Raw genomic sequence first — 133,816 nt, 5'->3', positions numbered from 1 at the left:
TGAGATGCACAGCGTAACCTCACCTCAGGCATATGGGCCCATATTAGGACCTTTCTAAGCCCTGAGCCAGAGGCTGACCTGACCCCGTACGGCTTTCTCGGCCTCTAGGGCAGAAGCGCAAACCTCCCCATAAAGGGCAACGGAGGAAGTACTGTAGGCTTTAGGTCCTCAGGGTGTGTGTGGCAGGTCAGCCCCGTCCTGTCGGGGTGAAAGCCGCCCTAGGACAGATGGCCCTGGCCAGCAGGCTGTGCAGCCATGAGATGGTGACACAATGTGCTCGGGGCTCTGTCCTGCACCCCCCACATTCCTCGCTGCACACAGGAGGCGAGTACACACCCTGTCAACCAGACATGAGCTGAGGGTCCCTGGCCCCTGAGGTGAAAGGGCCACCATGGGCAGACGCCGGCCTGGGTCCTACCCCATCTCTCCAGGGGCGGTGGGCCTGCCCTGTTCTGCTGAAGTGGCTTAGTTTGTGAATCATCTTGCCTTCCTGGATCTTCCATCCCCATTGCACAGCACATCCTGCCACTGCCAATCCAGGCGCCTTCCCTCCATTCACCTGCTCTCTGCGCACACACACATACGCCCATGTCGGTCATACAGAAATCTGTGTTCAGCTGACTCTCCCTCTGAGGAAGTGAATAGTGGGTTTACCCTGAACCAATTTAAATTATTTAACACGAAACATGTTACCTTATCCTCAAAATTCCTTTGGCCAAGTTCTCTTTAAGTTGGAGCTTTCTACCACCTTGCTAGCTTTACCGTCTTCTGGAAACTTTCACCACTTTGTTAGCAGAGCAGTTCAGCCCTCCCATCAGCCCACCTCCTCAGGCCCCATGGTGTGGCTCTGCTGGCAGACGCACCTCTGCTCTTCCTTGCCCCGCCAGTCCCTGCCAGAGGAGGAGCAGAGCTCATGCCCCCACCATCCCGAGACCACCCTCCCCTCAACCTCATGAGCTGCTCTACAGTTTTAGTTTCAAATGGCATCTTTTTTTGTCCATTGCATAAGTTACAAAGCACTCTGTCTGTTAAGACACGTTTTACTCTGAGCAACCGAAATGACCTGTAAAATTACCAGGAGCAGGAACCTGTTGCACAAATAGCAGGACAAGTGGGGAGGATGGTTTTGGAAGGCAGACACAGACAGCCAGTGTGGCCCAGGGGTGGGTGCCCGTGCCTCTGTTTCCCTGGTGCAGTGTCATCGTGTGTGGCACCCGAGGCCTGTCACCACATGGGTCACTTGGGGCTCCAGAGAGAGTGACATATTCTAAGCGTCTGGGTCGCATCCTGATTCTGGGAGCCTGAGCACTGAGCACTGGGCTGGCAGCCCTGTCACAACTGCATGCACTGCGGGGGACCAGTCCTAAAACACGGGCGCCGTGCTCCCCTTAAACACTAACAAACAGCAGATGTCCACTCTGCTGTTTCCAACCAAAGGCTTCTCAGCCAAGAGGACAGGATCGCTGATCAGAATGTCTAAAAATATTTAAGAGGCAAATTATAAGGAAATCCAGACTTTTCCATTAGACGCCTCTCATTTCCTGGCACTGGCCAAGGTAGTGAGTGATTTCTAAGGTATAGATACAACCGGTACTGAACCCGCGGGTCCTCCAAAAGGCCTGGCCCTTGTAGATGTGTTTATTCCCGACAGCCCCACAAGCCACAGGTAAGGTCTTATTTGGCAGATGCAGACATCGTGCCACTAACACACCTGGTTTGTGCTGGAGGTGGGATGTCATGCTGGAAGTCGGGCCTACGGCCTCAAAGCCACACTCTGTGATGGAGGAGTGGAGGTCTCTAGATGGCATGGGTCACCGGCGTATCCCAGACCCATGTGTCCCAAAGGACCACGGCCCTTCCCCCACCTGCAGAGGCAGAAGCCGGCCTTGTGATGTCCCCCCAGTCTCCCTGGACCAGGGACGGGGGTGTCTCCCAGGTGCTGTCTGCTCCAGGCTCTCCGCCAGAGCTCCTGGCCTCTTTCCGGGCAGAAGCCACACTTCTCAGGATCCTAGATGGGTCCCTGTGGCCCTCAGCTTGGGGCCTGAGAACAGAGTAGAAGGACGCCCCTGCCTTCTAAGAGATGCCGATGGTTCCTGACATTGACAAACCTTTCAGCTTCTGGCCGAGCCTCCTGCTCACCAACCCCCACCTCAGGGCCCTTGCTGGTGGGTCCTGAGCCACACTAGGGCCAGGAAGGCGCAGACAACACTTCTCAACTCACGTTACCGAAGTCCCCAGCACACAGAGAGGATTCCGAAGTTGGGACCCCCGCCAGGAGGCCACGCAGCCCTCCCACCACCTCTGCTATCTCGGCTCCAACCCCTCCAACCCGGGATTCTCTTGCTTCCTTTGGCAAAAATAACCAAACAAACAAATATTAAAATCTCCCCTGAATATTAAATCTTGCAGTTCAGTCCTGGGGAGGAAGCAGAATCACATACGCCAGAGGATTCATTTGTAAAATACTGAAGAAGAAAACCGCTGAAAATCCTAAACAAGACAATGCCACAGTAGGTGGCTGCAGACTGTGGCTAATACGTATCCTCTTCCCTCTGGGGCATTAGGATCACTCACATTCCTAACTGCAATAAGCCAGTTTGTATAGTTCCATACAATTTTAGAGTTATACTTGTTTTATGAAAGTATTTTGATATTGCCGTGAAAAACATCTATAATTGCTTTTAAGAATTTTAAAAGAACTTGTTTTTTACTGAAAAAAAGAGCTTTTATTCTAAGCAGAAGTTGTAGATTGAACGTTCTCAAAGAGCAGTCTGTCGTGGCTAATTAGGTTCAGTGTAATCTGATTTGGGGGCTCATCCGGAAGAAGGGAAATTGACTTTTGTTGGGTGCGATCCTACTGTGTGCTAGCTCCTGGTAGGACTCCCCAACAGCCTGTGGTCAGCAGCCGGGTCTGCCACATGGGGCCTGTGCCCCTCAGACCCCATGGGGCGAACCCACTCCCCACTCCTTGGATTTGAGTGGACCAATCGGGTCCCAGCCCAGGAACCACAAGTCACTCTGCCCCCAGGCCCTGGATCCTGCCTCTCCCTGCCTTGACCTTGCTGTGCAGCTCCTACAGACACGCTGCGTACTTTCTCCAGGTCCTGTAAAAGCATCTCTATCTCAGCATCTCTCATGGTCTTCTGTGGAAACTTCTGTGGAACAGTGGCTCACCATCCAGCACCCTGTGTTCCAAATAACAAACATTAACAGAGTCATAGCTCCTATGCTTAAGCTTTTCCATTGAAGCCTCTTGCTCTCTTGAATGGGCCCCGAGCGACCCAGGCTTCCAGACTCTTCCTCCTGCAGCCCCAGCAGTGTTCGCAGGGATTGTGATGTCAGATGAAGCTGCTCACAGGTCCGGGCTTCTTTCTTGGGCCCAGGGGGGTTTTCCTGCCCTTCAGGATGTTTCTGGGTGGAAGTGTCACAGCCTTACAACATTGGTCATGCTGCCCAAGAGTGACTCTGTAAACAGCACCCAGATTATTGCAAAAGTAGACGTTTCAGAGTATCTTTGTTTTTCCTTCTGTAAATGTGTATTTTTTTAAAAAAAGATTTTGTTTATTTATTCATGAGAGACACAGAGAGATAGAGAGGCAGAGATGTAGGCAGAGGGAGAAGTAGGCTCCATCCAGGGAGCCCGATGTGGGACTTGATCCAGGGTCTCCAGGATCACTCCCTGGGCCGAAAGCAGAGGCTCAACCGCTGAGCCACCCAGGTGTCCCTAAATATGTATTTTTTATGTCAATAATATTCCATACTCACTTTAAAAACTTGGAAATGAGGGGCATCTGGGTGGCTCAGCAGTTGAGCATCTGCCTTTGGCTCAGGTCATGATCCCGGGGTCCTGGGATCAACTCCTGCATGGGGCTCCTTGCAGGGAGCCTTCTTCTCCCTCTGCCTGTGTCTCTGTGTCTCTCGCTGTGTCTCTCGTGAATAAATAAAATAAAAAACCTTAAAACAAAACAAAAACTTGGAAATACAAAAATTATACCAGAAAATAAATCACAGGCAGTCTTCACAAACACAGTGCTCATTAGCGTGGTTGGTTTTCCTTGCAGGCTTTCACGCGTGCACACAGTATCGTTTGTCTTACAGAACAGTACACATAGCACAAAGGCAATTTCTCACTCAGCCTCTTGCCACGAGCACGTTTCCACAATATTATATAATCACTTTCATAAACATTCATCCTAACAGTTGCAAGATACTCCAGTGAGCAGAGGAAACTTAATTTATGTAGCTATTACCTTGGGAGGGCAGTTGGAGTATTTCTGACTCTAAACAACCCTCATCAGCACTTTGTGCACAAAACTAACTTCACAGGCAGCTCTGAGGGAAGGTTTTTTTAGATACAAAATAGTACGAACAGCTAAAACCAACCAATCAATTATCGGGTGCTTATACTCTCCGGGATTTTACCTGTGTGACTTCTGTCCAGGACTCCTTGGGGTCAGGACTAATATCACCAAATCGCAAACTTAGACATTCATTTGCTTTGTTACAGAGCCTGGTCGGTCCTGCCCCTGAACCCTCGCTGACATCCAGCCGCTTCCTCTCCTCCACTCAGGCTGGCACTGTGTTATCACAAAGGATGCCTGTGTCCTGCCAATTCTGCTATTTTCCCTCAGTACAGGGAATTTCGGTTTTAGGGATCTGCTCACGTCTGCACGCATGATTGATGGTTGCACCTGCTCCCACCTTTAAAGTGTAAATTGCAGAATGCTAGTAGTCTTTCCCTCTCTCCCAAGCTTAGAGGGTTGGTAAGTATCTACCGCTTTTTCTTTTCTGGTTTTTCCACGGTTTGAATGTTTTTAGACTTAACTCCTTATTTTACCAAGCGTTTAGCTGAGTATACACATACTAGGAGCAGGACTTAGTATGTAAAACAAAGATAAGCTAGAAATTCCCAGTTAACCTAGTTCCATTTGCTGCAGATACTCACCCTCCTGATGGGAGATAGTAGATTCTTCATCTATAACAGGTGTTCCTCTGCGTTCTCTTATGCTTCCGCACGCTCGTTCAGCAAGTATCGGTTCAGTGCCTGCTGTGTGCCAGACGCTGTGCTAGGTGCTGGGGCTCCAGGTTACCACTCAGATGATCAAACCAACAAGGTTGGTTATAACACAGCTAGTCACCAGGAAGGACATGCAACACCGTGATAGCTCATAGCAAGAGCACCCGACCGATTCCTGCACAAATGGCACACTTGCAATTACGGAAGTTTTCTGAATTTTAATATCTAATAATTTACTATTCCTTCCCTAACTCACTGCTACTGTTGTCTGCTTATTCCGCCAATAAAAGTGAAAGTAGGAGTGCTTTTTTCCTCCAATTATGAAAATATTACATTGTACTGAATTAAATAACATTGAATAGAGTGATTACATTGTAAAGAATTGGCATCAGAATTCTAAGATAATTCTATTCAAGTTTTCTTTTATAATTATCAATGACATTTTGTAGTTCTATAATTTTCTCCGAATACATTGTTCAGTCTCCTCAGTGAGTTTGTCAGTGGCTGTGTTCCCCACTAGACTACAATGCCGTGAGGCTTGCTTGTGGGCATTGCTTCTATTTTCTTTTTTTTTTTTTTAAGAATTTATTTTTATTTATTTTAGAGCGAAAGAGAGAGAGAGTATACATGCATGCACCAGTGCAAGCAGGGTAGGGGCAGAGGGAGAGAGAATCTCAAGCAGATTCCCTGCTGAGCACAAAACCCGATGTGGGGCTCAATCCCTGGGCCCTGAGATGAGGACCTAAGCTGAAACCAAGAGTCAGACACCTAACCCACTGAGCCACCCAGCAGCCCAGCATCTCATTTTTTTTCTGCTATTATAATCAGGATCCCAGTTTTTATTATAAATTGTTTTAATGTTATAAAAGCAAGCTATTAATTTTTATGTATTTATTATGTACTCACCTACTCTGCCGAGCTCATTAATTCTCATTATCACCTCAATTTTACCCATTTTAGTTTTCTGTAGATGCATTGTGGTCTGCAAATAATAGCTTGTTCTCTTTCTTCACAATATATAGGACTTTCTGTTTTTCTATTCTATTTGTATCAAATTTGCCAGAATGTCCAGAAAAATGAATAATAATGGCGATTATGGGCTTCCTTAATTTGTGCCTGGTTTGGTGAAAAGTTCATCATCATTTCGTGATTTCATATGCTACGCTTTAATCAGGCAAAGAAAGTATCCATCTATTCCTAATTTTTAAAAGAGCTTTTATTAGGAACAGGTGTTGGATTTTATTATTTCTTTGATCTCTTGTGATGTCTTTTCCTAATGACTGCTTGTGTAAGATAATTACTTCTTTTGATTATTAGCAGCTGCATTGGTCACATTTGTGCCATTTGGTGATGTTTTCCTGGAGATGGCCACAGCGTTCCCAGGTACTTTGGCAGCTCTGGAAAGAGGGTTGGCCCTGGAGTCAGCCCACCTTGGAAGGGCAGAGATGGTCTGTGGATTCAAGCAGAAGATGTTCCAGGCTCCAGAAGAAAAGACCTAAGCCCCACTCAGACCTCTGAGTGAGGACCACCATGAGATGTTGTGCAATCTTGGGGAATACCCATTTCTCCAGGGGAATGATGAATTGATCTGGTAATGGAAGGGGCATTGCATTTGTCAGTGTTATAGGGCGACAGCAGATTTGGGGGCACATCCTCCTCCTGCTGCGTGGTGTTCCTGGACCTTTGTGTAGTTTGGGGTATGTTTCAAACGTAATTTGAAATGTGAAATTAATCTTGGCCATCACGTTTGGGTCAGGCATTTGGTCGACATGGAGGGGCCTTATGTGCAATATCTTCCTGCCGGGTCTTGAAGCTTCTAATAGGAGCCCTGGTTTGCTGAGCTGCCCATCTCTCTGGCATTCACTCAACAAATATTTACTGAGCACCATTAATGTGCCCCACACTGTGCTAGAGTGTTTTAAAACGTAGGTTTCATTGTTTTTTGGTAAGGTCCACAGATGAGGTGGTGACGGTCATTGGAAAGATGATCTGCTCCCTGAGGCCACCAGGAGGAGGGAGCGTGAGCCACGCAGCAGTGCGCAGGCAGAAGAGACAGGAACATGGCAGAGAGCCTCTGCTGGGGTTGCTGTGGGGATGGGCAGGTTTAGGATCGCCTACTTGGAATGACTGCAGGGGACCCCACCATGGAGGGGCTGCTCCAGGGCAATCAGGGAGGTGGAGAGAGCCCTGGGTTGAGGGCTCTGGCCCTGGACTGGGCCCTTGGCACATGAAGGGGGCTCTTGCAGGCCGGTCCTGTTAGGGACCAGTTAGCCCGGGGAGGGGTGGCCTCTCCAGGATGGGCAAAGCCCCAAAATGTAAAAACGTAAGAAAATACAGAAAATAAAAAGATGCGGTTGATGTGCAGAGCTTATATTGAGAAAGCAGGAGATGGCAAGCCATGAGAAGGGTCAGAGAAAGAACTTCATGGAAGTCCCAGGAAAATCTGGCCGATGTTCCACGGATGTCCTCAGTAGGGACAACAACAGGCCAGGCTGCCGAGTCCTCTGGAGTCTCACAGGCCTCTGCTCCTCCACTTCTCCACTTTGACATTTCCTGTAACAGGCCCAGAACAGGGAGGGTTCCACGGATAGAGGTGAGCGGCCACTGTCTGGAGGAAGGACCCTGGAGAGTTTGCAAACAGGGTTGAACAGGTGAGCACTGTCCTGACAACCGGCCCCCCTCGCTGGCTCTCCTCTTCCCTGTGGCTTTAGAGGGGGTCGGGGGAGGGCGCCCCTCCCCCCCAGCAATCTGTCCTTGGGATGATGATCTCTTTACCTTCCCGGGAGGGATGCAGGGCAGAGCTCAGGTCTGGCCGAGCTCAGTCTTTTTGGGCTGCCAGAAGGCTGTTCTTACTGTGAGTTCATCAGTGGACCACACAGGCCAGTCCCTGCCCAATGTAAAAGTCCTCGAAACACCGATCAACAAACTAAAGTGTTTCTGGTAAAGAATGGGACCTTGCTGTCCACAGGTTTGTTGAAAATGAGATATCTAACCAAGTCTCAGGATTTATTTACTCTTATATCCATTCCCAGGGAAGAATGAAGCACCCGTGATCCTCTCCTGGCTTATTGAAGGAAAGGCACATTTACACCTTTCAGGAGACTGTTCTCGAGTGAATATTCTTTCATCGCCAGGACACCTGATGATGTGGTCGGACGACCAATAACAAGTGCAGAGCTTCCTTCTTGCACATCTGTGCTGGTGTTGGCAAGCCTTATTTTATGACAGAGTTGGTTCAGGAAATGACTGGCTGAGAGTTTTCATCAGCAGCTGGAAGGTGCACAGTTTTGAGGCTCAGCAAGGCACTTCCAATTTTCAGCACATTGGCCCCAAAGAAGAGGCTGGGGATCTGGGAACTGACGTGGTGGTGCAGAGGAGGGAAGCACAGGGATGTTAACAGGAATCCTCTTCTGTGCACTTGGAAATGTTTACTGATGTTCTCAAAGAGGATCCTCCCTGGAGCCCAGCCAAGGACTCAGCTCTTTGGGCCCGTGCTCCCCACTCCCGGACCTATTTCTATCTCTCTCACTAGGCATGGGCTGGCTCCCCCACGGATGGAAATGCTCTGGCCTCTCCTGCCAGGTGCCCCAACCCGGGCCCTGAGTGTCACACAACCATTCCCTTGGAGGGAGAGAAGGTAGGAAACTCAAGATTCTCTCTCTCTCTCTCTTTCACACACACACACACACACACACACTCAGGATGGAGATACTGTCATTCTATAATTTAATTGTTTTCTTTATGACTCTTCTCATTAGTGTGCAATATCAAAAGGGCCAAGGATTAGGGTGTAGGTCTAGATAAATGGTCCCTGAGGCCCATTTGGCCTGTTTTAGGCCAGACCCCTGCTGCAGGGGTATGATGGCTGGAGTTGCTCTGGGAGGGGAGGGTGGAGAGGTCAGTGCCCAGGGGACTTGACCAAGTTATCTGTGCCTCCCCATGAAAACTCAGAGCTCATTCTCTCAACTGAGAATCGTCTTGAGTCTCATCCTCTCAAATCATGTAAAATTTGATTTATCAACAAATAAACCTCTGATGCTACTTGAGAGCCTGTCCCCAGATCCAACCACTTGTGGACACCTGCACTGCTGCTGCACTGGTCCAAGCCACTACCAACCTCCATCCATGACCACAACGGCAGACCTATGCTCCCATCCTGTGGCCATGGTGACAAACCACCGCAAATTTTGTGGCTAAAAGCAGCATGAATTCATCATCTTACAGTTCTAGAGGTCAGAAGTCTGAAACCAATCCCACTGGCCTGACACGCAGGTGCCGCAAGGCTGCTGTCCATGAGGGGGGTCAAGGGGCATCCCTGTCCTTGCCTTTCTCGTCCTGGGACCTGCCGTGGCTCTGAGCCCGCCCTGTCCTCCCCACATTTCCTGGCCTCCCTCCCTCGCTTATGAGGACCTTTGTGAGTGACTGCTCTGGTGGCCCGATAATGCAGGGCAACCCCTCATCTCAAGGCCGTGGATTAGCAACCATAATTCCATGTGGAGCCTTCTTATTCACTCTCAAGTAAAATAGTGCATCCACAGTTTCCAGAGGGGACACGTGGATCTCTTGGGGAGGCCCTAATTCTGCCCCCAACATGTCCCTCACTTCAGCCTCCTTTCCACACACAGCCATGGGTACCCCCAGGAAACCATTTATCACACCACCTGACTCTGCTCAGATCCCTGCCAGGACCCTGCTTCCAGCTCGCAACCCCAGCTCCTGGAGCAGCACAGAGGTCCTAGGAGCTGCTTCAAGCAGGTTTGCAAGCACTGAACAATCCCATTGTTTCTCACACTGACCCTCCTGCATCTGGGGCCTTGGAGGGGGTTCTCGCATCTGTGTTTTATTCGCCATGTTTTCATTCGTGCTCACAGGGGAGGTTGGTCTTCTGTTTTCTGTGTTATCAGTGTTTGGTTTTGCTTCGTAGACTAGTTTGGAGGCGTTGCATCTTCTGTAGTTCAGAGAAATATAAACAATAGAAATCATCTCTTCCTTTAAAATTTGAAAAACAACCCATGCCTTTAAAAATTTTTACATTTCAGCGAGGCGAGGCTTCAGGAAAGCATAGCAAACAGTACATAGCCAGGTGAGGAAGGCTCATGGAGCACGTTGTCCTGCTCCCAGACCCTTTCTATCCTGTGTATCCACTGATTATAGCCCAAACTCTACACAAAAACTCTGAATACAGTCCTCCTTTCTCAGCCCTGCCCAATGTGGAGCATGGGCCCTGAGATGCTCCCATTGCACATCAAGCTGGCTGGGTGTCCAGATGCCCCATCCTGCTCACAGGGCCCTTCACTCTGGCAGGCCAGGAGCTATCTGAAGGCTTGGGTCACTTGGGTCACTTTCCAGGCTCTGGACTAGCCAGGAGATACCTGGCCCGTCCTGCCTAGCCCAGGACCCCCAGGGCACGGTCTCTGATGGGCCGGAATGGAGATGAGGTGGGATTGACCAGGTTCCCAGGTGTCTTAGGCTCTACAACAAAATACCACCACCTGTGGGCTTGTCTGCAGGTGGAAATCCAAGATATCAGAGACACAGGCAGGGGGAGAAGCAGGGCTCCCTCCATGCAGGGAGCCCGATGTGGGACTCGATCCTGGGTCTCCAGGATCATGCCCTGGGCCGAAGGTGGCGCTAAACCACTGAGCCACCAGAGCTGTGGAAATCCAAGATCAAGGAGCCAGCATGGCTAGTTTCTGGTGAGAGCTCTCCTCCCTACAGCTCCCAGCTCTCTTGCTCCAAGGGCACCAATCCTCTCATGAGGACTCTGCTTTCATGGCCTTATTAACTCTATCTCTCAGAGGCTCCAACTCCTAATACCACCACACTGTGGGGAGTAACTGAATTTTCGGGGACACAATTTAGTCCACAGCAGACAGGTACTCTTTTTTTAAAATTTTTATTTGTTTGTTTATTTATTTATTTGAAAGAGAGACAGAGATAGTGAGAGAGAGTATGAGTGCAGAGGGAGAGAGAGAGAAGCAGACTCCTCCCTGAGCAGGAAGCCCCACGTGGGACTCGATCTCAGGACCCCGAGATCATGACCTGAGCCCACCCAGGCGCCCGGGGCTTAAATCTTGATTGTCTGCTCAGCGTTTCAACCTGTTTTCAGTTCCCTATGCTTCTCTATTAAATTTCCATTAGGAGGGCAGCCCCAGTGGCTCAGCGGTTTAGCACCGCCTGCAGCTCAGGGCGTGATCCTGGAGACCTGGGATCAAGTCCCACATCGGGCTCTCAACAGGGATCCTGCTTGTCTCTCATGAATAAATAAAACTTAAAAAAATTTTTCCATTAGGATCATTATGATGCCAGCCCTGCTTTTTCCTCTCTTCTCTGGAAAGTTGATTCCCTCTTTCCTGCTCTTGCCCTCTGCTCCATTCCTCATACACCTGAGAAACGCAGCCTGGATTTGACAGGACGCACATCCTTGGCGGGGGGGGAGGGGGGGGGCTGCATCTTGCTTGGGTTAAGGCCATTCACCGCCAGCCATGATCCATGATCGCCATTGGATGCAGTGCTGCACTAAGTGTGCTAACGAGTCAGCAAAACAGCTACATTAATCGCCTTTCATAATGTCTCAATGCTTCCCATCATGTTCAAGACCTTCTAAACTAATCCACAGGGCAGTCCCGGTGGCGCAGCGGTTTAGCACCTGCCTTCAGTCCAGGGTGTGATCCTGGAATCCCGGAATCGAGTCCCATGTCGGGCTCCCTGCATGGAGCCTGCTTCTCCCTCTGCCTGTGTCTGTGCCTCTCTCTCTCTCTCGCTCTGTGTGTGTGTGTCTCTCATGAATGAATGAATAAATAAAATCTTTAAAAAAAAATAAACTAATCCACAAACAATATTTGCTGAAGAGTCTCTGAGTAATTGCCATGCCTCCCAGTTCTTGCTAAGCTCAGCCCCCAACTGGGGCAGTTGTAGGGTCCCAGGAGCAGTGCCCACCCAAACCCAGTACCTGGCTCCTTCCTCTCTTGCCTCCTTGCAGCAGGTGAACCAAGCCCCTCTGCTGACAATAAGGGTTCTGATTGCTGATCTGCTTCTTTGAATAAGAGACAGGGAAGCAGATGACCTTCAGCTCCTCAGAACCCGTCTTTTTATGCCTAACTTTGCTTTGCAGTCCGCTGTAGGGCAGCTGAAGGAGGCCTGGGGTGGGGAGCCCTGCAGACACATTGTAGCCAGAGCTGTAGGAGTCACGCAAGTGGGGTGACAGATCCGGGGACCCACAGCCCTTTCCACCTGTGTCAGCTTGCACACCTGCCTGCAGCCCCCCTCCCACCCCCAGCGTCCCAGCCCTGCCCCGGGGCCCACAGGATAGGAAAAGCAGGTGCTTTGCTTCACGAATGCCTTTGAGGTGCACTCAGCTCCATTCCTGGCTCATTTCTTCATCATGAACAAACTGGAGGCAAACAGTCCCACCCCCCCCCCGCAAGGAATGCTGGGTCGTCACAGAGCAGGCGCTCCACACAGTAGCTTCTGGAGAGAAAGTGCTTCCTCACAATCCTTGGTGTGTCCTAACACGCAGAGAACATGGCAACCACGCCAGGGACCCGTTGCAGATTTTAGGTCTCACTTTTTCGATTCTGGGCTTTTTAGGGTTAGAGGTCCAGGTCCAGGATGGGGAGCATTTCCACCAGGTGACACAGCAGAAGAACACTGAGCCCTAAGTAATGGCCGAGCCAAGGTGATGGGTGTTCATGGTGGGAGTCACCGCATTTGCAGGGGAACTGATTATGACCAGCAGGAGGGGGCAGGGCTGCTCTACACAGTGGGGGCATGGTCAGGTGCCTGGGTTACCAGCTCCACACCTCTGGCCACTCCCCTGGTCAATTTTGGTCATAAGTGGACACATTCAGCAACCATGGCCTGAGAGAGGCATGGCATCTGAGGGCTTGTCATATGGGATGAGGGCCTGAATACCACCCCCCAGACCAGGAGAGGGGTCGGCAGAGGGGGACGAAAACCATCTGTTGTGGTCTCGAGATCAGCTACAGTGCTAAGCTGTAGTTTACCCACAGACCTTCTCAGCTATGCTTCTGCCAGGGAATGAGGCCTTCCTCTGGTCCCTGGGGAGACCGTTCCAGAAAGTGGACAGTGGAGCAGATTGTTTGGTGGGCTCTCCATTGCACTGCCTGGACCCACTCTGGAGACTGAAGGACTCGTCCCCTCTGCTGACAGCCCTCTCTGGTGATTGTCTCAGACTGCATATTGTCCCCCAGGGTCACCCCCAAGGTCTCCCAAGGCAGTCTGCACCCAGTGACCAGTACCCAGAGAAGCAGAAAAAGCTGCGTGTGTCAAGGGGTTGGTTGAGGCCTCTGGTAGGCCTGCCTCACTTTCCAAACCCTGCCAGCCCCACGTCCTCATCTGCATCTGTCCCTTCCCCTCCCCTCCCCTCCCACCACCACGGCCCCCAGAAGAGCTCTGTGAGACTTCCCACAACCCAATCCCCAGATATTGCTTCCTGCCACAGAAATCCCTTCTGATCTCACGGTAAGCGGGCTTCTCCAATCTAGCCTTGTAGCTAAGATGCTTTTTGGCCTATGTCTGCCTTACTCTTTGTTTCTGACCTAGAATCCGGACAGGGATTAGGGAGACACTGTTAATTGAACTGCTTCAAAATCCCAACAGCCATCATTATTAGGATATAGGACAGGCAGGTGCACACAGGCAGGCAGAGCGCCAAGGGTATCCCTGCTGTGTGGACCATCACTGCCAGATTGGGAGCCAGCGCAGCCCCAACCACAGCACAGGGATGTTCATCCGGGGTTCATCCTTCATAAGCAGCCTCACTGCAGGGCGCCTTCCAGGTGAGGATCAAGCCAAGAGTTACCTGATGCTCTTGAGGGAGCAGGTTGTTTTTTTAAGATTTTATTTATTTATTTTGAAAGAGAGAGAGAGGGCGTGAGCAGGGGGACGGGCAGAGACAGAGGGAGAGAAACAATCTAAGCAGACTCCATGTTGAGTGCAGAGCCCAACGTGAGGCTCAATCTCATGACCCTGAGATCATGACCCGATCTGAAATCAAGAGTCTCAATAGACTGAGCCACCCAGGTACCCCAGGACAAGGACTGAACCTGCTCCTGATCACCTTGCCCTTTTGGCCGCTATCAGCAGTGGGTCTTGTGAGAACCGCACAGGCCCAGGACCAGAGTGGCAGGTGTGCAATTCTCAGTGTCCCTGACGCAGTCTTCCAGGGCCTGAACCAGATACCTAACTCGGCTGGGCTTACTTTCCTCATCTGTAAAATAGCATGAGAAAACCCCTGCAGAGCTGCTGGGAAGATTACCTGAGGTAATGTAGCGAGGAGCCTGGCCTTCCACACCTGATGCACATTAGTATTCCTCACGTAAAGGGTTTGTAAGCTTCCAACGTGATGACTGACTTATGACTGGCCCCTCTTGGCCAACTCATTTACCTCCCACCGTGTCATTTCTAAATAGGGAGTCTATTTACGCTTGGGCAGAACAAGAGGTAAGTTTCTGGGCAGCTCTACAGGGCAGGGAGCCACCTAACGAGCACGACTTATTTTTATCCACCACTTCGGCATGTTAGATGGGGTGTTTTGATCCGGGTCAGCCCTTCTGGTAAAATGAGATTTGCTGCTCACCTGCGAAGGGTGAGTTATGTAATGCCACTTGGCACCAAGAATACCAGGCAGTCAGCTCCAGGACCAAGGCCATGCAAGACGGGGAGCCCTGGGGCTAGAGCCGGGAGATGTCAGTGATGGGACCCCTGCTGGGACAGTGCCTCTATCTAGAAATGAAGCCTCCTTGGTTTGGCTGCAGTTCTTCAGCTGCTCCCCCCAGAGTCACTGCAAGGCACCAGAGCGTCGGTCATTCAGGGATGGGAAAGCTTGACAAACTTGCCCGAGGGGGCGGATAAAGCAGCATTCGAGGCTCCACTGGGGAAGACGCACACAGCACATCCAGCTTCCGTGTTGTATATCCTCGGGTGTCTGCCGGTGACAGAACCTGGCTGGGTGGCCCACCAGCTGAGCCCTCACGTCCCCACATCCCTGGATTCCAGTTCTGGAAACACTAGAGAACTGGCCCAGGTAAGGGCAGGGACGAGACAAGCAGCGGAGCCTCCTAAGGGGCCTGGACCCCAGGAACCCTGAGCTGGCTCCTTGGCGAGTCTGCGGGCTGAGGACCAGCCCCAACTGCTAACTGGAAGGACGGGCCATCCAGCCTCCCAGCAAACAGCCCCGCCACCGCCCAGGCCAGTGTCCCTCCCAGCACACTGCGCAGCACGTGGACACCCTCACAAATCCAGGAAGCAGGGCAGCTTGGATGCTATGTCCCCAAGTCCCTTTGTCCTGCTCTCCCTGGTGCTGCCTCTCCACCTAGTACCTCTGTAGCTCCATCATCCGAGACCAGAGTAACGGCCGCGTGTGTAGGATTACAGAGGTGCCAGGTGCCAGCTAGCTCCACCAGGAGCTGCTCTGGATCATGAGGCCCAAGCACATCTCCTTCTCTGAAATCTCCTGCTTCTGGATGGTTTTCTGGTCAGTGCTCACCTGCACAGGGGACGGCTCTGCCCTGCCTTCTCACATGAGAGAGAAGGGGGTGGGCCCTGCCGACCTGACCCTCCTGCAAGCACCGGGTGATCCTCTCTGCCCTACCTGCCCCCCACCTGCTGCGTGCTGCCCAGTCTATATCCACGAGAGTGGCCGATGCAGGGCCAGTGGTAACAATACATCCACACTGTGCAGTGTGCACTGTGAAGCACTGTGAAGCAAGCAGGCATCAGCATCTTCCCGTTTGACAAATGTGGGGAGGACAGAATGCCCGCCCCAGGCGTACAGCTGGTGAGGAGCAGAGCCAGGATCCATCCCAGCTCCAGGTGACCGCAGGCGGACCGCAGAGCGCAAGTGCCTAACCCTACCTCACACTGTGTAGCTCCAGCCAAGCGCCCCTTCCTCCAGATAGCCCTCCCTCAGTCCACCTGGTCCCTAGGCCCCTTCTTGCTCCATCAAGGGAGGATTTTGTGGGACTCCTGAGACCCGGGCTGTGTCTTACTCAATATGCCCCTGTGCCCCCGCTGGCCCATAGTGGCATGGAGCTGGACTTCCAGGCTTTCCCGGGGACAGGGTCGCTGTGTGGGGTCCTGAGCGGGGCACAGCCAGGGAGGCCATGGGGGCTGCATGGAGCCTGGAAGCCGCTCATCATCCACACCAGGTGCCCTTGTGGCAGCTCGGCCACCCCTCGGGTGCAGCCTAGGTGCTTCCAGTTCAGTTTGTTTTAGGCAAACCAGTCATCAGGGGTCGACGATTGGGATGTGTTAGGGACCAAATGTGTCGCTCTAAATCCACATGCTGAAAGCTACCCCCCCCCCCCCCCCCCCCCCGCCCAACCCAGTGTAGTGGTGGCAAGAGGCGGGCCTCTGGACAGTGGTGGCAAGGATGGGCCCTCAGGATGGGGTGAGTGGCTTCTCAGGAGTTAGGACAGGAGCTGTTGTTCTCTGCTCTCTGCCCCGTGAGGCCATGACAAGGGGTTGGCAGGCTGCCGCCTGGGAATGCGCCCTCCCAGAGCTCTGTGCTCCTCAAGCACCCTGATCTTGGGCTTCCAGGCCCCCGACCCATGAGTCCCATCTGTGGTGCTCTGTCAGACAGGATGTACCCTGGACGTCACCAGGGGCATGGGGCAGCATGGGCCTCAACCGCTTCCGTCCCCTCCAATGGCCCACATGTCGCTCCATCATCCGAGACCAGAGTAACGGCCGCGTGTGTAGGATTACAGAGGTGCCACCTTCGCTACTGTGCCCTTCCCTTTAAAATAGAACCCACATCACCACCAACAGAAATTATTTTTAGCTATTTTCATAGTTGCTGATGAAATTAGCTAAACATAAGTGTTCCTGGTAATTTGATTACTACTGCTGACCAGGAGTAGTACTATCATCCCAACAATGGGATAAACTCATTTCAGCCCACAGTTTGGCTCATGGGCTCTGGCATCAGACTCTGCGGCTGGGTCCCCAGCTTACCACCATGGACCTCCCTTCTCTGACCCCATTTCCCCATCTGCTAATAAGATAGAGAACATGAGGGCACCTTGCCTGTAGGATTACAGCGCAGGGTTTCACAAAATAGTCCCAATGACATACCTAGCATGGTGCCACACATGTAGAAATGCTTATGTATAATGAAACCATTCCATTTTTTAAAAGATTTATTTATTTATTTGAGGGGGGGGAGAACATGAGTGTGAGGAGTGGAGGGAGAGGGGGAGTCTCAAGCAAACTCCTTGCAGAGCACAGAGCCTGACGTGGGGCTCCATCCCATGACCCTGAGATCACCACCTAAGCTGAATCCAAGAGTCAGATGCTGAACCAGATGAGCCCCCCCTGGTGCCCTGAGACCATTCCATTTAAAAAATCATTCCTGTTTGAGACAAAATTAAAATTATTCCAGAGAGATCTGGCCCTTTAAAAAGCTCAGAAAGTCAGTCTTGTTAACTGCCAGAAATTGCTCCCGACATTTCTTGCAGAAGCCAAGGGTTGGTGAGCTTGTGTGTATGAGTGAGAGGAAGGTAGGCGGACGTGGCAGCTCCAGGCTTGGGGCCGGGGCTGCTCCCTGACAGATGACTTTGTCACATGCCCTCGTCCTGTGCCCAGGCCTGGTGTTTTCCACCCTGACTAGGCCTCTCTGACCAGCCAGGCCACATGGTCTCAGGTAGACCCCGCCCCTGCAACTGAGGGTCATTGGGTTATGTTGGACAGTATGGTCCCTATGGGTGGGATTGGAGGGGATGCACCTGAGCCTGGACCAGGGTGACCCAGCAGAGGGACTCTCATCCCTGGTTTGCCCAGGACCCTAGGACCAGCACTGAAAGCCCAAGCCAGGAGAATCCTGCTGGGTCCCCTCACAGGTGGTGCCTGCACAGACGTGTTGGCCATACCAGGGTGGGCAGAGGCCCCAAGGGCTGACCCCAATCCTGACTGTGTCATCATAACCCTTTTGGTTTCTTCAAATGCCTTCAGAGGAATCAGCATCACCAGCCTCTTGCATTAGAACTTTGAGGTACTTACAGATCATTTTGTTTCATCCTTCAGTTTTCTCCAGGTTGAATAATACTAGTCCCACAGGCTGTGGGCTCGTGCCACAATCCCCTGTCATCTCCACAATGGCCCTGGCCTGGGGTTTGGAGCCAGGAAAAGGACTGAAGACTCCAGGAGTCAGGCCGTTCTCGGGAGTGGGGTGGTGGGGAATCCTCATCTTTAGAACTGACAAGGTTTGAGCTGCAGGGTCGACCCAGGAGTGTCCAACCTGGCCTTGCCCAAACCTGAGTGCTCATCACAGCATCCAACCCAGCTCCAGATCTTCTCAGGGGCATAGGGGGTGAGGTGCAACACAGAAACATCTGATTCAGAGTGACACCAGGTCAGAGGGGTGAGACTGGGCCCAGAGCACTCCCTCCTTACTTACCTCACTCCATTGGGCTCTTGGAATCAGCCCCCTGTGAGCATACCTGCTGCTGCAGAGCCCCCCACCCCCGACACCTCCCCTGAGAAGCCTCCCTGGACTCTAACCATTTGTGGGCCCCTTGTGTGTATGCCTGGTGCTTCCACAAAAAATGCGCACTCCATCACTACCTGGAGACTAACCTTTAGGGATAATTTCTACATTTTGTTGCAAGAGAAGCTTTTCTATGAATGTGTAGAACACAGAAAGATCCATAATAATAAAGCCTCATTATTTTCAGGGGGCGGGCATTATTATATGACTGCCTTGCTATGTTTCTTGATTGTTTCATATTAATTTTATTTTTCTATGGGTATGTCAAGATCTTTTAGGAAGGAGAAGCTTGACTCCTTTATCTTGCCTTTTCTTTTTTCTTCTTTTTTTAAAAAACTTCACAGCATCTGTCAGGGTGCCAGGAAGCTAAAAAGCACTCAATAAATACAGCCAGAGGATGATGAATGAGTTCTGCATGGGCCACCACCCAGCAGGACACCTCGCATGCCAAAGCTCAACGGTGTTTGTTGAATGAGTGAGTGAGCACTCCCCTGTCTCAGAAATGGATCCTGCTTATCCACTCCCCCTATTTGCCAGCTTGGTGGATATGAATTCACCAGAAACAGAAAAACAATATAAAAAGATGGAATGAGACAAAAATATAAAAGAGTGGGATGAAGTGCTTGGTATTTAAGTGATTTCTCTACTTTTTACAGGAGAATTCTGGCTCCTATCCTCTCTCCTTCATGGGCAAAAGGAGCTGGGTGTATGTTCCAAAGACACCCACTCGAGGCCCTTCCTCTGGGACTCATACTGTGTCACCTTCCGAAACCCTCCCCCCCGCTCCTTCAGCTGCAGAATGGCACGCCACGAGATGGGAAATTCAATATGAAAAACAGTCGCATACATTTAAATGCTGGTACCCGGATGAGAATCTTCCACAGGACTTTCAATGCTTTCAGCTACTGATTGCAGATGCAGACTTCTGTTTACCAAGGGCGTCATTAAGGCAAAGTCTTCAGCTTGACTCAGTGATCGCTTGCTCTGGCACACATGCTGACCAATCTGCCTGCCATGCTAAATGGTCCCCCCTAGTTTAGGGTGCTATTCCCACGGTCTCCAAAGGACCAGCCCCTGAGCTAGAACATGAAAACCTAATGCAGTGGCCAGTGGCTTTCCACGTAAAGAAATGTCAGAGTGCCGCACAGAAACTCCAGCCAGATAACCTTCAACATCACCTGTTCCATCTCCTTTGTGAAATAGGCATGTGATCTGGAATTAAATGTGATCATCTCTGCAAAGCACTTAACACAGGACATAGGCTAATTGCTCAGGAAGTGTGAGCCCTGGCAGTAACGGTCAACACCAACAGGGGTGAAAGAGATCCAAGCTCCTGCCCTCTCAGCTGAGTTCTCCTGGCTTCTTGCACTCAGATGGTCGGTCATAAGGTTGGATCTGCTGTCCGTAAGTCTGTGCCAGAGGTAGCCAGCCTCCCAAATGGCCTCGCTGCCAGGCCAGTGCAGTCCCCTCCACCCCTGAGCCAGGTACTGAAATACAAGGGACTTACTTCTCCCTCCCCGCTGGGTTGTCTGGAGGAAGCATGTCCATGCCATGAGGGGATGCCCACGTTTCGAGGAGCCGAGCCCTGCTGGCAGCCAGAGCCTCCCAGAGGCACTTCCATCTTCTGGTAACCTCAGCCCAGCCAACATCCATACAACCTCAAGAGACACCCAAAGCCAGAAGGATGCTGCTAAGCCACCCCACAATTCTTGGCCCTTAGAAAATGGATGTTTGTTATTTTATGCAGCTAAGTCTTGGGGTGCTTTGTTATGTAGCAAGAGATAACTCATACATGCCTTTTTGCTTAAACTTGATTGAATGCATGTTTGTACCTTTCAGTGTGTGATCTTGGGCCAAGATCTTCAAGAACATTAGCTTAAGAAATGGAAATGCCGATAGAACCGTAGTGGTTGAAGTTTTCCATGCTCTTTTTCTGAGGTATATAAAAGCTGACTCTAGTTTTAGGGCATCTAACTCACCTACCTGCCTGTCTGTCTTCTCCCATCCCACATTCATCCATCCAGGCCAGGCCTTAAGACTCGGGCTTTAAGATAGAATGTACATAGATAAATAATATAGAGTAGAGGGAGAAAATATCCTTTTTCTTTCTAGAATTTCTTTTGGAAAGGTTTCTTCAGAAAACTGTTTTTGACCAACTAACCTGGGGTAAAAGTTGAGCCTCCAGAATACGATTTATTCAATATGAGACTGCAGGGTGTGTGTGTATACACCCGTGTGCTCATGCATGCGTGTGTGTGTGTGTGTGTGTGTGTGTGTGTATTGGAGCCGGGAGGGTTACAAGTCACATTTATTTGTATATCTTTAGAGGAAACACAAGAAGAATGAGCGGAAGGGAGAGGAGGGGGTTAAGGACAAAGGCTCCATGCTGTAGCTCTTCCCCCCACTCTCCCTCATCTTATGTAAAATTACTAAACTCACAAAATAATTGAGGCATATGAATTAGGCAAAAACAATGATGGGGCAAGCCTCTGAGTTCATACCAATGAGAGTATGGACTGTCCAGGCATAGTGGCGGGGAGAAGGAGGAAATATTGAGATTACAGAGGAACTATGGGAGGGCTTCAGAGTTTCATGGAGCTATAATATTGGGGGTTGAAATAAACTCGAATCTTTGATGGCTGCTGAAGACCCAGTGGGCATGCTGGATGGATGGATGGATGGATGGATGGATGGGTGGAGGATAGATGGGTGGGGGGGGTGGATGGGGATGGAGGATGGATGGGTGGATGGATGGATGGATGGGAGAATGGATGGATAGATGGATGGAGGATGGATGGATGGATGGATGGTTGGATAGAGGATGTACGGTTGGATGGGGATGGAAGATGGGTGGAGATGGAGGATGGATGGATGGATGGAGACAGAGGCAGGGAAGTAGATAGGTGTCAGCTGTCTGAGGACTGAGAGCTGCAGTTTCACTTTACTCATTTTTGTACACTCAATGTTATACAGAGATTTTATAAGCATTCATGGAATAAATGAGGTAAGTGGGTGAATAAATAATATACAAATGAATAAATAGATGAATTAACTTTCAAGTACTAATCTAATATAGGTACTCCATGTCTGCACTCACTGTGTGATTATTCTGAAACTCATGAGTTTATTTCATAAGCTACACATATTTCAAGGCTGTAGAAGATACCCCGCCAGCTTAAGCATACTTAGCACAAAGCAATGTTTTACTGCTTCCAGAAGACTTCACCTTTTCTCCTGGTCCACCCGACAAACATTTATGCTCTGTCTTTACCTGAGAGATGCAGAATGGACATGGCAATACATGTCCAGCCCGAGCAGAGCAGAGGCTCTCACAAACAAGCTGGCTTGTGCTGATAACTGAGTTCTGATTCTCTTTCTCAGCCTTCTACAGGATTCTGCAACTGAACGTGCCCTTCTGCACACATCTGAGCTGCTCTTGTCATGGGCTACATATGAGAGTCCTCTGCCTACAAAGCCCTGTATCAGCCATGGAGGCTCTGCCATTGCACACACACCACATGCACCTCTGGGGATCTACGTGGGAGCAGCAGTGGCCACTGATCATGACTCAGTTTGCTGGGATTTTTTTTTTCTAATCACACAGAGAATCTCAATAAAAGGAGATCATTGCAATACCAGCTGTCAGTTCCAGTGAAGTCCTGTAATTGTCACCTTGCCAGACCTTGAAATCCTCCTACACACTATGTCATGGTAATTCATCTAAACTTATGAATTATATGCAGAGATAATGAAACTTACCAGATTACCTTTCAACTTCATTCGAACGGAAATGAACTGGCAAGGAGACTGTAATGACTTATGAGGAGACTTTCATGTCCTTAAAATAGCTGACTGACTTCTCCTCTGCCCTCCACTCTCCCCCTCCTCCTGTTCTCCTGCTACTTCCTTTTCCTTCTCATCAGAAGCTTAGAAGGGCAGAAGACAGGAGGGGCCAATCGTGGGACAAAGTGTGTGACTGTATAAGTGTGTGCATGCATGTATCTGAGTATGTGCACACGTGAGTGTGCATGGTGTGTGAATATGTGTGTGAGTGTGTGTGCATGAGTGAGCACAAGCGGTCGACTCTAACTCACAAGGAAGAGACTCCACACCTTCCTGCCCCCCACCAACACCCACTGCTGCTGGTGAGATTGTAGAAGGCAAGGCTCAAGGATGAAAACCAACCAGAGAGGATATTATGGATAAAACTATTACCTGTTCCTTTTCTTTCTTCTTCCCCTCTCATCGTCCAGAAGGCTATTTATGAATGCACAGCGCTAGCCCAGAACTTCCTCCCCAGACTCTATGCTACTACATGTCTAACACCTGCGCAATGACCTACTGATGGTCAGTGCACACACATGGGGGAGGTGCTGCTGCGTGTTCACCGGCCGGCCGCAGGGCGCATCTTCTGTGTGGGTGAGCGGGACTGCACACCTGAGCTCTAGGCCCAGGCCGGGAGGAGCAGCGTGCACCTGACTCTCCCTACTCTTTGCCGTTGTGGACAACGCAGGCAATCCTAATGGCCTCAAGCAGGTGGACCTGTCTGCCAGGACTGTTGCTCGAGGGCTGGGCCACAGCTGCGTCTGTGTGCCAGACCCTCCCAAGCCAGTGAGTGGCAACCAGAAGCTGGGCTCATTTTTTCCTCAAGGTTTTCTAGCTGTTGTGAGCATGGAAGGTGGTGGAGTCTAGCGTTGGTCATTCCATGACTGCAGAGCCACCATCTACTCTTGTGAGCCTAGGGGTTGTATCTTCCTGATTCAGAAGAACAAGCCCAGAGAGGTCTTTGCAGTGGGGGGTATCTATAGGCACCCAGGCAGTGCCTGCACCTGTTTCACTGCTCCCGAGCCCAGCAAGGTGTGTCCAGGACATGGCTGCACGAAGCCCCCACAGTCCTCCCAAGATATGGGTTCCTACCAACCGGAGTGGCTCTCTGCTTCCTGCTGATTCCAGATGTGATCCAAAATTTCATTCAACATATACTTGCAGTGGCCTAATAAAAACTCCGCTCAGCTCTGGGAGCTACCTCCCAGAGGTAATGAAAGCCTGTCCTCCTGGAGTTTATAATCCATGGGATCCTGAATCCAGTCTTTCCTACATTTTTCTGCCCTTGAATTATGTGGATTAATTCTCATCAGCGCTGTTGGCCAGTTTGGGCCAAGCCTGACTTTTTCACACTAATTCCCATCCTCAGTTCCCTGTGTGGACCTATCTCACCCTAATGCACACTCGTCTCCCAGGCCACCCTCAACCGGAGGGCTCTGCCCCACTCCCCGCTCATCCCAAGTGCCCTGCAAGCCGACCAGCCTCCCCCTTGATGCTGGGGCCAGAGCCCCCTGCACAGGTAAGCTGGGGAGGTGTGTGGGGGTGTTTAGGCTGCAGGTCCCACGGGGGTTTGACCACAGAACTCTGCTTCTACCTGACACCCCACCACACACAGGGCTCTCCGCAGCCCGCGGAGCCCAGAATGCCACCTCGACATCAAATGTACCCTCCATGGAGCTATGGGAAAATCAGAACAGCATCAGATGACCTGTCCTGTGGGGCCACGAACCAGCAGTATTTCCCTGAGAACCTCTAGTTCTGTTGTTTCCATCACTGCAGACCATCCCCAGCATGGGGGCCTGATGGATGCCTTCATTATAATTTAATGTGGGGACTGGTGTTTAATTGGTTCTCACTTTCCCCAGGTGCCCTGCTCTAACATCTCAGAGATGTATCCCTACCAGAAAGGAGATGCCATTTCTCTGAGATGCCAAGCATCGCTGGAAGGGATAGGGTCTGCTGCTCAGAAATGCCACGGTGGCTTGGAAGTCTCTCCACTGGCTGTCAGCCTCCTTGTGCTGGTGAGTCTCTCAACCAAGGGGTGTGCATTTGCCCCTGTGGTGCCTGGTCTGGAGGGGAGAGTGTCTTGCCTGGAGGAGATGTGCATGATCAGCATCTGCAGGGCTGGGGCTGGCCGGGAGCAGACATCCACCCTCGCCAGCCTGCAGAGCCCAGCAGAGAAGGAGCTGCAGGTCATGAGCTTATCTGTGTGCAAAGCACAGCTGCAGACCTCACTGAGATGCCCTGAGCCCCAAGATCCCCTACAGGGTGGATAACATGATGGAGTGTGGTCAGCATTCACCCCAGCATTCACACAAGACACATGTGTCCAGCGGTAGGAGGGTGCAGAAGACCCCTGGGATGGGACCCACCATACAGGAAGGATGGCGGCCCCCACAGTGACTCAAGGGCACTGGGATCAAGGCCAAAGTACAAAAGCATGTTTCCACTCAGCAGAGAAGTCTACTTACGTCACATCCAGGCCCACCCCGTCAAGACTTAGGATGCCTTCAGAGGTACTGGCCGCCCACCTGCCACTTGGTCACTGGCTCTGCAGTGTCACCTTTGGTGCCAGAGCTGGGAGTACTGTGTACAGCCAGGTGTGAACCCCAGGAATTAGTAAACTTCCAACAAGAAGCACTGCATGCAAGGGAGGAGGGGACTGGATCTGCCACCTGTGCTCACTTCTGTGGTGCAAGTACTCCAACCATGGCCAATTTCAAGCTACAGCTGCACATCATCAAGCTCACCAAAGCACACGGTGACACCTCGATCCCACCGTTGGGGCAACACACGTAACCTCAAGAGCACAGATATAGCAAAATGTAGTGACATAATCATGAGGTGGTGAGTTTTGACTCTACGTTACCTTTGTTTTGAGTATAATTTATTTTGTTCTAAGCTTACATAACCAGTTCTTATAAAGGCTGTGTTGGACAGCTGTTGAGCAGGATCCCCAAGAAACCTAACAACTGGCTCCCACAGCCTAGCACTAGGCCATTTGGGAAGGAAGGAATATGTGGGCATCACATGGTGGTCAAGAGGTCAAGGTCAGCACGAGAAGACTCCCAGGGCACCCAGAGCCACCTGGCTAGAGCTGAGCAGCAGAGAGATGGTCGTAGCAATGTGGGGGCAAAGCCTGCTGTGGCCTGCTACCCTGCATGGCTCCTGGGCATGGGAGCAGCCAAAACCCAGTCCTGGGGCCTCCCCCAACACCCAGGGACCGCAGCCTCTGCTGAGGTCTGGACCACTCTCACCAGCGCATGGTTTGGAGCAGCCCACGTGTAGGAATGGGGAGGTTGGGAGAGGGGTCTGTGCAGCTGCCCAAGCACCTGCTGGTGCTACTCGTCTCTCTCGAGGGAGAACAGAACTGTCTCAACAGCCACAACTTCATTCAACATCGGTGCAACTGCCAAGCCTAAAAATAGAAGGAAAGGGGAGATCTGCTCGGGAGGGCTGAGCTGTGTCCTTGGGTCGCACACCGGGACAGCCGGCCGCAGGATGGGAGTGGGAAGGACGGCAGCTGAGGTTCTATTTAGGAAGGCTGTCTTCAGTCTGCGAGGGCGGGCGGGGAGCCGCCCTGAGGACCGACGTGGGCAGACCCAGAGCGCCTGGGACGAGGCAGGCCGTCTGCACAGGACTCACAACCACTCTAGCCAGGCAGGTGTTTTCCCTCACCTTCCAGGTAGGAAAGCTCAGTGTCAGAAAGGTCGGGAAGCCTGCACAAGACCCCCGAGCTCAGACAGCATGGCTCCTGCTTGCCCTCCTCACTTGGATGGAGGAGGAGGGCAAGCAGTCACCCGAGTAACTTCCACCAGCTTCAGCATTTGGACTATTTGAACTATGAACTGGACCCAGTGGCAGCTCCTATTTTGCAATATTGTGGCACTGAGACCATGCATATATGTACTCTACAGGACTCCTGCCAGGGCCAGTGTCCAAGTGCAGTGGCCATGGGCTGGCAACACAGTGCTGGAAAGAGGGGTCAGGATATTGTGGACGGGATGAGGCATTCGGCAGACAGCTGGTCCAGGTGACCTCCCTGCCCCAGAGGCCGTGGACTTGGATGCACCCAGGGCACTGTGGGGATGGCAAGGAAGACCCAGCTCCTACAGAGGGAGGGCCTGACTTACCATGTACAGGGAGTTCATCTCGGTTCTCTGAAAATATTACCTCATTTAACCTAACAAGTCGTGCAGTGGGTGTCATTTGGTGATGTGAAAAGTAAGTGACCCCAGCAGGTTCCACCCTGTGCCTTTGGCCTACAGCTCTAATGTTCCAAGGAAACTGGTACCAGGTCCCCCCAGGACCTTCCCTGATGCCTATGCCCCTGAAGACCTCTCTCCCAGGTGCCCAGAGCCATGCTGGGCAGGGACAGCCATCCATCAGCCACTGTGGGACTTACCCAAGGCACTGACCCCAGCTCCACTGACTCCCTGCCTGGGGTCGATTCTGTGGGACCAACAAGGACAGGTGAAGATATCCCAGCATGCAGTATTATGTGGGGAAAGTCACAGGGGGCTTTAATGATGGCCCTTGCTCTGCCTGCCCTCCCTAGCTGAGGGCCTCTGACGTCCTACAACGTCCCACACCTTGATTTAGAGCTGTGGTTACTGCTGGGCCCTGGTCTGGCTCGGTCCCTGGGGCAGATTCACACACCCCGAGCCTCCCTGGCTTCCTCGTCGCTAACCTGGGGTGACCACCTGGCACCCAGCGCTGCTCCAGCAGCTGTGCTCACCACTCTCACCTCTATGCACATGATTCACTTCTCCCAGGACCTGAGAATTGGCTCCAGCTCCCGACAGAGCAGCAGAGTTGTTCCCAGTCACAGCCTGTAGGAGGGAGGTACTTGGATGTTCCTGCACCTGCAGAGGACCCCCTTGGGGGGAGAACCTGCCACAGCAAAGCAAGTCTGAGGCTCTCACAGAAGGAGAAGAAAACGAGGCACTTCATCTACAGCTCTATGTCTTTAGATCTCCTTTTCTCAAGTTCAGACTAATGGAACTGTAACAAGAGCCTAAGTTACTTTGCTGGCTTTCAGGTGACAGAAAAGGACATGGGAGGGATGCCTGGGTGGCTCAGTGGTTGAGCTTCTGCCTTTGGCTCAGAACATGATTCTGGAATCCAGAATCGAGTCCCACATCAGGCTCCCTGCAAGGAGCCTGCTTCTCCCTCTGCCTGTGTCTCTGCCTCTCTCTCTCTGTGTCTCTCATGAATAAATAAATAAAATCTTTAAAAAAAAAAAAAAAAAGAAAAGAAAAGAAAAGGACATGGGGTTTGTGAAGTCAGGCGACCTGGGTTTAAAAGCAGATCTGTGACTGCTGCGTGACTACAGGTAAGTCACTTACCCTCTCTGAGCCTCTGCTTCCTCACTTGGAAAATGGGAAAAAGAAGTGTATGGAGCGCATAGGATGGTGAGGAAGGTCAAATAAGATGTGAAAGCAATCTGTAGAAGGTGAAGCTTTAGGCGAATGTGAACTACTATTTACTGCGAAGAGAAAGCAACATTTAATGTTCAATCTCAGTAAACAGAACCTCAGGCAGTCAGTGTGTCAGAAATCCCTACTTCCATTCCCATGGTCTCTTTGTGTTTGTATCTGCTACTACGAGCCACTTCACAGCTTTCTGGAAGGAGGCAAAGTACAAAAACAAGCAAGACAGCTCCAAGGTGAGAAGCAAGGCTGGGAAAGGGCTCCTGCAGCGGGTCTTCCCGGGAACGGGGTCGGAGACGAGGCTGAGCAGCCCCAGAAACCCAGCCAGGACGATGGACACTGCCTGGATCAAGGGGAGTCAAGTCGCTCCCCAAAATACCGCCTGGAATCCCCCGGTTTTATACCTTCAGCCTCAGCGCAGAAATCGGAGTTTTGTTCTCTCTACAATTTTTAGAAGCAAAACACCTTTTGGAAACTTTTTTTCCTAAGCTACCAGTTTACCAACCACTCAGAGGCGAAGCCAGCCTGTAACAGGGTTTAAATGAGAGCAGCCAGGTCGGTGAGACACTGAGCCGCCACTGCAGTTTCAACATAGCGCACTCGGCGTTACCAGCACCATCCGTAACCTGACTCACAGGCCCCGACGGAGCTGGGTGCAGGTATAAATAGCCCGTGTGTGTCAAACATAAGAAAGGAAGGGAAGTTGGGAATGAAGTGGAAATCATTGTGCCCAATTTAAACACAAAACATCTCAGCCTTGTCATTATTTACAACCCCCTGTGACAACTCCTACCCGAAGAGGAGAGAATGTCATATGGAAAATTCTAACTAAGCGAGTGTCCTCGCGTGGAGCTAACACAGGGAACAGCGCAGCGTCATGTCACCCCGCCGTGTCACCTCCCGGCCGCCGGATGCGCGTGGCACAAAGCAGGCACCACAGCATTTCTGGGCTCGCGGCCGCTTGGGGTCCTCGAGACAAGGCAGCCTTGCCAATGTTGAGCAGTCGATCTGCATTCATTGATTCTGTGATGGTTTGCGACTGATGGCAGCAGAGTACGGTCTGTGGTGGCAAAGGACTAACACTTTGAACATGTCGGGGTTTTAAAAAATCGTTTTTCCCTCGGATTCCCGCCTCCTCTTGACTTTGGACATAACTCCTGACCAACACAGCCCCAGGCCCCACTCCTGGTGTCCTGAGCCGGCTCTCCCAAAGCAGACGGCCTGCGGGGTCAGGGCCTTTGAGCCAGAGGCGAATGCATGCACCCCCAGGCCCTCCCACAGAAGCGCAGGCCATGGCCAGGGGTCAGAAGAAACACGAGAGGCTCGGGTAGCCCGCCACGCCCTCGGGCTCCGAGGGTCCCACAGACGCGGCCTGGGTCTTGGGTCCTTCCACTCCTGGGCAGGCACCGTGCAGCCCCGGCCGCCCCTCCCGCGTGGTCCCGGGGCTCCGTGTGCACGGCACGGAGCTGTGGGGAGGTGCGCTCAGGGACCGCTGCTTCAGCAGTCCTGGCTCAGGAGAGGTCCCACGGCCCAGAAGGGATCGCAACCCTGGGGCGGGCTGGGCAGCGACCCCTGCGCTCCGTGACCTTGGCAGTCCACAGGTGTCTCTCACATGGCCCCATCTGGGTCCTTCTCCAGCCACCAGCACACGTGACCTCAGCCTCTGATGGTGCGCAGTCTGAGCTAAGAGCTCACTAGCGTGTAGATCATGCTGAATATGGAGAGAAGAGGAAGAGAAGGGGTGAGTGGGAGCCTTCAAGGGACTCAGATGGACCCTCACCAAAGGAGAGGGGTGGCTTCTTTCTCATCCTGGCGCTGGAGTGTCTGTCCCCTGCTGTCCCCACTTCCCACCACGTTGGACTAAACATCTGCTATGACCAAGTACTGTGTCCCTTGGATAAAAGATGTGATCGGTCTAAGTGACTGCGTGGTTATTATGTAATGGGGTTTAAATGAGACCAGCCAGGTCGGTGAGACACTGCAGGAGGGGGGAGCAGCTGCAGGTCTCTGGGGTGTGGAGTGCAGAGGATTCTCTTCCTATCAGCTGCCACATGCTCATGTGATGGCTGCATCCAGGATCCCAGATGATGCCACATCCTATCCCACTGCTGGGAAATGACCCTTATCACTATTCCAAGGCCCAATGTGTGAACACAGGCCCTCTGCATATAGAAACTAAATGAATTCTTTATAGGGTCACTCCCTGGACCTCCTGTTTTTAATGGAATCCAGGCATCAAATGTGCATTGAGAGCATGTGTCCTGGAGGTCACGCATCCCTGTGCTTCTAGAAAGGGCTGAAGGCTAATTCTGCAAGATGGAGGATGTTCCATGCCAAAATATACCACTTAGCCTCCCTGGAACAAAGAAAAACAACCACATTTTCACATCATAGAGAGGGAATTGGATAACCTCAGACAGAAAACCCAATGAAAGAAGCTCTGCTTTACTTCTAACCCTGCCTAGTTTCAAAGGCCCAGCAAGCTCCTCTAAGCACGTGCAGTTCCATCTCTGAGAACCTGGTACCTCTTGTGCCCACACAGCATCCCTGGCTAGGCCGGAGCTGGAGGCTCTCAGTGCACCTGGGGAAGCCAGGGGTCACATGAGAAGTGCATCGCTTGAGGGCACAGAGCCAGGGAGGGAAAAGCAAAAAGCCAAGGCCAATGCACTCTCCATGACAGCATCGAGTGACATCACAGATGCCCTTTACCTGCTCTACTCACTTGCAGTCACTCACTCATTCAGCATTTATCGGGCGCCTCCTGCATGCCAGGCACCATTCCCGGTGCTGAGAAACATGGTGAGCCTGCAGTCCGGTGCCTGCCCTGAGGTGGTGCACAGCCAAGCTCCAGCAACAACCAGGAGCTCGTGAGTACGTCCTATGTGCTATGCTCTGGCCAGGGCCCTCGCTTGTGCACAAGCGAGTAAGACAGACAGACGGGGTGTCTGCCATCAAGTCGGCCATAGATAAGATGGATATAGAGGCAGAGGAATAAACATGAAGGAAGTAGCATGACCCAGAGCGATGCAGGAGGGTGGTGCTACTTCACCTCTTGGTTTGAGAGATGGAGCAGGCAGACAGTCCACACTGGACTAACCTGCTCATGTTCCCATTAGCTAGGATCCACCCCAGGAACCTGCAAACACATCCTGGTCCACAGGGCACCCACTGGGATGGTTAGCACACAATGCTGAGAAGAGCCTTGGCTGTGAGGCCATATAGACACCTCTCGACAAGGGCCTCGGACACACCTCTTAATCTCTGCGAGGTCTTGGGGAGCCCGAGGAAGCTGTGAGATGCTAACCCCACCATGACAGGCTCCCAGTGGCTGTCACTCCAGTCCAGCACTGTGCTCAGCCTGCACATAGCTATCCACATGCTTGGGTCCCCTTCTCCCGTGATGAGGTGACCAGGGCTGACAGTCCTGTGTGCCCCAGAGCCCTGGATCTAAGCAGCTGGGAGTTCTGGGGTGGGAGAAATGGGATCTTTGGGGAGCTCTGCAGAGCCTCAAGGCACCAGATTCAACAAAGAAGGGGGAGCCCTGGCCACCACCCAGGGTCCCTGCAAGCAGGAGGAGTTGTCCTAATTTTGTTCTGGCAACGAAAATTAACAAATGCAGCATGAAGGCAGGGCCAGACTGAACTGAAGGACAGACAGTTAAACAGAATGTCTGGAACACGATCATTTACAGGATGATCACTCCTGGCCAATGGGCAGGAGCTGCCAACACCACCCCTGCCGCCCCCTCGTGCCCCCGCAGCCTCTCCAGAGATGCTTCAGAGACCCTCAGGCTCCTTGTAAGTTGACGCAGACAGTGTCCCAGGATGGTCCATAGGGAAGGAGGGGGAAGGGGTCATCCTGAGCCTAGACCAACTCTTGACCCCAAGAAGAATGTAGTAGAATAACTGTGAATCCCCTCCAAGGCTGAGTTATCCCCAAGGTAAGGTGTATGCCCAGGGCCTCGCGTCTTCTGGACGCTGGGACGTATATGGGCAAGGGGGCATATCCAAGCAGTATCCTGGGGGATGCCCAGCCACAAAATCCTGAGTCAGCCAATACAAGCCCAAGAATCTGCATTTTTAAGAAGTACATCCACCTCACTTGATGCAGAAAGCCCAAAGACCACACTTTCATAAGACTTTTCTCGAGCTTTCCTAAGACAGCCAGCAGTTAAGAGCCCCACGTCTGGGATCAGACTTGAGATGCACTTGCAGCTGTGACACAGGAAAGCATCCGACATCTGGGATTCAGGTTCCTAAATGTTAACATGTGGACGACGATGGCATCAAGCCCCTAGCCTGGGCCATACAAGCCACGCTCTTGGCTCCAAGCCCGGCTCATTTGTAAGTGTGGATAAATCAGCCAGGCCCCAGCCTGCCCCAAACCTGAGGCTGCCTTGCTAACACTCCCACCCTCCTTTCCTTGCCTGGCTCCCATCAGCAGCAGCCCTGGGACGCCCGCAGATTTCGTGGCCACGGGTAGCGACCGGGTAGTGAGGTGGTAGATGAGGCGCCCCAGAGATGTGCCCAAGGAGGAACAGGAGGGAGACACTTTAAGAAAAGGCACCCTTGGGGCCCGAGCCATAAGGCAGTCTGTTTACGGCCATCTGCTTGGCTGGGCCGCTATGCGCAGAGGTGCAGACAAGGGAGGCGTCTGAACAATCGCAGAGTCAGCACGGTTTACGTAATGGGCATGGCGTTATGTAATATCGGGAGAGCTGTGAGCGTGCGCTTGCAATGACCCAGGGTGACCGCCACCCAGGGTCTCTGTTCTGCTCCCCAGATGCTTGCAAGGGGCCACAAGGCGAGGCGTCCAGGGGCTACAGAGAACGCAAGTGGCTGAGCTGTGGAGGGAGCCCTACGGGGGGGAAGGAGTGATGAGCTGCAGCTCACCAACCCCCTCCCCAAGGTGTGGGGACAATGCGTTTCACTGTGCGGACCTACAGACGCTCCCGCCAGTGGGAGACCCCTGCAGGACCCTCATCGCCTCCGAGGCAGGTGGCTGGGGTCTTACCCAGCAGGCTGGAACCCCCACCCTCACAGGTCACCCACTAGGGCCAGTGGTGGCCTGAAGTTGCTCCCATGTGCCGCAGGATGAAAGCACCAGGAGGGTCAGAAACTCACCAGTAAAGGTAGTAGAAGAAGGACAGCAAGTAGAATGCCAGCTTGCACCAGGCCTCCTTCTGGCAGTAGCTCAACGTGTCGGCGTTCATGACCGCCGGCGGGTCGTAGGCTAGCTCCGAGCTATCTGCCGGGCAGTGGAAATACCTGCGGGGACAGAAGACACAGCACCCTTGGCTCTGAGGCTCGGATGGGACGTGGGAGGCCATCTGTGTCCAAGGGATCTCTACTAAGTGGTGGTCCACCTCTGCCCGCATCGTGGCCCACATCGCAGCCTGGCAGTGTCCTGGAGCAGGGCGTAGCTCCCAGAGACAGGGACCCCGGCACGACGGGGATGGCACCCGCAAAGCCGCTCCAATAGAGGGAAACGTGTCACCCGGAGCTGCCTGTGGGCGCCAACAAGAGCCTCTTGCCCCAGGGGCGCAGGCACCCAGGTGGGTGTCAGCTCAGGAACAAGGGCGACTCCACCGGCCACAGTCTCTCTGAATCATTAATGACTGGGTTTAATGCCATCCTCCACTCAGACCTGAACGCTAGGGGAGGGATGTCGCGTGCCTGCTGGGGTGTGGTGGGGTTCAGATACTATTCTCCTGGTGGAAGGACCCTGAACAGCCAAAGACCATTGGCTATGATGGGGACAGGGCAGCAGAGGGACCTGGGGCAGGAAAGCACAGGGAGTGGGCCAGAGGGAGGCTGAAGTCTATGCAGAAACACCCAACAGGCTCATTCACAGGAGTGAGGGCCACCCTGGGGCTGACCTCTGGCCCCGGCACAGCCTCGGGGGGCTGCTGTCACTCTGGTGGAGGCAGGAGGCCCGGCCGGAGAGCAGCTTTAGGCAGATTTCTCCAGGGCTCAGAAGAGCGCCTGGTCACTAGCAACATGGGACCTGGTGTTCCAGCCGAGCCTCACCCCCTCAGAGGACAGCGACAGTGTCGGTCATCACAGGATGCCAGGAGGACAGCATAAGCCGATTCAGAGATGCTGCTGCTCTCAGTTCTCTAGGCCACTCCTTGCCTCCTAAGCGGGAGATTCAAAATCCAGGGGCCTCTGGGGAGACCTCGTTCAGTGGGGGCAGGGGCGGCAGGGTGGCCAAGCGGCTTGGTGGAGAGAGCCGGGGCTCTGTGGCTCACCGGCCACCAGCCTGACACCTGACCTTTGCCAGCTGGCCACTGGCCCTCTGAGCCTCAGCTTTGTCGTCCGTAAAATGGGGATGAAAGTGCCCACTCCACGGGGCATCATGACGCATGGTGCTGGATGTGATACTCTGCCAAGAACAGGACTGAATGGAGGTGCCCGGGCTGCTTTCCGCCAGCACCCGAGAGCCAGGGCAGGAGGGGCCGAGTCCGCACAACGTCCCGGCCTGGGCCCGGGGGAGGCAGGAGCAGAAGCCCAAGGCAGACGGTGTTCAAGGACTCTCATTTTCAAAGGACCCTCCTCTCCCCATTTCTTTTCGTTTCCTGAGCACTTAGGAATTGCCAGAACTGACTCCACAGTCAGACAAGGTCCCCCAGGCGGGGACATGACAGCCACTCCCTCACACACGCACACGCAAGGACTCTGTGTCCACCTCTCCCCTATGCTGGAAGAGCACCAGTCAGTCTTGTAAATCCACCACATCTTTGATTCCCTGGGCTGGCGACACGCTACTAGAAGGCTCTTAAATAGATTTCTCTTGCAGGGAGGGGGCTTTCACAGGGAGCAGGCCTGGTGACAAGGACACGGGCTATAATCCATACGGTGGGGGCTGAACCAGGCCTGCTGTGTCCCAGCTCAGCGAGTCTGGGCGACAGTCCCCCTGATCTGTGTGTGACACAGGGAGGGGTCCACCTGGTGGTGTGGATACTGGGTAAGCTGAGCCCACAAAGCCCCGGGGTGGGCAGGAAACAGATTCCAACAGCACAGTGTTCCCAGCTGACAGTCGTCCATGCCCTCCGTGGGTTACCGTCGCTCACAACAGGACTCTCCTGGGGCGCCTGGGGGCTCCATCGGGTAGGCATCTGCCTTCGCCTCGGGCCATGATCCTGGGGTCCTGGGATTGAGTCCTGCATCAGGCTTCCTGCTCGAGGGGGGCTCTGCTTCTTCCTTTGCCCATCCCCTCCCCCTCACTTGTGCCCTGTGTCACACTCGTTGGCTCTCTCTCTATATCAAATAAGTAAATTAAGTCTTAAAAAAAAAAACCCACAGGACTTTCTTGTGTCCCTGAGTCATTTCCCTTTTTCCCTAAAGCTGCACTTCCTCCTACTCTAGGTCAATGGCGCCACCCCTGCCAGCCCCACCCCTGCCAGCCCGCAGAGCCGAGGCTGCCCTTGCCCCACCCCTGCACCTGCTCACTGGCCGAGCTCACATCCACAGACCCTCTCTGTCCATCCCCACTTCCATCGCGCAGTAACCCTGGGGGTCCAGTTCTTGTGTCTCTTCACCTGAGATTCCACTGTGATCACCTAACTGGACACATCCTCCCAAGTTCACCCTCCTCCCCTCTACTCAGTGGCCATGGTCGCTTTCCTAACACCGAGTCAGGCAGTGCCACTTTCTTCCCCAAAAGTTTCTGAGAGCTTCCATTCCCTACAGAATACGTTGATTCCAACGCCCCCACCAGAGAGTTCTGGACCCTCCATGCCTGACCCCTCTGTGGTCCATCAAGCCCACATCCACCGTCCCTCCAAAAACCGTGCAACCAGCCACACTAACCCAGTGCTGTCCTACCTCCGAGCTTGTGCTGGGCTCACCCCCCACCTGCAGACTTCGCAGTGACCCCCTGCCTGTTTGCCCTAAATTTCTCTGCACGTCTGCGCGCATTCCTCACGTCTGCTAAGAATCTACTTCCCTCCACCACTGGGATAAACGTGCGTCAAAGGTGAAGATTCCATCTCACACCCAAGTTGGACTCCCTTACAGGGCCGGGCGTGGGGCATGTCTCCCAGGTGCACTAGATGAAGGAGAATGTGCTGCAGACGTGATAAATGCCGGCTACGTTTCATGGTAAGAGGACGATGAGGAAATATGTGGGGCACAGCAGTGCTGGGAGCAAGGGGTCAAGGGTGCTTGATTCACCTGCACGGCAGCATTCTGCACCTCGGTTTCCCCTTCCTACCTCCTACGTCCATATGGCGACAGCATTTTACAAAGTCCAAATCACGTGATCGGATGCCTAGTCTTGACAGAGAATAGAATATTTAAAATCAGAACTGTCCCAGAAAATCCAGCCCATCTGGTAGATGCTTTTTTATTCAGATATTATTCAGGGACACCTGGGGGGCTCAGACAGCTAAGCCTCTGACTTTTGGTTTCAGCTCAGGTCATGACCTCAGGATCGTGAGTGGTGGAGCCCCATGTCAGGCTCCTTGCTGGGGTGGAGCCTGCTCAGAATTCTCACTCTGAGCCCCATCCCCAGGACAAACAAATCTTTAAAAAAAAAAAAAAAGAGGGCAGTCCAGGTGGCTCAGTGGATTAGCGCCGCCTTCAGCCCAGGGCATGATCCTGGAGACCCGGGATCGAATCCCATGTCAGGCTCCCTGCGTGGAGCCTGCTTCTCCCTCTGCCTGTGTCTCTGCCTCTCTCTGTGTCTCTCATGAATAAACAAAATCTTAAAAAAAAAAAAGAAAAAAAGATATAATTCACATGCCAGAAAGTTCACCTTGTTAAAGTACACGATCCAGTGATTGTTAGCATGTTCAGAGAATTGTCCTGTTATCACTAGCACCTAGTTTGGGGACATCTTCACACCAAAAGAAGTAAGTCCACACCTGTTAGGAGGCCCCACCTGACCCTCCCGGCCCCTGGCAACCACCGCCTACTTCCCTTCCCTTCAGACTTGCCCCTTCTGGACATTTCACATGAATGGCCTTTTGGGCCTGGCTCCTTTCACTTGTCGAGCTCTCAGGGCTCATCCATGTCGCAGCGCATATCACTACATCACTGCCTTTTATTACCAAATAATGTGTCTTTGCAAGGACGTACCGTGTGTCTGTCCATTCATCTGTTGGTAACCATGTGGACTGTTTCCATTTGGGGGTGATTTTGAATAGCTGCAGCTGCTTTCAACAACGATCCCTGTGGGCTGAGGCTGCAGCATGTGGAGCTGGTGAGAGAGGCCTTCCCTCACGGGGTGCCATCTGCGAGTAGCTTGCAAAGAAGGCCGCGGAGAACAGGTCTCCAAAAGGCAGAGAAGGGAGGGAGGCACAGGGCAGCCAGTCTGTTTGGGGGTCATTGTCTCTGGAGGGCCGGTGCCCAAGCAGATAGGAGGAAGCACAGAGCAGCCCCACCTCCAGACTTACCTCCAGAAGTGATAGAAAAGTAGAGGGACGTTCAGCCCCAGGGTGAGCCACTCCTGAGCACACAGGAACATGATGCAGAAGAGGCTGTGGATGCAGTATTCTGGTAGCACCAGCTGCAGGGAGGCAGAGACACAGGCCTGCATTACACGGGGTACGGTCACTCCTGCCCCCAGGCTGCCAACACACTGGCGACCCAGAGGCCTTCCTGTAGTGGCACCGAATCAGATGTAGCCCATCTCTGCTACATCCTCCTCCCTGTGGCCCCACAGCCACACTTCATGCCCACGTGCAGTAAACACAGGCTCTCAGGCACCCTACTTACCAGAATGGGCTATTGCTTCTAGGGGTCATCCTTGCCTGGCCGTGGAAAGCGAGAAGAGAAACACCCGCGATCCTGTAAGTGCCCTGCTCCTGGCTTTCCAGGCCTACGTACCCTCCTCTATAACCTGGCAAACCTAAAGCAAATACGTGTTTTTGTTTCAAATGTGGGCGGGCCAGGAAAAACAGAATTTCTCCTGATGGTAGGTGGACCAGGGGAGCCCAAAGATAATGGCAGTGACAATGGAGGACAGAGAGGCCAGCCTGGACCAGGAGATGCTGGGGGAGCTGGCAGGAAGACCAGGCTCCCCAGCCCCAATGCAGCCACGCCAGGGATAAGTGGTAAAAAGAGGTTTTATTTATTTATTTATTTATTTATTTATTTATTTATTTATTTATTTATTTATTTGTAAAAAGAGTTTAAAGTCGTTACAAACTCCCCAGGATATTTACGTCGTAACAGAAATCAAAGTTGTGACTGTAAAGAAGAAATGTGGTTCCCCAGGCCAGTAAAGAAACCCAGAGATGGAGAGGGAGTGCACCATCTTCCCCGTCACGGAGGAGCCAGTGCGAGGCCCATTGTTGAGCCGGCATGAATGCCTCTGAGCTCCGAGAAAAATCTTTCCAGCCAGTTTCGTGGGCTGATCTCAAATGCTGCTTCCTAAGGGAAGCCCCGCTCAGACCATCCCTCACCCCTGCAGCTCCTGCAGCCCTCTCAGGCCCGCTTCGTGCTCCCTGACCTCACCTGGCGGACCTCCTGGACCTTCCCCTCCCCCAGCAAGTCAGTGTCCTCCTCCCACCCCCAGCACACACGCCCGCGCTGTCTCCTAGACTGAGCAAGTATGGGATGCGGTGAGGCGGCCAGGGTGTGGGTCTGCGGCAGGGGCTGCTGGCCTTACGGATGCAGCCTGGCTCACCAGCCAGGGCGTCTGTGGACAGAAAACAGACCGCCTCAAACTGTCCCATCTTTGGGCTCCTTCATCCCTCCCTGTGTTCACGGGGCTTAACTGCCCCAGACGACCCTGTAAGAGATGCGCTTCATGACCAAGCAGCATCTTCCTTACCCAGGAGTCTGCTCAGGGATGAACGTGTGGACCCATGCCTTGGAATCGAGGAGCTCTGGAGTCCCACCAATGGGGCCAGCTTTCCAGACACAGCAGCCCAGGTCACAGCCAGCCTGCAGGCCTCGGCCACCGGGGAAGAGTGGGCATCCCCACAGCCCCTCCTCACAGGACCGCCCACCAAGTGTCCCGGCTGCAGCCCTGCTCACCTCCCCTGCGGAGTCCATGCTGGATTTCAGGCCCAGGGCCTCTCCCATCTTCAGGGCTTGATTTACAGTGGAAGCTTCAACCTTCCAAGCAGGGAGGTTGGTCACTGTCACCACACAGAGGGAAACTGCCAACCGTGCTCTTCTGGGGCCTTCTCCCAGTGGCCTCATACTGTCTCTGGACAGCACCCCTACCAATGGGAGAGGCTCCTCCCATTTCTCCCCCACCTCGCTAGAGTGCGGGGTCCCTTCCCGCTTGCTTCCAGCCACAATGGTGTGGACATGAGGACCTGCCCCTCACCCCGGGGCTGGTGACAGGCTGCCAGGTGTCCACACTGGCTGCACAGTGCCCACCTCTGGGGAATCACACTGGGTGAGTCACACACAGCAGCACGCCAGCAGCCAGGCCCTGGCACCGGCCAGCCAATGCCACCCACTCTGAGGCCCTTCTCTCCCCGACACTGCGAGGGCATTAGGGTGGGGAGTAGCCCATCCACCCAAAACTCCAGGTGAGAAGAGGGCCCAGGTGATGGAGGAGCATGTGAGTGTGAACAGGCCAGTGGCCTTTAAGCTGCTGAGATTCAGGGGTTGCCTCTCACCATAGTATGATTTGACCCATCTAGTCAGACACAGGACAAGGTACCTGTGGGAACAGTGGGGCCAGGCTCATCCCTCTATCCCCCAGCATTGCCCCTCATGAGCATGGCCAGCACAGCGGGGCTGATGACCATGGGGCCATCATGCTCATCCCCACGTGGCAGCTGGACTGGATGCTCCACTCTGAGCTCACCTGCTACATACAGATCACCTTGACCCTTGACCCCAGTGAGCACACCCTTGACCTTGAGCCACATCCCCACACTGGAGTGGGTTGGGTTTTCCTAAGAAAAGCTGCTGAATGACACCAACCTCATTCTCCCCCCAGTGAACAGAGGAGCTGCCTCCATGCAGGTGTGGTCCATGCAAGGAGGAAGCCCCACTTGCCTGATTTGCAGAGCCAGAAACACTGACTATGCCACCCCATGCAGGTCTGGTGGGACTGCGAGGGGCTGCACTCACTCCACCCAGAGCAGAGGACGGGGACACCTCACCACTCAGGGAGGCCAGAGGCCCACAAACAGGGAGAGGTGCCCTAGGGACCCAGCAGAGGGTGGGTCCAGCACAAGACACCTGGAAGGGCCACCACCTCACCATGTACTGGCATGGAGCCCGGGGCAAATGTGACTTTACTCCCTCTGTGAGGGCCTCACTCTGGGAGCACGAGCAGAGCTTGCACTTGTCCAGGAAGACCTCACTGATTTCACCCACTCCCCAACCTCTACCATCACTCGTGACTCCCTGCCCAGGCTCCCAGGCTCGCCATCTCATCCAGGCAGAGCCTGGATCTCACCCAGATATTTCCCAACCTCCGGCCTCTGCAAAGCCACCCTCACGGACGACCCGTGGCTGCCCACAGCCACCGGCTCTGACTCCTCCGTGTCACCTGTTCCCTCTCCTATCTGCCATTTTTCTTTCACTGCCACTTGTGGTTGTTCTTCCTCTTTTATTTCTACTGCCCCTACTGCCCTGGGCCTCCGCACCCCCTCCCAGGGCCAGGGCAAGAACATTCTGGCAGGTTTCCTTCCTTATACACATGCACTGCGTCCAGCAGAGCACTCACCCCTCGGCTCAGCTCCTGAATCCACAAACATGTTCTCCCGGCGATTGTACTTGATTTGTCTTCAAAGTGATTTAACTGCATTTGCATGTCTTCCCATCCACTGGCGTGTATGTTGTGTTCTTTCCTGGCTTTAGCCCACAAACAATCTGCTGCTGGCTGGTAGTCCTACGTGTTACGGGAGTGGGATGCAATGAGGCTGCACCTTTGTCTTACTTCACCCCTGACAGGCAGAGGGGCTGCAGGATGCCAAGGCACTCTCTTGGTGCACAGAGAGAGGGATGTGAAAGAGCAGAAGGATGGGACCTCCAGGATGGCGGGGAGGAGGGGATGATGGTGCAGAACGAGCCCCACGGCCGCGTACCTGCTCCTGCCTCTCACCATACATCCCAGGTGGATGGGCCAGCTGAGTCGCTGGAGAAAGTGTGCTGGGACCACACACATACTGAGAGCCACTGGGAAGCCACACAGGGAAGCCACCAGGGCTGTGTTCAGCTTGCAGGGAGTGGCAGCTGTGAGACCCAGTCTCCGTGGACTCAGACAACAAGCTTTCCACTACAAGCACATTGGGCTCAAAATATTCGCCTCCACCTCCAAGTGTTATATGAGTTCTGATAGTTACGTGACGGTCACTGTGTGGTCCTAAGAAATGCAGCTAACCCTGTGGGGTCTTAGTTCCCTTATCTGTAAATGCCAGCCCCCATGGCCTAGGAACACAACCTCTCCTATGGAGGAGGCTGCTCTGGGAGGCGAAGCCGCGTCAAAGGCAGAGGTGCACTGTCATGACCCTTATTGTCACTATCATGTACCAGCTAATCCACACTCAGGTGGGTCACTTGTCGCTCTTACCCAGGACCGATTTTGGCTTCCTAATTCTCCACCTAGTCTCCCCTGAACCACACACACACTGAAACAAAGCCCCCAGCTTCCCCAAGTGGGGAGAGAAACCAAACCTGCCTCTCCAACCATGAAAACCCAGGCTCTGCCTGTTTTTAAGGACGTCTAGGTCTCTGTGTCTATCTGCCCCAGGGCCCATGGGTGTGAAAAAAAAGGATAACACCCTTTCATTTGATTCCCCAAACAGGAGCCCTCCTGGATGAGCAGGGAAGAGGCAATCTTTTCATAACCACCCAGGTGGAGATACCGGCTCTGCTGTCCCCAGGTGAGTAATTGCACAGCTGATTCACCTCAGGGGAGGCACGATGGGACGGAGGGAAAGAAATGTCACATGCCTGGGAACCTGGGATTCTGCTGCACTGGAAGATTAGGAGAAAAGCATCCCAAGTGCTGGCAGGAAACCTTCTTCTGAGTCCCTTTGCTCGAAGGAGGGCACTTTCTCTGCAGTCACTCTGGGTAAACCACTCCTGGAAGGCAGCGGGTTAGAGCCCATGCCAGGTGGGAGCAAGGAGCAGGGAACAGTTTGGGCTCCCTGGCCAGCCTCCCTAAAGGCCTCTGATCCCCTCGTGCTGTGGACTGGCGCCCTGGCCTCCCATGGCATGATTAGCCGGGACACCCCAACAGCTAGGCTTGGGGTTAGGCTGACCTGAGTGACCATTTAATGGTGCCAGCCAGTTCAAGTGTTTGACTTCCTGAAATTTGCATCGATGTTCAAAAAATATCCTAAGAGGTGAGCGGATGACCCTGGCACATAAGTACCTAGCACAGAATCGCCTAGAGTAGACGTGAAGAGCCACCATGAGCTAATGTGATGCGTGCTGATGCATGTCCCCAGGAACCATGGGCCTCAGGGCAGCCCGGGTGGCTCAGCGGTTTAGTGCCTACTTCAGCCCAGGGTGTCATCCTGGAGACCCGGGATCGAGTCCCACGTCGGGCTCCCTGCATGGAGCCTGCTTCTCCCTCTGCCTGTGTCTCTGCCTCTCTCTCTCTCTCTCTCTCTGTCTCTCATGAATAAATAAAACCTTTAAAAAAAAAAAAAAAAGGAACCATGGCCTGGCTCTGCGCCCCGCACAGCCAGCAGCATCCTTGTTGGCGTCATTGTCAGGGTCTAGGTCAGACCTGCTTGGTTGATCCCAGGGACTGGGCCCAGCCTCGAGGGGAGCCAGTCCCCGATCATTTTCCCTGTGGGCCTTTTCTGTACACCAAAACCCACAGAGAATTGGACAAAGACAGCAAGAGGTGTTCCCTACCTGGGTCCCAGCATGCAAGGACAGAAGAATCAAATTGGTCCACCCTCTCCTCCACCCACCCTCCCTGAGCATATTTCATCCAAATCAGGGGAGTTTCTGGGGCTCTCTTGCCCACATGGACTCACTTCTCTGCAACAGTGGCCCAGGGAGAGAAGATAGGGGTGAACCCACATCCCCACTGCCCACTGCTCTTGGCTACCCAGCCTGAGAATGGTCCAGTTCACAGCTCAGCCCCACCCTCAAGGTGAGACAAAGCTGTGTCACCTGCCACACATGTTAGACACTCACACCGTCACCTGGGATTGCTCTGGCTCTCCCATACCCTGCCACAGGCCCCAGAGCTACAGGATCCTTCCTGCCCTGATGGCTGGCCATTGGCTAGGGTACCCCTGGCCCTCCTGCCCCTTCTCATGAGCCCTGACCACTGGCCACACCACATGCTGGGGAAATCCTGCACCTTGATCCATGAGGAGGTGTGCCTGCCCAAACCCACAGGGAAGAAGGTTCCTTCTGTCCAAATTCAAGGGTCTAGGCAGTTCCTGCAGGAGAGGGAAACTAGGAGCAAATGGAACAGAATGGGCTTGCCAACCACTCAGCTCCCTGGACCTCCCACCCTGCCCATTTCCTCAAGCATCACCCTCATAGCTGTGCTCCCCAAACTTCCTGGTACCTCCAAATCAGCTGGGGCTGTTGCTAAAACACAGATGGCTGGGGCCCACCCCCAGAGTTTCAGATTTTGTAGGTCTAGGTGGGCCCTTCCGTGCTGGGAACATGTCCCTCACACGGTGCTCCCTGGACCGGCAGCACCAGCATCACCCAGGAGCTTGTGAGAAAGGCAGAATTGGGGTTCTGCTCCAGACCCGCGGAACCAGAACTGATACTCTAACAGAATCCCCAAGGGCTTAGAGCACATTCAAGTTGATGGCACTCAGCACCGATTCCCAAAGTAGGACCCACCAGCCGCCTGCACCACAATCGCCTGGGGTGCGCACGTTAAAATGCAGATTGCTAGGTTCTTAGCAGTCTACTCCGGGCCAGGAATCTGCCCAGGTGATTTTGTTAAACAGTTGTGCTAAGAGTCACAGGCCAGGGATGTGAAGAGGACACGAGGCACAGACTTCCCTTCCAAAGACCTCACCCCCAACCCCCCTCTATCTGCGGGGCTGTGACATCCTGCCCTCTTGGACTGTCCTGGGCAGGCAGCCTGCAGAGGGGAGAGCAGTGTCCCCAGCCGCCGCCACGCAGGAGAACACCCTGGGGAGAAACCTCCAAGGGTTGGCCTGGCATCTTCCTAGGACAGGTGGCCGCGGGGGGTGGGGTGCTGTCCTACAGCCTCCTTCACCACCCGAACCCCCAGCCTCTAGCCCCGCTAATTGCCTGTGCTCCCCCTCCCCACCCTCTATGCCTCCTTTCTCGTGTCCCTGGCTTTCCAGATTTGGGAGGCACCTCGTTCCTTTTGGGTTCCTCCAACCTGCCTCTTGTCACTGTTTTTAGACACACTTGCATTTCAAAAGCCTCTCTGCCACTTCCTCACACACTGCTAGCTGGGACCCAAGAGCCCCGTGAAGGGGGTAAGAGTGGAAGTCCTCTCTCAACACCACCTTTTCAAAGGGATGGAATCCTCTTACAAGTGCATGCGGAGTCTGGAGATCTGAAGTCACCCTCGGCTATCCACTCCTGTACTCCTGGTCTTTAAGCCAGGGATGGTGAGGGGAGGAACTGTGGGCAGGATACAGGGAGTGATTACGCAGAGCTCAGACTATCTGAGAGACGAGATGCCAACAGGAGGGAATGTTCTAGAGGCAGAAGGGCAGAGGGGCAAGGATTTCACCAGCACACCTGCTGGTGCTGAAGAGCCCACATTCACACTCAGCAGATATGTACTGTGAGCACTCACCGGGCATGAAGGCTGGTAGACCACAGTGTGTATTGTGTGCACGGTGTGCATGTATGCACAGTGTGCATGGAGTCTGCAGCACAACCAAACGGGAGCCTGAGCACAGAGGGGCAGTGTGCGAGCAGCTCAGGGCAGGAAGCGGGGAGACAAATGCTCGCTCTGCACGTGCTCCTTGGAGGTGGGAGGACTCTGCTCTGGGGAAGGCAGAGGGCATCCCCAAGGGCACTGGTGTCAGCCTTCACTGTGCTGTAAGATCATCACATGCTCCCGTGTCCCAGAATGACATGACTTATAAATCTCCCAAGGAAGTGACACAGAGACCAGAAACCCTTCATATCAGTTTCTTATAGCCTTGAGGCTGTGGGGCATGGTGGTGGGCATCTCTCTTGGCAGGGCAGGCCACATGACTTCCTCTCCTGGTGCCCACAGCCCCAAACAGAAAATCAGGCGCATGGTGGGCGAGTTGGTCTCGAGGTTGGACTCCATCCTTGAGGTCCCAGAGGATGTAGGCTCCAAGACTGGGCCTGCAGTCCCTGCCCTCCCTGCTCACCCCTGCTGCTTTCCCCGCCCTGCCCTGCCAGCCCAGCATGAAGGGATGGAGCCCTCTGCACAGAGGCTTCTGTTGCCAAAACTTTGATGGAACAAGATGCGCTGCTTCAGGTTGTACCACAGACAGTGTCTTAATTGAGTGAGCCTGGTAGCGGTGCAGGGCCTGAGAGGCGGCATCGGCTCCCCCAGGAGAGCCTCTCCAGAATAAAAACAGACAATCATCCTACTTAACAGCGCGAAAGTGCATTAATTACCTATTCCCTCCAGCTGCTTGGAGACTTTTTGCTCAGAACAGGCAAAGCAGGGTAAATTGAACAAGCGGACAAGTGTGTGTGTGTGTGTGGGGGGGGGGGGGGGGGAGGAGAGTTGTCGGGTCCCGTTTGCGGAGCGCCCATGGCAGGGACACAGGGAGGTGGGCCAGCGACCCGACCCAGAGCCCTCGGGCAGAGGCAACACTGGCCCACATGGTCCCTGCACAGTGTGGGTCCAGTCACACAGGTCCACTCGTACGTGGCGTGTCCACGGTGGAGGTACCCTCTCCAGCCTCCGGATTTCACGCAGGGCTGGTGCCCCTCCACCCCCATGTCATGCAAGGGTCACCTGAGTACACGTGTGTTTCTCCAAATCTGGTAAAGTTGGTGGTGGCTGGTGTATGCCACAGTTTACCAGGAATTCAATTCACCAATTCACATTTAGAGAAGAGGCAAAATCATAAGGTCACGTTTGCTTCCAGGAGGCTCGGGGGCACTGTCCCGGCGTGAACAGTACCAGATTGAGGGAGGAGAGCAAGCCAATGGCCAAGCCCAGAGCCTTGGGCTGTCAAATGACAATGGGCTCAGTTTCATCTATAAAATGGGACCAATACAGGTGCCTACTTCGCAGGACTATCATGAGGGGTGAGTTAGTGCAGGTGAAGGCCTGAACGTTGCTTGTGGCACAAGCGACACCAGCAGATAACTGCCATGGTGAGAAGAGGCTCTGATGTGCACACTCCTGCTGGCCCTGCGGTTCTTGTCAGCTCAAGCTCCCTCTATGCCTTGTAAAAAGCAGTAATTAAGCTCTCTTGAAAATTAAGCCAACGTGTCTTCCCTTTCCTCTCCAGTCCATTTCCAGTGCTTGCAGATTTTTTTTAAAATATTTTATTTATTCATGAGAGACACAGAGAGGCAGAGACATAGGCAGAGGGAGAAGCAGGCTCCATGCAGGGAACCCGATGCGGGACTCTATCCCAGGATCCTGGGGTCACGCTCTGGGCCAAAGGCAGACACTCAACCACTGAGCCACCCAGGCGTGCCCAGTGCTTGCAGATTTTTAAAATCCTCTCCCTCTGCTCACTTCTGTCCCCAAAATGCCACATATCCTGGGGTGTCTGATTGCTGCCCGCATCACTGTTAACTACTCCGAAGCACTGCAGCTCCCGTGCTTCCCAGGAATGACTGCCACATCCCCTGGAGTCCTGCCCGTGTGCGCATTGGAGGGAGGGGAGTCTCCCCACACAGCTCTACCAGCACAGCGCCTGGCAAATTCACCATTTATTCACTCAACAAATGCGTGCCAAGGACAGTGACAGGCACTGGAGGTGCCGCTGCTCCTGCATCCCTGCATCCTTAGGCTGGCAGGAGGGACCCTGGCTGAACAACAGAAAGCGCACAACACTTAGCGGGTAAGCAAGCCTGAACGACGGGCAGTGGGGAAACTGAGGCAGGCACACAACCCAGCAGGCAGCCATGGGCAAGGGCCCAGCCGCAGAAACAGGACACACCGTGGCCAGAGCCAGCCTCTGCCACCCGTCAGAGGAACTACAGCGGCCTCCTGACCAGCTGTCTTCCCAGACCCCCTTGGCCCCTCCCCCCTCAGTCCCTCCCCCTCTGCCTGACTCCCCCTTGGCCCGGCTCCTCCCTCGGCCCAGACCTCGGCTCCCAGACCACTTTCACCAGGACCCACAGAGATCTTTCTGAAATATAAATTAGGTCATGTTACTTCTCTGCTCCACCCTGCATGCCTCCCCGTTGCTTCTAGAACAAGACCCGACTCCTTACAATGACCTCTAAGGCCCTACAGGACCCAGCCTCCATGCCCTCCTGACCCCTCGCCCTATACCCCGTTGCCCACTCACACAAGCCATACTCATCCCATTGCAGATCCTCAAACCCAGCCTGCCTGTCACTACCTCAGGGCCTTAGCATGTGCCATGGCCCCTGACCAGAGAGTCCCTCCCCAGACCTCTTCATGGCAGGCTCCTCCTCATCTGTGAATCCACCCACGGTCACCTCCTCAAAGATCCCGCCTGCTCCACCTGGTGTGGTTCTGTTCGATTTACTTTAAATGCTTCACTGTACCCAAATCACAAAGTCCTTGTGTTCTGTGCATCTCCCCCAACTCCATCAACCCCGTTCCTGGAGCGATCTCATCCCCAGCCTCAGCTGCAGTGGAGACGGACGGCCTCCGTGACTCCGCAGCAGACCCAGGACGTGCGTCCACGGTGCTTACTCATCCCCTCAACACTCGCTGTGCCAGGGTCCATGTGCCGGCAGGGGACGGGGTCAGCATGAAGCTTGCATCCCGGTGTGGAAAACACGTGCTGGGAAAGATAGAACGTGACACAAGGAACTGCAAAACCTGTGGCCGGAGGTCTGGGGCCCGGGGCCCGGGGCCTGGGGGCGGCTGCCCAGAGTCATCTTCTGGCCTCGCTCCCTCTCTGGAGGGTCCATGGTGGCTAGGACAGGGTGCGCAGGAGGGACAGAGCCGCGCTGGCGGGCTCGACACCGAAGGCAGCAGTGGGCTCGTGAGAGCCAGAGGGGGAGCACCAGACGAGCAGGTGTTCTGGGGGGACCGCAGGCTCGGCGGGGGCAGCATCAGAGGTGCCCACGGGACAGCGGGGTGCGGGGTCGGTCCTCACAGTGGGGACCCGGAGGCTGAGGAAACACGGCAGATGGAACCCAGATCGCCTGGCGGGAGGTGCTGAGCACAGAAGGCGGAGAACCAAGTCCAGCCGGGCCCCTACGTGCAGGGACTGGGACGAGGAGAGAAGGAAGAGCCTGGGAGCCCGAGGTGGCAGAGGCTGAAAGTCAGAGACAGGACGGCCGAACCCTGCGGTTAGGGGAGAAAATGCCCGCCGGCTTGGGGTGCAGGGCAGAGCCAGGGAGGTCGGGGGCGAGAGGCACAGGGCGATGCGCCGGCCCACCGGTTCCTTCCCCACGCCGGCCGACTCGGGGCTCGGGATCGGCAGAAACACTGAGCGCCGGCCATCGGCTTGCAGGCATGCAGTGGTGCTAGGGACACCGGGTCTCGTTGGCCGTGCTGTCAGGTGTCCCGGAGTCGCCACCAGTAATCACTAGTCCACACGTGTCATGGATGCCCTCGCTGCAGCTCATCCCTGCCCTGTGGCCGCCCCCACCCACCCACCTGCCTGCACCAGGGCTCCTGCCCTCCCGCCACTGTGGGGGCCCACCTGGCCTGGGGGTGCAGCCCCTTCCCGCCACCTCACAGCTGTCACCATCCTGTGAAGCAAGGGCGCTCAGTGTGCATAGGCTCGTTGCGGATGGCGGGAACCGGGTCAGCTCACTCCTCCTCCTGCTCCCAAATCTTCCACGTTGTCCTCGGGGCCACAGGAGGAGTTTGTCACAACCAGGCAACTCAGTGACTTTCAGGAGCGGGGGTCAGAAGGACGCGCTCTTGTGACGCTGTTCTGATGGAGAACTCCAGGAGAGCTCCACGGGGCTACGGTGCCATCCCGTCTAACCCCCAAGCTGGTGTCTGGACACAGCTGTGACTTCGTGGAGCCCAGGCCTCGTGGAGGCTGCTCGGATATGACAGGACATGAAGGTCACACGTTGCACGAAGGAGGTGTGAGCACAGGCAGGTGTCATTGCAGGGAGCAAACAGCTCCCGCTCTGCCCCTCTCCTTCCAGAAAGCCCAGCTCCACGCATTTATGTTGCCCGCATCCCAACCTACTCCTCGGTGACTCCGCGGGGCTGCAGCCCTGACCTCTGATCCCAGCAGCTTTGCGGCCCCCAGACCTGCACACAGCACGAGCAGCCAGCGGTGCAGGCAAGCGAGGCACGGCGGGAGCAGGGATGCCAACACCGCCGCCAGAATCGTCTCGGACCAGGCCGCAATCGGCAGACGCTCACGCAACTCCCCGCGGTGCTGCTCTGTTTGGCTTTTTGGTAAAACTGCTGACACATCCTGAAAGCCCGCTGGGCAGTGATTTGGTTCCAAACCCTCCGCCACAGAGGAGGCTGTGTGTCCTGCTGGTTAACACAGCGCTGGAGACAACACTCCAGGGTCAAAATATTCCTCATAGCTTGAACGATTTCCAGTTTTGAGAAAATGCTTATCTTTGTAAGGATTTCCAATGTGTACCTTATTGTTTGGTTGTTTTGCTTCTGGCTGGTGATCAACTGGGTACTTTTAAAATAGAAGTTTTTAGTTCCCCCAGAATCTGATCCCCGAGTTGCTCTGGCAACCACCTGGAAAACTCTGGAAAGCTCTATCCTGGTTCCAAATTTCTTAGATTCTTCCAGTTGTGCTTGGCTGTGCCCCGACTGAGGTTAATGCTGACAAATCTTAACCCAGTAACTAAGCCCCATAAGGCTCCTCGAGGAAGTGCTGCACCCTAGCACGCCGCAGTCAGGACGTCTCCCCACCATACTGGTGTCAACCCTGCGCCTTCAGAGAAGTGGCATCTGAAAACCAGAGACACATCGAGGGTCGTGGGATTGAGCCTCAGTTGGGCTCTGCTCAGTGGGGAGTCTCTCCCCCCGTGAAACTCCCTCCCTCCCGTTCTCTCTCTCTCTCTCTCAAATAAATAAATAATCATTTAAAAAAAACAACTCTAAAGTCGGCTGCAGTGGGAATGAAAAGTAAGAGATGAAGGAACATTATTTAACATTTTTAGACATGGCTTTATTTCAGAATGGATTGTAGGTGGCTCACCAACGTGTTAATTAATCATGACATGTTTGTCTCTGTACAGTTATATTTAGCAATACCTAGGATCATGCGTAATTCACTCGTGTTTTTAAACACTTTTTTCTGGGTTTGTTTTATTTCCTGCTTTGGAGAAAATGCAGGAATGTTATGAGCACTCGTTGGCTGAGTGCCTCCTGTGCACCAGGACTGTACAGGTGCCTCAGGGCACTTGGGTGGGAGGAGACACAGACTGGGCATCATTCTGCAGGCCAACTGCAAGGAATCCAGGAGGGCGGAAAAGGCAGAGAATATTTCTTGTTTAGTGGATTAGAGGAAGCTTCATGGAAGAAACATCTGAGTTGGAACCAAAAGATAATATTTTAGCCAACAGAGAACATTCTAGGTGATAAAATCATGTAAGAAAAGGCACAAAGAAAGGAAATCATAGGGGTGCCTGGGGGCCTCAGTCCATTCGGGATCTATCTTCAGCTCAGGTCATGGTCTCAGGGTCCTGAGATCGAGTCCCGCACTGGGCACCCTGCTCAACAGGGAGTCTGTTTCTCTCTCTGCCTCTGCCCCAACCCCTATTCATGCTCGCTCTCTCAAATAACTAATTTTTTTTAAAGGAAAGGAAATCCCAGGGCAGTCTCACACATCTCTATTCACAGCATTTGGCACAATCCCTGGCACATAGTAGGTACTCAATAAATGCTGGTGAACAGATAAGTGCTTGAAAGGAAGTAGGCTTCCATAAGGTGAGGAAGAAACTATAGACAGCCCTAGAAGCACTGCTAAGTATCAGTGATTTATGCTCCAACACCGGGGCCCAGAGAAGGTTTTGGGATAAGGTGGTCTTACCTGATCAAGGTTTGCTTAGATCACTCCGATGACATGCACGGTGAAACTGGGAGGAGGACTGGAAAACAGACCAAAGGCCCGGGGGAGGAAACCCAGCTAGTAAGCTACCGCAACAGTCCAGGCACAAGAAGAGAGTCTGAGCCCTTAAGAAAGGGACTTGGGGGAGGAGGGTTGTAATTCATGAAGCACGTGGGCAACAGAACCCACAGACGAGGACAGGTGTGCTATCCAACCTGAGTGACATGGAAGACAGTGTCTCCATCAACCAACACGGTCAACTGGAAGAGTAGGTTGTAAGGCATCGTGTTTATGGCAGGCTGAAGGAACCCTTCAACATCCCTCTCGGGATTCCTGCTTTAACTGGTAACACAGGACTTCCCACTAGCTGCTTCCACATGTTGAGGAAACATCAGGGAGGAAGCCTGTGGCCTAGCTTCTCTTGCTCCAGGCTCTGCCTGTCCCTACACGGCACACATTCTCTTCCCACTCCTGTAAGCATGTGGCAGGTGCATGAGGTCAGGGCCTAAAGCCCACCTCGGTGCCAGCATGAGCCCAGAGCCCACCCCTCTGCGGCACTTTCTCTGTGTGTGTGTCTGTCTCTGTGTCTCTCTCTGTCTCATACTTGAAGGTACTGGAGTCCCACCATGACTGTCCCTGCAGCTGGCCAGCTGTAACACTGTATTTTAACCCTCATCTAGACTCTTGTGTCTGTTCTCAACTGGCTCACGCCCACAGAGGTGAAGCACTGGTTCTTCAGCACGTCTGACCCCAATACTGAGTTTGAGGTACAAGATGTAGAACCAGGTACAGGTGCTCTGCAGATGATCAGTGCTAGCCTGGAATTCCAGAGAGAGCGAGCTAGGAGAAGGCATAGTTTGGGGGCTGTTCCAACATGAATGATAACAGAAGTCCCAGTCCAGGGGTAGGTGAGCCCCAGGGAGGTGGACTCGTGCTCAGATGTGCACAGCACACAGGGATGCAGGAGGGGACGGTGCAGGGGGTCTGAGGAACACACCTCCCAGCAGAAGGGTCACCTGCCTCCCAACCCCAGCTGATGGCTATCTTGAAGGAAAGAGTTCTAGTATTGCCAGATTTTGTACATCTTTTCCCAAAAGCAAGCTGAAAATCCATTCTTGTGTGAATTTTTTCAGATGCTTAAAATATTAAATGGGTCTAGTAAAACAAATTTGCAATAAATATATGACTACAGGTTGCTGACTGCAACTCTTAATACAGAACAGGAAAAAGACAAGGTCAAGGGCAGGATCCAAATGGACACCAGTCTTCAAGGTGGAGAAGGGGATTAAGGCAGAGAGAGGAGCATGTGCACAGGACAGAGGGAAACTGAAGTGCTCTCCTGCCGGGCACCAGAAAGGAAAGATGACCAGCAGTGAAGTGCTTCAGAAAGCCAAAGGGGCTGAGAGTGAATACACCAGGCTTTTGGATTTGGTCTTTGAGACGTCACTGGTGACCTTCAAGATACCAGTTTCCATGGAATGAAAGGAGCACCTGCCACGTCGCAGGAGATTCTCAGATGAGTAGGGGTGAGCGGGGCTCTTTCCAGAATCTGGTGACATATAAAAGAACACCACATGTGTTGGTAACAAAGGGTTACCAAGGTCAGTGACACTTTGTAGGACAAGGAAGACAATGTTTCTGAAGACAGGGAAGGCAGAGTTGTAGCGACAAGAGTCAGAAGGTACACAGGAAAGGGGGAACTGGTCCAGACACATTCCAGAATGAGCTGGAAGGAGACAGAATTGGAAGGAGCCCATGAAGGGGCAGCCAGCCAGTGGGGCAGGGAGGGGCCCTGACCTGAGATAGGACCAGAGACAGGAGGGCACCAGGCAGAGCAGGATAGAGGTAGGGAGCCCAGCACCAGGGCCCCGCTTACTCACGAGCACTCGGGGCCACTTCTGGGAGAACAGAGGACACTGGGGACACTAGGAGCACGCAACGGGGCCAGCATCCTGTGTGCATGTGAACATTCACACGGCAAGCAGGACTCTGGGTCCCCGATGCAGGCCTCTCAGCCCCGCTGTGGCTCCTCACACACCGTGGGGACCCTGAACAACCACCCCACTCAGGGATTCTTTGGAACCGTCACTGTCCTGAGACAGTACAAAGACTGTTCTAGACTGAAAGAGACTGCAGGAAATGCGACAACCAAATGGGAGATGTGGTATTTAACTGGATCCTGGAATTTTTTTGCAAAAAACAAGCTATAAAGCAGGGAGCAGGGGAAATGTCCCTGCATTATAATGAGACGTCGTCATCAGTGTCCTGGACACGACCATGTACTGTGTTGTGATGGCGAATGCCTTTGGGGTGAAAGACCATAACACGTGCAATCAAATGGTCCTGGTGCGTGCACGAGTGTGGGCTCTTCGCAGTGGGGGACAGAGGAACAGACGGAGCAACATGGGTCTTGGTGAAGGAAGACTGTGCAGGCATTTGTTGTCATCCTGCTTGGTCAATATTACCTTATATTTGACTTTCCCCCACCCCCAACAAAAACGTGAAGCTCCCATGCAAACCTCAGCACTGCACTAGAAACCCAGAGGTTGGGTCCAGAGCCTTGGCATTTCTTGAAACCCCCAGGGGGTGGGGGGCTCTAAAATGCAGGCAGCAGCCAAGACCCCTGTCCTGTTTCTTGTTGGAGCTGACCTCTGAAACCCTACCCTTCCTGGCCAGCAGAAGAGGTTCGGGACTAATGACTGGATGCCTATGCACCCCACACAGCCCCATGCTGGTGGGGAGGGCAGGGCCAAGGAGGGGCGGCCACCAGCCCAGCAAAGCCCCCGAGGCCAGGCCACCAACGTGGCTGAAATGCATTAGTAAACCTGAACAATGAAGCCTGTTTACCAAAAGGCTAAACATTAGAATCACCCCAGGGAAGTTTTAAAACTCCAGACAGCCAGGATTTATTCTGAACCAATTAAGTCAGAATCTCTGGGGATCAGACAACAGTTCCTAAAATTCCCCCAGGAGATTCCAATGTGCAGCCAAGGTTAAAAACCAGTGTCCTGAAGAGCACTTTGCGAGTGTTAGCGCTCACAGTTAATAATTACGTGGGCCAGGCCGGGACCACAGCCAGCTCCCCACCTCCTGCCGTCGTCTTGGGGGTGGGGGGGGGGGGGGGTAGGAGTCTCACTGGCCAGGCTGGCTCCTTGAGCTAAGGATAGAGTTTCTGACACAATTTGTTTCTTGAAAGACATAAGCTCATCTTTTTTCACGAAGCATAAACATTCCTGGTATTTTTATGCAGGTGAACTATGTTGTGGTTCTGCAGGACCCCGCCAGCCCTCCCACCAGCCGTGAGCAGGGTCCACACGCAGCACCCAGCAGTGTGAAGCAGGACAAGGTGAGCGTCTACACACCTCCTCCACCGCACCGCGCATGGGTGCACTTACACGTGTGCACACACTCGTAGAACACCCGAGTCCCTGCTGGCCTGCAGGCTTCCCACACCAGCCACTGATGTGTTCTAACTGTTTTCACTCAAGGCGCACGCGGGACGGCAGCAAACAGCAGGGTACCATCGTGCCATGGAAGGGACCAAAGCTCCAGGGCAGCGGACTCTCCATGTGGCCTCTACACCTCAGCGTGGGGGTGCGTCTCCCCTGGGACCATGTGCATCACAGTAGCTCACAGGGTGAAGACACGGGGTGGGTGCCACGTGGAGGAACTTGTGGTCTGCATGTTGCGTGACATAAACAACATGACCCCTGCGCAGGAGGACATCACTGGAACTTGCATGTGTCTCTGGTCATGAACTAGGGGTGTGTGGACACCCTCTTCTCTCCCGGAAAGAGCACTCCCAACCACCCTGGGTGAGAAGGTCCTCTCAAGAGCAGTGCCTGTCTTACAGGGTCCTAGAGGCTCTGAAAGCCATCAGGGGGCTTTGTGCAATGGCCAAAGTCAGCTCTGACCAGCCATGTGCTCTGCGGGACTGGGATAGTCCTGCAGGGAGTAAGGGGCGGCTGGCCGAAGGAGACCACCCGGAGCCTCCAGCAGAGTCCCCACTGCCCATCCACGGGAGACCCAGGAAGGGGGGTAGGGGCTAGTGTCTGCAGGGTTTCCCAGGAGCTCTCCACCCTGGAGACCATCACAGTCACCAGGGGGCTTTTGAAAACACCATTGTCCGTGTCCCCTGGACTAGTTAAGGGAGACTTCGTGTGAGGCCCCTGTATCCAGATTTTAAAAGCTCCTGGGGAAATGTGAATGTGCTGCCAGGACTGGGAAATTGATCAACAAACAGTGTCCTGCTGGGGCTGCGGACAGTAGGTCAGCCCATGGGCTCCCCGGGAACTGCTGGTGACGGCGACGCACCCTCTCGTGCCAGTGCGGGCAGCCCACATTGCTCACACGTTGCTTCAACCTGTTGGTAATTCCATTTAAAGTACAAGTTCACACACTCTTCAACCTGAAGTTTTTTGTTTTTTTTTTAAGATTTTAATTATTTATTTATTTATTTATGATAGTCACACACACAGAGAGAGAGAGAGAGGCAGAGACACAGGCAGAGGGAGAAGCAGGCTCCATGCAGGGAGCCCGACGTGGGACTTGATCCCGGGTCTCCAGGATCGCACCCTGGGCCGAAGGCAGGCGCTAAACTGCTGAGCCACCCAGGGATCCCCCAACCCAACAATTTTAAAAGGGGTAGAAACTCACGAAGGAGCTCACGGCGGGGCTATGGTTGAGGCCAAATGAACAAAACTAAAAACAGAGTGTCCATGGACAAGGGTATGATGGACAGATGGCATGTAGTACGGCATATAATGGCTGTTTGTGCAAACTCGTTTCCATTTTTAAGAGGGTTAGATCTGTAGTGGTGACCTAGAGAATGGTCCATCACATCCAGTGTGTGGGGAAGAACAAGGCACAAAAAAACCAATTTTCCCATTATTGGGAAAAACAACAAAGAAGACGACTCTGAGAGAGAGTGTGTGTATGGGTGTGTATGCACACACACTTGTGATTGAAAGAGCACGGACACGTGAGTGCAGGGACGCAGGCCCCAGCTGCTGCCGTCAGGTCAGAGGGTTAGGGATGGAGGAGGGTTGGCAGTTTGTTAATACTTCCTTCATATTAACTTAGCATCATTTCCTAGTGAAAATGAGGACATGCTACATTTACAATCAAAACAAACAAAGAAAAACCAAAGAGCGCGCTCTGGGAAAGGACCACCAAAACTGGGACCCGCTTGGGTTCCTGGCTGGCTGCCCTCATGATCCTTTCAGTGAGGGGGGACCATGGGGACACCTGCATCACATTAATGCCACATCAGAGGGGACGTTAAGTGAGATGGTCCAGTTGAGCACTTCACACGACAGCTGGCATGTTCTCGGCCGCACATGGTAATAGCATGTGTCGTGGTCCCAGAGGAAACTTTCCTTCTGCCTCTAGGGACCAGGCTTCGACGCCTAAGCAGGTGTGGCCCTCCAGCACAGAGAAAGGACCCAAGCCCCTCTTCCGGCCCCATGTGCACAGCGAGCACCACGCATGGGCCGTGCTCCTTATTCCACCAGCCCCAGAATGGGCCATGCTGTTCTGCTACCAAGTTACAATTTCGGGACAGGGAAGTGCCAGGGATCTCCTGGGAGAGCATGTTCTATAAATTAAATAGAGTAAGTAGGGACACCTGGATGGCTCAGCGGTTGGGTGCCTGCCCCTGGCTCAGGGTGTGATCCTTGGTCTCAGGATCGAGTCTCGCATCGGGCTCCCTGTATGAAGCCTGCTTCTTCCTCTGCCTGTGTCTCTGCCTTTCTCTCTCTGTGTCTGTCATGAATAAAAAATCTTAAAAAAAAAAAAAAAAAGAATAAGTACATGACTTCAGCAAGCAGCACTTCTGTGAGAGCGCACATCACAGACACGGCATGGTGCTGACCCGGGCCAGCCGGGGAGACAGGAGCCGGAGCTGGTTAGCGTGACGCATGACTGGGACTCAGCTGTGGGCGCTCGGTAGGGCAGCTGGCTCTGCACGCTGCTCTGGGCCGGCAGCTCCCGTCCCTACCGTGTGGACTGCCTCCCCTTGAGAATGATGGGGCAATCTTCACAGGCTTTGCTCAGATAAACATGCAACAAATCCCACAGAAAGGAGCAACATCTTGCCCTTGCTATCACGGACTACTCCCGTGGATGACAGGACACCGCCAGTGAAGTCTGAACCCAGGCCCTCACTACTCACTCCGTTACTCACCAAGGGAAGGCCATCCTTCCTCCTCAGCACGTGGATGTCATTTCCATTAAAGCTCTTCTCTGGCACATGGATCCCATCCCCATAGAAGTCGTATGTTGGAGTCCCAACCCCCAGCACCTCAGAATGTAACTGTATTTGGAGAGAGGGTGTTTAAGGCAGTACTTAAGGTAAATAGGGTCACGAGTCTTTGTAAGAGGACAAAAACGGACAGAGGGACGACACCTGGGAAGGCAGCCGTCTGTAAGCCAAGGCGTGACCTCAGAAGGAACCAACCCACCTACAATAATCTTGGACTCCCAGCCTCCAGAACCATGAGGAGATGAATTTCTGGTGTTTAAGCCACCCTGATGTGCCAGGCCCAGTAAACCCACGCAGGCAGAGGGCACCATGCCTTCCTTCAGGCTAACCCACCCACAACAGTCTCTTGAAATTGGGATGATGCCTTTGGTCCAACGCTCTTAGTCTGCATGTGACTTGTAGGCCAAGAACCAGCTGAGATGGCAGTCATCAGACCAGAGGAGGGTGGGGCCCGCAGGTGCAGGGATAAATGCCGGGGTGTCCCAGGGTGGCATCTGGGTGCCTCTGAGAACCACAAAGGTGTGGGAAACATAAGGACTTCTGGAAGGCAGGACTCTGGGAGTCAGAGCCCAGGGATGCCCCAATGGCCACCCCAGGGACAGGGATGAGGGAGGAACCCCGAGGCCGCCAGCAAAGCTCTCCCGACTACACGCTGCTTGCAGGGTGAGGGCCGAGCAAGGAGTCAAGCACCCAGACCTGCCCACACCCACCGCAAGGTCTCCCGGGGGAAACCAGGTGTGACAGAGTGTCGCACCTCTGACTTTCCTCTTCCCCCCATACTGTCTTCTTCTTAAGTCCTGACTGTCTGTGCTTGAGATACTTTATCAATAACAACAAACAACCCAACGTCCACATAGCAGTTGGCATCACCACTATCGAGAAAGCATCTGATAGCATGGCGGCACATGTGGAAGTCTAACTCGCCCAGGGAGGCTGACATGGCCCTCAAAAGAGACAGACAGTCCATCCTGCTGATATAATCTGAACAGGTCCCCAAGGGCAGGAGCCCAGCCAAGTGGCTCCTTTATTTGCCTCCCCCCAGGACACCAGGGGACGCCTTGAGAGCTGACAGCAGTGATGTCACCACAGAAAGGCCACAATAGCAGAGTTGTTGTCGCCACGTGCTCCCCGCCCACCTCCCTGTGCTATAATCCGTGACCATTGTGCTCCAGAATTTCATCATCGCTCAGACCGGTTGGCAGATAGAGAAAGGGGACGGGATGGTTCTTCTGTCCCCTTAGAATAATGGCACTTTGCATTTGTATAGCACATTGAACCCATTCAGTGCATTTCCCCAACTACTGCCTAGTCTTATCCGAATGAAACAAAACTCCATGTGTTTTGTAATTGTCTGTGCCATGGAGACAGCTTAGGGATCAGAGCCAGTGAAACTCTGTGCTGGAGGAGGACCAATACCCCAAATTGCGTAAAGAATAACAAATCCCACATAAGTGGCAAATGGAGCCAGCGTGATGGTGCAGCAGCACAGCTAGCCATCGGAGGAGATACATCTGGGCACGGAATCGGTCCAGCGCCAGCCAGGAGCCCCACAGGTGCTCACCTGTGCTGGCAGCTTCTGGGGGTCTCTCTGTCAATACAGCTGGTGTCGGGAATTAACTTTAGGGAGAGGAAGAGATGAGGCAGCGCTCTAGGGAACAAGAGCCCATGAGAATTTGGTGATACTGGCACATTTTGTGGCCTAGAAACATGACCCAGAAATGTTTCTTGCTTTTTCAGCAGTTGGGCAAAGGGCAAGGATGAATATTTGGAAGGATGAGCATGGGGGTGGGTGGGGTGTGGGCGCTGGGAACAGAAGGTTTTGGTCCTCATCACACTGTGGGAAAGGAAGCTTCTGGAAGCAAAGCCACACCAGGAAAAACACGCTGTCTGCAGATTCCGTGCAGGGTCCTCCCACCACGTTGACCCCCTCCTCGGAAGTAGGGAGTTAGGCACAGACTTGTTGGGTCGGGCACCTGCCGGCAATTACTGCTTTTACTCTGGCACCATTTAGAGAATCACGGCCTCTAAATCACAGCCTCGGGGCTGTGAAAATGGAAACACTTCCCGCCTGCTTTGCCAGAGCCAGGCTTAACCTCCAACTCTTCAACCCGCAGCCCTGGGGGGCTCTCCAAATGCCGATGCCCAGGCCGCATCCCACACCAACAAGATGGAATATCTGGGGGTGGGGACCAGGAGCAGCACTTTGCGAGCTCCCCAGGTGATGCCGATGTGCAGCCAGGTGAGCGGGTGCTGGAACCCCATCTGCCACGGCACTCACCCACCGGGCAGCGATGCTCTCATCACACCTGCCACCGGTCTCTCCCTGCTCACATCACTTGCCTTAATCCCACCCTCGGCTGGGAGAATTTTGCCACAAGTTATTATGTGGCCGCCAGGCTCCCATTCCCTAATCCATTTAGCTAATTAACATAAAGCTGACACCATGCTAGGCAATGTGATGGGTATACAAATTACGAGGGCATGATCCCTTCAAAAATACAAATGTGTAAGATGTGCATACAAGTAACTTTAAAGTATCATGTGGCTGGGGCTTTGAGAGACTCTGAGGCAGGAATTCAGGAAAAAAGCAAGATCCCTTTTAGTTGCACTGAGCATGTCTCCACCGCTTGCTCACACACACACACATACACACACACACATCCCTGGCGGCACATGATAGCTGCGTACCCAGGAGGTGCTAAGTGAATGCCAGCCAAATGAATGAATCAGTGTTCTTTGGAACCTACCAAGCCAACGTCCAGGATGCCTTGGTTTCCCTGTCCAGCCATGATGCCCAGGTTTCTCTGGGTTAGCACCAAACACCACCCCAGCCTCTGATGCCCAGTCCCTCCCCACCCGACCCTCCTCTCCACCTGGAAGGGCATGCAGGGCACAGCAGTGGCCGTGTGCCCTGTGCTGGCAGCTCCTGGAGGCCAAGATCTGCCCCATCCCCCCTCCCCCATGTTCACTTTCTCTTCTCTTTGGAACAAAACCCCTGATCTTTGGCTGAGTACACAGCTCCCCCCACCCCATAATAAGACTAGCTGTGTCCATTTGCCTAAGATCTGGCCAGTGAGTTAAGTGGAGGAGGAGTGTGCTCCTTCTGAGTCATATGCCCTGGAGAAATGGCCCTTTCCCTCCTCCCCCTCCACCCTGAGGCCTGAAGGGACATCGTGAGCTGACACCTTTGCAGACCACAGGGACCAGGCAGGAGTGTGGGGCCCCGATGAGGCCTTGGGGCAGAGTTCTCTTCCCCACCAGATCTCGTTCTGGATGGGCTTTCCAACAGTGAGTTCCCTGTGTCCCTCCTGGCTCCCACACCTTCAACACCTGGACTTCCTTTTTACCCTCAGGAGAGGAGAAAGGCACTCTAGAAAAGCAGATAATCTCTGTCAGAACACCCAGATTTGATAACTTCTGGTAACAAAACTACCAAGTCCATAAATCTGCTCAGAAGGTGGGACGAGAAATGCAGTGAGGGGACTGGCCTCCTTCTCTGGCTCACGCTCTGTGGAGGCCACAAGGGAAGCCAAGCACTCTTCACTCTTGGTCGGTGGCCTGCAAAGACAGGCTCCACGTGTACAGCAAGAAGCTACAGAAGGTTCCCGGCTCCCACAGATGGAAGCAAATGGAAACAGCAGGAGGGAAAGGGAGCAAGTGTGGGCTCTGGAGCCAGACCCAGGTGCTGGGTGCCCTTGAGCAGGGAATGTACCGTCTGCTGGAGGCCATCACTTTACCCACCTCACTGGAGACTCCACTCACAGTGTCCCAGGGCCCTTCCACAGACCCGCAGAGCCTCAATTTCCAGGATGGGGGGTACATTAGTCAGGGTCCTCCAGGGAAACAGACAACAGGGTGCGCATGTGTGTTTGAGTGTGTGCATGCATGTGTGTGTGCATGCCTATGAGTGTGTGAGTACACAAAGTGTGTGTGGTGTACACATGTGTATGTGTAGTGTGTGAATGGTATATGCATGTGTGTGCATGTACGTGGTGCATGTGACTGTGTGTGCACATGCTGTGTGCATTGTGTAATGTGTGCATGTGTATGTGGCTGTGTGCACGTGTGCATTTGTGTACATGCATACATGTGTGTAAGTACACGGAGTGTTGTGTGGTGTGTGCATGTATGCATGTGTGCATGTATGTGTGAGTGTATAGTGTGTGCATGTGCATGAGTGGTGTATAAATGTATGTGAATGTGTACATGCATCTGTGTACATACATGCATGTGTATGCATGTGTGTGATGTGTGCATACATGCTGTGTGTAGTGTGTGTGTGTATATGACTGTGTCAGTATGTGTGGTGTGTGCATGTGTCTGTGACTGTGTATGCTGTGTGCATATGTTTGTGTGTGAGCCTAGTCTGCTGCCCACACCCTCATCACAACATGGCTACTTGTATCACATGTATACATGTACTTATATGGAGATTTTAAGGGACTGCAGGGTGGTCTAGGGAGGCCCAATGTTGCAGTTGAAGTCTGAAGGCCATCTGCTGTGGGATTCCCTCTTGCTTGGGGAGGTCAGTTTTTGTTCTATGGAGGCCTTCAACTGATTGGATGAGGCCCACCCTCATTATGGAGGGCAACCACTCTGCTTTATTCAGCAATCTAAATATTAATCTCATCCAAAAACACCCTCACAGAAACACTTGGCATAATGTCTGACCACATGCCTAGCATAATGGGGCCTAGCCAAGTTGACACCTAAAACTAATCATCCCCGGGGGTGGGCATTCAGGAATCCATGTTTTCACTAACCTCTCCAAATGTTATGCAAGGCACAGCCAAGGTTAGGGATCCCTCTCAGTGATGCGGCCCAAGGTCCCTGACGGTTTCAGGGTCTCTCTCTCCACCTCCACAAGCGTCCCTGAACTTCCTCTGTGGAGTGGAACCAGTCTTCCTCACTCTGGAGCGGGAAAATGCTCCCTCCATGCAGTCGGGACATGGTGGGCTGGGGCTACTCCTCATGCCCAGGGCTGCTGGCCCTTCTGGCTCAAAGCCCTCTCTCTTTCCCTCTCCCACAACAGACACCATTCTCCAGACCCTGGGGAGCCATGCAAGAGCTGCTTGTGAATCACCCGGACCCTCGCCAACCACTCACATAACCAGATATTCCTCACAGGATTCCTCCGGTGTGGCCACCCACAAGACGCCCACATAGGGTATTTTCCAGTAACAGATAACTGGACCCTCCCAAGCAGGGGCTCAATGGTCCCGCAGATCTGTCCCTTGTTTCAACAGTGTTTGGATGGAGCGGACCCAGGGGCACCAGCCTCCAAGCTTTTTTCCAGCTGTAACCTTCAGGGCCATCTTCTGTCCACCATGTGTCTCCAGGACCAGCCAACACCCTATTTTGAGCTCAGCTCCTTACTATCATCAACCATGAGCTTTGAGATGCATCATTCCATGGAGCTGGAGGCCACTGTCAACTGCCTGGTCTACACACACCTGTGGGCCTCCTGTCTGGGCTTCCTGTTCCTCCAGGAGATGTGGCTCGGACGGCATGGGTCACTTCTTCCGTGAACTGGCTGAGCAGAAGTGTGAGGGTGCTGAGCTTCCCGTGAAGGAGCAAAACCAATGCAGCAGTTGCGCCCTCTTCCAGGATGGGGAAAAGCTGTTCCAGGAAGAGTGGGCCAAACCCTGGATGGCGAGGAAGCCTCTCTGGTTCTGAGGAAGAGCCTGAGCCCAGCCCCGGTGGATCTGCATGCATGGGTTCTCCCGCGGGGACCCCCATCTCTGTGACTCCCTGGATGAGGAGGTGGACTCACTAAGAAGACAGGCCACCCCTGCCTCGAAACATGCAGGATTCAGGTTCACAGCACCGATCTAGTGCAAATTTCTGTACATGGCTGCCCGCAAACGGAACTGTGAAGATGTCCTTGAAGACCCGAGGCACCTAATGAGGCCGCCCCTCTGATGGAAGTAAGCTGAGACCTCTGTACAGCTGTCGTGGCAGGAAGAACTGACGGGAAGAACATGCAGAGGCTTTACTGCAGGAATGCGGTGGAACGCTCCCCACACCTGAGAGCCCACTGCAGACAGCAGTGCTTACTGCCCACCTCCCCCGCATCTCCATAGAAAGACCACTTTTCACTGGAGAAGGGCTGATTTTGAAATAACCAAGGATCCTTTCCACAACTCTCACCAGGAACTGCAGAATATGAAGGTGGGCAGCCTCATTCCCAGGCCTATCGGATGCCAAGTGGGAGAGAGGTTGAAACTGGAGGGAAAGACAACTCACGCGTAGTGCATGCTACTCACGGTGAAACGGCCACTGTCATGCGGTAGGCATCTGCCATTCCCAGCACCCGGAGCTCAGCCCCGCAGCGGGTGAGCAAGCAAGGTGTGGCCCCTGCCTCAGAGAGCTCATAGCCGGGTCCCATGCTGCCCAACCTCAGTGATCTCGGACTCTCAAGGGGGTGTCTGAGATGGTTCTCAGGTCATTTCACCACTACACCTTCAGGTCTCAGTTTCCCCATCTAAAAATGAGGAGTCTGGCCAGATGACCTCTAAGGTCCATTCTAGTTTTAGCATGTCATCTCCTGGTCACATACTGATCTTCTCTATCCATGCATCCATTCATCCATCGAGGGACACTTGGACTGTCTCCCTATCTTAGCAGTTGTAAATAATGCCGCTATGAGCACAGGGGTGCAGGTGTATCTCTGACTTCGTCTTCTCATCTCCTTCAGATTCATAACCTGAAATAGAATTGCTGGATCACACAGTATTTTTACTTTTAACTTTTGAGGCTCTGCCATGCTGTTTTCCAGAGTGACTGCACCAGTTGGCATTCTCACCAACCAGACACGAGGGTTCCCTTTCCTGTTTACCCTCACCAACACTTGTCATCCTTTGTCTTTTTGATGCTGGTTATTCTAACAGGAGTGAGGTGGTGTCTCATTGTCCTAACCCCTGAGTCTTAATTCCCTTCCTACAGATATGTGGTAGATTGACAGCAACTATGATGCCACCGATGGCCTCACTACATCTACATCTTTCCCTATAACTCTGTCATCCCTCCCATTTCTACCCTGTATTGGGGGAGGTCGTTGAGAGGACATGGTCAATGGCTGACCCATGAGGTGGACCCTGGTGATCAGAGGCTCATCACCCCCACCCTGTCCTTGGACTATTGGTCCTACTTGCCTTGCCTGCTCTGGGAGCTGCCCCCAGGAGAGCGTTCAGACAGTGATGTGGCACTAGGACCATGTGAACAGTACATGTGACCTCTTTATAAATGTCTAAGACTTGGTGGGTGGGTGCGGAGATCCGCTCATCTGTGGCTGCCCAAGAGAAGCCTCATAAGTACATTCCCTTGCTTACAACACCTGCCACCCACCAACCTGGAGTGGCCCACCTCCCTCTTCGGGCCCTCCCCAGCCTCTTCTCACACCTGGGAAACTCCTGAGGCACTTTCGAATCAACACCCTGGGCTCGCCCATGTGAGTCGTTTCAGCCAACAGGACACTAGCAGATCTGATGCAAACCAAAGTGTGAAAAAGCACATGTGCATTCCCACTTGTGCCCTGGCTTCTCTGTGACACTGCGAGAAGAGCCCAGGTTCATCACTGGAGGACGAGGCAGGAAGCAGGACCAACCACCCCAGCGGAGGCTGTCCCACATGGGCTAATAGTCTGCAGATGGCCAGACACAGTCTGTGGATGGCCAGTCCAGGCAAGAGCAGAAGAACACTCCCTTCTCCCTGTAAGCCCAGCCAGCATGGGGGGAGCCAACCAGGGGATGCATGGATCCATCAGAAATAGAAACTGCACTTGCTGTAAACTTGCTTGATCCTCTGTTACCATGGAATAAAGAACCATTAAGGACAGGCCAACCAGCTATGGGCCTAATGAGCCAGGGCTGTTGTAGGGTCATCTGCTGGTCCGGCTGTGGCCTTGTGGGGGAGTGAAGTGGGGACAGGCCTCCTGCCACCAACCGCCCGGCTTCTGGTTCAGCACCACCGTTCACACAGTGAGTAAAGCATTCCATCTTTCCCTCTGACTAATAAGGAGTTGGCCACAGAAAGAGAATGAAAATACATTATACATGAGACACACTTTCTGAACTAGTTGCAAGTGTTGTTCTAGGATATTTTTACTTCTCTTGAAACATTCCCTCTGGGGTGAACTATCTTCCCAAGAAGGTAAATGAAAATAGGAAAGAGCCTTGGAGGAATCCACTGGGCCCCATCGTGGCGAGCCAGCAACGTGATGGTCCCTGTGGCCCCTGTGGCTTTGGAGGCTCGTATCTTCCCTTTAGATAGCGATGTTACCTGAGTGGTGGTCCGCAAGGAGCATGTTCCAGAGAACCAACAATTTCCCCTATTCTGTAATGAAAAATATGGACTCTGGTCTGACTTGTCTTCAGACCCTAGCTCTATGGATTCAAGAAACATGAGACCCCGGTAGGAGGTAAACCTCTCTATGCCCTGACTTCCTCGTCTACCAGGTGGGATTTTCGATCATGATCACCTTGTAGGGTTGTTGGGAGGGTTCGTTCTTTTACAGGCAACAGCGGTCACTCAGGAAACAGAAGTGGCTCTGATCCTCAGCATACTTCAGAAATCCACCAGCCAACACAGAACTCTGATTTGGAAAATTTCTGAGTCAAGGATGGTGTCTCTACAGCATTGCACACAACTGCCACTAAGTTTACGTGTCCCTTTTCACTGTGTTATGTGTCGCAATTAAAATTCGCTGCTCCCTCCAGAGCCCTGCAGGAAGGACCGCACCCACAGCAGGGAGCGCAGGGAATCAGAGGAAACCACTGTCTTCACTATCCTTCCCAGCAGGTGATGCATGACAAACATTTGATCCAAAGCGACGTGGGTCTTTCTCTCGGTTCTGGTACATTAATGCATTTAGTAGCCTCCTCTGAGGTCACAGAAATTGGGACAGAGTTTGAAACTATCTATTTATAAATTTGTAGAGTCAGCAAACAGCTGATGTGTAGAGAGGACACAATCGCTTTTTAAAAAAAGATTGTCCCTCTTACATAAGTAGCACACGCTTGCAGTATCAGTGAGCCATTGCCGTAATAATGCTGCATAACAAGTCATTCCAAAATTCAGTGCCTGAAAATGATGATCATTTATGCTTGCTCATGCATCTCAAGGTTGGCTGGGGGTCACCGGATCCTCCATGCCCCTCACACCAGTGCGTTGGCTGTGGTGATGTTAGAAGTGCAAGACAGCAAGAACACCCAGAACTCTGAAGGCCTCAGCACACTCGCACACCTGCCCACATTCAAATGCCAGAGCCCGACGTGAGTGTGGAGGAAGGGACCTGCACCATCACCTGGCAAGGGCATGGACACAGGCAGGGCTGGCTTCAGGGACATGACCAACAGGATCTGCACTGTACAAGGGTCCTGGCCATCCCCACCTCCTCCAAACCGGCAGGACTGCTGGAACTTCTGAAGGGGACCCGCGTTTCACACCATACAGTGGGTATTTCGCACTGTGACGCATACCCCAACCCCGCACTCCACAGGTGTGGTTCAGTTAAGCATCAACGGGGAGGGTGTAGGTGGTCATTAGTGGTCACACATGTGGCCTTATTGCCACACTGTTCTTTCCAGATTAAAACCTGGCACGCCTGTCCCTCCCCCCAGCCTGGTTATATCTCCCCCACAAACTCAACACCCCCAACACCCCAACCCCCTCATCCTCCTCCTTCACATTCCAGGGTGACTGCTCAATGGAGGGAGTGAAAACTGTCCACCAGAGGTCCTTAGAGCCACAGGTGTCAGAAATCCACAGTGGGTCTGAAGACACTTGTGGGCTTCAGGGCACAAGATGGAAGCACAGATGCTTCTCCCAAACTGTGCAACGGAGTCCTCCCCTCAGGCAGGCTCAGCCAATGCAAGACTGTCACAGACTTTGTTCAATGACTTGGTCTAGAAGTGACATGTCATGGTCCCCAGGGATGACCACATCCAGGGTCTGATGATGCCTCTCCCCCAAAGCAGGCTCCTTCTCACACTCACACCAGCCTGGGGCTCTCCCAAAGCTCCTCTTCTCCAACAATTTCCTAAAGTCCGGGATGCAGCCAGGGCCCCTCGTCGGGTCCATCTCCTCTCAGGGGGCCCCTGACCATCCTCCACAGTGACCCGCAGGGCCAGTGACCCATGGGGCCCACATCCTGCTCCAGCAGGAGAGCGGCACATGAAGTGGCTCTTGCCACGGAAAATGAATCACATGCAACAATGTCAACATCAGAATCCTACAGTTCAGAAAATTAGCCAAAGAACACATTTTCTGATAATTAGAGAGCTAAAAATGGATCCACTTTGAAAATCCCTTCCTTCCTCCCGAGAAAGCTGAGGAGGTGGTTTAACAACAATCAGCAGCGGAGATACAGCACATTCTGGGTGTTTAGGGGACAAGTTCCAAGAAATTTCTTGGAAGGTACGGTTCCCAGAAGGTGGTGGCGCTAACAGACCCACGAACCCTCCGCACATCCCTGCAACCGGCTCGGACTTAGCAGGAGAACCAGAGCAAGAGAGAGAGGGGAGCAGCTGGGGGCAGGCCACTGGCCGCCTCACCTGCCTCGGCACCGAGTGTGTGTGGGATTGTCACCCAGCACTGCCAGCAGCCCCTGAGGGCCAGGACGCGAGCAGCAGCGTGTACCGTGCTGAGCTGCACACACATGCATCCTCTCACTGAATATCATGCAGCTGTGCATTCTCACCACTCTCAAGTTAAGTGTCACACCCAGGGCCACACAATAATCAGGGCAGGAGCGGCATCTAGGCAGCAGAAGCCTGTGTGCACCACCACCTCTCTCGTGGAAGGGTCCAGAACTGGCAGGGAGCAGACCCCAAGGAGGGCAGCGGACACAGACGCACACCAAGGGTTAGGGTAGGAGAAGCCTCAGTTAGGGACCTGCTAAGTCGATGGTCAACACAATACAGAGTTACACGTGATTTTACAAATCTCATAGAAGTAGTAAATGTAGTAAATATACACATTCCAAGCTAGGCCCTTGTGCAACTGCTCATGGAGCCGAAGACCATTAGGCTGCAAGACAAATGACCATTAGGCTATAACACCTAAAAACTCACAGTCCGTATTTCCTGGCCTCCAATACCTACCCTGGACCGCCATTCCCGGTGTTTCCCACTGAAGATGAATAGCATCTGTGCTCACAGGAGCAGCAGAGGCCACAGAGTGGGGTGGGGCGGGGGAGACCAAATGAAAAGGACAAGAAACAGAAAAAGGTACTTGGAGTATGTTTCCCGGAGCAAAATGCCTCCATCTACTGTTTATGCAAACGTATGCAAACTATATGCAAATTTGCAAATGGTAATGCTAATTATTGCACAGCCTGTATTCTTTCATGGCCTTGGCTTTGACCTCTGGGTTATAAGGTAGGATCCCAGCGGAGGCGGCCACTGGCCACTGTCTGGCCAGAGTCAGTGGTCAAGCAGTGCGGAAGGGTAAGTAAGACCCACGTGATGGATGTGGATTATTGTCTTGGTGGGGAATCTGGGTGGTATGTTCAGGATGGCAGAGAATAGGTGTCAGAGCCAGGAAATGACAGCTGAAGGGGCTATTGATGTGTCCAACACATTATATGGGAAAATAATTGACAAATTCATGAATTGCCCTTAATACCAAATGCCATGTGTTTTCTTAAATCACTCTTTACTCTCTGGATCACTAATATTTTCATATGCTTTTTCCTTGTCTTACCATACTTCCCTGCTGTGACATACAACATGTGGAGCTCTCACCTACCAAGGGTCTTGGAAGACGTTAAAGGACAAGTCAGTAGCTAGAAAAATAGTCAACTGCTTGATTCAGCCTTTTCCTCCAGTGAAAGGTATCATTATGGAAATGTACACAGAAATTGAGACGCTTGCACAATTGTTTCCCTTCTGTCAATGCTGGTATAGTGGTTGTTTCTCTCCTACTCACATAAGGCTCAAAAAGTCCTTCTGGGTTGACAGGTGGCTCCCTATGTCCTGTGGCCCATGTGCTCTGGACAGAAAGTGGGGCCGTCCTTTGGCTCAAGGCTATGGCCACTGCTCACTTTACCTGCCAGTTGCTGTTCCATACACTTTACTGCAAAAAGCACGCGCTGTCCTGGTGGAGAATGCAGTCCCTCTGCCACTGGGGTTCCCTGGCTATGCCACAGAATTGTGCTAAATACCAAGCTTGTGCTGTTCGTGCACACATGAATGTGCATGCTCACGTGCGCTTCCCAGATGCACTGAGGGCAGCATCCATTCAGAACAACTCTCTCAATGCTTGGCTCCCCCTTTCAAAGCATCTCCCATCCTGCCCCTAAAACACTCCCAGTGATGCTGCCAATCAAACTACAAAGCTGAGTGGCAAGCTGAAACCTCAAAGGAAAACCAGCATCTAGTTAAAAACTTCGCTGAGTTGAGCAGGAGCATTTCTGAGCCGAGCACCAGACAGGAACAAAAGCTATGAGGTCACAGGGGCTGGAAACGCCATCCATCATCACACAAAGATAAAGAACCTTTAAGTCCAGCCAGAGGGCACCTGCAAATACCCAGTGTTGCCCTGATGCTTTGATTGATGGCCACCCATTCTAATTAGCGCCTTTTATCTCGGGTTTCCAGCAAACTGCTCACTTGCTCCCCCTCCCCCTCCCCCTCCCTTGCCATTTGCCTTTCTGGGGAGACAGTACTGAGCACTGAGCCCCGCCAGCCCCTTCCCCCGCACGACCAACCATGGCCATGTGACCGTCCACTCTCGAGCATGGGGCCGCACTGACCTTTCTCAGGAGGAAGCAGATGCGCTCAATGTTCCTCAGCCGCTCCCTCTATTGGGACACACAAGAAAGAAAGAGGGGGGTTAGATGCTCTGCTGAAAGAACACGAGAAGCCCCCCCCCCCCGTGATCCAGCCCCCAGGAGAGGAGTCAGAACCCACCAGGGACCTGCATGCTCCCACCCGGCGGCTCCTAATGAGAGTTTTTGCTCTCAGCAAAAAAACCCAAATAATCCAAATACAATGGGCAGAGGCTGTGAATAGATATTTTTTCTGCAGAAGAAACAGAGATAGCCGGGGGAACATGAAAAGGTGCTCATCACTCTTCATCAGGGAAATGCAAATCAAAACCACATTGAGATAGCACCTCACAGCTGTCAGAACGGCTGTTACTAAAAAGATAAGAGACAGCAGGTGCTGGTGCGGACGAGGAGAAAAAGGACTCTCATCCTTTTTATTGTGCACTGTTGGTGGGAATTTAAATTAGTGCAGCCACTACGAAAACATTAGGGAGGCTCCTCAAAAAGTTAAAAATAAAACTACTGTAATAGCCACAGCAATTCTACTTTGGGTACCTATTTGAAGGGAATGAAATCACCGCCTAGAAAACGTTATCTGTACCTCTGTGTTCACTGAAGCATTATTTATCACAGTCATGACACAGAAGCAACGTGAGTGTCGTGGGTGTAAGTGGAAAAAGAAAATATGTATATACAGAAAATATGTATATACACACATGTGCATATACATACACTATATCCATATGATATACTATTATACAGTCATGACACACACACACACACTGGAACATTACTCAGCCATAAAAAAAGAAGCAAATCCTACCATCTGCGACAACATGGATGGTGTCCATGATGGTTCTGTGCTCAGTGATATAAGCCAGACAGAGAAAGACAAATACCATGCGATGTCACTTATATGTGAGATCACGCAAAACAACAAAACAAACTCCTAGAAAAGGAGATCCTGTGTGTGGTTACCAGAGAGACAGGCAGCAGAGCAGAGGGAACTGGACACCGGGGCTCAAAGGTACAAACTTCCCACTGTAAGACAGTTGAGCACTAGGGACCTCTGGAGCCTAGAGTCCTCCCGGGAGGACTTCCACCCGGGCTCCAGAGCACATGTGCCCTGATTGGTGTCTAAGCTATGAAGTTCTCTGCCCGTTGATTTTATTTTTCTAAAGTGAGTGCATTTAGAGGAAGCAGTCATCCCACTAAATTAGACACCAGCAGCGCTCCCAGGCTAAGACTTTTCGAGACATCAAAGTCCGTTCCCGGAGCCTGGCCCACGACTGGGACGGGTGCCCATGGCCAGCGGCAGGGTGGCGGGGTGATGATGGTCACATCACAGACTGTGCGCGGACTTCCCTTTCGTGTGGTGAGCTTCTTGTTTTCCAAAGCCCCTCTGAGTGCAGCTGCGGCGTCTGCTGGTGCTTCATTAGGAGGCAGCCACTATGAATCTGGTGACCGCGGATGTGATGCTAATGAACTTGCTCTGGGGGAGACAGGTGGCTCCGCCACTTCAGTTTCTCTAATCAAATCATACAGTGACTGCTGTGTGTCTTTCAAGCCCAGAAGAAAGAGCCCACCTCAGGACAAATTAGTGTCCACGTGGCTAGGGAGACAGACCATGTCCTCCAGAACACACATGTGTGCGTGCTCACACGTGCATGTGCACACACACACCCCGCACACAGCTGGGCATCAAGGCTGCCTACATGAGGAATAAGGGGCAAGGGGTGAGGTGCCAGACATAGAGAGGCTGGTACAGGGCCACACCAGCTCCTTCCCTGCAAGCTGGGCCTCTGGTGGCTCCTCCTTTGGTGATACCGAGGGCCCCTCTGGTAAAAGGAAGGGAAATGAGAAGCTGAGAGGAAAACAAGAACCCTCCTGCCCTGTCCACCCCCTGGAAGGAGGTCTACCCCGAGGGCCCCACAAGACATAGAGCTCTAGGGGACATTCGATCCTGAGAATCAGTGAGCCTCAGCCCACTCCTAGAGCAACTGTTTGTAAGCTAAGTCCACCAGGGCTGGTGTCACCAATGGGTGCGGTGGCTTCTCCGAGCCACCCGAGGCAGAGACCCTGCTCCAGGGCTCTACAGAGGCTGAGAGAGCTCGAATGGGAGTTAATGAGGCATCCGAAGCACTTAACTTCCTGCCAGAGAATAAATCGTAAGAACCAAGAAAATATGTTTAATACTCTTCCATGGGGGGTTTAATGGATTTTTTTTTTTAATCTCAGACAAGAGTCCTTTCCGGAGGGGCTTCGGTCTATCCAAGAAATATCTGGCTGCCAGGGCCCAGGCTCCTTAATTAAATCATCTAAAAGCATCTAAAGCATGGCTTTAGTGACAAGAGTGAAGAGCTGAGACCCAGTTCCACCCTACACCTCATTCTGCAGTATGCTTTCTCCCTCTCATCAACAATAGTTGAGCACCAACTGTGTGCAGGCTCCGTACTGGTGCTGCCATGGCACATGGCCTATCCTATCTTCTTTGCTCCATCTGGACTAAGAACTTGACGTAGCCAGATGGAAGTGGCTCCATTAGGCAGTCTCAAGTTTTCGCCAGTCACCTGGGTGGAATTGGCAGGACAGGACGGAGTGGAGGACACGTTTCTGCAGCAGCACGCACCCAGGGGTGATTCAAGAAGCTCTGGGGGTTTCCAGTGAGCTAGGAGGAGGAACAGCAGGACTAGAGCAGCTCTGTGGACCAGGCGGTGATGCCAGTGCCAAACACGAAACATCCAGAGAGAAACGAAACCGGAGATAGCCCTTTCAGGTCTGACGGAGCTAAGTTATCACAGGTAGGTGGTGAGATCGGCAGATGCAAACAAAATGCATTTCAGTGCAAGCAAGTTTCACAAAACCTCAGAAATTTTCAAGTGCATCTTAGGGATTCTTGCATCTTGCGACAAAATTCTGCTCCACACTGTTGACTTTGAAAGGGTTTCATTCTGTTTCATAGAACCAAAGAATCTGATGCCAAAAGGATTAGAAAATCAGCTCTCGGAAAAGAGACCACCTGGAGTACGTGGTAGGAGCCCGGGCTCCCGAGACAGGCAGACAGGCGTGCTAACCTCCCGCCATGCGCTGCGGGCTCTCGCCTACCAGTCTGTGTGTGCGGCAATGATGCCATCCTGGCTGACTTGTGAAAATTATAGGTTACACATATACACGGTTCCTCGCGTGCAGTAAAAACTCACAAAAACTTACAACTCCGGTAAAAGCCATGTCCCTTACAGAGGTGACCCTGAGGCCTGGTCCCCTGGTCTTCTGGTACCTCCAGGGAGCATATCTTCCTTCAAGGAGGACAGGTGTCTCTGGTCCCTGTCACTGAAGAGTGACACCATGAGCCTTCCAGGTTCAGATGGATTCACACAGTAAATCCTGCCGTTCAGTCTACAACCTCTAACAGAAAATATCCACAGAGATATCCAAACAAATACCTGGCTTTACGCTGGAAACTGGGGCTTGGAAAGAACTTCAGGGGTGCACAGACCCCCAGAGTTTAGGCTGAGAAACACACCTGAACGGTGTGTGTCCCATCCCTTGAGCCCAGCAGGGCTGGTCCACAGTGAGTGTGGATGAGGCTCTGTCCACGTGCGTGGTTGGTCCTTGGCTCTGGGAAGTCGGCTGCACTGACCAGAGAAGCAGATGGCCAGCACCCACACCATTCATTGGAAGTAGGGTCCTCCTCTGCTCTCTGCACCAAGCCCGCTTTCCATATCCACTCCAGAGCACATGGCAGTGGCAGCATGCATGACTGACCAGCAAGACAGAACGGAAAGATGTAGAACAGCACGTGCTGAGCCTGGATCAGATGACCAGACCGCATCAGATTCCCCAGTGGGCGGCGAGCTGACCTCAGGCCCACAGACGGAGCCTCTGAAGATGAGTGACCCCCTGGGTGGTGGATGGGTGGCCAGGGGCTCTATACGTCCACCCACTCTGCATGTCTGCCTCTGGGAGACCTGGGCAAGCACAGAGCGTGAACCACCTCATCATGCCAGCATGTTGGCCAGCATGGAGCCTCTCTCCTTATTCGGGGATGAATAACCAAAAACCACCAGCACGGGGCCTTGAAGACTACAGCCCCGCACAGTAGACCTTTTCCACCTGGGTTCTTGGGATTGTCATTCTGACTTGCAAGATATGTTGGGACCTGGGCAGACTTCAGGTGTGAGAGGTGCCCTTGACCTGAGCCAGGAGGGGAGGCACTCTATCCACCCCCCACTTGAACGTCCTTCCTCCCCAGGCCCTGGCAGCCTGCCCTGATGCCACCCCGCCCACCGCCAGCACCCACTACTCACCGCGTGAACAGGGTTACACTGGTCTATGGGGCTCTTAAAATCCGTCCTTAACTCATCGAAGGCAATGATCTGAAACGGAATGTGCAGAGCAGAGATGTTAGTGCAAGAGTGAGTTGATGTGTCGTGTCAGAAGCTTCCCGTGGATTTGCTTCAAAGTACAGGAGGCAGGGAGAAGGTATGAATGATTCAAGACCGGCCAGGAGCTGGCTTTTGTCAGAGCCGGTGATGGACACTTGGGGCTGACTGTACTCCCCTGTCTTCGGTGTATGCCTAAAACTCCCCAAAATAGGCAACGGGCAAGAGATGGTGTAAGGGTACATGCTCGCCCCGAGCGGACAGGTCAGGCCGGCAGACCTGATACACAGCCCCACACGTACAGACGAGGAAGCTGTCCTCTCGACACGAAACTGGCTGAGACAAGCTCTCACCTGCTCCTGACAGTGGAAGCAAGGCTAGCCGTGGGCCGGGACGGAGGGCGGCGAATGCTCCCATGGGAACGATACTGCAGCTCCGTGTTGCATTGATACACTCTACACGGAGACTTACATAATGCTGTATGCCGAAGGTATTTCTCTCAATTGTTTTTAAGGCCCCTCAAAGCTTCATAAGCTTCCTGTGCTTTATTTACAAAGACATGGAGAAAAGTCTACTACGGTGACAGCAGGCTGAGGTGTGGATATAGACACAAAAATTCAAACCTTGAGCCAGGTCTTCCCTCCTCTCTCCTTACAGGAAGAAGCTCTCTTTTTTCTGTTTTTGTTTATTTTGGCAGAGATGCTGATTGGACATCAGACGGACAGAGGTCAGGACAAAGGGAGGAGAGAAAAGCAAGAAAGCCGAATTGATGGTCACGGAGAGGCCCTGAGCGCCAGCGGTCCACGGGCTGCACAACCAGCTCCCAAGCAGTCACATCTTCACAGATGGGCCCACAGCCCGCCAGAGAGCACCGGTCCCCCCCGTCTGGGGGGAGGATGCGGAAGGCAGCCTTCTCCAGGCACACCCAAGGAAAGGACTAGCTGATGGTGAAGCTTTCCGAGCATGGCCACCTTGTCTAGAAGGGGACCCGATGGCAGAGCAGTGGTATTCGGGCGGGGAGGGTCCTCCCTTACGCCGTGGAGGCCGGCGCTCCCAGCCACCTCTCCCCTGGGCTGCACACGGATGGCCGTAACCAGCTTCCCCGGGGAGGCACACCCCAAGGTAGCAGCAGGTACTCCGCGGCCTTGAACTCAGGACAGGAACTGGCCTCCTAGCCACGGCACCCGGGCTGTTCCCAGCCGCCTCTAATCAATACCATCTTCCCTGCTTGTACTTACACAGGACTCCCTGGGGCTCCCACCCACGTTCTAGGCCAGAGTCAGCAACTCCACAGGCCACATCCTGCCTGCCACCCATTTTTTTTACAACCTGTGAGCGATGAGTGGTTTTTATGCTTTGAAAGTGGTTGGAAAAATCAAAAGAAGACTATTTTGTGACATGTAAAAATTGTACTCAGATTTCAGTTTCCATAAGTAAAGTTTTATTAGAACACAGACACATTCATTCTTTCCTCTGCGGTGCATGCTTTCACGCTACAACGGCAGAGTCCAGCTGTGGCCACAGACACCATACGCCCAACAAAACCCAAAACAGTTACTGTCTTGCCCTTTACAGAAAAAAATTCACCAGCCCCTCATCTACTCTCTTATTTTCCCTCTAAAGCTTCACTGTCCAATAACGTAGCCACATTAAGCCATTTAAATTTTCATTTTAATTAGTTAAATTAAAAATTCAGTTCCCACATTTTATTTGCTCAAAAACCACATCTGTCTGGTACCTATTAAATGGCACAGACATAAACTATTTCCATCATCACCCGAAATTCCTTACATAGCACTGCTTTGGAGGCACAGAGAATAGGTCATAATCACTCTTCCACAAGGATCCCCTTAAGTACTGCCGGCTACCCTGACCCCGGCAGATCTTTGTTCCTTAAGCCACCTCTCTCCAACCTTTATATAAACTGGCACTGAGTTGCCTCATCATTCTGATTGCCCTCTCCCGACCTTACAGGTTGTAAACATCCACACTAAAATGTGACTGTCAAAAGTAAACACCATATTCACAATGAGGTCAGCCTAGCACAGAGAATCAAAGTATCACCTCCTCTGTTCTGTAACCTATGTCTCTGTTAATGCAACCTGATAGCATTAGCTTTTTTGTTTCCGCATCACACTCCCTGCTTCGTACTGACCTTGCATTGCCTAAAAGCCCCAGGTTTTCTCATGTGCTCATTAAACTCCACATGCACATTGTTGGATGTGAAGGCCTGAGAGCAAGAACTGACCTTTATCCATTTTAATTCCTGATGGTTTGGTCCATCAGTCCAGTGTGCTGAGATATGACCTATCTCCCAACCACAAGTCCCAATGTCCTCAATGGACACATCCACGTTCACCCTAACACAGGTGCAAATGGAGCAGAACCCAGGGCAGAGCCCAAAGTGCACCCTTGCTTGCTCCCACGAGGCTGGCATTGGCTAACCTCCAGCCTGTCGTTAGCCAATTATAAGACAATTCACTATATGTAGTTCAGGAACTGAAAGTCGGTCCCTGGATAGCTTTTGAACCCACAAGCATTGGTGAGCCAGGGAGCCCAGGAGGAAAGAAGTCATCCCCTGAGCTACGGCCTTGACACTCCAGGTTCTATCCTGTCCTGACCCAAGCCAGGCCCCTGTGCAAGGGCTGGGAGGTCAGTCTGGGCTGATGGTGTGTGAAGCAGGGGGAGCTTCCCTGGGGACCAAGAGCTGCTGAGTGCGTTCGAGAGCCAGGCAACCACCACCCGTCTCAGGGCCTGGCCTGGAGGAAGGTGCAAGGAGACCGTGAGCCCTGAGTGCAGCTTCAGCCTGTGAGCTCCAGGAGACAGAATGTATGGGGCCGGCCATGTGCACAATGAGGACAGGGGCTTCGGCATCCCCACCCCCGGGACCACTCACTCCTGCACGCACCACTTCACCTGACGCACGTGTAGTGAGCACCGTGTGGGTTTATTACATGCTCACCACACTGGGTACTGGGCTTCAGGAACACACTTTGGATTCCGTAATCCTCGGCCACCCCGTGACGTCAGTACTATTATCGTCCCCATCTTACAGGTTGAGAAACTGAACCCAAAAGTAGTTCAAGTCCTTGCCCAAGATTGCTGCTCTGGCACCGGCTCCAAACCAAGGCCTCCCTGACACTACAACCTATGCAGTTAGCATCACGTTGCTCTGCCTCCCACAACACGTGGAGGGGATGAGGTAGGATCCCAAGGATATCCAGAATGAGCAATTGTGTCTATGGAATGAAAGCAAGCCCTGGGGTGCCTGTGGGGAGCAGTCGGGTAAGCCACTGGCTCTTGATTTCAGCTCAGGTCATGATCTCTGGGTCCTGGGATCGAGCCCTGCGTTGGGCTCCAAGCTCAGTGCAGAATCTGCCTGGGATTCTCTCTCTCCCTCTGCTCCTCCTCCTGCTCTTTAAATAAATAAAATCTTAAATAAACAAAAAAACAAAGAAAGAAAGCTTCCAGAAGAGATGAGGGTTAGGTCACCCTCTTCTTAGCCTAATTCATGGTCTCCCAGCCCCTGCCTCCTGCCCAGTGTCCAGCACAGGAGACACAGGCAGTGCACTGGGACGGCCGTGTGGGTGCTGCAGACTTCTGCCTGCAGCCAGGCCATTAGCACCAGGGACGGACTGTGAGTGTGACAGGCGATAGCGGTGATAGGATCATGACCACGGACGGCCAGCTGAGTTCAGCTTCCACGAGCCTCGGGGGCTCCATTCCACCATGGGGGCCCCCACACAACAGTGCTAAGTGAGCTTTAACTCCTGCTCTGAGGATAAGCACACTTCAAAGCCTCTTCATGTTTTTACATTTATTTTTAAATTCATATACAATAAAATGCACTCTTTCTGGTTAAAGGTTCTATGTCTCTTGACAAATGCATAAATCATGTAAACACAATCAAGGCAGAGAATAACTCTATCACCCCCCAAAACTTGCCCCTGTTGCCTCTTTGGAGTCACCCCCACCCCACTCAGTAACCACGAGTCCCTTCTCTGTCCCTATCGTTTTGCCTTTTCCAGAAAGCCACCCTAATGGATCGTGCCATGCGTCAGCTTGTCGGCCTGGCTTCTTCCACTTAACACACTATGATAAGATTCAGCAGCAGCATGGCCTGTCTACCTGTAGACAAGCTGAGTCCTATTCTATGGCACGGATGGACCCGCTTCTTTATTCCTTCACCTGCCGAAGAGCATGTGGCTTGTTTCTGGTCTCCAAAAATCATGAACAAAGCTGCTATAAACATTTGCATACTCGTGTTCTCCTAAACATAAGTTTTCAAGTCTCTCGGGTAAATTGGAGCAGGATTGATCACTGGTTCATGTGGTGGGCGTATGTTTCACTTCATACGAAACTGAGAAACTGCTCTTTAAAGACGCTGTACCATTTTTGCGTTCCCCGCCCCCCACCCCAGCAATGAGTGAGAAGCTCAGCATGCTTGCCAACAGTGGATTTCTTCTATTTTAGCCATTTCCATAGGTGCATAAAGGTATCTCAGGATAGTTTTAATTTGCATTTCTCCAATGACTAATTGAAAATGTTGAGCATCTTCACATGGGCTTAACGCCATCTGTATTCCTCCTTTGGTGAAGCATGTGTTAAGATCATTTGCACATCTTTTTTTTTTAAGCCATTTGTTTTCCTATTGATTTTTTGAGAGCTCTTTATATATTCTGGACATAAGTCCTTTGTCAGATATGTGATTTGCCAGTATTTTCTTCTGCTCTGTGGCTTGTCTTTCCATTCTTGACAGCATGCTTCTCAGAGCAAATGTCCTCTTAACACTTCTCAGTTTATCCAATTTACCTCTTTCTCTTTTATTGATCAAACTTCTGGTGTTGGATCCACGTACTCCTAAGGCTACACAGATTTTTCTTTTTTTTTTTTTTTATTTATGATAGTCACACACACACAGAGAGAGAGAGAGAGAGGCAGAGACACAGGCAGAGGGAGAAGCAGGCTCCATGCACCGGGAGCCCGACGTGGGATTCGATCCCGGGTCTCCGGGATCGCGCCCTGGGCCAAAGGCAGGCGCCAAACTGCTGCGCCACCCAGAGATCCCTACACAGATTTTTCTATATACAGATTTCTATATAACAGATTTTTCTATATATTTTTTCTAAACAGTGTTTTCTTTATGGGAAGGTTTAAACTACAACTTTGATTTCTTTAACAGATGTAGGACTCTTTGGGTTATCATGCACGAGCTCTGATAGCTTGCAGGAACTGGCCCCTTTCATCAAAACTGTCACGTGTACAGGCTGGATCTGAACTCAGGGTGACCCTCACTGTTTGTTCATCCCCCCTTCTTGTTTTCTCACCAAACTCCTGAGTCGGAGGTTCGCAGGAGCACAAAGGCTAGAAAGGGTAGCAACAGATGAAGAATGACAAAGCAAGAGGAGCAGTTCTCCCACCAGCCATGCACGTGCCAGGGACTCTGAAGACCCAGGCTGCCCGGGACCTCTCTAGGCTGGGGCTGGGCTCCACAGGGCAGAAGCGAGGCTCTGGGTGGAAATCAGGGGTTTGCAGGAGATGCCGCCAAAGAGGGAGAAAGGAGGTCAGATGCCAAGCTGGCGGCTCAGGAGAGGCAGAGCCAGGCCGGGGAGTGTAAAAAGAAGTCAGGAAGAAAGCAGAGAGAGTACGTGGTGTGACCTGTCCGTGCCCCCACTAGGCTTAGGCTAACAGCACAGATGTCCTGCCCCAACTCTCCAGCTGCTCCCCCAGCCTCCACCTCTACAGGGTCATAGAGCAACTACTCACTGGCCAGTGAAGCCCCCATGAGGGTCTCATGGGGCTAGAGGCACCCCCTCCCCACAGCAACATCAGCCCCAAGTGTCAGGAGCAGCGTGGACCCACCTAAGAGGCAGGGAATTGTAGAAATACTCCAGAAGTTATCTCATGGAGTCTTCCTTCTTCAGGCCCACGGCGTTGATAATCATGAGATTAAAAATTACTGTGCTTGTCTAAAACAGTTATTTTGCTAAAAATAACCGTCTGTGCTGCAGCAAAACCTTCCTGGAAGACTAAGAAATGGTTGAAATCTCAGCCTGCAATAGCTAATGAGTCCCCAGGGCCGCCCCACTGAGAACTGAGCATTGGCAGAAGCCTCATTGCTCTGGAACATTCTCTCCATGTTATCTTGCTGCCGTCTTCGATCTGTTCACCCCTGGGCACTGGATATAGATGCCCCCTTGCGTCAGGCAGGGTGAGTGAGCAACAGTCCCCACCCGCACCTGTCCTGGAATCCAGGATCCACTATGCTCCATCCAACACACTGCCTTGTTTCTCCATGGTCGACGGGGTGAGAAGAAAGTGCTGACTTACTGAAGATGCCTGGTCCCGTCCCAAGCCTCGGAACGCAGCACTGAGCAAGAAGATGCAGCCCTGTCATCACAGAGCCTATCACGGGGTGGGGGGCAGGGGTGACAGGAGGAAATAGAATTGAGGTGGTGTCAGGGAGGACTTAGCTGCATCATCTCAGAGACCTGAATGACCAGGAGCCAGACATGGAAAGTTCCAGAAGGAAGTTAGGCTGGAGAGGTCCCAAGAGGGGAATCCAGATCTGCAGGGGAAGATACAGAAGGGTCCCAGCAGCCACAGCCCAAGGATGGAGAGACAGCAGTGGGAGACCAGGTCGGGACCAGGGACTGGCCTCCTGCAGCCACACTCCTCGAGGTAGGCCCCTATACCAAGACTTTGAGCAGCCCCTATTCCCGGTTGCTGTGGCCTCTGGGTGGCTTGCAGAACTGAGCATGTCTATGCTTGTGGCTTCTCAATCTGACAAAGATTAGACATGACCAAGCGGCCATCGGTGATAGGTCAGTGCTTGTGAACCCAGTGCCAACCGTGCACACGAGGGAGATGCTGGTGGGCTGATTTTCAGGCCTTTCCGGAGAGCTGCTAACTCACCCAATGAAAAGTCAGGACTCAGAGGCAGTAAGAGAAAGGATCACGCATCCTGGCTTATCAAACTTGGGAAGCCAGAGATGAATGTGGCTTCCCCACCCCAGAGAGAACTGGATGTTGGGAAAAGTGCTCCACAGTTTTTTAATGGAAGAAGGCATGCAGCCCAAGCCCCCAGAACTTCTACCTCCCAACCTGTCTGGCAGGGGGACAACTCCCTCCCTCAGGCCTGTGCTCAGACCCCTAAAGATAATAAGGCCACCTGTGCCAAGCTCCACTCTTAATTTCTCCATGCTGTGGGCTGAATGACGTCCCCCCAAAGTCCTGTCCTCCTGGGTCCTCAGACCTGACCTTATTTGGAAGTAGGGTCTCTGCAGATATAAGCAGTTAGAATGAGGCCATACGAGATTACAGACCCTAAATCCAGGGACAGTGTCCCTCTAAGAGATGTGGACCGAGGACGTGGTGTTACAACTACAAACCCAGGAGCACCACAGATAGCTGGGCCACCAGCAGCCAGGAGGATGCAAGGAGCGCTCTTCCCTGGAGCTTCCCGAGACAGCGGTGCCCCGCTGTCACCTTGACTCCAGACTTCCAGCCTCCAGAGCTGGGTGGGAATCAACAGCCATCTGGTCACGGGAACCTGTGAAGGCAGCCCTAGGAAACCAATGCACTCCATTTACAAAACATCTGAGAGTATGGTTGTGACATCTTTGGGAAGAAATGGTTTTGGTGGCGCCAGTGAACGCTAGTGTGAAAGAAGCAGTGCTGACCCAAAATAAACATGTCCCCAGGGAGCAGGCTTTTATACCCCAAGCCTTCCTAGAAGTGCCCCAAGGCCTTTTTGGCTTTTTCTCAAAGTCACTCACAATGCACTTGTAATTCAGTCGTTTGCTTTTGTTTAAGTAGGTCCCACGCTGGAGCCCAGTGTGTGGCTTGAGCTCACAACCCTGAGATCAGACCTGAGCTGAGATCAAGAGTTGGACGCTTAACCGACGTAGCCTCCCAGGCGTCCCAGAAGTCTGGTTATGTCCTCGCCATGTCTTGTCCCAACCACAGCAATTTCTAAAACCACAGCCTAAACCTTGGTGCTCCCTCTGAGGATCAGGAGCTCCATGGGCCGAGAGAGGGACGATGGATGGAAACTACTGCCTGGGACACACGCGTGGCTTAACGTCTAGTCCTGGTGCCCTGTGAGTCCTGGCATCCGGTTCACCAATCCTAAGAGGCTCCAGGTGAGGGTTTGCTGTGCCACTTCCCAGCCCTGAGGAAGAAAGAAGCAGGGGCTCTACATGGACTCGTGGATACCAGCCGCTTCCTCGGTCCTGGCTCAGCTCCCATCACCATGAGGCATGCGACAAGAGGCAGAGTCTCTGACACTCCCCCACTGCCCACCCCCTTTCCTAGAAAGCACAATGCCCAGAAGTCACAGGCGCTTTAAACTTCCCTCAGTATTTCCCTGTATTTTATGTAACATCCCAAGTAGGACTGCCATTCCAAGGCACTTTCCAAGGAAGAATCGAGAACTATGGGTGGTTAGGAATGCCCGAGGCCACCCAAGGAAGTAGGGCTGAAACCTGCATCAATTTCTCCATTTCTCCTGCTTGTGCTTTTGCATTGGGCCACACAGGCTCACTGCTCTTCCTAAGCGGGAGTGAGAACTGTTTATTAGAGCACCCATCATTATGGAGTGCTGCGCGGGGCATGACACAGAGTGGGCTTAGCACCCACAGCCCTGCCTGCTGAGGACTCCCCATCAAAGACACTGCTTAACCCTACCTGGCCAAGAGCTTAGAAAAGAAAAATATTTCAGACCGGCACAGTGGTTCTGAGTCTTGCCCTAACCTCATACCTATTTCACCTCCACACAGGTGAGCAGTCTCATGAGAATGTGTTCATGCAGTCATGAAGGCTGGCGAGTCCAAGATCTGCAGGGGGCCGGCACCCTGGAGATACAGGAAAGCTGATGCTGCAGGTCCAGTCTGAAAGCCACGGGCTGCAGAATTCCCTCTTGCTCAGGGGAGGTCAGTCTTTTGTTCTATTCAGGCCTTCACCTAATTAGATGAGGCCCACCCACATTATGGAGGGAAATCTGCTTTTACTCAAAGTCACTGATTTATGTTTATTTTGTTTTTCTGTTATTTTTTGAAATCCAGGATGGTTAATATACAGTGTTATGTTAGTTTCAGGTGTACAATAGAGTGATTCAACAATTCTCTACATTACTCAGTGCTCATCACAACAAGTGTACTCTGAATCTTTACCTGTTTCCCCCATCCCCCCACCCACCTCTCCTCTGGTGACCATTAGTTCTCTAGAGTTAAGAGTCTGTTTCTTGGTTTGTCTCTGTTTCTTTTTTGTTTCTTAAATTCCACATACAAGTGAAATCACATGGTGTTTGGTTTTCTCTGCCTATTTCACTTAGCATTATACTCTCCAACTCCATCCATGTCGTTGCAAATGGCAAAACTTCATTCTTTTTTATGGCCGAATAATATTCCATTGTCTATATACCACTTCTTCTTTATCCATTCGTCAGTCAATGGACATTTAGGCTGCTTCCATATCTTGGCTATTGTAGATAATGCTGCTATAAACATGGGGGTGCATGTATGTTTTCGAGTTAGTGTTTTCATATTGTTTGTGTAAATAACCCATTGACAGAATTACTTATCATATGGTAACTCTATTTTTAATTTTTTGAGGAATCTCCATACTGTTTTCCACAGTAGCTGCACCAGTTTGCATTCCCACCAACAGAGCAGGAGGGTTCCCCTTTGTCTACATCCTTGCCAATGTGCTTTTCTTGTGTTGTTGACTTTAGCCATTCTGACAGGTGCAATGCTATCTCACTGTGGTTTTGACCTTTTTAAAAATGTATTTATATTCCGTTTGCCAACATTTAATATAAGGTTTTGATTGGTATTTCCCTGATGATGAGTGAGTGATGTTGAGTATCTTTCCGTGTGTCTGTTGGCCATCTGGATGTTTTCTTTGGAGAAATGTCTGTTCATGCCTTCTGCCTATTTTTTAATTGGATTATTTGGGTTTTGGGGGTGTTAAGTTCTTTATATATTTTGAATACTAACCCTTTATCTAATATGTCATTTGCAAACATCTTCTCCCATTCAGTAGTCTGACTTTGTTTTATTGGTTGTTTACTTTGCTGTGCAGAAGCTTTTTATTTTGATGTAGTCCTGCTTGTTTATTTTTGCTTTTGTTTCCCTTGCCTCAGGAGAGATATCTAGAAAAATGCTGATACAGTGAATGTCAGAGAGATTACTGCCTGTGTTCTCCTCTAGGATTTTTATGGTTTCAGGTCTCACATTTGTCCTTAATCCAATATGAGTTTATTTTTTTTTTAGTTAGTATGAGAAACTGGTCCAGTTTTATTCTTTTGCATGTTGCTATCCAACTTTCCCAACACCATTTGTTAAAGAGACTGTCTTTTCACTCATGGAATCCTTTGTCAGAGGTGAATTGATCATATCATCATCAGTTTATTTCTGGGTTCTCTATTCTGTTCCATTATCTATGTGTCAATTTTTGTGCCAGTACCACACTGTCTTGATGACTACAGCTTTGTAGTATAACTTGAAGTCTGTACTTGTGATACCTCCAGCTTTGTTTTTATTTTTCAAGATTGCTTTCGCTCTTCAGGATTTTTGTGGTTCCAAACAAATTTTAGAATTGTTTGCTCTATCTCTGTGAAAAATGTTATTGGTATTTTGATAGAGACTGCATTAAATATGTAGATTCCTTTGGGTAGTATAGATATTTGAACAATATTTGTTTTTCCAATCCATGAGCATGGAATGTCTTTCCAATTGTGTCATATTCAATATCTTTCATCAATGTTTCATAGTTTTCAGAGTACAGATCTTTCACCTCTTTGGTTAGGTTTATTCCTATTTTATTATTTTTTGTGCAACTGTAAATGGGATTATCTTCATTTCTCTTTCTGCTGCTTCATTACTAGTATAGAAATGTAACAGATTTCTGTATATCAATTTCATATCCTGTGACTTTATTACTCAATTCACTTATCAGTTCTAGCAGTTTTTTGGTAGAGTCTTCAGGCTTTTCTACATATAATATCTTATCTGCAAATAATGAAAATGTCACCTCTTCCTTACCAATTTGGATGCCTTTTATTCCTCTGTCTTGTCTGATTACTATGGTTAGGACTTCTAGTACTAAGTTAAATAAAAGTGGTGACAGTGGACACCCCTGTCCTATTCCTGATCTTAGGAGAAAAGCTCTGTTTTTCCCCATTGAGGACGATGTTTGCTGTGATTTTTTCATAGATGGCCTTTATTATGTTGAGGTTTGTTCCCCCTAAATCTACTTTGTTGAGAATTTTTATCATGAACGGATGTTGTACTTTGTCAAATGTTTTTTCTGCATCTATTGAAATGATCATATGGTTCTTATTCTTTCTCTTGTTGATGTGATGTATCACGTTGATTGATCTGTGAATGTTGAACAATGCTTGCATCCCAAGAATAAATCTCACTTGATTGTGGTGAATGATTTAACATATTATGGGATTTGGTTTGCTAATATTTTGTTAAGGATTTTTGCACCTATGTTCATCAGGGATATTGGCCTGTAATTCTCTTTTTCTTTTGTGGTGTCTTTATCTTTTTGGTATCAGGGTAATGCTGGCCTCATGGAATGAATTTGGAAGTTTTTTTTCCTCTTCTATTTTTTTAATAGTTTGAGTAGAATAGGTATTAACTCTTCTTTAAACGTTTGGTGGAATTCACCTGTGAAGTCCATCTCGTCCTGGTCCTTTTGTTTTTTGGGAGTTTTTTTTTTTTTTTTTTAATTACTGATTCAATTTCACTGCTGGTAACCAGGCTGTTCAAACTTTCTACTTCTTCCTGATTCAGTTATGGGAGGTTTTATGTTTCTAGGAATGTATCCATCTCTTCCAGGTTGTCCAACTTGTTGGCATAGAGTTTTTCATAATATTCCCTTATAGTCCTTTGTATTTCTGTGGTGTCAGCTATTTTTACTCTTTAATTTCTGATTTTGAGTCCTTTTGATGGGGGGCAGTGGGAGAAAGTGAGTCTGGCTAAAGGTTTGTTGATTTTGCTGACCTTTTCAAAGAACCAGCTCCTAATATCATTGATCTGGGTTTTTTTTTTTTTTTTAATTTCTATTTTTAAAATTTCTGATCTAATCTTTATTATTTCCTTCCTTCTACTGGTTTTGGGTTTTGTTTGTTCTTATTTTCTAGATCCGTTAGTTGTAAGGTTAGGTTGTTTATTTGTGATTTTTCCTGCTCTTTGAGGTGTGTCTTTATTCCCTCTTCTACCATTTTGGTTGCATCCCAAAGATTTTAGACCATTATGTTTTCATTTGTCTCCATGTATTTTTTAATTTCCTCTTTGATTTCTTGGTTGACTGATGCCTGTTTATTAACCTATTATTTAACATCCAAGTATTTGTATTCTTTTCGGTTTTCTTTCTTGTGGTTGATTTCTAGTTTTATAGAGTTGTGATCAGAAAAGATACATGGCATAACTTAAATATTTTTTAATCTGTTGAGACCTATTTTGTGGCCTAATATGTGATCTATTCTGGGGAATGTTCCATGTGCACTTGAAACAATGTGTATTCTGCTGTTTGAGGGTGGAACATTCTGAATGTATCTGTTAGATCCATCTGGTCCAATGAGTCGTTCAAAGCCACTATTTCCTTGTTGATTTTCTGTTTGGATGATCTATCTATTGCCATAAAGGCAGTGGTAAAGTCCTCTACTATTATTGTATTATTATAGATTATTTCCTTTATGATTGTTATTAGCTGCTTATGTTGTTTTTGGGTGCATAAATATTTACAATTGTATATCTTCTGGTTGGATTGTTCCCTTTATGATTATATGGTGTCTTTCTTTGTCTCTTGTTACAGTCTTTGTTTTAAAGTCTATTTTGTCCAAGATAAGTGTTGCTACCCTTTCTTTTCACTTCCATTTGCATGATAAGTGCATCCCTTCATTTTCAATCTGCATGTGTCTTTAGATCTGAAATGAGTCTCTTATGGGCAGCATATAGATGGTTCTTGGTTTTTGTATCCATTCTGTTACCCTGTGTCTTTTGATTGGATCATTTAGCCCATTTACATTCACAGTAATTATTGTTAGGAATTACCTATTGCCATTTTGCTACTTGCTTTATGGGTTGTTTTTGTAGTTCTCTTCTATTCCTTTCTTTTCTTCCTCTCTTCTTTCGTGGTTTGCTGGATTTCTTTAGTGATATATTTGGATCCCTTTCTCTTTTTTTGCACATCTATTACTGATTTTGGATCTGTGGTTACCATTAGGTTTATATGTAACATCTTATACATATAGCAGTCTACATTAAGTTAATGGTTGCTTATGTTTGAACTCATTCTTTACCCCATCTCCCCCAATTTTAGGTATATGGCATCAGATGTTACATCACTTTATTTTGTGAATCACTTGACTGTTTTTATAGATATACTCATTTTTGCTGACTTAAGTTTCTGTTCTTCTGCTTATGGCATTTCCTATCCACTCAAAAAGTCCTCTTTAATATTTCTTGTAGGGCTGGTTTAGTAGTCAGAAATCCCTTTAACTTTTGTTTGGGAAACTCTTTATCTCTCATTCCGTTCTGAATGACAGCCTTGCTTGATAGAGTATTCTTGGTTGCAGGTCTTTCCTTCCAGCGCTTTGAATACATCATGCAACTCCCTTCTGGTCTGCAAAGTTTCTGCTGAAAAATCAGCTAAGAGTCTTATGAGGTTTCCCTTATATATAACTGCTTTCTTTTCTCTTACTGCTTTTAAAATTCTCTCTTGATCACTGCATTTTGCCATTTTAATTACTATGTACCTTGGTTTTACCTCCTTGGGTTGGTTTTGTTGGGGGTTCTCTGTACCTTCTGGATCTGGATTTCTCTTTCCTTCCACAGATTTGGGGAGTTTTCAGCTATTATTTCTTCAAATAAGTTTTCTGTCCCCTTTTCTCTTTCTTCTCCTTCTGGGATCCCTATAATGTGAATGTTATTATGTTTGATGGTGTCACTGAGCTCCCTAGGTCTATTCTCATTTTGCATGTTTTCCCCCTCTCTCTGCTCAACTTGATTACTTTTCATTACCCTGTCCTCTGGGTTACTGATCTGTTCTTCTACTTCCTTTTGTTTACTACTTATTCCAGGCAGTTTATTTTTAATTTCATTTATTGAGTTCTTCATCTCTGATTGGTTCTTTTTTATGTTTCCTATTTCTTTTTTGGGGGTCTCACTGTCTTCCACTCTTAAGTCTAGTGTGTATCTTTATGACCTTTACTTTAAATTCTCTATCAGGAATATTACTTATCTCTATTTTGCTTAAGTCCCTTGCTATGATTTGGGACAAATTCCTCTGTCTCCTCATTTTGTCTACTGTTATTTCTGTTTCTATGTGTTAGGAAAGTCTGCTTTGTCTCCCATATGTGAAGGTAGTGGCTTTATGAAGAAGAGGTCTTGTAGTGCCCCACAGTGCAATGTCTCCTTTTCACCAGAAAATGGTGCCTCAGGGGGTTCTCCTATGTGTGCTGGTACAGGGGTGTCCTACTTTTTGTCTGCAGTCCAGTCTGTGATGATTCTCTGCCTGTTGTGGGCAGAGTCTGGTCCCTGTGTTGTTAATGGGCCAGTCCGGGGCCGCCTTGGGCCTGAGCTGAGTCAGACCAGGTGTTTGCCAGAGATGAAGTAGCACCAAACTGCAGGGCACTCTCCCTGTATTGTCCCTCAGAAGCTTTTATTGGTGCACGGGGCCTGCAGTCAGACCAGCTGCCTGCCCCCACTCCTGGGGCCGCTGTCAGACTGGCCTGTGGTCCTCTTCCCCTCTCCCTGGGGCAGGACTCACTTTGGAGTGGGGCTGGCCCTTGTCAGGGCTGTCTGCACACTGCCAGGGTGGTAGGACTGTTTTGGATGGGTTCTACAGGAGCGTATTAGAGGAGAAGGATTCTGCATTCTGGAGAATGCAGGGGTGGGGCACAAGGTACCAACAATACACCATGGGAGGGAAAACTGACCAAGTTGAAGTAGAAGGGTCATGTCCTGAAGATGAACACGGGCAGGGCCAGCTGTTAGCCAGCTAGGTGGAGAATTGGTGCTGGACACCTGGTTCCTGCAGATGTCCTATATCTGGATTGGGGGCCAGAGAGGGAAATGGCTCCTGCCAGCTAGCTTGGAGAATTCTCATAAAAGACCTCTGCCCCTCCAGCACACATCCTCAGAATAGCAAATAAACTCCCTCCCACATACCCCAGGCATTTTTCAAACTGCTGCTTCTGTGCTGTGTATCTCCATGGGGCTGTTTGCTCTGTCTCTTTAAGGGCAGGGACTCAGCATCCTCCCACCCTCTCAGCTCTCACAGAGCCAAGTGTGCTCATTTTTACAGTTCCAGGTGCTACCCACTGATTGTAAGAACTGGCAAAGTTAGGCTCCTCTGGTTTTCAAAGCCAACTACTATGGGGGTTCCTCTTCCCTGTATGGGTCCCCAGTGCCTGAGGCGCCTGGGCTGGGTTCTGCTCCTCTTCTGTGTCTACAGCTACAGGTCCCTCCCTCCTGAGGACAGTGTCGGCCCAGTTTAGTTCCCATCTGTGTCTCTGCCCATTGCACTTTCTTCAATGTGGACTCTTGCTCATGTTTAGCTGTGGAGAGTCTGTTCTGACAGTCTTTGGGTCATTTTCTGGGTCATTTATGCCAACCTGGGTGTTACCTACGTGTCCCCCTGGGGCAAGGTGAGCCCAGGATCCTCCTACCCCACCATCTTCCTGGAAGTCCCTCAAAGTCACTGACTTAAATGTTAATCTCATCCAAAAACACTGTCATAGGAAATTCAGAATAATGTTGACCACATATTTGGGCACCATGGCCCTGTGAAACAGACGTAAAATTAACCACCCAAACCCCAGCAGCTAGGACTATTGCAGGCTCTGGGCCATGATGGGCCCTGGCCAGGAGGCTTGGCTGGAGAAGCAGCACAGAGTTGTTACGGCCCCAGTATGTAAGATATCATCATGAATCTCAGCATCTGTCAACAAGCTCATTTTAGGAAGGAGGCTGCCCTAAAATAACTTGGAAAAAGTGCGATCCAGCCTACTCCATTTAGGGATGAGGAACCTAAGGACCAGAGAAGAGAAAGGACTGCAGACACTCTGCCCTCACAGCACATACAGGGCAGTACCACTGCCACAGGAGCAGCAGCAGCCCTCAATACTGAGCTGTGGGCTGCCAGGAAAAGGCCCCACAGAAGGATAACCAAGCCATGAGTTCCCAGAGCAAGGCTCAGGGTGGGATGGATGATCTCACAGCAAGTGCGCATCACCAGACCACCTCACAGCCCTCACCACCTGTAGGTTCACAGAAGGCACAGAGCCTGCGCTCATGGAAAGGGCATCATGTGAGAGTCAAGAACTTCAGTTTGGTCCTGGCTTTCTTTGCTCTTGACTGTGTGATGTTGGATAATCTCTTTGCCCTCTATGCCTCTGTTTCCTGATGTGCAAAATGAACCCACTGGTTTAGATGGGCATTTCTGAGCATGGGAGAGGAATGGTAAGCATTTCAGATTCCTTAGAGGAGTTGTCAAAACACAAGAGGCACAAGCCCTGCCCTCAATCTGCTAAATCAAAACCAGAAGACAGCACTTCCAAGACCAGCTGAGAACTGAACTCTGTCCATCACTATAAGTGTCTTGAAGAAATGTTATGTCAGACCACCGGCAGCATCCCTTAGACAATAAGAGCCCAACACATAACCCTCTTTGGGAAACTACAGACCCAAGCCAGGTTTATACTTGGTCTCTGACTCTTACCTGTTGATACCATTTCATGGAGATACCATTTCAAATCTCTGTGAATACAAATGTCTTTAACATAGCAGCCTCCATCTATAAACACTAATTCAAAAACATAGCTTTGATCTGAAAAGTAAGCCTGAGCCCAGGCCACGTATGTGTAGAATGTGAAGGACATATGTGGAGTCCCCCTGGAGTATGAGTGCCTTGGGGACTCCAGGACACCGTGCACTATGAGAGGAGATGCTTTTGTTCACTGCTGCTATGAGACGGTAGAAAACAGAGATGCTGTCCTCCTGCTCCTGTTTCTGGCACAGAGCTCCTAAAATCCTCCCTTACCCAGTGATAAGGGCGCTAGGAGCATCCCTTATTCATAGGAGGCAATTCGGGGCAGGGGGCTCTTGGGTGGGGGCTGGGTGCCAGAAAACCCGAGTCATGATTAGCTTAGAATTTTCAACCCCACCCCCCACCCTCCAGAAAGGGGAGAGGGTGGAGGTGAATTAAGAGCTGGTCATCCCTATGTGAGGAGGCCTCCATAAAATCCCAGTAGCTTGGGGTTCAGAGAGCTTCCAGGTTGGTGAGCACACCCATGCTGAGAGGGTGACATACCCCAACATCACAGAGACAGATGCTCCTATGTCCAGGACCCCCCCATACCTCACCCATGTATCCTTCATCTGGGTGTTCATCTGTACCCTTTATCATATCCTGTAATAAATCGATAGACATGTTTCCCTGAGTTCTGTGAGCTGTTCTAGCAAATTAGTCAAACGGAGGGGCCTCAGGGAACCTCCTTTGTGGCCAAGTTGGGCAGAAGTTGTGGGTCACCTGGGGACCTACGACTTGCTGTTGGCATCTAAAGTGCGGGACAGTGCCATGGGATGAAGGCCTTAACCTGTGGGGTCTGCACTGTCTCCAGGTAGACAGTGTCAGAACAGGGCTAAGTTGTAGGATGCACAGCTGTGTGTGAGAACTGCTCAGTGTGAGAAAACTTCTACCCATCAGGTGACCAGAGTGAAGTGCTGTGTGAGCAGGAGAGGAGACTCAGCGGCGGGAAGAAATGAAGTTTTTCTTATACAGCTGCATCCCCTGCACCTGGATCAGGGCTAGGCATATAGTAGGTGCTCAATAAGTAGCTACTGAAAGAGTGAATCAATGAATGAGTTTGCCCATCTTTATATCCCTGGCCTCGTGTTTGTGACAACTGATAAATCAGTGCATTAATAAATGTGAAGGATTTCTAAACTTCTCAAAACACTTTCATAAATACCTCACTAGCTCATCACAACCATCCAGCCAGTTCTCCCTGCAAAGTAGGGGACACCCTGCTACCCCACACCATCTTCCCAGGTGGGTACATGCGTGCCTAAGGACAAATTTTCTATGCACCAAAGTTGGAGTCCAGGGGAATCCGGGGTCCTAGAGGGCAGTCCCCTGAGGGCTGTCACATGCCTGTCCACCAAGACGCACGTCTCAGATTCAGAGCCTCTGTCCAGACCCACCAATTAACTAGGATTTACCCACATGCAGGAGTACATAAGGATACTCTACCTTACAAATATATATATATATATTTCAGGTGGTTTATCAGAACTATATAAAAAAGTGAAAAATAATTGAAAATAAAAATTAGGTCCAGAAAAAAATTTAAACCTGAATAAAATGAAAAAGTTGCAAGGGAGAAACATGCACACATGAAGCCCCAAAGAGCCAAAAGCTTCGATTGCTGCTCCCCCGAAACTAAAGTGCAAAGAGAAACCAGTGGCACAGCTCTCGGTGCCCACAAAGAAAAAGATGTGCTAGCTTGTCAGAGGAAACAAACTGTCCCCCAGCCCAGACACCTAAAATTGCTCACTGCACATATTTTAACTACAGGAGAGGATACTGCATAGTAACAGGAGTTAAGACTCTTTATCGTAGCATCCCTTAATAATGGCCGAGAAACTGCACAAAAGTGTGGCATGGCAGGACCCTCTCCTGGGGAGTCAGGACAGCACAGCGCAGGTTTGCACGTGCCTCCAGCCAGGTGCTGGAACAGCTGGAGCAATGCAAGGAGGGGCTGGGGTCTCCAGCAAAGACCTGTCCCATGGGCGAGCGCTGGTGCTCATCAGGAGCAGCTCCCATCACGTGGAGGCCCCAGCAACACTGACAGGGATGCGGGGAAACTGAAGAGTCTACCCACGTACCCGGATTCTGATTCTAGAACAAGGTTTCAGATAATGGCTGAAAGAAGTGTCTGTTGAGGCCACTCCTCACTTTGACCAAGAGGGAAAAGAAGAAAGCTGTCTCAGCGGCATATAGAATATGCTCTTTATTTAAAAACAACAAACTCCAGAGCAAGGAGGGAGGCATCAGGATTCTCCCAAAGGAGCTCCAAATCTCTGAGCTTAGGTTAAAAATGGAAGAGGGGCGAGCACACAGCTGGCTCACTTTGTTCAAAACGGGTATCTGGCCTGGCCAGAGGCCACTCCGACGGACAGCACAACGCAACGGCCCCGAGCATTCACACGGAGCTCACGCAGCTGCGCATCCCCAGACGGGTGGCGCAGATGCCCTCGTGCGAGAAGCGTGTGAGAGTGATCCGCAAAGACGTAGAAATACCCGACACCCAATCGCTCCCCACGTACAACACTGATCTGAGAAACGCAGACTCACTAATTTAAGGAAGAAAAACATGGAATGCCCAGACTAGGTCTAATAAAGCACCGTCCACGTAATCACTAGGTCCTCCCACTTTGAAACGTGGTTGGCCAAGCAGGGCTTTAGGGGGAAAATGTAACCCGTAACCCGGTCATTCATTCGTTTCACCTGCCAGCACTTGGCTGGTCACTGAGCTGGGCGGGTTCAGAGTGTTTCTCTCACTCCAGGTGGCCTTCACCATCACAAGCAAGGAAATATCTGGTGAGTCCTGCTTCTGCCTCGTGTCCACCCCCTCTGCCCACTCAGCTCCCCACAATCTCCCAGTGAGACCTTGACCAGTAGGCCTGGGAAGTCAGGAGCAGCCCTCGTCAGGGACACGACACCCACTGGTGGTCTCAACCCCGCCAGCTGGTGTCAGCTGGATCTACCCTGCTTCCCTGGGTTTGGTTTCTGGGAGTCCTGAGAGATGCCCCTGCGGGGAACTCCACTGTCTTTGCTGATCCCTCTGCATTGATGTAGTTTGTACAATGGGATCCCTCCTCAGCTACTGGCCCCATACATGACCTGCTCACTGGGGCCAGTGGCTATCAGGCAACACAGCTTAGCCCTTGTCTCCTGCCACCCCCAGCCTGGAGTCCATCCCCCCCACACCCCTGTCCTCCTATAGCAGACAACTGGCAGGAGCCCAGCTGCCCACGATGGGACTGATGGCCTGGGACTCCTATGCCAACCTCCATGCTAAGCTCATCAGACCCGCTGACACTGCACAGACCAGCCGGCAGCCCCCCAGGGATTGGAGCCAGGCTACTGCCCACCACCTCACATCCAGTCCCAGTCTAGGAATCCCAAAGTTTCCCCAACCACCTTGCTGATCTGTTTGGGTACAAGCCTCTGGCCTTTGGCTGCAGGCTGGGAGGTCACGGGCCAGTTTCCTGCTCTCCTCTCAAACCCAGAAATTACAGGTCAGACTTCCAGGCTAATGTTGCTGCTTTGCAAGAAGAGCCAATGGGTCAATCACATTATGAAACTTTCTCAACCTCACTGATAGGCCACAGAATGCAAATGCAGATAACAGCGAGATGTTATTCTATACCTATCAGATTGAAGGAGAAGCTAATTGTGCTAAATTAACTGTGGTCAGGGAAGCAGGGAGAAAGGAACCACCTGCTGCTGTTGAGAACATGAGTGGATACAGCCTTCAGAAAGCAACCTAATAATACTTACTGAGGCCAGTATGCATACCCTGCACCCAGCAACCCCCCTCCTAGGGATCTGGCTCATTTAAAGAAAGGCAGCACCACATAAGAGCAGATGTCCAATCGAAAAATGGGCAAAAAACACTGGAAACACAGTAAGTACCCATCAGTAGGAGGACTGATCATGCAGGGGTGCGTGGTACAGCCTTGGGTGACTAGTGAGCCTAACCTGGACGGGCTCCCTGGCCACTGCTGGTGAGAAAAGCCAAATGCAGAAAAATGTAAAAGCAAAACCAAGACACACCCTAAAAAAGTATTCGTGTTTGACCCAAGCATGAGGGAACCTATGAAAGACAAACACCAGGCTGTTCCCCAAGTTTGGGAAGTGACCACAGCAGGCACTGTAGCTGGAGCGGATTGTTATGCAACAGGACAACAAAAAAACACAATTTAAGTCATGGTAGAAAACACAGAATATATGACTTAATTCCATTTATGTGCAATGATGCACATGTGGATCCGTAGTAAGATTCATGAAAGTCGTGACGGGAACGCTGACAGGGGCTACCACTGGGTAGTTTCCCCACACCATTCACGAGGTATTTGCATTTTTACAATGAGCATAAATTATTCACATAATCAGGAAAATACCCTGCAAAGCTATCTTACTGGATTTTTTATTCCCCTGCTTTTCTAACTCTATTGACACTCCAAACTCACTACTTCCAACCAAATAAACCACATCATAGCAGCAGCTTCTGACAGCACTGGGCTCACTGTTCATTAGTTTTGAACTGTGTGCATGCATATGGATGTGCATGCCCATGGGTGTGCATGCCTGTCTGCCTATGTGTGTGCATATGTGTATATGCCTGCCTATCTGCATGTGTGCATGTATACATGTGAGTGCCTGCTTCTATGTGTATACATGTACGTGTGTACATAACCTGCCTGTGTATGCATGTGCATTCCTACCTGTGTGCATGTGTACATGCATGTGCATGCCCACCTGTGTGTGCATGCCTGCCTGTGTGTGCCTGCATGTGCATGCCTACCTGTGTATGCATGTGTGTGCATGCATGCCTGCGTATGTGTGCATTCATGTCTCCACATGTATGTGCATGCCTGCCTATGTGTGTGCATTTGTGTGCATGCCTACTTACCTGCATGTGTTTATGTGTGTATGTGAGTGTCTGCTTCTGTGTGCATGCATGTGCATCTGTGCATCCCTGCCTGTGTGTGCATGTGCATGCATGTGTTTCCCTGCATGAGTGCACGTGTGTGCATGCCTGCCTACCTACCTGTGTACACACTTGTGTAATATCTCGCTCTCTCTCCAGCCCACCACCATCTGAATAAGCACACAGAAAACTGAGCCCTGGCACCAGGAGACCCCATGAAGCTGCTGTCTCTAATGAACACGTGGGCTCCACACCTACTGCCTTGCTTTGCCCAAGGAGCCCAGACCGTAAGCTGGGCTCCTGTGGAGCCATGCTGAGTCCTGGAGGCAACCATGGGGGTGCACCAGAGAGCCAAGGAGTCTTCACCTCAATTATGATCTCAGGAGCTGGGTTCTGACAAATCTTCGCCCCTTATTTCCAGGCCGACAGTGTATACGGCCATCCTGTGAACAGAAAGCTCTTTTTGAAGAGCATACCAATTTGCTAAACGAATTTTGCTGTTGTGGCTGCTTTAATTGGAACAGCCCTCCTTCCACTGCCCTCCACCCCGCCCCCACACTGCTCCAACACAACACAACTCATTCAGAGCCAAAACCAACCTAAGGCAAGGGCAGCAGGGTCAGGGCCTGCCTTCCTTGGTAAGGAAGTGGGGCGCCACCACTTGGCTCCATGCTCATTTGCATATAGTTTTATATAAATTTAGATGTAAGCCTCAAGAGGTTTAGAATCAAATTGGTTAATTTGTGCAACTTGTCAGATGTATGCAACCAGTTGAGCTTCCCTGCTTGGTCAGGGTCCAGGACACTTCCACCTGTTGACAAGCACAGCTGCACTGCTCAGGCAGGAGAGCCCTGGCTCGCACCTGGGACAGAGCACCCAAGGCAGAGGTTCCCTGCTCAGCCCACAAGGGCTCCCTTGCCTCAGAAGCTGTTGCTGTACGGCCAGCATGGCTGCTGCTCCGTGTTTAAAAATTCTCTTTCAGGACACATGGGTTGTGCGCAAAGCAAAGCTCAGCTGTCCCCCACACACAGCACTTGGGGCCCGCCAAAGAGCATGTTGGTAGGTGATTACACATAATACCTGCAGCCCACGAGAACACCAGGAGGGCAGGAGCCATACCTTACTTACTGGAAATTTCTGCCAACTCAAAGGCCTCAAGCATTCCATTAAGCACAGTGTATATACTCAGTTCTCATTCTACTGGCTCTATAGGTGCTCAAGCAACCTCCTCCACTTCGATGTGCAGGTGCAGGGCAAGGCAGAGATGGGCAGCGACCCAGCCCTACATGGTGCAAACCCTCCCCAGCAGACGCCACATGTGGAGCCTGGACTGGGGAGAACTGATTATTTTGCAATTAACAGAGGGGCTCCTGGGGGTTTTCTTTGCTTGAACCAAGTTTCCCCTGAGTTTCTGCATATCCAAACGAAGCCAAGTAGGGAGAACCCTACTTTGAGTTGGGGTAAACGTGGGGTTCATTATTCACCCAATCAATGACATTGAGCAGCTATTACGTACCAAGATTTCAGGCATATACTGGAAAATAGGTATACGTTGCTATATTCATTTCCTACAGCTGCGGTATCTAATTGTCACAAATGTAATGGCTTACAGTGAGCTAGTGGAGGTCAGGACTCTGAAATGGGTCGCATGGGCCTGAGATCAAGCATCAGCAAGGCTGCGGCATTCTTTCTGGAGGCTCCAGGGGAGAATCTGTCTCCTCACCACTTCACCCTGGCCCTCCTGCCTCCTTTGCCAAAAGCCCTTTGTGGTTACATTGGGCCCAGCAGATAACCTCTTCCCCATCTTGGTATCCTTAATGTAATCCCATCTGCAAAGTCCCTCTGGCTACATAAAGTAACACAAGTGCCAGGAACCACGGTGTGTGGGCATCACCGGGCTATCATCCTGCCTACTGCGACGATGGATGAACACAATACATGAGGGAAGCCCACCATGTCTGGGCTGACTGCATAGCCCAGGGATTCAGAAAGGAAGAAACTCAAGGAACAAGGGACATCAGATTATTTACATTCAGGATAAATCACGACCTCTGGGCCTGCCATTCCTCTCACTAATAGAAGGGCCGAGAGCCTCCTGGCTCCTTCTGCCTCAGGAAGCGAGGTCATCTGACTGCAGAAGCCACCAGGCCTGCGTACTAGGGCAGGACAGCTGTGCAGCAAAAGCCCTGTCAGCCCTGCATGCGGTTCCTGTCTCCTGAGCAGGATGCCTGCCACCTCCTCAGCTCCGTGACACCCCTGGGGCATGCGGGCTAGCTAGTGGTAAACTCTGGATTTAAGCTTAGCAGAGGAAGAAACTCCAGCTCACAGGTTGACCAGATGCCTGGGGTTCCAGCACTGGAGCTCTCTGCACTGGGGGGTGATTCCTTGTTCCTGTGATGCTACTCCAGGTTCTTATCTCTGCATCTCCTTCAGAAACATCATAGGGGACAGGGGAGGGGAACGCAGATATTCCTGCAGAGACAGCTCTAAGATCCCCTTAATGAGCAAAGCTCTCCCTGAGCCTGGACACAGCTCCTTGCTTCTCGCTGGCTCTGAAGAATGAGGATTGCCTGTTCCTTACCTGGCACCAACGGACATTTAATGACTGAGCCAATGAAGGGGAGACGCTATCTACGATCTTTCCTTCCTTGGGGGAACTCACCTCCTAGTTCCACACCCCCTCTAGACTGCTAGCTCCCCAGGGACATCCACACTCTCTCCCCTGCTCCCTCCCCACCTTCCTCCAAACCTCAAGGTCAGCACACCCAGAAAGGAACTCATCAACATTCCTCTTCAAAAGCCGCCCCTTCAGAGGGGTTCAAAGATTTCAGTGATTTTTAACTCATTTCTTATCCACCTGCCCCTGATGCCCTGAGCCAGCACCCGCACCCCCCCCCCCCCCCCCCCCCCCCCCCCCCCCCCCCCCCCCCGGCAACCCTGAACCTGCGGCTCACTTTGCTGATGTGGGAGCACCAGCAGCTTTGACCATCTTCTACCATACCCTTCCTCTCCCCACACTGGGGCTTCCCATCTACTTTCTCTTTGGTCACACTGCCACCAGCCACAAATTCTTGACTCTAGGTCTCAGTCCAGTCTTTGAACTTCTCCAGGATTAGGGTTAGTACTTATTCTCCCAAGTTGTTGTTTTTTTTTTTTTTTTTTTAATAGACTTTAACTTTTAGACCGGTTTTATCCACATAAAAATTGAGTGGAAGACACACAGATAGACTCCCTGTCCTCATGCATGCACAGCCTGCCTGTAATCAACATCTCCACCAGAGTGGGACGTTTATTTCACTGAGAAAACAACGTCGACACACTAGAAGCACCCTAGAAGTGCACAGCTTACACGAGGCGTCACTCGGGTACTGTGCATTCTGAGGGTCTGGACACAGGTGTAGGGACAGGTGTCCACCACAACAGCGTCACTTAGGCCTCGACATCCTGTGCTCACCCTTCTTCCAGCACCAGGCCACCCCTGATCTTTTCCTATCTCTACAACTTGGCCTTTTCCAGAACGTCACAGAGTTGGAACCACACAGGACAGAGACATTCCAGACTGGCCTCTTCCACTTACTAACAAGCATTTAAGTTTCTTCCATGTCTTTTTGTGGCTCGATAGCTCTTTTCCTTAATTCCTCCCACATATCTAAACTTCACCTTCCCCTGGGGGCTCTGAGCCAGCTCACTGCTCTGGTTCCTGCCATGACAGTCAGTCCTCAGGGGGACCTTCCTGCCACAGGGCTGGCCACACAGAACCAAGTCCCCACCAGCAATGCCGGCCACCCCACCCCACCCTGCTTCTGCTAACCTTGCAGCCAGGCGGGGGAGGGGGTCACACATCCTGCCTCACCTCAGTCCCTACTCAGCAATCACAGTCCACAGACAAATCACACCAGACTCCTGACCACTTCTCCCAAGTGCATCCTGACCATCTGGATAATCCCTCCACCCATCTGTGCTCCAACCCCCAGAAGGGCCACCTCCACATGATGACCCAGTCAGATGGGACTGTCATGGAGCCTCCATCACTGATCCCACTGCCTGATGTTACACTTGTTACCTCCGTGAAAGATCCTGAGGACTGGGCCCATGTCTTTCTGCGCATGTGCCCTGAAGTCCCAGCAGTGACTGGCAAACGGGTGCTCAGTAAAGTAGGAATAAATACGGCTGGTTCGCCTGGGGACTGCCCAGCACAGGGCTGAAAATCCCCATGAATGGCCAAAGGCAGGAGAGCATCTGATTCATGACTTAAACATACCCGAGCTCCCTTCTGTGTCTCCCACTGCTTCCTGCCCCTGGGCCGGTCAGGTCCCAACGAGCTCCTTCGGGGAAAGAGAACATCCTGCCCTGTGGAGGCCTCCAGGTGGTGGGAGGGACCAGAGTGAGTCTGGGGTGTGCCCGTCTACAGATGTCCGGGCTGCCATAGCCATAAACCCCGGATAGCCAGCCGGGCTCGGAGCACGCCACCCCCTTCCTGACCTGCCACCTGCCCATCAGGACCTCCATCCTACCTCATTGTCCACCGTACTTAGGAAACAGATGCATGAGGAGCACAGAGACAGTGGCCACAGCCCGGACTTCAGAGCACATTGGAGATGCCCCATACCACTGGCTGTACTCCCTCCACAGCAAGTTCCAGAACAGGCATGCAACCTGGCAAAGTGCTGAGGAAGCGACAGGCACTGCGGCCACTCCAAGCCTCCCTGTCACTTCTACTTGGGTCTCCTTCCCAGATCAGGCCAGTGCCTGGGGGGCCTGGCGCCCACAGCAGCCTCCAGCACCAAGCAGCACCCAAGAACACAGCACAGAGAGTAGAGGTGGCGCGCAGGGCCCCGGGGACATGGGAAGCAGCACACTTCCCCTGCTACAGATGGAATCCTTCTGAGCACGTCCGGTCCTTCCAAGTGAGGAAGGCCAGCAGTCCCAGAGTGCAGGTCCATGCTGCTCCCCACTGCTCTCGAGGTGTGGCACCCACACCACCTTCCTGTCCTGTCCTCCACCCCGCCGGCTAGAGCGCAGGGGCCAGGTGGTCGGTCACCCTCCCTGCACGCCCCCATCTCCTGGGCTGCAGGTCTCTGGTCGCCAGAAGCCTCGTCCCTCTAGTGGCGGCAGGTGACGCTGCAGCCTGGCAGGAAAGCCCTGGGTCTCAGGCTGGTGAGAAGGGTCAGGTGTTGGCCCCACAGCCAGGGAACGTGAGCAAACAGATGGGCAGGGGTTCTCCCTCTCGTGTTGTGGAGGTGGCTGCAGTTCACCATGCGCGTCCAGGCAGGCGTCAGAGCTGAAAGGCCCGGGGACCGTGTGTGCCCCACACCCTCTCCCAGGTCCTGGAGGCCAGCTCCACAGCCACCACGGGGGCGCGATTATCCGGAGGACATATTCACAGCATCCTCCACACATTCAGGGCCGTGTGCAGGCCTGGGCCAGGAGCTGCGGCGACAGCCACAGCAAAACGCACACGGGTCCCCAGGGTCCTCTGCCACAATGTGAACGCCGCCCTAGATTCACACGGCTACACCACCCACCTGCCGGCTTCAGAGACCTGGAGTCCCCTGTCTTGACCGGCCTCTCTCCCCACATGCCCCAGCATCCAGCCACAGCACGGAGGCTGCCCGGCCTTCACGAAACTGCCCCTCCTGGCCTTGCTCCCACCACTCACTGACCTGCCTGGGTCACTCCAGTCGGGCTGACTGGCCTGCAGGGGTCACAGGGGACCAGGTTATGCTTCACATCTTATTGCACTGTCTCTAGCTTCCTAAATGTAGATGAGCTTCCACGTAGATGTGGCTGGAACCAATGTCCAAAAGATTCTGCAGCTAAGATGCTCCATGGACGCAGCTGCCACCTCCGCAGCCCCTGCCCAATCACGTGCACCTTCTCCAGCATGCTGAATGCCCCCCAGGGCAAGCCCTGTCTCATTCCTTGGTTCGTGTATGATAATTGTGGAACAAAACAGTGCATTTGAGGACAGGAATGCACGAGCGACAGCCACACACACGGCTGCAGCCACCAGCTAGCACACAGACAGCCTGCAGCTGCGTCCAGGGATCCGCCTCTGAAGAGGGCCGCTTCCTGGCTTTTGTGTTCAGCTTCACTGACAAGTGTCCCTTCAGACCCCTCTCAGAGTTTACAGCCCCGAGCAGCATCTGGTCACAGCGTCCCCCTTCTCCTAACTGCCCCTGAAAGGGTCAGGCTTTCTGTACCAAGATGAAGAACCAACCATGTCTCACTTCCCTTCCATCAGAGCAACTTATGGTCCTGGGACCAGGAGAAATCAGACACATTGATCATTCTCTTAAAAACAAATAAACAGAGGCACCTGGGGGGGGCGGGTAGGACGGGGCCTGGAGGGGTCAGTCCTCAGCCAGCACAGTGGCCAGGAGCTGTGCTGGGGGGCGACCGGCCAGGAGCAGTCCTGGCTTGGCCACACGCTCCCCGTGTGAGCACAGCAAACCTTCTGTGCCTCCATTCCTCATCCAGAAAACAGGTCACTAAAGGATCCGCATAACAAACATTGAGGACACGGGGTCCCTGCAGTAGGATAGGGCCTGGAGGGGTCAGTCCTCAGCTAGCACCAGTGATTCTACAGCGACACCCACCCTCCACGCAAGGGCAAAAAGCAGCCAACACAGGTAAAACATCATTCACAAGCCCCTGTGTCCAAACAGCATGACCAGCACCCTCCCCCAAACCACCATCCCCATAGGCAAGAGTCATCGGAATTTTGTGACCACTTCCCTGTGACTTGTGTGTACCTGGAAGTCTGAGACCTGCTGACTTAGGATAACCTGAAGTGACACCTGACACATCTGATGATCACCTCTACAGCAAGTGAATGCCTGGCCTCCTTTGGGGCCTGAGAACTGTGCTGGCAGCTGGACGGGGAAGCCAAGGCAGGGAGGTGTCCACAAGGCCCTGAACCTCCACAGATAGAGCTGGGGATGGAGAAGTAAGGAAGCATTGTCTGGGGTGGCTGCAGTGCCTAGCGCCCATGCCTGGGAAAAGGACAGTGTCACCAAGTAAGAGTGGGGACCTCACGGGGCCAGCTGCAGAAGGGTGCTGAGCAGGTCCCAGGGGGTGCAGGTGGTCATGTTCAGGCACTATTCTTGGGAAATGCCTGGTGGGCCTTCCTGGGGGGGTGCTTCCCATCCTGTACCATCCCATCCTCATCCTCTCCCCACCTTTCCCCCTCCCTGTCCCCTCCCCTCCTCAAGGTGCCCTGCCCATCCTGCCCAGGGCTGAACCCCTCGCTGTGCAGCAGGTGCTACAGTTCAGGACAGTGGCCGGCAGCACCAGGGTCACCAGGAGGCTCAGCCCAGGCCCAGGCCCTGCCCTCAGTGGCTCAGCCATCACGACCCACCTCAAGGACCCTAACGACACTGCCACATCCCAGCAGCACTAAAGGCGAGCCTCAGAGGCCCAGAGGAACCGCTGCTGTCTGACCAAGGAGGCAAATACAGCACAGAGTAAAATAATTCGGTGTGATCCTGACCCAGTGTCAACTGTTTTGGAGGAAACCTGCCACCTGCACTTGTCTTCACACTGCTCCTCCCTCCTCCACCTTTGGATCTGCTTCCCTGGGACATAAGGAGCAGTGGCCTCCAGCCTGCCCCAAACAGCCCCTGCCCAAGGACCGCTCAACCCTCCCTCGGGCGATGACACACAAAAGACATCTTGGCCATGGGTGCTGACGTCCCCCATCACCACCCAGACCTCCTGGCCCTTGGGCTCAGAGCTGCCCCCAAGTCCCAGTTCACAGCACAGGGGGCAGGACCTGCTTCTCCGCTCCCCGCCCCCTACCCTGGGCACAGACACAGGAACAGAGAACAGCTAGGAAAGGCAGTGGGGATATGGCAGGGTGAGTACAGTATCCAGAGGATCGCCGGACAGGAGACAAAGGGCTGAGTCTGAGCCAGGAGAGCGCAGGTGGCCCAACAGACAAAGCGGACTCGGACACCCTTGGCAAAGAAAGGGCTTTGCGCTTGTCAAACTGCCTCTGGCACCTGTTGCTCAGGGTGGGGAGCTGTGAGGTTCCACGGGGGCAGAGCCAGAGCCCAGAGGGCCTCAGCTGCCTGTGCCGATGGAGAAACCAGGGCCTGGAGCGTGGGTGAGGCCGCGGTGTGAGCCAACACTCATGCACGCACGTGACACAGCTCAGGGCTCCGCACCCTCTCACAGCCACCCCACAGAGGGAGAGGAGGCCCAGGCAGCACACAGTGCTCCTTCTCAGCCCCCCCTCCCACACAGGTCCGAAGAACTCAGGATGCAGGACAAGGGGACCCCACCAGGAATGATAGCACCCCCCCACTCCTACACAGGCCTGCAGGGCTCGGAGTGCAGGATGAGATGGGAGGGAGGGGACCCCTGATTCAGGACACTGGGGGGATGGGAGGGGAATGGGACCAGGACAAGGAAAGACCCCTTTGTCTGACAATGGAGGAGGCCACGACCCGGAGAGACATGGACAGACCTGCCAGGGCCAGTTCAGTGACGGCACACAGAGCTTTCTGTGTCGCACTCTGAATCAAGACAGCTGTGCACCTGCCTCTGGGATGCACACCTCTGCTCACAAGGAGGGATGCCCCCCTCAAAGACAGACAGACAGACAGAGCACATACATGAAAAATGCAAAACAACCCTCCAGTGCTGGTCTTCCTTGGGCTCTGCATTATATTAAAGAGGTGGGCAGAACCCAGGGGGGCCTTCTCTTCCTGCCCCACCGCACCCTCCTCTTCCATCCTGGGAGAAGCCTGCTGGACACCCAGGGTGCGCCGTGGGAAGACCAGACAGACACGTGTGTATTCCTTGCTTCGGTTGGGATAAAACCCTACAGGGCACCTGATGTAAACTCCTGGTGGAGGCCCCAGTCCAAGGGGTTTGGGCCGGTGGCCTCCACCACGTCCCATGGCCTCTCGGGGTTGACAGGGTCCCATTTCCAAATGAGAAGACTGACTAGATGACCTCAGGTCCCTTTTGGCATCAGGACTCGAGCACTGGATGATTACACGACTCCACCTCCTCCCGACAATTTAAGTCAAATTAAAAGAAAACAGATCAGCAAACAGACACCACACCGCCTGCCTGCCCCGAATCCAGAAGTGCCGTCCGTGCAGCGCACAACAGCCCACTAGCCCCTGACAACACTGGCTGAGCCCTCCACCCCGAACCTTTACTAGCTTTGGTTGTGGTTTGTTGTAGCGACGTTTTTTCCTTGAATAAAATGTTGCGGGATCCCTGGGTGGCGCAGCGGTTTAGCGCCTGCCTTTGGCCCAGGGCGCGATCCTGGAGACCCGGGATCGAATCCCACGTCGGGCTCCCAGTGCATGGAGCCTGCTTCTCCCTCTGCCTGTGTCTCTGCCTCTCTCTCTCTCTGTGTGACTATCATAAATTAAAAAAAAAAAAAAAAAAATGTTGCCCTCGGTGTTTGACATAAGAAAGGAAACACAGAGTGAGGGGGTCCGGCCTGACAGTAGCTCCTAGGGGCCAGGGCCTCACAGGGGCGGCAGGGCGCTCCTCTGCCTCCAAGGCCCTCTCCTGCTGGGCCTCCTGCCCACAGCGTGCGGCTGGGCCCCAGTGGCTGAGGGGACAGACTTCTGGAAACAACAGCTCCTCCAGAGCCACAGTCCCTTAGCTATAAGAATCCTGCCACCCCTCACTTTATTTGGCTTTGTGATGATCCCAGAACGTGGAGGAACTAATTATAACGGAGGAGCCAGCGCACAGCCCTGCTCTGAGCCAATCACATCACCTCCTCCCTCGGGAGACAACTGGCCCTGCCTCCCATTTACAGAGCAAAATAGCTCACCGTATAGTGGTGGAAGTTGCCAGCGCTGCTAATTATAAGAACGTGGCTCCTGGCGGGAATGCAGAGGGGTATCTTGTAAGTGGTACAGACAGAGTTTGGGAGGGGCCTGCTGTGCTCGGCTCCGCCAGATGTGGGGCAACGGGGGTATTTCTCAGGAGGAAGTGGGAATTGGGACCAGGGATTGCTTTCCCAAGGCGAGAAGGAAGAGCTGGGTTTCACTCTGCCATTTATCCTCTGGAATTGGGGCCAAGCAGCCCGGGAGACAGCAAACTGGCAAGACACGGTTTTATAACTCCTGAGTCATACACCTGCCACTCCAGCTTCCAGATGAGCATGTGCTCTGCTAGGTTCCTGCAAAGTCCTCCTCCAAGTGGACGCGGTGAAAGCTGTGCACTCAGAAGGCAAAGCCATGTGCTGTGGAGGCACGTCACGTGGCCCCTGTGGGATACTTCAGGCAAGAGAAGGTGGAGACCCTCCTCAGGGGCAGTGTACAGCCACAGCTTGAATGGGCCCCGGTCCAGCAAGTCCAGCGTCCTGGCCGGAGCACCGCAGCCCCGCATCAGGCGGCATGAGCTTCTGCAGCCGCCGTGGGCTATCACAGCACGGGCTCTGTGGCACCAGGAGCTTACCCCTGCTATAGAGACAGGTTTGCTTCCTCTGAATACAGGGCAGGTGACAGCTAGGCTGAAGAGCTCAGGGAGTGGACACTGTCACATGTGGGTCACCCAACGTCTGTGCCCTTCCACATGGGTCTGATTTCATCTGGAGAAACACCTCGCCCCTCTGACCGCAGTCCCAGGGGGAAGATAAATCCAGGAGCCGGAGACCCCAGAACACTTCTACTCACCACTCAGTGTGGCCAACAGGAGCACAACCCACACTGAGCCTAGAAGACTCTCCGTCCTCAGAAGCAGGAATTCAAGGACAGAAGGAAGAGGGCCAGGGACCTAAATCCAGGTTACTCTGCATGTCAGGTCTTGTGTTCCAGACCTGCTGTGCACTGTGTGAGCACTCCACTCCTCTCCCCAGAAATCCCTTTGTGGATGAAGGTGGTCAGGACCGATCTCTAGAACCTCAGCAGATACATGGAGGGTCACAGATGGAGAGCAGGAAAGGAACAAGATGCACGCAGCAAATAGGGGAAGAGCCACAGAATTCCACAACCGGTTAGGACCCCAGAGACCACTGTGTTCAGTGCCTTCACTTTACACATACATGCACACAGGCACACATATGTGCACCCGTGCATTCATGCACATGCTCACACATGTGTGCACACACTCGCATGTGCACACACACATGTACCAGTGCATGCCCACGCTCACACATGCCCACACATGCACACGCTCACACACACCCACACACATGTGCGCACACACACACATACCCGTGCACACACGTGCACGCGGCCCAGGGAGGTACAGGGACTCTACACCACAGAGCAGTTTGTGGGAGAGTGCCATGTAGCAACAGCGCCAGCCCCTCTTCCAGGGCATGACTTTTGGGTCTAAAGCTACCAGGCAATGAGGGAAAAGGGTGTCGGGACAGAACCCGTTTCTCTGTGCTCAGCACATATGCTCTATTGGCCTCCGCTCAATCCTCGCACTCTCTCTAGAACCTCCAAGAACAATCATCCCGGGGTTAAGTCACGCTCCAGGAATGCCGCAGGGGCTCAAGGTGCCGCCGTGGCTCACTCGACCCCCAGTTCCAGACAGTGCTTCTGCAGGCGCCAGGAGGCCGCCCCCCACCTGGCACCACTGCCTGCTCCCACACTGGGGCCATCCCCAGGCCCTCCCTCCTCGCTAAGTGGCTGGTGTCAGCAGAAGCCCCTCCACCACCAGGACCCCCGCCCCGGGGCCTGCCCAGGGCCGGTGACAGCGAGGACAATGAAAGCTCTGTCAGGGGATCCCTGAGTGGCTCAGCGGTTTAGTGCCTGCCTTTGGCCCAGGGCGCGATCCTGGAGTCCTGGGATCGAGTCCCACGTCGGGCTCCCAGCATGGAGCCTGCTTCTCTCTCCTCCTGTGTCTCTGCCTCTCTCTGTGTGTCTATCATAAATAAATATATAAATAAATAAATAAATAAATAAATAAATAAATAAATAAATAAATCTTTGAAGAAAAAAAAAAAGAAAGAAAGCAAGCTCTGTCAGGTTTCAGGCAGGCCCATGGGATTCGGGGGTCCTGCACCGTTTCCCAGCGAACATACAGGACGGAAGGGGAAGGGAAGTGGCATCTATCTGTTCAGAGCAGAACTGAGAAACAGTTGGCACAAACGTGTTCTCTCTGGCCCTGGTCTGCCTACAGCTGCCCGAAGCCTCCCCAGCTGGCAGTGCCTCGGGCTGTGGGGCTCGGTGTCCATGCGCACGTCCGGTCCCCCGCCGGCAGCCTCCCCAAGGGGCAGGTGACGCCGTGGGGCACCCTGGAGCCACTCCTGCTCGCGTGCTCAGGGTTCCCGTCCCGTCCGGCCTCACAGCTCCAGTTCCCGCTTCCTAAGCTCTGCCTTCTGCAGGGCTGGAATCGCTGGGCTGTCTCCAGGCCCGCAACCCCTGCAGTTGCGAATTCCTTTTCTCAATAAGCTCACAGAACACATTTAAATATTTTTTTTATGCAAGAGACAAATGTCTCTATTATATAGGGGACCATCTGGGCTGCTATAGCTAGCTGGCTATGTTGCTATCGGCTCTTTTTTTAGGGTTCATGAATCAGTTGCCAATACAAAAAAAAAAAAAAAAAGGAAGTCAGCTCCAAGATTCCACTTCCCTCCCCTGCATTTTCCCAGCGGGAAAGCTGTATCCCATTGTCCAAACGGACCCCACGAAGGCGCCAACAGCACAGGTACCTAAGGCTGAGGCCCTGGGAATGTCAGCCCCAAGTTCTCCTCGCCCTGGGGGAGGGAGGTGGCATCAGCTAACATCCCAGCCCCGGGGCCCTCCAGCTGGGCTAAGGAGTATTGTGCAGCCTCTGGCAGATCTAGGATACGTGCCAAGAAGAAGGAACAAAAGGAGGTCAAAAGCAAGAGAGGAGGAAGGGAAGAAGGAAGGAGGAAGGAGAGAGAGAGTGGTCGAGGCCTGGCAGCCCCTGATGCCAGGGACGCACCAGCCACGGCACACCTGCAGGCAGCAGGAGGCAGCTGAGCTTTGGGTGTCAGGTGGCCAAATCCTGGACAGAACATGTCCCTGGAGGGAGAGGGGCGGAATGTGGACTCGTGGTGTCCAGGCCCACAGTTCCTCCCGATGTAGGAAGACAGGAGGCCAGGGCGTCATTCACCCAGAAACGCACACACCTGCAGCTTTTACAGACACTGCAAAGGACTCGTCAGAGTCCATTCTGGCGGCAGGGCACCAAGCCGCCCCCGCCGCGGGTAGCTCCGGGTACTGACCACCTGCACGCAGACCAGGCCCAGGCTCTCGGCCGCCAGCCTCTGGGCGTGGAGAGGCAGACAACAGCTGGGTGCACCTGTGACAACTGCCCCAAACCGTGCTGACGGCAAATGGGCACATGGGCACTCCCCGCCTCCCACACCCGCCACCAACCCTGACCCCGGGGGGACAGAGAAAACAAATCCATCCTCCCCACGTGTCTGGCCAGGAAGGTGTGGGGTTCTCTCTGCCACAGATTGTTCTTGTGTTGGTAACTGTGCGCATGTGTGAGAGACACAGAGGGCAATCGCACAGTTTACACATCTGGTTTGTTTTTTTTAAAAACTACTTTTGTGACTTAAGGCAGCTCCAAAGAGCTAGAGAATGAAGCCATCCTGTGAATCGCCCTGTAGGCTGACAGCCTCCTTGTCCCTGGCTCCTCCTGGTGCAGGTGACCACCCGGTCCTGTCCCCACCGGCCACCAGGGCAGTGCCAGCCTCTGGGCCTCTGCCCACGTGAGTTTGGAAAAGCAAATGTTTGATTGAACAACAATCCTTTCGTGAGATCCCTTGGCTTCTCACTCAGGAGCACTCCCCAATTCTCAGACCTGTTACCTGTTTCTGATGGAATCCTTTCCCTGGCAAAGCCACGAGCAGTGTCCAGTAAACCCTGCACAGGAGCCTTTTACAACTCTTGACAGCTGGGATTTGAAAAAATAGGCTATGACTACCTGACTCGCCTAAAAGACGTGAGGACCCCAGAAAAGCAGACCAGGTAGGTAAGCCCACAAGGACAACCAGGATGCTTGCGGCACTGCCGTGGTCCATCCTGAAGGAGGGCCGAGAGTGGTCACCAGTGGGGACAGAGGTCAAGGCAGAGCACAGAGCTGGCGCTGAGGACCCAGAGGTCGTGCCTGTGAAAGTAGAGGAACCACAGACAGCAAACATAGAATTCCCCGCATTTCCGCTTCTGGGAATGCACGGGAACGGGGTGGGGGGCAGGGGGAGAGACAGGGCATCAGGGACCCCTACACGCCAGTTTTCACAGGGACAGCACATGGTGGACCCAGCTAAGGGAGAAACACGGATTATACATGCAATGGAACACTCTCCAACCCGAGCAGGTCACGAGGTTGGCACCTGCTTAGGTGCCACAGGGAGGAATCACTGAGCTCAGTGAAGTGTCCAGACCCAGGGGACAGCCAAGACTCACTCTGGAAGGTGCACAGAGCAGCCAGGTTCCCAGAGACGGGAAGTAGGATGGTGGAGCCAGGCTGGGGGAGGCGGCGGCCAGTGTTTCATGGGGACAGAGTTTCAGTGTGGGAGGGTGAGAAGATTCTGGAAGTGGACGGTGGGGGTGGCAGCACCGCAACATGAGTGTAATGCCACTGAAGCATACACTTAAAAATGGTTGGAAAACAGTAAATTTTAGGTGACATATATTCTACTACAATAAAAAAAAAAAATGACAGATGGGATGCCTGGGTGGCTCAGTGGTTGAGCGTCTGCCTTTGGCTCAGGGTGTGATCCTGGGGTCCTGGGATCAAGTCCCACATCGGGCTCCCCGCAGAGAGTCTGCTTCTCCCTCTACCTATGTCTCTGCCTCTCTCTGTGTGTCTCTCAAGAATTTTTTAAATAAAACCTTTTTTAAAAAATTACAGTTAAAACACGAGGGGCATCAGGCAGAGCCTCAAGTAGAAACAGGCCAGGTGAGGTCCCTCTCCTGCTCAGGTAGCGAGGCTGACACAGTCCAGAACCAGAGAAACCTGGGTGTCTGTACAAGGCAGCCTGAGTCTGGGCCTGGGTCAGATGGTTACAAGAGGATGGGACTGGTCTACCCTGTCGGGCTCCATACCCCCAATGGGCACCTGCACCAGTTCGGGGTAAATGAAGACCAGAGAGCCCGTCCCCTCTGTGCCCACACGGCAGAGGCTCAGGCAGTGATGGGAGGCCCAGTTCTCAGAGCTCCAGCAGACAAGGTGGCCAGGCCTGTGATGCTGAGCCCTGGACGGTGAGACATCCCTGGCTGGTATGCCCCTCTGGCTGCTGGTGAGTCCCTGGGACTGTGCTGTGTCCACCTGTCTGGGAGCAGATGGGGCTGGGCCAGAGCACATGGCACCCACGAATTCCCTGGGAGCCAGTCACCACGGTCCCCAAAGCCACAGGCTCCCTCTTCTTTGAGGGGACTTCCAGATTCACAACCCAAACGAGGCTACAAAGAGGTGACTGTCAGACCTCGTGACCAGTCAGAGCCACCAACCACAGCTGCACTCCGCACCTGTTCGTGTCCTCCCAGGTTCCACGAATGCGTAACGGGGACAACAGCGCCTGCCTCCAACAGCAACTACGTCATCGACAGCTGAGCTGTGCAGCCCGAGGTGTGCACTGACTCAGGGGCGCGTGTGAACAGGGGCTGAGGAGCCACACATGCTTTCCTGGGCGGCGGCAGTGAGCCAGTGAGCAGGCTTGACCATGGTCAAGACAGGGGCCGCAGGGTGAAGAACATGCAGAACTTAGATCCGTGAGGGAGAAAGAGTGAACACACATATCTGAACACCAAGGGGTGGGGGCGTGAAATGGACACTGACCTCAGAGGTGAGGACACGCTGCCCTGGAACAGCCTCCAGCAGCCAACCCACATGGAGCCATCCTGTGAGCCGACCCCAGTCTTCAACCCCGTGCCCTCGGCAGGGTGCCCCTGTAAACATCCTAACGCCCAGGACCCTGTGCCCCCAGAAAAGTCGGCGGCTTCATTAGAGTCTAGCAGCTTAATCTTCATTTACGTATCTTTTTTAGTGTTTTTTGTTCAGGCTTTATTTTAGCACATGAGAATGTCTCATGCTTGCCTCTTCTGTGTCAAATTAAAAATATTTGCCAGCCTCGTTGTTTGGTTCCAGATTGGTATTCAGAGACCAATTCAGGATATAATTGCGCACATGGAGCTTTCCGTAACCTTTATGGGAATTAATCAGAGTCCAGGAGCCACGAAAAGCAGTCCCGGCAAGGCCTGACTCGCCGTGTTGAGACGTAGAGGTCCTGCGAAAGGTCTCCAACAGTAACTACCTCCAACCCTGCAGATCTGGGTGCGCACCTGCCGTTCGACCTTGGTGCCATACCAGCAATGATGCAGCCCTTCTCTGCACGGACACAACCCCCCGTCCCTTCTGAGAACCATCCCTCCGCCAGAGGAGGAGCAACACAGAAGGAACCCGATCAGCGAAGATGTCAGGCCGGGACTTCAGGCTGGACTTATCTGAGCCCCAGGGGGGCTGTCTGCCATTGGGCATCACAGGATGGGAGGATGGTGCATTTCACAACCATCCCTGAGCATCCCACTGCCCACAGGTGGGGCTGCTGTCTCCAAGCATAAATCAGACACCTGCATCGCCCGTCAGACTTCAGACAGCAGCCTCTCCCAGACCTCTGCTGCGCAGAACCACAGACCAGGGCAGCGTGCCTCACCTGCACCCAGACTCATGTGCCCTGTCAAACATCTCCCCAACCCCAGGGGTGGGAGCCTGAGCTTGGACATGCTCCTAATGCCCAGGCAGGGCTCCTCAGGCCTCCAGTGGAGCCCAGGAACGTGCATTTTTAATAAGCACCCAGGTGACTGCTGTAACCAGCTAAGCCAGGGAAACCATCCACTGAGCAAGAGTCTGTGTGGGTCTTGGGTGGTCTAGTCGATTGCCCAGATCCTAGATGTGTGTTTTCTATACTCACTGGACTCTGGCCACAGTGACACACTGAGGTTACAAATGAGGGTGGCATTCCTGCCCTGGAAGCGCTCACAGTCCGAGAAAAGACTGCAGCACCGTGGGCAGGTCCCATGGTGGTGAGGACAGCAGGACCCAGGGGTAGGGCAGGCAGCCCCATACAAGGTCTACAGGGTTGGGGGTACAGCCCTTTGGGACAGGGCAGCTTCAGGTAAGTGAAGACAGGGCAGGAAGAAGAGACAGGGAGGAACATAGAAACCGTGAGAGCAGCCACAAGGAGGGCATGGCCCAGAGCCTGGAGGTCATGGACAGGCCTCGGCTAAGCCCTGAATGGCACTGGAAGTCAGGCCACTGGAGCAGGGCCAAGAAGGGAGGCTCTAGGCCTGAACCCACGAGGAAACACTGACTGAAGTAAGGCAGATAAGGAACCAAAGTGGCAAAATGCTAACATTTGCTGATTCTGGATGATGGGAGCAGGAGGCTTTTCAGTCTTGGTCCTTTTCTGAACATTTGCTACAAGAATAAAAGAGGGAACGAACAGGGAAGCGAACAAGTCAATCTGCGAAGGAAGAGGCCGGCGGCCTGGGGAGGGCCCAGAACAAAGCAGCTGGCCCACGGGCTCAGAGACAGCAGGGACAGACCAGCAGAGGCGGTGGCTGAGCACACAGGGGCAAGGATGGGCGACGTCCCTGGGGAGCCCACAGGAGATTCTGAGTCTGAGGAGGAAGGGGAAGTGTGCTGGTGGAATGTGAAGCTCAGAGATGGCCAGGGTGCCCAGGTGTCCCTGCCAATAACTCTACCTTCTTTGTCAGCTGGCAGTGAAGTCTGAGAGGGTAGGGGGCCCCGGGGACTCTGGGGAAATGCCAGAGATCTGGAACAGTATCAACAGAGCTGAAAGAACCAGCCGGATCATGCTGGGGGGTCAGGGGATGGAACTGAGGCCTGCAAAGGCTGAGCCCAGACTCGCTGGCTCCAGCAGCCCTGAACCAGGAAGGCAGCAGCCAGGGGCCAGTGGGTCCCCAGGGGACCGTGGGGAAAAGGGACTCAGAGCAGTGGTGAGAGGCGGCTGGAGGTCGATGGGGGGTCAGGTGGCACAGGGTGGAACACGGGGTCATGACCAGGGGCAGCAGGATGCACGAGAGCCCTATCCTTCACCCCAGAAAGGGGGGAGATCCAGAGGGGGCGTATGACTATGACAGAGCCAGGCCCTGGCAGGACCCCCAGGGAGTGGCCAACAGGAGGCAGACAACAGCCCAGGTACAGCTGGCAAGGGCGCTACCCACCAGCACATTTCTAGGAGAGCGGGGCACCAGGGGAACTGGTTTACAGACCTACTGGGAGGGAGGGTAGCAGAAAGCAAGTGCAGAGGAGACCCTGTGCAGAGCCACGGGCAGGGTGGGGGTTCTGGATGCAAGTCAAGAGAGGTTCTAGGCCCCGTGATTCAGGAAGGGACTCTGCCCCCCTGGGCGGTACAGGTAGCTGCTGCCATTGCCTGGCAGAGGCTTCATACCGGTCTCTGCCTTTACAGTTCCTTCAGGCATTCTAATGCCAAAGCCAAATATCATGGTGGCCCCGCAGCATCCTACCCCAAGCAGGCCCAGAGCCTCACCAGGCAGCGGGTGGGGGCCGGTGCCTGCTTGCTGTACAGGAGCCCTGAATTCCACATCCTCAGTCTGCTCTCCTGCAGGACCATGGTGGAAATGCCATGCCCTCGAAGCTGCCCCCTGCAGGGGTCATCCTGGGAGACCTCCAGCCAAGAACTGAGCGCCAGCGCCAGCCAGGTGGCCTGACATCATGACTTGCAGGAGGCATGGTCTCTGGGAACAGCTGGCACTTGTCCCCAGGCTGTACCCCTGCAGGAGAGCCAGCTCCAGCATCATCGAGGTGGGCCCCACAGCCCTGGTAACGGCCAGCCTTCTTGTAATAGCAACAGGTGCCAGTACAGCAGAAACAATCATGCCCTAAACACCCAGGGAGCTGTCCCTGGGAAGTAGCCAGAAGCCAAATCAGACATGAGTTACCATGTTAGCCAGAAGCATGTCAAGCCAAAAGGGAACAAGAAAGTATCCTCCAAGCATTTACTGAGCCCCTGTACAAGCACCATCCCCAGCTCTGGAGAAATGACCTAAAAAGGTGGCTGCTCTCACAGAGCTTCCTTCCACACGAGCCACGGAGGGTGCAGAAGGCGGGGGCACCCGAAGGCCGCAGCTGCAGACGCCACATTGGACATGGGGATGCCAGTGGGGACAGGGTGTCCCAGATGGAAGGAACAGTGTAGACCAAGCATAGCTGACAGCTCAGTGCTGTCTGCTGAGCAGACTGTCCATGGATCAGGGTCTTCCGAAGATGGGTTGGTGTCAACCCCAGGCAGCCCAGCGTCTCACATTAACTATGTTTTCTTTCCAGATGGATGACCAGAGGAACTGAGAGGTCCCCAAGGTCCCCAGGGTGGGATCTGTGACAGGCTGGAGCTGGCGGTGAAGCTCAGCCAGGACGACATCCTGCCCAGCAAAACTGCCTCTCTGTAAATAAATATGTGTCGCATCATCTGTCGGGGCCCATCTAGTCCTCCCGCAGCACACGGCACCGCTATGCGTCCAAAGACATACAATCAGGAACTCATCTTACTCGTATGTTGTCAGATCTCACAGGTCTTAAAAGTGACTCTAGGTATTAAAACAAACAAACAAACAAACAAACAAACAAACAAACAAACAAAAAACTTTGAAAGCTAAAAACCTGAAATGAATCTTTGATCTTTTCAAAGAATGGTTTCATCTGTATTTATATAAATGTGACAGTCTGCAAAAGGCCTGCAAAAGGCCCGACCAAGCTGGGGCTGAGAGCGTTCTTGCCAGTAAACACTGTTCATTTCATATTGGCTGGAAATAGAAATCACTGCACATCTGAAGCTCTTTGGAACACCTTTTTCCCTTCTAAACATCCATATGCAATTTTTAAAAATATACAAATACATGGTGTTGGAAAAAGAAACACACAAATCATTTCTGGAGGATGTGATTAATGGTGATTTTTTTTCCATATATGTCCGAAAAATTTTCAAATTTTTCAGCAAGGAACCTGTATCATTTTAGAAGCAAAAAAACTAATTTTTTTAAAGAATAAAATAGAGGTGCCTGCGTGGTTCAGTCAGTTAAGCATCTGCTTTGGTTCAGGTCACGATCTCAGGGTCCTGGGATCAAACACCACACCAGGGGTCCCTGCTCAGCCAGGGAGTATGCATCTTCTCTGCTCCTCCCCCCACTCATTCTCTCTCTCTCTCTCTCTCTCTCTCTCTCAAATAAATAAAATCTTTAAAATAAAATTGAAAAATAAATAATGAAATAGAATCTCCTCTTTTTAAAAAGTATAGGTAGTATGTTAGAGGTCTTTGTTGTTATAACTCCAATCAGAAATTCCAGCCCAAAATATTTTATTTATATGGAGAAAGATAATCCTCTGCATAAAAACATTATCTACTATTATCAAAATTAAACAAGCCAAAATAGTAAGTAGATTTAGAAAGAAGACATGGCCACACCAGGCTCACTCAGTTCAAATCCCAGCTCCAGCACACGCGGCTGTGAAACCTCAAGCAAGTTTCATAGCCTCTCTGATCCACAGTTCCCCAATCTGTAAAAACGTCATCGGTGAGGAGTGAAGGATGGCTAGGGCAGTAAGGCCATGTGCCTGAAGGCATGCAAAGCCACACACACACACACACACACACACACACACACCCCAAGCAAAAAACAAACCCTCACGTTTATTCTGCATGTTCCAAATGTGGCAAATGGTGGCTGATATAAAATTAATCGGTAATTCAAAATGTTTTCATTTGAAAACAGATGCAAATAAATTTTCCAAGTAAAACATGAGACTTGAAAGCAATGTGCTTATGGCCACATCCACCCTTTCTCCCGGGGCCTCCGGGGGAAGTGAGCATCTGACAGGTCCTCCGAAGTGCCTAGAACTGGCCTGCTGTGCACGCTCAGTAGGTAGTAGCTAGTAGTATCACCACCAAGAAGGTGTGTACCATTGAGTAAGAAAAGGACAACAGAACCAGCAAAACGGCAACAGAGCCAGCTTTCTAACTGGAGGGTATTGCTAAGTGCCCAATCCACTCCCGGGGATGTTAACATATGCTAAGCAATCGATATGGCTTATCAGATCAAAAAATATATAAGAAAGATAAGAAGCCAGAAAGAAAGCAAACACACAGCCTAACGTAGAACCAGCTCTCCTAAATTTCTGTGGAAGTCATTACCACTGAATGCGCAACACCCACACATACAACATGTGCATTGATTCCCCTTTTCAACGTTCAAGAGCCAAATCAACGTGGGGAGGCTTTAGGCTGTTTGATTCCGAGACAGGGAGAAGGAAAAGACGCAGGAAAGAACAAGAGGCTGGAGACTTGGCAACACTCGGTGTAATCTGAATTCAAAGAGCTGTTCTTTTTATTATTAGAAACTGGCATCTTGCCCCCCCCTCCCAACTGGGAACCGGGTCAGGACCTGGTGGCATCCGACTACCCCCTGGACACAGGGGTGTGGGCTGGGAACTCCTAGGGGACGCCAACAGGGGATCACCCCAGCAGCCAGCTTTGATTCAGGAATCTATTAGTCAACCAGATGCACATGCCGTCCATTTAATTACCCTGCTCCTGAATTATTTATTATCTTCCCCTGAGTGAGAGGAAATTATTCTTGCTGGTTACCTGCTCTGCTCCAGGGGCCTGTTCAGAGAACCCCAGTGCTGATGGTTTGGTGGAGCTCTCTGGTACCTGCCACCCTCTGGCCAACACGAGAACATAAAGAAACAGCAAGCAAAGTATTTCTGAAAAAGGGAGTCATTAGCCTTCTAGAATGCAAATAACTCCCCAAATCTGGGGAAACACAGAAAGCTCCTTTGAAACACATGAGCAGGTATGTGCTGTCCTGTTTGGGTGTGATCTGTCCTGCAGCCCTATTTTTTCTAAATTTGGTAAAGTTTCCTTCTCCCTTAACAACTGTCAACAACTCCTAGGCTCCTTTCCACAGACAGAATCATACCCAGAATCCCGGGGCAGAGGAGGAGAGGCTGCAAATCCCATATGCAATCTGTAAAAAAAGTATCACTTTTCACTGTCCAGATTTTTGATCAGCCAGGAAATTCCTGTGTCTGAATCCCTTCTCCACCCGCCCCCATTTCTAAACCGACCGATTCACAGACTTGCAGCATCTAGACACAAGGGGAAGCCTGGGGACCACCCAGGTCAGCTCTCACTTGGGGACGTGGAACGAAGCCCAGCCAGCCCAGCCAGTGTCGTGCCTGCTGCCAGGCACCCTCTCCTGGCTCCCAGAGCACCTCTAAGAGGACCTTTAGTTCTATCTTAAGATAAGCCCTCTCGCTCCAGAAACCGCTCCTACAGAACACCAGCATCCTATCGACACGGCAACTCTGCTTTCCATCTGCTTTCTGGGCCTCTGCCCCTGTGGGCACGCTCTATAGGGCTCTCGGAACAGGGGTCTCCTGGAATCTACCCAGGGTCCCTCCATAGCCCAGGACGCTCTGGGCGGGGAGGCTGCCCCGAGGGCTCCCTCTGGAACTCTCCACCTCAGCCATTCTTCCTCCACCAGCTCCTGGCTGGCGAGGGCAGGGGGCCCTGAGAGCGCTGGGCTTGCCAACTGTGCACCGTGTTTGCACTGCGGCCACCCCCTCCACTATGTACAACAGCTCCAGGTCCCAGACCCTCCCCATACCTGCAGAACCAGGACCTGCCTCCACTGCCCCCAGCCGGAGCCACCCCGGAGGGCGCGGGCCGCTGGGGGCGGGGAGTCCGCTACCGGTGGGGGGTCCTGCAGGCGCTGGGCGGCTGGGCGCCCTGGAGGGCAGCGGGGGACTGGGAATCCGGTCGCCCACAAGGGCCTCTCTCCGCGGGACAGGTGACCCCGGTGTCTGGTCTCTCCCTCCCCTCGCGGCCTGCCTCGCACCCTGTCCCACAGCGCTCCCATCATGTCTCCGCTTTGTCTCCAAAAGTGTCTAACCGCAGCCCACCACAGAGCTGACATTTTCAGTGTTTAGTTGTTACAGTTACTTGACTAACTGCGGGGCCGACAGAGGCGCGGCTCCCGGCTCCCGCGGGCAGGAGGCGCAGGGCTGGTGGGCGTGCCGCTGTGCGCCCGGGCCCGCAGGGGGACCAGCAGGGGGACCAGCAGGGGGACCAGCGCCGGCACCAGCGCCGGGACCAGCACCCGGACCAGCGCCGGGACCAGCGCCCGGACCAGCGGCGGGACCAGCGGCAGGACCAGCACCGGGGCAAGCACCGGGACCAGCACCGGGACCAGCACCGGGACCAGCGCCCGGACCAGCGGCGGGACCAGCACCGGGACCAGCGCCCGGACCAGCGGCGGGACCAGCACCGGGACCAGCGCCCGGACCAGCGCCGGGACCAGCACCGGGACCAGCACCCGGACCAGCGCCCGGACCAGCGGCGGGACCAGCACCGGGACCAGCGGCGGGACCAGCGGCGGGACCAGCACCGGGGCAAGCACCGGGACCAGCACCGGGACCAGCGCCGGGACCAGCGCCGGGGCCAGCTGTCCCTCTGCCCCCGCCAGCAGCCCGGCTCCGATGCCGCCAACCATCCCCCCCCGGGACGGGGCCGGCAGAGTCCAGCCCGCAGCTGCGCCGCTCGCGGAGCCTCGGGGACGCTTCAGAGACCGGGGAAGGGGTGGGCCGGGCGGTAGTAAGAGTTAGAAGCCGGTACCGCTTACTCACGTGCCAGATGGCGAAGAAGATGAGCGCGGCGCACAGCACCAGGGAGAGCATGTAGCAGAAAGCGGCGAAAGTGAAGGCCATGGCCAGCGGCGGGCCGCGCGCCCCAGCCCACACGCCGCGCCCTCGAGGACCGCACTCGCTCCGCGGCGGGGTCCGGTCCGGGTCCGGGTCCGGGCGGGGGGCTGGGAGCAGGCAGGCCCGCAGGGGAGCCCCGAGGGTCAGGGGCGGCCGGGACGCCAGCCCGCCCGCCGCCCGCCGACCCCCGCCAAGCTGCTGGGGCGTCGCCGGCGGGAAGCGTCCCCAGATCGGGGAAACCAACGGGCGGAGCTCAGCCGCCGAGTGCAGCCGGAGAGGCCCGCGCCACGAGCGGCGGCGCCCAGGATCCCGGGGAAGGGCCGCTCCTCCCGGACCCCAGCGCCGCCGCCGCCGGCGAGCACAGTCCTGCGGGGGTCGGGGGGGCCGGGGCGCCGCGCGGGGACCCGATCTCCCCGGAGCCAGGCTGGACCCGGCGCGCACGGCTCGGCCCGGCGGCGCGGCGGCAGGTTCGAGGCCGGGAGCCGCGCCCGCCGCTCCACCTGCTGCTGCAGCCGCCGCCTCGGCCCCGGCGCTCCGCGAGCGCGCGCTCCCCGCCGGCAGAGCTGCAGCGGGGGCGCCGGCGCTGTGCGCGCCCGCCTCTCCCAGGACACCTGCGGCGGGCGGCGGGCGGCGGGCGGGCGGGGCCTGGGAGCTCGCGCGTCCGCGGAGGTGGGAGCTGCGGGGGGCGGGGAGGGGGACCGCGGCGGCGCCTGGAGGCCCGGCCTTGCCCCTGCGGCGCCCTCGCCGCCCCGCCGGACCCTCCCGTGCTCCGGTACTGGGTTAAGCCAGTGGACCGTCCAGAGCACCTGCTTTTGGAGTCAGACCCCGGCGCGCCAGTCTCTTAACCTTTTTACACCTCGGTTTGCTTATCTGAGAAAACTGGGGAAAGAGGACCGCCAATCCATGTCACGGGGTTAAATGCGAACCGAAGTCAGGAAGGGGCGCCAGGCCTAGCACTGGCTGCGCCGTCAGTAAACCGCAGGGTTGTACGCGCCCGCTTTGCCCCAGTGGCCCAGCGCCTTGGAAACGCACCATGCCTCCTGCGTCAGGGATCTCGGGTAGAGCGGGGAAGGGGGTCCGGTCTTTCCGGGGTCTTGGGAGCGGGTCTCAGAGCGCACGCGAAATAAACAGCTGTCGATGGTTCTGACCCTGGTGCCACCTGTGCAGCTCCCACCTGCGATTCCGGCCGTCGCCTGCGCCAGGACAGGACTGGGAGAGCTCTGCACACCCCTGGCCCAGGGGGCTCTCCTCCGTGCCTCGGCATTCTTGCAGAGGTCGTCCCCCCTCCACCTGGGACACTCCATGCTGCTCAGTGCGGAGTGCAGGAGCTAGATAGAGAAGTCTGGCGGCTGTTGACAGAGGGTCAGCATTTAATTGCCTCTGGGTCAGGACCTGGTAGCGCTCCCTGTTAGAAATTATCGAGGATTTCAAGATCGAAGCCATAGAGCATTCATCCAGGTAGGATGCCCTTCTGACCAGAGGACCTTGGGCAACCATGGAGATTTTGCACCTGCAAATCCTCCCCACTCTGGGTTATACTCTTTATCACTTTCTCTCTTACTTGGATGTCTTCCAGTACAAATACTCCTTAAAAACAAACAAACAACAACAACAAAAATACGGAAATGAAAAAGGATGTAACAGACGCCAGAGTTGGCCACTCTTAGACACCACTGGCACCATGGTACCAGGCTGCTTCCGAGCTCTGTTTTTTTGCTTTTCATTTTATAGCAATCACATCTCTATATCAGCCATTAAGGTTGTAATTATACCATATAAGTTTTGTGGCACCAAAACAATACGAAAATATCACAGGAAGATATAATCGTTCAAATATTTTGAGTTCCTTGAGGTTTGATCTATTGTCTTTTGCTTCTGCTGGTTCGTGCTTCCAGAGCCCTCACTCCTTCTACGTCCACTAAGTCTTTATTGTAAAAAAAAAAAAACATTTTTTTTAAGGCTCTTTGCAGAAATTTGAGGACTGAGATGATGTTTTCTCTCTCTAAAGAGGATTTTCTACATCTTTTACCAGGTGTTTGGGAACTCTAAACTCTGGCACTCTAGAATTGCCCTGCTCCAAACTCAGGGATTGAGATTTTCTGGGGTGACCAGTCTGTTTCAGGGCTAGTTTTCTCAGTTCTTTTTATTCACCAGTGGTCCTTCTAGATCCCCCGCCAAAGCAGGTGGTCATTAAGTCCCAAGCCCTGCTGGTCCTCGGACTTTGGCTTTTGCCCCAAGCCCTATGAAGCGCTAAATCTCCAACTCAGACTCTTACCCTTCCTCCAGATTAGCAAAGGCCCAGAAAGGCAAGACTGGCCCCCAATGCTAGGCACACCAGTCTGGATCCTGTCCACCCTCAAAACATGGCCCCAGTAATTCCTTACTCTCAAGCTAAGTCTTTGATGCTTTTAAGAAGAGTGTTTTTAGATTTTATTCAGCTTCTTAAATTGTATTTAGTGGGAGGGTTGGTCTGAATTATCTAGCTCAGTGTTACCAGAATCAGAATGTCTACATCAAAATAAAATGTCAAACAAAAACAATTGAACCCATCATCCTACCACTCTGACTTTCAAGGCTCCAAATATACCTTAGCCTCCATCTTTCTCGACCTTTCCCCAGCCCCGCTTTATCTTGTGTTATCAGTAGTAGAATCTCAGTAAATAAGAACCGCAGAATTAGTGTTTACTAATTCAACAAATGTTATTTAGTGGTTGGGGGCCCTGGGGGGACTCCCAAGATTCCAAGCCTAATTGGTGAGATTATAAATAACTCCTTCACGAGGGAGCCTTAGATGAGGGAGGAGGAGAAGAATTGCCTGTGACACAGCAGAGGAAAGCAAGGGAGAAAGTAACGAATGGATGCTGAGAGACCAACCTACATTGTTTCACCAACTGTAGACATTGAAAAGGAATTGTTTTGTTTTGGTTTTTTTTCCTAGACACCATGCAGCCACAGGTAGACATGTGACACAGTTTGAGCTTAGAAGATATGTACTTCTTTTTGCCTGGAATGCAGACATGCTACCTGGAGGTACAGCAGCCATCTTGTAACAGTGAGGAAGAAATCAACACAGTAAGAATGGGAAAGCTAAAAAGATAGAGAGAGAAAGCACCATTAACAAGATAGAACCACCACACCAGCCCTGAACTTCTCTGATTTCTTATAGTGTGAGACAATAAAACTTCTGACTTTTTTAAGCCATGAAAGTAAGGAATTCTGTTACCTACAGGTAAACATGATTCTTAACTAATACCATGGTTTAATGTGTGTGTGGGGGGGTGTTTTCCTGATAGGAGAAGAAATCATATCATCAGTTCAGGGCTGGTGTAGCAGCTCCTTGACATTGTTTCAGCCCCCAGCTCCTTTTACCTTCCTAACTTGCTATCCTTAGCATGTGGATTTGGTTCTCACGGTCACGAGAAGGCTGCTGCATCTCCATCATGTTGTGGGCAGGACAAAAGAGCCCAAAGGTTTCAGCCCATGAAGCCATGTTTTTTGGGAGAGTAAAGGAAACTCTCCCCCGGGATCTGCTACCTTTGATTGGCCACAACTCTGACCTAGTTGTAAGTGAGTCTGAGAAGGTGAGTCTTTTCCTCTTCTGGCCTCTTTCAAATAGGCAAAGAAAAGAGGGTTTCGAGTGGACTTTGGGATATCCACATTTATTCCATGCCCGTTACTGAGGTTTTCTCTTATAAAACTTTCAAATGGGGATCCCTGGGTGGCGCAGCGGTTTGGCGCCTGCCTTTGGCCCAGGGCGCCATCCTGGAGACCCGGGATCGAATCCCACGTCGGGCTCCCGGTGCATGGAGCCTGCTTCTCCCTCTGCCTATGTCTCTGCCTCTCTCTCTCTCTCTCTCTCTCTCTCTCTGTGTCTATCATAAATAAATTTTTTAAAAACTTTCAAATGTAGGGGCTCCTGGGTGGCTCAGTTGGTCCAACTCTTGATTTTGGCTTAGGTCATGATCTCGGGGTCCTGGGATCAAGCCCCGCATCAGGCTCTATATTCAGTAGGGGAGTCTCCTTCTCCCTCTCCCTCTGCCCCTCACCCCATTCACATGCACTCTCTCTAAATAAATAAATAAAATTAAAAAAATTTTTTTTCGAATGTATAGAAAAGTAGAAAAGGGGGCATAGTAACCATTCGTCTCCATATCACTCACATTCCACAACTGTTAACATTTTGCCATATATGCCTCCTGGTTCTCCCAAATTGCATTTTACAGCTGGTTTGTTTGAAGCAGAATGTAAAGATTTTCCCTACACCTCGCACTCTAGGACTTTTTAACCATTTTCTTTTGTGTAATTTATCCAACAATAATTCTTCTTAAGCTGAGTGTCCTCCATTGACAGCTCCATGCTGAGCACAGTGACTATATTCGGTGGAGGCCCATGTTGGTTGCCGTGCATGCCTCCACATATCTAAGCTGGCGTCGTCTGACTCAGGACGTCCCCTTGACTTGTGGGGTATGCATGCACATGTGTGGAGGAGCTAGCTATGAATTACAGATTTCATTAAATTAAGAATGGATTAATCACCTTTTTGTTTTCTTTAAAATAACTTAAATCTAACTTTGAGTCCCCTTCCTGCTTGACTAGCAAGGAATTCAGTATCAGCCTTCACTGGGGCTCCCCAAGAGATCTAGGGGGCTTACATATACCAAACGACAGGCAGCTCCTCTCTCTGCCATTGGTCATTTGACCACGCTGGTTCCTGGTTCCTGCTGACATTCCAGATGGCCTGGTTCTGGGTCCTCTGGCCTCTGGCCTTCTGGTCCCTCCTGGCTGGAGTGCTGGGAGCCTCTGCACCCTGGGCACCACACAGCCCCGTCTGTGAGGTTTTGCCTCCTCCAAGAGTCATGGGTGTGAAACAGTGTATATGGGTCCCCTCTCTTCCAGAACCCAGCCTCAGCCTCTTTCCATCCTGCCGATTGCTCCCCACCTCCACTGGCTGTTGCAAAGCCATTCTCCACACTTGTCTCTCCCCCAAAGAGACATCTCCCAGAATCTCTCCAGAACCAGAAAGGACCTTTGACTTCTGAGACCTTCATCTTTCCACCTCACAGTTTATTCACCCAATAGTCATTAATATGACTGTAGCCATGATGGTCATATTGGAAGTTTTCTGTTCCAATTGGTAAATAGCATAGCAGTTGTCACAGCAAACAGTAAAATTAATAAGCAATTAAGTTCTAAATTAAACTCATTCACTCAGGCTCATTGTCATGGGCCGTGACAAGGATCGTTGATGAACCTGGCTCTACAAGCTCGTGCATCTCAAAGCTCACCGGGCTTCTCGCTGTCGTGGAATCACAGGGCTGCCATGGACTCTAACTAGTTACTACTTTGGTTGCACGTGTGCATCATAATTCCTGTGCAAGTGCACAAGTAAATGCAGTGTGTCAATATTTACAAATTTAAGGATCTATATATAAAATATTAAAAATGAACTCATGAAAGAAAGAAGACTAAGCGTGGATCTGTTTATTACTGTTCACTTAAACATCACTCACCTCAATCTTCCGAGGGTGCAGAGAACGAGCAGTGATATTAATAATGAATCCCAGCCTAGAGCCCATCTCGTGCACACAAGTCCGAGGACCTGAACACCTTTCACACTCACAAGAATTAGTACAAAATAATACAATGCTTCATAATTCATAATAATTTGATTATTTTAACAAAAATATGAGCATCTCATTAGTGCCGGGGATACAAGAATGGATGCAAATGGTGCACAGTTTGATTGCAGATCACATGCTGCCAAAGCTCATGGTTTCATTAAATAATTGTAATTATCAATAAGAGAAACAATCCAAAGATCACTTTCACACAATGAGCTTGAAAGAACAAAATTGCCTAAATTTAAGTGTTTAAAATGTTGATAAAATCAAAAATACCAAGAAAATATCCTAGCCAAATATCAGCATTAGCTAGCATGTGCTTAAATATGATAGACCAGGGATGCCTTGGTGGCTCAGCAATTGAGTGTCTGCCTTTGGCTCAGGGCATGATCCTGGGGTTCTGGGATTGAGTCCCACATTGGGCTTTCTGCATGAAGCCTGCTTCTCCCTCTTCCTATGCTCTTCTCTCTGTGTGTCTCTCATGAATAAATAAATAAATTTAAAATAAAAATAATAAAATAAAGTAAAATAAATATGATAGACCATTTCCAGAAATGAAATATTCAACAGCCATTTTAAAAATAGTATCTATATAAGCACACACTGCATCCTATATTATGGTCCCGCTTGTTGGGAAACATATATCTACTGAAATGAGAAAATAACTTATATGAAAAGTTATAAATCAAGACAGTAAAATATTTATTTCCTAAAAAACTTCAATGTTTTGCATAAAAGCATAGTAATGACTTATTTTAAAATGATACAATCAAATATGTAAATTCAATAAATCACTTTAACTTTTTTCTTGGTAAGCTTTCTACTTATTACTGCATTAGTCTGCTCTGACTGCCGTAAGGAAATGTCACAGACTGGGCTGCTCAAGCAAGAGAAATTTACCTTCTCACAGCTCCAGAGGCTGGGCGTCCATGGCCAGGGCAATCCGGTTTCTGGGAAGAGGCCCCTCCCCCCTGCTCGTGCGCTCTCCCCCTCTCTCTCTCTCTCTCTCTTAGTCTCTCTCTCTCTCTCTCAATCTGTCTCTCAAATAACTAAAATCTCCAAAAAAATTTTTTTAAATAAATAAATACTGTGACTTTGCCAAACTACGTGTGCAAAGCTCCATGGATTGAAGATGACAAAAATTAATAAAAGTCAGTCCAACTCATGAAATATGTTCCCCAAGGACAGGGAGGCCCCACCAGCCCCTGGTCTCTGGTCCTGCACTGAGGTGCCACACTGGGGGAGACCTTCTGGGCTCTCCCCGCCCTGAACATTGGTAAGTATGGCCAACTCCATGTGGATCAGAGACGGCGCATGGCAGAGCCCAGTCCAGAGCTAAGTCACAAACAGATAAAGAGTAGCTGCTGTTTGAAGCCACGGGGTTGGGTATTGTTGGTTGTGCAGTGACAGATTACTGCAAAAGTCCTTTATTCACCAAGGGGCCTTTCTAACATGGAGCCCACTATACATAGAACTCACAGCTTCCAGAAAGGGAAAGTATAAAGCACACTCTCCTATAGCTTAGGTAAAGCGTGCCTCCAGCTCCCATAACTCCCATTTGCTCTAATTCCATCCCCCAAGGCCCCCCTCCAGACAAGCAAGGCATAAATTCTCTGGGGTCTGGGGCAGGGTGACCTGTCCAGGCCACCTGGGCCAGGCACGGGTTCCAAGACTCATGTGTCCTCGAGCTGCAGAGTTCTTTTTTTTTTTTTTTTTTTTTTTTTTGAGCTGCAGAGTTCTTATCACCTTGTTTGTTTGGGGGCGGGGTGCAGTAAAATATACATAACATAAAATTTACCATTTTAACCATTTTGTTAAGTATGCAGTTCTGTGCCATTAGGTGCACTCACAATGTTATGCAATCATCACCACCATCCATCCCTAGAAATTATTCGTTTTTCCCCAACTGAAACTGTCCCCATGAAATAATAACTCTCCATACTCCAGCCCCAGGCCCTGGGTCCCATCATTTTACCTTCTATCTCTATGTATTTGCCTATTCTAGATACCTCATATCAGTGGAACACCACCCTGTCTTACAATTCAGCTCTTTATGTGTTGAATTTCTATCTCCCTCTATAAACTGATATTAGAGACTCTTTCTTATTCATCTATGAATCACCATTACCTTCCCAGCATCTGGCATATAACAGATGTCCAGCAAACATTCAACAAATGGATGGATGGATGGATGGATGGATGGATGAGTGGATGGGTGGATGGATGGATGGATGGATGGCTAGATGAATAGATGCATTTATCACAGTCTGACTGGTAACCTTTAAACAAGTCTGCCCACTAGGTGATGAGCAACACAGACAGGGGCCATGTCTGCCTTTCATATATTTCCCTTAGAGTACTTACCACTCAGCAGCCACAATCAACAGGGCATAATCCATGCCTGTAAGGAGCTCACAAGCTAACAGAGATGCACAGAGCCATCTAGGACTTTAATAAGAACCACAACAGGAACACACATGTCTGTGAAGGCATCTGGCACAAGGCTCAGATAGAGTATGCTCAATAAACGTATTTTTCACTGAATTGAAACAGATGACTTAGTTGGGAAGCTTTGGGCCTGACTTCCCCCTTCCTAGCTATGTGGCTGTGGGCAGGTGTGTTGTCCCTCCATGCCCTGCATGTGCATCAGCGTGGCCTGTGTGGATAGGCCAAAGCAAGTGCAGAAGCCATGCTTCACCAAAGAGGTAGTGGGGAGGGGGAAGGGCAGGGCTTCTAGCCCAGAGCTGACAATTCTGGAGAGTCCTGGGGCCAGAGGCTGAGGAACAGGACACAGCTTCCTGCTATATCCACAACTCAGCTGAATGCCATCTTCCCATGAGTGCTACTTTCTGCAGAAATTAGTACCGCTAAACAGGCACCGTAAACAGATCACAATGTGGCTGTTAGCAGAGCAACACTCTCCACTGAGCCCTGGGCCCTGGCTCCTTCTATACCTGGACATGTGCCATCTACCTCCACGATGCTGCTCAGAGGCTACTTGTCCTGTGCAGGGAGACTGTGTGTGGGACTCAGAGACTGAAGAGCCGGGGGTCCCTAATGGAGCTTGCTGGAAACCTGAGGTGCCCATACCTGTCCACTGGGGTCAAAAACCAGCTCCCAGCTTGGCCCTTTGTCCTAAAGCATTGGCAGTGGATGCCTCAGGAGACAGGCTGGCATTATGATTGACATGACCCCTCTGTGCTGCCATTAGAAAACTAATGTTACTACTTGTGAATTCAGATAGGAAAGTTGAGGACTCGGGCTTTGAGTCCAACGTGACAAATTTCCCTGTGCCTCTGCACACTGGGCACAGAGTGCTGTTCTGAGAAACAGTCTCAGGTGTCCTGGAGAAAATCTGAGGCTACTAAGTTTAGCCCCACAGCTAATGAGTCTGTAACTCACAAGATTAATGTTGGACCTAATTTTACAGTCTGAGTATTGCTGGGATGACTTCCCTTCCTTTCCGTCCTCACTCTCCAAGCCCCCCCCCTCCCCCGCTCCCCTGTGCCCTGAGGGGCCTCTGTCCTGGCCCAGCTCTGCCGCCTTGCTCTCCCCCTCGCCTTTCTGTGCTCCACCAGAACTTGAGCTGGTAAAGCCGTGAGTGACTTCATGTTTCCTTATTCTCAGTTCGCCTTAAGGATGTCCAACGCTTTTGCGTGCACAGCATGCACTCATGATGCCCACACATGTGCACACTTGGGAGGGAGGTCCTTGCAGCTTCATCTGAATGAGCACCACGTGCCATGACAACCGCAACCGTCGGGTGTTCTGGGAGAGCTATTTGTAAACTGTGGTTACTTTTTAATAACGTGGGGCCTGAACTCACCACCCTGAGATCAAGGCCTGAGCTGAGATCAAGAGTTGAACGTTTACCCAACTTAGCCACCCAGGCGCCTCTAAATCATGGTTCTTAATAATCCATGCCAACCTCTTTCAGGCACCAGATCCAGACAAGCACTGGCCGTGCATTCTTCCCCTTAATCCTCACACTCTGCCATGTGTGCATCAGGATCTCGGTTTTACCGACATGAAAACAGAGACTCTGAGAGGTCAGGCACTTGCCTAAGGTCACACAGGAAACTGTAGGGTCGGCTGGGATTCACTCCCAAATCTGTCCAACTTGGAAGCCTGACTTGTAAGACATGGAGGCCTAGGGATGCTGGCATCCTGGATGAGAGCAAAGAAACTCAGCAGCTAAGCCTGTGACAGCACAAATAGGTTGGGTTGGGTTTTTTAAAGATTTATTTATTTATCTGAGAGAAAGGAGAGCATGAAGGGGGGGAGGTGGGGGAGGGGCAGAGGCAGAGGGAGAAGCAGACTCCCCCCTGAGCAGGTAGCCTGATGTGGGACTCAGTCCCAGGACCCGGAGATCATGACCTGAGCCGAAGGCAGACGCTCCACCGATTGAGGCACCCACGTGCCCCACAAACAGTTTGTTTTATAGTTCAGTATCTGGGACCTGAAAACAGAAGCTCTGCAGTTGGAAACATGCTAACCTATGTGTCCTGGTGTGCAGGGCAGAGAGCAGATGCCAAGGTGGATAGGCCTGATTAGTCTGTGGTCTCTTCTGATCTGAATTGCGCCTCCAAGAAACTCAACTCTGCAGTGAGACCAAGCCCCTCCTGTATGCCATCTGTGAGCCCTAGTGGCACAGAGAAGTTAGGTAACTTTGCCAGGGACTCACAGCCAGTAGACAGAGGGACCAGGATTCAAACCAAAGCAATCTGACCACACAACTTGGTTCTGAAATCCAACATCTCATGAGGACCCAGACTAACTGCCCAGAACGGTGCAGATTATACACGACGTGGGGCACAGGGGTGACTTTCTGGGGGAGTTGACTCTTCAACCCCAGCTAGAAGCACAGATGAGATTTAGGGAAGTAAAGGAGTGCAGGGGGCCAACATGCGTATTCTTTCTCAGATCATGGGACAGATCTGTTTGGCTGAGTTGACAGTGAGATGGGAAGCATAACTAGAAAAGCAGGTTTGGTGGCATTGAATGCCAACCCAGATGAAATAGAAACAGCTTTAGGTGAAGTCAGGGTCCACCTTTCCTGACTGCCCCCCACCCCCATGTCATGTCTCTACACGTGTGACTATACGGAAGGAGCAGTTTCTGGAGCAAGGCCTTATAAGTCTTCCGTGGAAACCCACCGCGTAAATGGAGCCCTGGAAGCCCCAGCAGGCGGCAGACATGGCTGCCACTTGTCCTGGCGGGACCAGTCCCCTGGGGCGGGGTGCAGTAAGGACACAGCCCCACGCTCACGGTTAAGATGCAGAGCTGTCAAGGGCGAGGGCAGGGAGCTACGGAGGCCAAACAGCTCAGAGGAACCAATGGTCCAGGCGCCTTCCATAAGGCTGGATGGTGGAATGTGGCTTGCCGTGATTTCCCCATTTATTCAACAAACATTTATTCGTGGTCTGCCGTCTGCCAGATACTGTGCTGCCACTTTAAACAAACACGCTGATGTACTGGTTATCCTCAAACCCCTACACCAGACAGTGCGGCCACACTGGCAAGCCCCGACCCGGGAGCTGCTGGGGGCCCCCACCCTGGCTCCACTTCCACCCTCAGAGCCCCACACATGAGGTGCAGGTGCCAGAGACTCCTCAAGCGCTGGCTCCCTCCTGGGAGCTCCTCCCTGGGGCGTGCAGGTGTGTGTGTGTGTGTGTGTGTGTTCTGGGTTAACAATTCTCCCAAAACTCAAGTTTGGAGCAAAAGCTCATTTTAAGCTACAGAGCAGTCAGCAGAGAGAAAAGAGTAAAAAAACATCAGAGGCCCCTGGGTGGCACAGTCCGTGAAGCCAGTGACTCTTGGTTTCAGCTCAGGTCATGCTCTCGGGGCTGTGAGGTGGAGCCCCGAGTCAGGCTCTGTGCAGAATCTGCTTGAGATTCTCTCTCCCTCCCCTTCCACCTCTCCCCAAGCTTGCTCTCCTTCTCGAAAATAAATAAATAAATCTTTTTTTAAAAAGTGTCCAAATGTCGAGGAACAATTCTTGCAAAAAGCAGACCCGCCCACACCCTCCAAGAGTCAGCTTTGAGCGGAGGCTGCAGCCTGCAGCTCACCCAGGCAGAATTAGTTTCGCCCGCACATCGGAAGTCATGGGACTTCTCTTTCATGTAACCTGGATACTCATTCTCACTTGAGAAGACTACACAGTTATTCTGATTTGACTAGACTTACAATAACGATGGTGTGTCATCCCTTCAAAGTGCCTCCAGCAGGAAGCGAGTTCAGAGCTGCTGGGAACTCCAGTGCACAGCGGTGCGCAGAACTCGAGCCCCGGGAATATTCAACTCCTCACTTGCCCTGACATCCAGCAGAGGTGGGGCGACAGCAGACCCAAATGGCTTTCCTGAGCAGCGAGCATTGCATTCCAGCCTTTCATCTCAAGGCTCAGGCCCTTGAACGGATCCCAAGGGGGATCTGGGATGTGCATGGACATCATGTAGCCCTTGTGACGGCTCCAAGCAAATGCGGGCTATGGAGAAGCAGGTGGCGTGGCCCAAGGCTTGATGCTAAATGAGCTTCAGAACTGACAACAGAAGCCTCTCAGGCCATCAGGTTCCATAGTTTGAGAAGCCAGTCACCAAATCCCTAAATCTTTTTTCTAACTGCTAGAATCAGCACCATCAAATCGGAGCTAAGAAATAAGTAAGTCTTTCCTGGTGCTGCCAGCAAAATGGGAAAAAAATGTGCAAAAATCTAGTTAATTACTTAGGACATGTTGGCAGACACCTCTGCTCGTCAAAGTCCTGGTTTTCTGAATGATTATTTATATCTGAATTAATTTACACTATGGGAGTTTTAAATACTTTTTTTTTGCTAAAGTAGCAGCAAAGATGCTAGTAGAAACTATGCTGTTTCTGAAAAATCCCTTCAGCTCCGATTTATTCACAGGCGTGGGAGACCCTGTGCCAGCAGAGGTCCCAAATAGGAACTCCCACAGATATTTTTTCTGGAGCCACTGCCCCTCTCCTGGCTCTTGCTGGCCCCTGAGCCTGAGCCCTGGTCCTCACCATCTTGCCAAGTGTGAGTCCAAGGCAAAGGCCCTGAGAAAGTCTGGACACTGCTTAAAAGTTGAAAAAAATGAATGGCAGGGGTCAAACCTCCAGTTTGAAGATGAGTATGTCTCAGGATGCAGCATACAGCATAGTGACTACAGTCCACAGCACTGGGTTATATATTTGGAAGTTGCTAAGGGAATAGATCTTAAAAGTTCTCATCATAAGAAGAAAAACTGTAACTCTGTGGCTAATTGTAACTATGGCTGGTGTTGACCCAACTCCTTATAAAGATCATTTCACAGTATGTACCTATGTCTTATCTTAGGTTGTATCATTGGACTAGTCGAGTGCAATATATCAGTTATATCTCAATAAAACTGGAAAAAATAAAACTTGAAAGAAAGATATTGAGAGAAAATGAAAGGAAATGCTATTTATACATTTTTTAAAGATTTTATTTTTAAGTAATCTCCACACTCGATGTGGGGCTCAAACTCACAACCCCAAGGTCAAGTCACATGCTCCACCTACTGAGCCAACGGGGTGCCCTGCTACTTACACATTCTGAATATTGTCATTCATTCAACAGATACTTGATGAAACCACAATATGTGTCAGGACTGTCCCAGTAGGTCTTGGGGACACAGATATCACAAGAGGCATAACATCATCTCTACCCACAGAGAGTTCACAGTTTAGTGGAGGAAGCCAACATGGGAGGGAAGAAACACAGAATAGGGTAAATAGGGATCCCTGGGTGGCACAGCAGCTTGGCGCCTGCCTTTGGCCCAGGGCACAATCCTGGAGACCCAGGATCGAATCCCACGTCGGGCTCCCAGTGCATGGAGCCTGCTTCTCCCTCTGCCTATGTCTCTGCCCCTCTCTCTCTCTCTCTGTGTGACTATCATAAATAAATTAAAAAAAAAAAAGAATAGGGTAAATATTTAGGGGTGGAGTGGAATTTATATACCAAAACTCAAATATGCAAAAACTATAAATACATTTTCTACAACTAGTCTGTTCTTGTGCTCAATCCCCAATGTCAACACACTCAGAGTTTTCCAGGAGCCAAGCCTCAGGCTCTTGCAGACTGGAAACATTTCTTTCACGAAAGCATTCATTCACTTTCCAAGTTTAAAATCTCTATCAGGTCTGCTTCCTATTTCCAGAGGAGCTCTGACCACACACCTGCCTCATTCTCGAATGGCACCAGGTTCAGGGGGACACTTGCTGTCCTGACAGTACCCCACATGGGCCTGTGGTCCACACGCTGTCCCCTGACCTCTTCTGGGCAGCACAGGTATCCTACCCTGTGTCCATGGCTGTGGCTAATCCCTCCCAGTGTCCTGGTCCACAGTACCCCTAGGGTAGAGGTCCCAGGTGCCTGGCTTTCCTCCATGGCCTTGTCTCAACCCCTGGCTCTTCTCCCTCTGTGGAAACTTTTGCACACCTGCACCCCCACCTGGTCTGTGTAGATCCTAGGGCCTGTGGTAGCACGCCAGGCACAGGCAACCAGA

At 52.1% G+C, this 133,816-nt stretch overlaps 1 protein-coding gene and 2 long non-coding RNA genes across 3 annotated transcripts; 2 read left to right on the top strand and 1 right to left on the bottom strand.

The window, feature by feature from the left end:
- Nucleotides 1-21,631: 21,631 nt before the first annotated feature.
- CNIH3 (cornichon family AMPA receptor auxiliary protein 3) lies at nt 21,632-119,816 on the bottom strand. The gene is made up of 6 exons (XM_077901268.1): nt 119,594-119,816; nt 74,146-74,214; nt 69,824-69,871; nt 37,182-37,294; nt 32,908-33,051; nt 21,632-29,495 (listed from the first exon to the last, which is right to left on the bottom strand). The coding sequence occupies exons 1-6, from the start codon at nt 119,672-119,674 to the stop codon at nt 29,468-29,470; spliced, it is 483 nt and encodes a 160-aa protein (XP_077757394.1). The 5' UTR covers nt 119,675-119,816; the 3' UTR covers nt 21,632-29,467.
- LOC144315934 (uncharacterized) lies at nt 36,897-42,318 on the top strand. The gene is made up of 3 exons (XR_013381666.1): nt 36,897-36,988; nt 37,526-37,577; nt 41,508-42,318. It is a non-coding gene; the product is annotated as an uncharacterized LOC144315934 (long non-coding RNA).
- On the top strand, nt 109,685-115,380 carry LOC144315177 (uncharacterized). Its single transcript, XR_013380937.1, has 2 exons — nt 109,685-109,893; nt 115,238-115,380. It is a non-coding gene; the product is annotated as an uncharacterized LOC144315177 (long non-coding RNA).
- Nucleotides 119,817-133,816: the final 14,000 nt, after the last annotated feature.

This window comes from Canis aureus, chromosome 6, assembly GCF_053574225.1.
Source record: "Canis aureus isolate CA01 chromosome 6, VMU_Caureus_v.1.0, whole genome shotgun sequence".
In the NCBI taxonomy this organism is placed as follows: Eukaryota; Metazoa; Chordata; class Mammalia; order Carnivora; family Canidae; genus Canis; species Canis aureus.
The sequence above is the reverse complement of the archived record's forward strand: the minus strand, read 5'-3'. Positions and strand labels throughout refer to the sequence as shown.

Excerpts from the sequence above, each read along its gene's own strand:
- CNIH3 (XM_077901268.1), bottom strand. The coding sequence starts at position 119,674 with ATGGCCTTCACTTTCGCCGCTTTCTGCTACATGCTCTCCCTGGTGCTG. Across the intron at positions 69,872-74,145 it reads AGTGTAACCCTGTTCACGCG|AGGGAGCGGCTGAGGAACAT; the intron begins GTGAGTAGTGGG and ends GTGTCCCAATAG. Across the intron at positions 33,052-37,181 it reads CTTTTCTATCACTTCTGGAG|GTATTTCCACTGCCCGGCAG; the intron begins GTAAGTCTGGAG and ends CTGTCCCCGCAG.